This window comes from Henckelia pumila, chromosome 3, assembly GCF_033568475.1.
Source record: "Henckelia pumila isolate YLH828 chromosome 3, ASM3356847v2, whole genome shotgun sequence".
NCBI classification, from domain to species: Eukaryota; Viridiplantae; Streptophyta; class Magnoliopsida; order Lamiales; family Gesneriaceae; genus Henckelia; species Henckelia pumila.
Genome location: NC_133122.1, coordinates 49401212 through 49510087, shown reverse-complemented (window position 1 = coordinate 49510087; position 108876 = coordinate 49401212). Strand labels below are relative to the sequence as shown.

The 108876-nt window shown below is 37.0% G+C and overlaps 9 protein-coding genes and 1 long non-coding RNA gene across 18 annotated transcripts; 4 read left to right on the top strand and 6 right to left on the bottom strand.

The window, feature by feature from the left end:
- The first annotated feature begins 1756 nt into the window (after positions 1-1756).
- LOC140887684 (uncharacterized) lies at positions 1757-3846 on the top strand. Its single transcript, XM_073295106.1, has one exon. The coding sequence runs from the start codon at positions 2062-2064 to the stop codon at positions 3844-3846; it is 1785 nt and encodes a 594-aa protein (XP_073151207.1). The 5' UTR covers positions 1757-2061.
- On the top strand, positions 2398-5497 carry LOC140887687 (uncharacterized). 3 transcript variants are annotated; one of them, XM_073295111.1, is made up of 4 exons: positions 2398-2415; positions 4657-4721; positions 4903-4971; positions 5204-5497. In XM_073295111.1, exons 2-4 carry the CDS (start codon positions 4674-4676, stop codon positions 5276-5278), a joined length of 192 nt encoding a protein of 63 aa, XP_073151212.1. In that variant the 5' UTR covers positions 2398-2415; positions 4657-4673; the 3' UTR covers positions 5279-5497. The 3 variants fall into 3 exon arrangements, with proteins under 3 accessions (XP_073151212.1, XP_073151210.1, XP_073151211.1); XM_073295109.1 differs by lacking the exon at positions 2398-2415 and adding an exon at positions 4001-4127 and having other exon boundaries at positions 4671-4721; XM_073295110.1 differs by lacking the exon at positions 2398-2415 and having other exon boundaries at positions 4582-4721.
- Positions 5498-6742: 1245 nt separating this feature from the next.
- On the bottom strand, positions 6743-9792 carry LOC140887685 (6-phosphogluconate dehydrogenase, decarboxylating 2). The gene is made up of 3 exons (XM_073295107.1): positions 9712-9792; positions 9541-9604; positions 6743-8394 (listed from the first exon to the last, which is right to left on the bottom strand). The coding sequence occupies exon 3, from the start codon at positions 8385-8387 to the stop codon at positions 6918-6920; it is 1470 nt and encodes a 489-aa protein (XP_073151208.1). The 5' UTR covers positions 8388-8394; positions 9541-9604; positions 9712-9792; the 3' UTR covers positions 6743-6917.
- A 2839-nt stretch (positions 9793-12631) lies between these two features.
- LOC140887688 (uncharacterized) lies at positions 12632-16483 on the top strand. The gene is made up of 3 exons (XR_012151967.1): positions 12632-12776; positions 15137-15186; positions 15377-16483. It is a non-coding gene; the product is annotated as an uncharacterized lncRNA (long non-coding RNA).
- On the bottom strand, positions 12822-15378 carry LOC140887686 (basic leucine zipper 43-like). The gene has a single exon (XM_073295108.1). The coding sequence runs from the start codon at positions 13988-13990 to the stop codon at positions 13442-13444; it is 549 nt and encodes a 182-aa protein (XP_073151209.1). The 5' UTR covers positions 13991-15378; the 3' UTR covers positions 12822-13441.
- Positions 16484-23330: 6847 nt separating the features above from the next.
- On the bottom strand, positions 23331-39112 carry LOC140892283 (uncharacterized). 3 transcript variants are annotated; one of them, XM_073301124.1, is made up of 18 exons: positions 38958-39112; positions 38616-38809; positions 38064-38182; positions 36995-37040; positions 35353-35425; positions 35160-35217; positions 34140-34235; positions 33629-33746; positions 33292-33558; positions 32117-32218; positions 31616-31970; positions 31412-31525; positions 29852-30480; positions 29545-29741; positions 29048-29270; positions 28186-28305; positions 26918-27691; positions 23331-26646 (listed from the first exon to the last, which is right to left on the bottom strand). In XM_073301124.1, the coding sequence occupies exons 2-18, from the start codon at positions 38709-38711 to the stop codon at positions 23572-23574; spliced, it is 6462 nt and encodes a 2153-aa protein (XP_073157225.1). In that variant the 5' UTR covers positions 38712-38809; positions 38958-39112; the 3' UTR covers positions 23331-23571. The 3 variants fall into 3 exon arrangements, with proteins under 3 accessions (XP_073157225.1, XP_073157226.1, XP_073157227.1); XM_073301125.1 differs by having other exon boundaries at positions 38616-38774; XM_073301126.1 differs by lacking the exons at positions 33292-33558; positions 33629-33746; positions 34140-34235; ... (4 more) ...; positions 38616-38809; positions 38958-39112 and having other exon boundaries at positions 31616-31827; positions 31901-31970; positions 32117-32146.
- A 1032-nt stretch (positions 39113-40144) lies between these two features.
- On the bottom strand, positions 40145-50024 carry LOC140887300 (DNA-directed RNA polymerase 2B, chloroplastic/mitochondrial-like). 3 transcript variants are annotated; one of them, XM_073294465.1, is made up of 19 exons: positions 48973-50024; positions 47951-48166; positions 47736-47869; positions 47587-47656; positions 47254-47312; positions 46376-46493; positions 46174-46287; positions 45882-46013; positions 45379-45795; positions 44907-44957; positions 44467-44537; positions 43731-43815; positions 43450-43602; positions 43102-43176; positions 42198-42287; positions 42059-42106; positions 41381-41495; positions 41194-41297; positions 40145-40607 (listed from the first exon to the last, which is right to left on the bottom strand). In XM_073294465.1, the coding sequence occupies exons 1-19, from the start codon at positions 49900-49902 to the stop codon at positions 40497-40499; spliced, it is 3093 nt and encodes a 1030-aa protein (XP_073150566.1). In that variant the 5' UTR covers positions 49903-50024; the 3' UTR covers positions 40145-40496. The 3 variants fall into 3 exon arrangements, 2 of the variants coding, with proteins under 2 accessions (XP_073150566.1, XP_073150567.1); XM_073294466.1 differs by having other exon boundaries at positions 47587-47653; XR_012151786.1 differs by lacking the exons at positions 40145-40607; positions 41194-41297 and having other exon boundaries at positions 41406-41495; positions 42198-42298.
- Positions 50025-53509: 3485 nt separating this feature from the next.
- On the top strand, positions 53510-55849 carry LOC140891055 (F-box/kelch-repeat protein At5g15710). 2 transcript variants are annotated; one of them, XM_073299300.1, is made up of 2 exons: positions 53510-53798; positions 54032-55849. In XM_073299300.1, exon 2 carries the CDS (start codon positions 54272-54274, stop codon positions 55586-55588), a length of 1317 nt encoding a protein of 438 aa, XP_073155401.1. In that variant the 5' UTR covers positions 53510-53798; positions 54032-54271; the 3' UTR covers positions 55589-55849. The 2 variants fall into 2 exon arrangements, with proteins under 2 accessions (XP_073155401.1, XP_073155400.1); XM_073299299.1 differs by having other exon boundaries at positions 53993-55849.
- A 1510-nt stretch (positions 55850-57359) lies between these two features.
- On the bottom strand, positions 57360-76686 carry LOC140891810 (auxin transport protein BIG). The gene is made up of 14 exons (XM_073300462.1): positions 76259-76686; positions 76035-76141; positions 75757-75922; positions 69599-75675; positions 67567-68184; positions 67243-67423; positions 66537-66771; positions 61912-66456; positions 61620-61842; positions 60863-61267; positions 60531-60674; positions 59378-60403; positions 58581-59084; positions 57360-58397 (listed from the first exon to the last, which is right to left on the bottom strand). Exons 1-14 carry the CDS (start codon positions 76506-76508, stop codon positions 57606-57608), a joined length of 15273 nt encoding a protein of 5090 aa, XP_073156563.1. The 5' UTR covers positions 76509-76686; the 3' UTR covers positions 57360-57605.
- Positions 76687-77701: 1015 nt separating this feature from the next.
- Positions 77702-85261, bottom strand: LOC140887488 (AUGMIN subunit 5). Of its 2 annotated transcripts, XM_073294745.1 has the most exons (10): positions 84266-85261; positions 83313-83855; positions 82314-82455; positions 81814-81987; positions 81058-81267; positions 80218-80403; positions 79973-80132; positions 78810-79005; positions 78391-78523; positions 77702-78234 (listed from the first exon to the last, which is right to left on the bottom strand). In XM_073294745.1, the coding sequence occupies exons 1-10, from the start codon at positions 84736-84738 to the stop codon at positions 78115-78117; spliced, it is 2337 nt and encodes a 778-aa protein (XP_073150846.1). In that variant the 5' UTR covers positions 84739-85261; the 3' UTR covers positions 77702-78114. The 2 variants fall into 2 exon arrangements, with proteins under 2 accessions (XP_073150846.1, XP_073150847.1); XM_073294746.1 differs by lacking the exons at positions 77702-78234; positions 78391-78523; positions 78810-79005 and adding an exon at positions 79022-79797.
- Positions 85262-108876: the final 23615 nt, after the last annotated feature.

The following is a 108876-nucleotide window of genomic DNA, read 5'->3' as shown; positions in this document are numbered from 1 at the left end:
TGTTCCAATCTACTAAAGGTGTCTTTAAGTCTTTATCTTGGTGCAAAAAAATTACACAATATGTGTTTCCAAAGAAAATGCGTGATTGAAACCTGAAAATTAATAATGTCTCAATTAAAAAAGATTTTAAAAAATAATAGTAAAAGGTTTTAATGATAACAGTTGTTAATTTGTTATCGTCAGAGTGCTTTTAACCTCTAAAAACAAGTGCTTATAATTATCTCTTAACAAATTTGTTATGAAAAAAAATCATAATCACTTATTTTTTGAGTTTTCAAACACTATACCTTAAAATAATATAACCGGGATAATCTGTCTAGTTTTGTAAGACGAACAGTTTTTTTCCGGAGATGAACAAGCCAGTATAAAATTTTAAGTTTTCAGTTATATTACAATTAATATTTAGCAAAGACAAAAGTTTGTATTATAATCAATATTGAAAAGTTACGTGATAAAAAGAAGCATTATTTCCAACAAAGTGAATGAAAAGAGGCCAATTTGGTCTATGACTTTTCTTTTTGAAGCAAAAGTATCACAAATAATTATTTTAAAAGGGTTGATCCCGAAGGGGACCCCATCCCACATAAGTCAGAGGACCATTGGCTCATGCGAAGTTAAATCGAGGGATGTGCACGAGTAGGCAAAGACCTGAGGGAGGAAACAACATGGTCCAATCCCCAGAACATACCCCAAATATTTCATTGAGAAATATACTCCAAACGAGGATCAAACCCGCAACGCTGGGAAATTTCTTCCCACGTCACCTCAGGCCTTACCAACTCGCCTATGCCCCTGTGGGCATCACAGATAATTATCTATCTATGTATTTGGTGAGTCTATGCTATACTTGAATAAATACACGTTTATATTCAAAACTATTATATCGGAACGATATATTTTATAAGTAGCTCACACCACACTTTGAAGGTTCAAAGCTTCATATTTCGCAATACTACTATCTACTCGTGTAACACATAGAAAAGCTTGAGTATATACACACACTTATTCATAAAATAAATTCCTGAGTCATAAGTTGTGTAAATTAATACTATTATTCCATGAATAATGATTTCATATATGCTTCACTTATTCATTCCAGTGGAGTCCTTGATAGCATCAACAGCTCCTTGTGCCTTGGCCTTCATCTGCTGCCCTGCCTGCATGAATACAAATCCAAAAAAGATTAATTTAATATAATAAAACATCAATTTGGGAAAAATACAAATAAATATAAAAGTTAGCTGCACAAAATCAATTTCTATCATTGTTATTTTATTTATTTTTTACTTTGTGATTCGATTCTCTTAATTGAAAATTCGAACCTCAGTAATTGATTCCTTTGCAGACTCTGCTTTATTGCTGATATTGTCAATCATCTGATTAGTCTTCTCCTGGAATGTATAGCAATGATTATAATAAACAATTAATTAATCATATTATATATATATATATATATTTTAAAAAAAACTAAACCAAGATAAAAAGAGATCTGGAACTCTATAGACTATTTTTCAAGATTTTATTTCAATATTTTATTCGAAAAAACGAAATATTTCAGAAAAATTGTCATGTCTACCCTTTTGTATCGTATGAAATTAATTTCAATTTTCATTTGTCAAAAAATATTTCAATTATCATGATTATTTCAATTATCATGTGCATTTGAACTGTGTGAAGGTTATTTTTTTAAAAAAATATGATGTTTTACACTTTTATTGAGCTCAGTCACAAATCTCCCTTCATATTATTTCTCAATTCTAACTTTCCGAGTTCAGCACTTCAGTCCATGTACAAGTGACCAAGATTTAATCTTTTTTTTCTACGATTCATTTCGATGCATATATAATGCAAGTATTCCTCGACTGGAATCAACCGTTGACAGATCCAATATCCATTGAAAAGGTTTTGACTTCAGCTGTTGTTGCTCTGAAGCCTATGTTTCACGCCTTTTATCAAACACAAGGAAGAGGTGCAAGAACGATTGAGGAATTCGATCGCCCAGCATAATCTCACGTGAAGTGACGAATCTTTCACAAATAAGTATCCGAAAGAACTTGTGCTATGATTGGAAATGTCTTAATGTACGCGAATTCTGAAAGCCCATTGGTGAAATCTGTGTGCGCGGTTGTGATTAAGGGACATTGGGACAGTCATTTGAAACCAAAGATTGGTTCTGTTGTGACTTCATCCACAATTAATCAAGCGTTGTTAGTTCTTTCTTCATATGGGTTATCAATTTCTTGGACATTTTTCAAATGGGTTGAGTCGATTCCACAATATAAGCATTCTTTGCAATCTTCTTGGACCATGATTTGCATTCTCACGAAGCAAAGACATTTCAAGGCTGCTCAAAATTTGCTCGAAAGGGCTGCTTGTAAAGATTTTCTGTCTTCACCGCCTGTTTTGAAAGCTCTTGTGAGTAATTATGACGATTCTGAAGTTAACGCTCATGTTTTGAGTTGGCTGGTGATATTTTATGCAAAAAATTCTAAGATGACTTCAGATGCAATTCAAGTTTTTGAGCACATGAGGGTTTGCGGGTATATACCTCATTTGCATGCTTGTACAGTGCTTTTGAATTCTTTGGTGAAGGAAAGATTAACTGATACTGCGTGGAAAACTTACAAGAAGATGATTAAATGTGGGGTTTTTCCCAATATACATGTTTATAATGTCTTGATTCACGCTTGTTGTAAGTCCGGTGATGTGGATAAGGCAGAGGAGTTATTGAGTGAAATGGAGGCAAAAAACATATTTCCTGATCTTTTCACTTATAACACGTTAATTTCATTGTATTGTAAAAAGTCTATGCATTATGAGGCTTTGTCTGTTCAAGATAGGATGGAAAGAGGAGGTGTGTCTCCTGATATTGTAACTTATAATTGTCTTATACATAGTTATTGTAGAGAAGGTAGAATGAGGGAGGCTTTGAGAATTTTTAAGGAAATGAAAGGTGCTACTCCCAACCAAGTGACGTATACTACTTTGATTGATGGGTTTTGCCGAGTCGATGATCTTGATGAAGCTCTACGCTTGCGTGGTGTAATGGAGGCCAAAGAGTTGTATGCAGGGGTAGTTACTTATAATGCCATCCTACGGAAATTATGTGAAGAGGGCCGGATACAGGATGGAAATAAGCTGCTAAATGAAATGAGTGACAGAAAAATTGTGCCTGACAATATCACATGCAACACATTGATTAATGCTTATTGCAAGATTGGAGATATGAGGTCTGCTTTGAAAGTTAAAAATAAGATGCTCGAGGCTGGACTACACCCAGATCATTTTACTTATAATGCATTGATTCATGGATTCTGTAAAACTCGAGAGCTTAACGGTGCTAAAGAGATGCTATTTTGTATGCTTGGCGCTGGAGTCTCACCAAATTATAACACATATGCATGGCTTGTGGATCTGTTTTGCGATCAAAATGATGATGAAGCAGTCTTTAGATTTCTCGACGAGTTAGTTCAAAGGGGTATCTGTGTTGACATCACTGTTTATCGGGCGATTATACGAAGATTGTGTAAGAAAGAAAAAGTTAATTGTGCAGCAAAGATACTTACTCTCATGCAAAGGAGGGGGATAATAGGAGATGCAGTTGTCTACACCAGTTTGGCCTATTCATACTTGAGTTCTGGGGATGTTGTTAGTGCTTCAACTTTGTTAGATGAGATGTACAAGAGACGTCTGATGATTACTCTTAAGATCTACAAAAGCATGAATGCTACATATTCTGATAGCAATACCTTAGATATTTTTTGGGATTATGTGGTTCAAAGGGGCTTGATTTCGAAATCCATTGACAATCAAATCCAGCAATTGAAGCTATCATTAAAAAGATAAGTTGATTATGTGAAGAATTCATCTTATTAAGCTCATCAAGAGTCTAAATTATGGTTAAAAGATTTGTTACTACGTCTTTGTTTGGCTAGCTTGCTACGATTCTCCTTTGAAATGTTTTATACAGCACACTGCACTTATAGTCATGCTTGTGCTCTGGCGCTCTGCAACGTATGCGCAAAGCTCGGTTTGTTTTGCAGTAATAATGGTGTGGAGATTTTCTTGCAATGTTCTTGAGCACGAATTGGTGATTGGTATTTCAAGCTGCTATTGATCTTGAGATGGTGAGCTGGTACTTTAAAGTCATCGTTTCTTTGTTTGAAAATGCCTTTACCAGTACATAACATATACCTGCGTCATATAAATTTGGTGTTATATCATTTTTTTCTTGGTGTGCTTGGGAAATGACCTTAAATAAAATGAAATTATAGTTTGCTATAAAATATAAATAACCAGGGGATGAAGAAAATGAACGGATTCTAAGGTGAAAAGGGGCGGATATTTTCTTGGATGATCTCATTTATAGAACCATTTGATCTAAATGGTAAACGTTGCACCAGAGCCGTCAGATTTCTCAGTGCCCTCTCAATCTTTTTGGATGAAGTTGGCACCAGATTTTTTCAACGCTGTCCCTATTTTGTTGCCATTGAATAGTTCTACCTCAAATATAGACCCAACAATACACATGGCGACCAGTGAATAGGCCTTCACAGCTATAAATGAAGCTCCCCTAATGCTCTGAATTCCCATCAAAAAATAATCTTTTACAGCGTATTTGCTTGAAATTAATTTCTTGTGTTTTCGTTACTCAAGAGTTCGATTAACAGAATATGGACAACGCAAGCTACAAAGCCGGCCAGGCCAAAGGGCAAGCACAGGTTTAAAATTTAACTTCACTGTTCTATGCACTCTCCTTTTCTTGATCATTCCTATTCACTGGATGCATGACACTCACAGATGGGCAATGGTCCGTAACGACACTTTTTTTAGAATCGGCTAAATTTTGATTCATGTGTTAATTTTTCCTTCTACTTTCTTTTCTTGTGTCGTTTATTGTAGGAGAAGGGTAACCAGATGATGGATAAGGCCGCAAATGCTGCACAATCTGCCAAAGAATCCATCCAAGAAGTAATCCTGATAAATATAAGTTTTAAATATATGATTCTTGAAATCGGGGTCTAGACAAAAAAGAGTGCAAAAAAAAATTTTCTGTTTCTGAGCATTTTGTGGAGTGGACACTGCATTAATTTATAGAACTATTATTAATGGACATTTAAAAAAAAACATGACATTTAATGGTCCAAATTCACCTGTGCTGAAATTTCCATGCCCGATTTTGGTTTTTTGGATGTGTTTTCAGGCAGGACAGCAGGTGCAGGCCAAGGCACAGGGTGCAGTCGATGCGGTGAAGGATGCAACTGGCATGAAAAAATGAATTTAGTCTTCGTTAAATTCTGTTTATTGATTTTGGTTTATTTGATTTTGGGGACCCATGTTTGATTTTACTTTGGAATCGAGAACACATTTGTGTTCGTTTTCGATTCTCTGAATAATGGTTTTGTGATCAAGCATCTATCCACTTTTTTTAATTTACATCCTTTCTTTAAGTTCATTAAAGTTATTACTTATTAGTGATTGCATATAAATTTTTATTAGTGGGATGATCATTTTATTTGTTATAGTAAGTTGTTGAGAAATATTTTAACTCCTCTTTGAATTTAAACTTATTAAAAAAAAATTGAAGAATGCGTATATAGTCAATAATACAACTCAAAAATAGTTAAATAAATAATCAATAAATCAATAAAATATCTAAGAAAAACCTTTGAGGTGAATGCAAGTGAAGATCAAACACAAATCCGGACATGGATGCTACTCAAATAGTTAAATTTGAGAGTAGCATATGAGTATTTGTGAAATTTCTTTCATAGAGTTCAATCAATAAAACCATAGATTAAAAGAATATGATCAAACAAAAGCTAAATTTGCTTTAAATCCCAAAATCCTAACTTAAATTTACATTCAGTCTCAATTAGAAAAATATAAAAATATATGTTTGTACTCTCTAATCCACAAAAAAATGTTTCTGCGCTCCTTTAGTTGAGATGTTTTTTTTCAAATGAAAATCAGTACAAAATATTGTAAATATGATACTAATGTAAAATATTTGAATACAAACAGTTTCAAATTTGATACTGTTGTATGATTTTTGAGTACCCAAATATGCATAGCAAATATTAATATTAATGACACATTTGTCTTTTCTCAAATGAAAATTAATACAAAACATTAAAAATACAGTACTACTTTATAATATTTGAGCACTGATTTAGTTTTATTAATAATATATAATATTTGAGTACCCAAACATGTTTTTTAATTATTGATATTATTAAAAAAATCAATTTTTTATGCTCAAAATCCATATCTTTTACACCATATTTCAGTTGATACTCAAATATCATATATTAATACCATAATATTTTGTACCCATTTTCACGAAAAAAACGTGCTAGAGAGTGCTGAAACAATTTTTTTTTAATTCACTTAGCGGAAACTCATTTTTCGTCTGTCCGACAAATTGAAGTTAGGGTTTTAAAACAAATTTGCCCAAAAACAAATGAAGCATTCTTACGAGGGCAAATGTTCATAAATATCTAGAGCTAAAGCAACAGCCCGAAATATTTTAACTTTAAATATTTTGTGCTCATGTAAAACATAAAAATATATAGAAAATTTGACAAAAGACGGGAGAAAGCACCTGCCAGCCAGCCCCCTCCTCTCATCCGCCACAAAAGTTTAGTCTCACACGGAATTTTTTTTTTTATCCCAAAAAGTCACCAAATTTTGAGTACGAGGATTAAATTGGGTGCCAAAAGTGCTAAAAAACACACTGAACTGAACTGAAACAGAGTGTTCCAAATTATCTCAAAATCGCTAATAGAAGTACAACAAGAAAACATACGAAGGAAGAAACAAGTCAATACAACCTTCAGGATATTTTATCAATGACCAAGTAAGGCATCCAAGATTGATGTCCCATTCTTTATTCTAAGAATATAACAAGCCAACTCTTAATTACTTATCTTTTTCGCGATTTTAAACCACTCTGTGTGGAACGATCCCGGAATATCAGTCCTTTCGTATGTGTGAGCACCAAAGTAGTCCCTTTGAGCCTGCACCAAATTAGCAGGCAACCTCTCCCGCCTGTAGCTGTCAAAATAAGCAAGACTAGCGGACATACCAGGTGTGCTGATGCCTGCATTGATTGCCAGGCAAACAACTCGTCTCCAAGCCGATTGTCGGTCGATCATTTCTTGAGCAAACTCAGGGTCCACTAAGAGGTTAGCAAGATCAGCTTTTCTGTCGTAGGCTTTCTTGATCCGGTCCAAGAAGATTGCGCGAATAATGCAACCACCCTTCCAAATCCTAGCAAGTTCTCCCAACTTCAGATCCCATCCTTTCTCGATGCTCTTGGCACGGATTAGATTCATTCCTTGAGCATAACTACAAATTTTAGATGCATATAGAGCTTGCCTAACATCATGGATCAGTCTTGCCTTATCAACTTCTTGATCGGTCAGAATGTCACCAAAACCACCAGCTTTGAACACTTTGGAAGCTTCAGTTCGTTCCTCTTTAAGCCCACTCAAGAATCTTGAATCAAGAGATGCTTCAATGGTTGGAGCTGCAACTGACAATTCGGCAGCCTGCTGAACAGTCCATTTCCCAGTACCCTTCATTCCAGTTTTATCCAAGACTTTGTCAACCAAATAACCGTCAGCCTTGTCATCCTTAACTCCAAATATATCAGCAGTGATTTCGATCAAGAAACTTAGAAGCTCCCCTTTGTTCCATTCAGAAAATACATCTCGTAGTTCCTCGTTCGACAATTTCCCAACAGATTTCAGTACATCATATGCCTCAGCAATCAGTTGCATGTCCCCGTACTCGATTCCATTGTGAATCATCTTAACAAAGTTACCAGATCCGCCTTTTCCAATATACGTTACACAGGGTCCACTATCAGGAACTTGAGCAGCAACTTTATGGATGATGTCCTCTATATATTTGTAGGCTTCGAAGGACCCTCCGGGCATCAGAGATGGCCCGTTTCGAGCACCCTCTTCACCACCAGAAACCCCCATGCCAAGATACAAAAGACCTAATTCAGCCATAGCTTTTTCCCTCCTCTCTGTATTTTCATACCACTCGTTTCCACCATCAATGATACAATCACCCTTCTCCATGTAAGCAGAAAGAGTTTTGATGGTTTGATCGACAGGAGCACCAGCTTTGACAAGCATGATAATCACACGTGGTTTTTGGATGGAATGAACAAATGATTCAGGGTCATGGAAGCCGAATACGGGAAGATTTCCCTCAAGTTTTGCTCTTTCAACAGTTTCATCAACTTTAGATGTAGTTCGATTGTAAACGGAAATGGGAAATCCTTTTTCAGCAATGTTGAGGGCTAGATTTTGCCCCATGACAGCAAGACCAGCAAGACCGATTCTAGTCGGTTTTGGGGATGGAGCAGCCATGCTTTTCCTGACAGATTTGAAACATACAACTATTCAGGAAACTTCAAACATGATCTGTGGTAAACAAAGAAAGCTAAAGAAAACTCGGAGAAAAGAGCATTATTAACCATTGCATTTCTCAAATGGCAATCAAAATCATTAGTACACGAGTAAGATTTGCCTATTGATTTTTTCCCCTTAAGAAAAGGAGCTGAGGTGAGTCTGTTCAAATATCACGACCCTTCCTCAAAATATAACCGCTGAGAACTTCAGATACAACATTGCATGTACCATTTCCATTTCGTGATTACTCGTTCGGATCGAATCACACTAACATAACAAACCAAATGTCATTTTAAATCTTCAACAGAGCTGGACTTCAAAATAGAATCATATAATATGAGGACTTTAACCTTGGTCTATCTCTCAAGACATATATAGAAGGAACTTCAACAATATCCACAAAACTTGGCCTTATTTATTTCCAGATGGCTATAAAAATTGCAAATGCAAGAAGCTACCAAACTTTGAATTTTATTCGGTCAAATATGAACTTTCTATCAAGACAAACTCGTGCTCAAACACTTTAGTCAGCCATTCTGATTGGTGCATTAGATCATAATATCATGATCAAAGCCAGCAGACACATTGTTGGTCGGCTAAGCCGCCCCTTTGGAAAGGTTTGCCTCCACTCTTCGAGACCAGAGCAGACCCAATAATTTTGGGGAGGGCACGAGATCAAGACAGTGGGGGCAACCGATCTGAATTTGAATATCACACTTGAATCGAAAAATCAGGCATAAAATGTAATTTTTTCTCTGGGATGAGAGATGTTCTTATGACATAATAAATAAAATAGTATGACATCAAACCAAACAGATCCACAAAAGTTTCAAACTGCAATCTTTTCACTCGATTATATATCTCAAACTGCAAGCAAATCCAGCAAGATCGTAGCTTTACTGATAAAATAAATCAAAGACAACATCGCCAGCAAGTAAATGGAAAACGATAGCAAAGAGAACAAGAAAGGAAACCCAACCAAAAGAAATGCAAATGCATAATCAACACATCCATAAGCAAGAAATCAAAACCAGAGCAACTTCTTTACTGCAAACATCGATACTTTACCCATCATTGCATAAACATTAATCAAAATATTGGGAAACCGAACCTTGATCGGTGGTTAGGGGATCGACTTCACTGATAAATCAAAGAGAGCTCGTTAGAGGAAAGATCTGTGAATTTGCAGAGATGGGAAAATGGATCGATCACATTAATATATAGAAGAAAACACAAGGAAAAAATTGATCAAAAAAGAAGGAAAATATAGCAAAGTACCAACCTTGTCGTCTTCCAAGCTCTGTCAAATTTGGCCCAACTCTTGCCTTCCCACTGATATTTGTTCCAGGTCTGAGGGTGGTTGGCTGTGGTTGGTGGATTTGGTCCCTTTATTATTATTATTATTATTATTATTATTATTATTATTAATTTGCCAAAAAAATCTAAAATTACGTCGTTGTTCTAAATAATTATAATAAAAAAATATGTGATATTGAATTTTTATTTGAATTATTCATAAAAAAATATTATTTCTCATACACGTTCTATTTAGTTAGTATATGATATAGTAAAAGATTATCAGTATATTAAACTATAATTTAGATGAATCATTATATTGATTCAACATTTTAATATTTCACCGTCATATTTTTATTTTTGTGGCATCTATATGGGCGCAGGCTAAAGCACCCTTATTAAATCCAATCACAAATCAATTATCCGAAAAGAGTTCTCACCTTCAAATCCATGAATTCAACGTAACGTTAATGTTATGAGTTTCAAATTTATTTGATTGTCTGAATGAATTTTTGTTGGGTGAATTTTACATCCATCTCATTAAAAAAATTTCCTCTTTCTTAATACACATTTAAATATAATAATAATTTTGAAAAACACTCTAAATACATATAATTTCAAGTTATCAAGTATATCCATCAAATCTTCCTCAAATCAAATCCTCATGTAAAAAATAAATTTACAAAATCAAATTCGAAAATTTTGGCAGAAATTTCAGAAGAATCATAATGATGATGATTAAACACAAAAACTTTGGTGAAACGGTCTTGCAGATCAATTTTGTGAGACGAAACTTTTAATTGAGTCACCCATGAAAAGATATTATTTTTTATTGTAAATATGGATAAGTTTGGACAGTCTCACGATTGAAAATCGTGAGACCCTCTCATAAGAAACCTACGCATTATTAAAAGGGTAATGCTACATGTACACGGAGGATTACACGTTAGGTTACAAAATGCACTTAAAATTACATGATTATCCTACGTGCATTTTTGAAATATTTTTTTCAAATAAAGTGCAGAGATAATCATGTAATTTCAAGTGCATTGTGTAACATAACGTATATCTCTCTGTGTACTCCCTTCGTCCCAATTATATAGTTCACGTTTTCTTTTTTGTTTGTCCCAAATATATAGTCATATTAATATATAGTCCATGTATACGAAGGTTACACATTAGGTTACAAAATGGACTTGAAATTACATGATTATCCTACATGCATTTTTGAAATATTTTTTCCAAATAAAGTGCATGGATAATAATGTAATTTCAAGTGAATTGTGTAACCTAACGTATAACCCTCCGTGTACTCCCTTCGTCCCAATTATATCGTTCATGTTTTCTTTTTTGTTTGTCCCAAATATATAGTCATATATCATATTTAGTAAATTTTTTTTACACTCTTTTACTAATATACCTCTATTAACTACACCTTGAAAACTGTGCTATCATTTTTTAATACATTAAATAGGGATAAAATATAAAGTTTGTATAAAATTTGTTTTCTCATGATATTTTCTTAATCTATGTGAAAAAAATGTAGTATAATCGAGATTGAGGATTACAAATTTTATTTTGTTCCATTCAATATGAACATTTCATCCTCGGTCAACCACCCCCCATTTCTCACGCCTTCTTTCAACATAACTAACTATTCACGAACTAAATGACTTTTAAATTTCAACGAGAATAATCAAATCCCCACAAGCTTTGTTCTTTTAGAGCCGTTCAAAATTGAATGCATTCAATTCTTGAATTATTTCCACGAAATAAAAATATATATCTAGAAGTCTAGAAGAGCGATTTATTACTCTCACCGAATGTCATATGTTATGGAATTTGGAGAAAAACTATCGTATTAATATGAAGAAAATTTAAAATGTGTTGCGGAAGAATGGTTTTATATATTTAAATATAAAAAATTAAAAATATCAAGTTCTGATGATTAAAATAAAAAACTAATATTGTCCATTTGTTCTACTGATGTGTGATAACTGATAACCAATTTTTGTTGGCCCAATTTTGCATTCAGTCGAATTATTAAAAATGGGTCGTATGTTTATTTAGTTTTTTAAGGTATATTACTAAGACCATTAAACAAACGAAGCCCACTAAACTTGAGGCACGCCCACAGGCCACATGACTCTCCAAAATCTGTAAATGGCTCTTATTATTATCCATGGAAACTCTCGTAAGTCACAAGTTCCTAATGTTAATATTCAAATTATTTTGTTTTGCATTCTTTTTGGCAGCACTAGACTTCACTTGAGCATATGAGAGTATTTTTTATTTTTTTTCCCGCACTCAAGATGTCTATGATGTTTGTTCGTGATACAGATAACAACTTTTGATAACGATAGTTTTTTAAATTCTTATAATCAGTGTATCTGAATTTCAAGCACTTGATCTTCCTCGATTGATTAATTTTATTCATTGGCCACATTAAGGGAGTGTTTGCAATCACTAAAAAATGATTGTTAGATTTTGGCTTAAAAGAATCACTTTTGTGTATTTTTTAAACTCAAATTATGTGTTAGCTTATGCTTAAATTAATTGAAATTCAAAAGCTATTCATATGGTAATTATGATTATTCAAAAGTGATTCTAATAAAAAAAGTTAATGTTAAAATCACTATAATTACTAATTTATCAAACACTACCCAACTTTAATTTTTAAATTTTCACATTTTTTTCCAAACGCTGAAAACTTTTGATTTTTCTTAACTTTTCTAATAATTTATAAATTTAATCACTTCTACAAAAGTATAATTTTTTGCAAACACTAATAACTATAGAAATAATTTTTTGGAGAAAAAAAAATCTTTTTTTTAAAAATAATATAAATAAAATATACAAAAATATTCAGATGGAACTTTTGGGGTCTATTATGCAAATAACAAAATGCGGCAAATTAACGGCAAACGAAATCAAAGCTCAGGGCCTTGGGAGCTTTTCACGAAACCGATTCGTTTGTTGTTCAGTGAAACCCTGATGATCGTGGACTATTTTTTGATGCTAAAAAACTGGTTGGAATCGCTGTTAAAAAAGGTTTGTTCAGCTGCGCATATGATTTTTTGGTGTTTATTCGTTCTTCTGGCTGTTCATTCTAGGCAACTATGATTCTCGCCTCTAAATATTTATTGCCCTTTCTTCTTTTTCACAATATTGGTTTTGGTTTATGCGTGCGTGCGTGTGAACCCACCATAGTTAAAAATTGATATATTGTGAGGTAAAAGAAGTTAAAATTTTGGTGGAAAGGGGGCACGATTTATCTCGAGAGGCAAGTTAACTTTTGGTTCAAAATGATTTTTTATGTTTTTTTGGGAGACAATAGTGTAGGAAGTCAATGAGTGGCCAGAAACCTTAATTATTAAGGAGATTGTACATAGTCGCAGAGCTTTCGATTATTTTTTTATTTTTTGGTGGAAATTATGAATGCAATGGAACCAAATTGGCTGCATGCTTGGCCTTGATGCATATCCACACTTTTGCCACAGGCCTTGCTTATTTAGTACCCTTTTCAAGGAGGATATTAGTTCTCTGCCTTCTATAATTCAAACATTTTGGCACCATGACTATGATAATATCCCAAGATTTTATTAAATTACTAATCTTATCCAACACTCATTACAATGAGGCCACCAATGAACCAAAGATATTAAGGAAATACGTGAATCACGGCCACCTTGGTATAGTTGAATACATGTAGAATTTTAAGGTAAATCATTGCAAGGATCAGCGCGAAGCTCTTCAATCAGGCTAGAATATGGACTCCTAAGCTGCATATTAGTAATCGTTTGACGAAGCTCTAAGGTTTCTTCCTTCAGCTGAACGTTTTCTTGAACCACTCGATCGTGATCCTCTGACACATGGTTCAGTTTATCAATGAGTTGGTGATTCTCATTACGAAGCCAAACGACTTGTGACCAAAGCTCGTCCAAGTGCCTCTGCTTTCGCATGCGTGATCTACGTGCAGATTCTCGGTTAGAAATCATTCTTCTCTGTTTCCTCTCATTTATGATGCTAAATTGTTGCTCCTCTGCTTCATCAGAAGTCGAGTTATTGCTGCTTAAACATGTAGATTGAGGATTAAATTCTTGAACTTGTGGGTTTATGTTGAGTTGATGTAACGGTTTGGAAAATGGGTGAAAATGGTTTGCTGGTACCATATTGTCATTATTGATCATGCAGAAATAGGGTTGGAAACAAGTCGAGTTTGGAGGAAAAAGATATTCAAGCTCGGAGAGTTCTCCCTGTTGCATTTCTTTAATGGTTTTGATCGGTAAATGCTTTGTAAATGATAGTGTGGGAGATTTAAAGGAGGAAGAAGAGTTGGTGATTGAAGGCAAGAGAGACTTGTGGGAAGGGGTAATTTATAGGATGGAAAAAGGTGCTGTAGGCCACAATATTCAATCAATTTAGAGTACAGTAGAGTTATTGATATGAGATCATTGGAACATGATGGCGATCACATGTATAATAACATTTTGGCCAAATAATTAGTTGAATGGTGGATTGATCAGTTGTTTCTAAAAACTTGGGTCAGACACGTTAGACATACTTGTGTAGACGTAGAAGTAAAATGATCTTAAATTGCATTTCAAGTATGCATTGATGCATAATGATGCACAGGTTTTCACAGTAGATAATTTCTTTACAGGGAAAACAAATTTGATGTATGTCACCGTAAAATGAAAAATATTAATCTGAGTGCAAGGTAAATTTCTTGATGAATTATTTATGCATAAGTTTTAGTGGAGATGATGACTACTTTATCTCACTCCAGTTGGTTTCATTCCCTGGATGTAAATGCAGCCACTCCACATAAATTATTGTGAAATAAAAGCTTTGTAGTGGATAGTCTTTATTATATATATATTTCAAAATGCTTGCATCAGGAAGAACAAAATTTAATTATTGGGGTGTAATAATTGAATTGTGGAATAAGGGGGAAATGGATGGAGAAGCCAATCTAATAGTGGGCTAATACAAGGTTGTGCTAGAGTAAAATGTTTGTTACTGTATCACCTATTTTAGAGATATTGTGAAATAGGAGGATACCAGATAAGATGTTGGGATGACAAATCCTTTTGTAAAAGTGGAAAAATAATATACACAAATTGGCGACCCTAGAGCCACTGTTATGAAATTATATATAGAGAAAACAAGACGTTATAAAGTCTTCTAGTTTGGTCAGATTTTGTTACTGGGACTCAAAACACTGCGTTTTAAGCTGTAACATTATGTTATAAAGAGAGATCTTACTTAACCATCGGATACACAATGAATATCGAGTTACTACTAAGTTCACGTGTGTCATTATTTGAAACAGTGATATTAGCATTTCATTGATGATTATTGAGTTATAAAGCTATAACTGTTTGTTCCTGTGTTTAAAATTTATAAAGGTGATCTTGTTCCCGATGAAGCTATAACCATTGGAGCAAAGATACTCTAGGTATTCCCGATTAATCTTTTACAAAGGAATCATTATTGAATGAGTTATGCCCCAACGTGTGCACTTTAACTCCAATTTATGGAGTAGTCAATGCATGTAGTGCTCACAAAAAGCTGGCTACTTTAGTGTATAGCTTTTGTAAAGATCAGATTTTTCATAACCATACAAACTTGCAATTTCTTGTACGCAGCTTGAAAATTCTTTTACTATTGGTGGTGGCCTGGTGGGGATTTGAATGAGGTAGGATCCAAATTACTTGGAAAAATATATCCAAATTTCTTGTGTAAATTGTAGAACAATTAAATTTTTTTCTCCTTATGATACATCAACATGTCACCCCCGACTAGCGGGCTTTCTTGGATTTGAAGGCAATGAGTGTGTGGAATTGTACCTAGAAATGTATGTTCCACTAAGGAGATAGAAGTTTGTAATGCATTAAGAAGAAGAGCCCTAATGGAGGTAAGTGCTATCTCTTGCTTTTTGGTTCAATTTGAGTGGCTTTAATGTTCAACCATTTTAATTAGACATATATCGACTCCTATTTTTCTTTTTGTCTGAATTTAATTTTTCTTTGCTTTACTTTGTGATCTAAGTTTACTTTTTTTTGATAAAATTATTTAGTCTATCAGGTATTTTATAACTTTTCTTGTCTACTGTGCTTATCTAATATACTCGTCATTACCAACTAAACAAGTGTAATTTTAATTTCTGTTCTGCTATGTTGGTTGGATATTCATATCATATCCTTGATATCATGAAAGAAGTGTTGAACATCTAATCAAGTTGAGGATTTTAAGCCGAACAAACAACGGGGGGATCGAAGGAGAGGTACATGCGATTTTATGCATAAAATGGTTAGAATTGTATACGAGAATATTCTTTGGTAAATCTCTCTGTCATCCTTTGCTCAAATCCTATAATTATTCCTCAATTGTAGGAATCGTGGCTAACATATTAAAATCGATAGATTTCGGTGTATCTAATATTCCTTTGTTGGGGGTTTTCTTTTGACCAAAGTGACGAAATCTAGTTTTCTTGATAGACTGTAAAGTTATAGGCTTTAACAGGACGCTGTCTTTTCAATTGCTTTTTGTTCTTGTTTTTAGTTGTAAAGGAAGCGCAAATATCAAATTCTTGCACAATTATTGAAGCTGATCTTCATATTCTTTGACTGATCTTTTAGAAGGCATTGTTTAAATGACTACATGTAGCGTAAATTACATGAATTAGTAGTGTAGGGACAATACAATGCATGTCATAAATAATTACATTTATGTATATGTCTATATTATATATTCAGGAAGATGTCCTTGTAAGTTCTATCAATTATTTTTATCTGTGTTTTCAAGTAATTCTCGACGGAAGTAACTCTTTTTTAATCTCTCTATCTCTCACACACTCACACGGGCACACATATATGTTTGTATGTAAATATTTGTAAAGTTTTCAATTGGTTCCGTGTGAACAAGTACTTTAAAAACTTTTTTAGTATTTTATAAGTGAAAAAACATAAAGTACATGCTTGGATAAATTTTTTATAAAACATTTTTTTAAAAAAAGTGTTCTCCAAATATAAGTTTTTAAAGAATAATTGAGATCTATTTTTTATTTTTATTTTTTAGAATAAACAAATATCCCATCAACTTTAAAAGCATTTTTATAGAATAGTTGGTCAAACACTTGTTTATTCTTAAACCAACTTTTAAAATATTTTATAATTTTTTTTAAAAAACGTATTTTTATAAAAAAATATTTTATAAATATTTGTCTTAAAAAAGTTATCATTATTTTAAATATTCTATTTCACAATCATATTATATTTATATAATAATATCTCACCCATCAATAAATTATTGATAAACATCGGATTTTATTAGGTGTATTAGTTATTTAAAGATATCACTTACCCAAATAATTCGAATCACGAATTTCATTATTAAATTGATGAAAGTTTTACCATAATAACATTTATTATATGTATGTGTGTATGTACATATATAATTTTGATCACCTACATTTTAGGGTGTAGGGTTTTTCACGTGCGACCACTAAAATTCGGTACCGTATTTTAGTGTAAAAAAAACACTAAAACCCCGTGATCGTACACAAAAAACTCTGCACCTCAAGGTGCAGGTGATCATTATTATGTATATATAATGAAGAATTTTTCACAAAAGAGTCTTTCTCAGACATACACATATATACTATTATAAAAACTTTTTCAAAAAAGAGGATTTCACTAAACTTTTACTATTTTACTTTTCTGCCCGCGTTGAATGTGGCTTTACTTATTTATTTGTCATTAAAATAGGAATTAAATCACCTTTACCCCCTTGAATCTTCTTTTATGTACGGATAATTCCATTTTTTTAACAACATTTATAAGAAAATTACATTTATGCCCCAAAAAAGAAATGCTGTAAATTTTTTGAACGTAAAAACTTCTATCGGATCGTTTCATGGTTCAATTTTTTGTGATGGATCTCAGATTTAATGCGACTCATGAAAAACTATTATTTTTTATGTTAAAGTATTAATTTTCACTACATATATGAAAGGGTAGACCGTATTTTGTTTGAATAAAAAAATTCTCAAATTTTTTCTTATTTCATTTGACACAAATGTCTCAAATTTAGATCGAAATATCGGGCTCAAAACTCAACTATAACAAATACAACTAACAAAATAATAACAATTTAAGATATGCTTTATAACATGGAGATTTTATATTTAAACTTTTGTGTTATTTCCTTACAAAACCCAAACATGATATGGAATATGCAAAAGAAAAATGGGAGAGAAGAAAATGAAAGGATGTGATTGGACAAAAACCGTGCGTGTGAGAAGTGACGAATAAAATTACAAATATCACCCACCCAAGGCACACACTCCCGTCAGCATATCTTTTAAAAATTAAATAATGCCCGTACCTAATCATTTTATGCCCCATCGTCATAATTCATAATTAAATACATGTTTAATCTAAGAGACGGAACCAGGATTTTATGTTACGTGGGTTGAACTAGATATATTGAAATTGTAAATTTTTAGTAAAATATTTGAGCCAAAACATATTAAAAAAACATTGGGTCAACTTAATTTAGGTCAATTAATAGTAATATATAATTTTGAAAATATAGACTAATTAAGAAATAAATCCACTATCATTTTTATACATTTCAAGTCCAACTACATATTTTCAAATTATGTCCAACCCAATCACAATTTTATATATATATATATATATATATATATATATATATATATATAATGATATGGTGAACACCCACCGTGAACATCCATGTAAGCATCTACTGACAAGACATCATGCGCGTTCAAAAGAATTAGACCAGACGTATATAATCTCAAAATCCAAAGGTTAGGCCGGGCTAGAGCGGTAGAGCCCATGCATAGATGATAGATCCGTCCTTGGCCGAGTGAATGTACATGTGTAGGAAATATCATTAAAGAACTATTTTATTTTTAAACAAGATCAATTTTTTTTTAAAAAATCAGCTTTTCAAAGAGAAGTTGGGATAGAAGTTCGAAAATTATTTTATTTGATTTTTTGAATTTTAAGAGTTTATTTGTTTTTATTTTTCCCACTCAAATAGATGGATTGGAAGATCGAATCCAAGATTTGGATTATTAATCATGAGGAAGGAGCATACATGATGCATGTATATCCCATAAATAGGGACAGGACCCTAAACCAACGGTGAGGTATTGCACAAAGGGGTACTGGATTGAACCTTTGTAAGCATCAAACAAAGCTAGCATTATTTCATTTCATGAATCAACGTCATGCATGTGGGGTGCTAGTTGCTGGGACCTTACCTTCACTATCTATCCCCCAAGGGTACCGTACATACCCGCCGGCCTATTCCGGTTCTATCAGTGATAGATCGGCCTGATCAAAGCGAAGCACCGGTCATGATCCGGTTACAAGCACTGAAATTTTAGGTATGAGTATGAGATTAAATGCCGAGAATACATGCATGATCTTAAAGGATGTGAAACATGAAGATCATGTTAATATGATGGAGCTAGAGCTAGAGCTAGAGCTAGGGGCTTTCAAGAAAATACGTTTCATGCTTGATGAATAAGTAATAACAATTTTATTTTATATTTTTTTTTGCTTTAAACATGCATTAATTTTGGTCTTATATTGTACGTTAGTCAATTTATAGTCTTAATACACTAATTTGTATTTTGTATTTTTTTTTTCATTTTAGTCACTTTTCATCTTAGTGCGACGTGACGCTAGAAAAAGACATGACATAACATGCACCGAAAAATGACCGATTGTTGATGTGTGTGTGGAAAAAATTAACTAATAAAATCGAGAAAAAAATACAAGTTGATTGACTAATTAACATATACCATGCATGGACTAACCGATATCATATATAACGAAAAACGAAAATATGTAACTTACAAATATAAGTTTAAAATACATGCATGCATGCACCCACTCAAGTAAACCGGCAATCGATTTCCTTTTGTTTGAACTCGTAGGGCTAATTATATTACCTTATTAATTTCCTCCAATGTTTACAATTAAATGGGGATTGGTTAACACCGGATAAGTTCACTACTGCCCAATGACTTCTTCAATCATCCATCTCCTGACTTTTTGCTTCCACTTCAAATTAAAGCAAAATAAAATATCCAACTTGACGATGTTAAAGTTAATAATAATAATAATAATCATAATCATTTAGTTAATATTAATAGTTAATTTTGTTTCCTTTGTGTTTCATAGTCATTTCTCTCTTTAGTGCAATGTTATTATTGTCCAATTTGCAAATATAGCAAAATCATGAAACTAAAAAGCATCCGAATTCAAACAGTTCTATTTTTTATTTTTATTTTTTTGGCATGCATTCAAATCCTCCCTTGCTTCTCACTACCCCACGCATTATATATGTTGGTAGTTGGAGTATTATTGTGCTTACGTTTTTTTTTCTTTTCATAATTTAAATTGTTGAGCCACTAAGAACGTGGATATAAAAGGTGTTTGGTTACTTGAAGAAAATTTCCAATGCTTTTTCTTCACTAAAATTGGTGTTAACAAAACATTTTGGTGACACTATGTTTTTTACTTTTGCTGTTTCAATTTTATTGCAAAGTGTCATCATTTTACTTTTAATTAAGTAATTAGTACTCTTCGGATACTGTTGATTTAGGTTACGTGTCATCGACTTACGGGATAATATATATATATATATATATATATATAATGACTTATGTTTTACATATTTAATTTGATGTACGTTGCATGAGTCTTGCATCTTAAAATTTTCCAAGTATTGGTAAGCAAGCTAAGTGTTCTCTGTATAATTTAAAAAGTGTTTTAAAATATACTCTAATTAGCAAAAATTCGCGTTGAGTACTATATAATGTAGAATAGTGAACTAATTAAGTTGATGAAGTAAAATATGCATGTTTAGTTTCTATATATTTTACTCATTAACTTAACTAGCCCACTATTGTACATTATTATATATGTATATATATATATATTACATATATAGTTTGGTAAGCTAGGTAACTAGGTAAGTAATGGTAAATACTTTTGTTTTTCTTGAATGAATTAATTTCTTAGAAGGTATAATAAGATTGATGTGATGAAAATTAACTCCCAGACAGCAAATGGTGGGGGTGAGCGTGAGTCTTGTTTGTTGGTTGGTTCAGAGGAGGATGGGATACATTATATATATTGTGGAAAATATGTACCATAATTTTTAAGAATCTCATGAATTGCACATTCGATCAATTAAATCTATACACACATATATATATTGGATTTTGATTTGGGAAAAAAAAAATCTAGTTGTATGAATAATCTTTTTCCGCAAGATATGGCTTTAGTGTATATATCATCGAGATTCTGATGATGCCTTTTATGTGCTTCATAGATATATAATTTTCATGCGCGTTTTTTTTTTTTAATGTATTCGATCGCATAGTTTTTACTTAATTAATTTCAGTGTTAATGATTTTCTCTTTGATAAAGAAGTTGCATATTGAAATTTTCTTGGAACGTTTATTAACAAACTTTCTAATGGGACATTTTTTCTTTATTTACAATTTAATATATAGATATCAAAATTCACTTAATTTCATTAAAAAAATCGATATAAATTATTATGTGGTCGTTATATATACACATTTCTTCTACATTATTATTTAATTTTCTCAGTTGGCCAAGTTGTCCAAATACGCAAAAATTAATATTGGATATAGCACTTTTGAGATGTTGATCCAAAAGATTTTAAAATGACGGAAAGTTGTGGGATCGAATGTTTTGGAGAACATGATGACCAAAATTGAAAGTTACTTGAATCAAGCCAAAATAGCAATAGAGCCATAGAGGTGAAATTTAAGATCAGTATATATGCACCCTCTGGCCTGGACATAGTAAATCTTGTGGTGCAATAATATTGTTTGTTTCTTTAATTTGTCTCTCTCTCTCTGTTTATTTATTTTTTAAAAATAAAATGGAAAAAAAATCATTCTTTGATTGTACTCATTTTGAATTATTTTCATGATCACATCATAAAAAAATAAAAGAATGCATGGTACGAGGAAATGGGGTGGAAATGATATGTTTGGTTTGATACGATAATTTATCAATGTCCACATGTGAATAGTCATTCCATCTATTTTGCATGGAATTGGTCATTCTCATTTTCATATTTATATACAAATCTTTTTTTTATTTTTAGATTATTTAAATTAATATTAACCTATATAATTATAATAATATATTATAATATATATAATAATTATATTATTATTATTATTTTATTATATTAATAATAATAATTTTTTAATATTAATTACTAGTATTATGATTTATTTATTTATTATTATTTAAAAAAGTATTAATAAAAATATTATTATTACTTAATATTATTTTTTTTGAAAAATAATAAATAATAATATTTTTTAATTATTATTATTAGTAAAAAAATATTATCATAATTATATATTATTACAATAAAATAATAATAATAATAATAAACAACGCGTGAATAACTATTATTTTGATATATATAGTTGAAATATGAATTTAATATTAAAAATAATTTTATTTTATTTTTTTTTTAATTTTTACTTTTACCAGTTGTAATGAAATATATCAATCATTACGAAAAATTATATGCTGCCCTTGGGGTTGCTCCTTGCTACCTCAAGGGCAGATCAATGGTGTAGTTTGATCTGCAGATCAATTGATTTGATCTGGAGGTCAAATCTACACCATTGATTTGAGAATCACTTCAATAATTACATTCTCAATTTTATTTCATTCCAAAGTTAATTTCATTCATATCTTATTCTTTTCTAATGTACCAATAGTATATAAGATTAAATATTTCTCATAAGAACTAGCTATTTATACTTAATGGGGAAAATATTGAGCTTTATGATTAATAGTCAAGTGCTTTGGACGAATATTCGTCTACAATTAATATCAGAGTGTACAAGTACAAGAGGCCTTTTTCTTTTTCTTTTTTTTTTTTTTGTATATGTTATGCTATAACGTCACCTATTTTCTATCGTCATCGTCATCATCATGAATTTATCATAATTTCATCCACTTATTAATTTAGAAAAAGTCCAAATGGATATATGTGTTCAATATTACAATGATTGAAGCAATAATACGATGAGGAAATAAATAAAATTATGATAAGAAGGAATTTTGTACTCTTTAGTCTTTAAGAGAAATATGGAATTGCGTACAACATTAAAACACGAACTCTAATAACTGGTATTTACCAGTGGAACATAACATCACCTAAATAAATGAATAAATCTGATTCCTCATATCATCGGTTGTTGACGAGTGGACAAATATAGGCATCCGATTATTATTTTTATTTACTGATAACGAATGGTTTGATGGCATTATTTTAAAGAATATTTCAACGTCATCGAAACGATATAGCAAATTCTAAAAGATCAAACATAAACATTTCATGTGATATAATGAAGTGCAAAGAATAAAATAAGAATACACAGTTCGTATGCATTCGTATTTTGTCTAATGCTCACGAGGATCCTCCTTCAAGATTCTAATTAGCTCAAATTTGAAGGAACAATTTAAATACCGAATTCCTAATTTAATACAATAGTGAAAATAAATATATACAGTTCATTCCAACCAGCTGAATGTAACAAAATGTGTCGACAACATAATAGTAAAACTACATACAAAGTTGATAGTGTTTACGAAGAAGACTTGGTACATCCAATAAAAAATAACACAACTTTAAAGAATACTACATCCAAGGAAAATCTTATTTACATACCAGCTCTCAAATTTCCGGTGCACTATCTAAAACACATCCATAGGCGAGAGGAATACAAATGGTCTTATTGGTTTCCAATGGTGGTCACAAAAGGAACTAACCTTCTATAGTCTCTCCGTCTCCCGAGTGCACAGTTGTCTAGAACTCTACCCAGCATCGAACGTGTATTCTGCAGCGCTAACTCTTTTGGAGATATACCGGATTCAGCAGCATTAGCTTGCCCCTGTGGTGTCAAACCTGCCCCAAATCCCAGACCGGTTGAAAACTGCAAAGGGCCACTTCGAGCTTTAAACGAGGTCTGAGGCACGAGTATCTTCTCATCCATCGCACCAAATCCATTCTCAAAAGAACCTGGATCTTGCGGATGGGAGCCTGGCAAAGAGCTGCAGCTATGTAAGAGTGCTTCTAGCACGCTTAATGCCTCCCAGCATAACGTACTTTCAACGAGTTGGGAAACAATTGCATACATTTGAGGACTCTGAGCTGCATCCACAGGAGTGTGCTGAAGCAAAGCCTTAAGCATAAGAAGTACGACACGCTGATATTCAACTGGCCCTTTCTCCAGAAGCCGCAGCAAGTGCCCAAAAGCCAGAGCAGAGTGCTTGGGGAACCATCCGTTGCACAACAATGGCGAGACGCAAGCCAGAAGGTTCTCTACCCCTCTGATCTCGCCAGAGGCGTAAGCCATAAAGACAGTTGCTAATTCATCCATCGATTTTGCATGGCACCATATTGCAATATTGGTTGCAACAGAACAAGCCTTTTGGTATTGCTGTTGCAGAGGCGAAGCCGGTCCCACCACTGCATCCTGGCCGAGCTGTAAGCAAAGCCATGGAAGCAAGCCTGTGATGTGCATCAAAAGGCGTGTTTCTGCATCACCGAAAATCGAATCGCAAGATGGGACAGTGATTTGAGAGAGAACCTTAATTGAAACACCATGACTAACTGGGGACGTCAGACCTTTAAGCACAAGTGGCTGTACTCCTTCAAATGCCGGCATTTTCCCACTTGATGGAGATGTTTCAGAGGCATTTCTAGACATGGTGTGCTGAAATTCAGAACCATCTGATGCATTAGTGTCAAGCTCATCATGTGGCACACTGGAAAGCAGCACATTTTCTGTTGTAGTGTCCCGGAAAGATAGGCGGTCAATTGCTCGTGAGAAAAGTTCAAGCACCTGGCAGTACACATGAATAAAGTCTGTGTGCATCATGGCAACACATCCCCAGAAAAGCTGGGGATACAGTATGACCTTTTCAGGTTCCATATTTTCCACCATAACCTGCAAAGTCAATAAAATTTCCATTATAAAACCCAAAACTGATGGCACTGGATTGCCCAGGCACCTATGGAGGCAGCGAAGAAGAGATACACAAGCATCATTTGTGACACGCGGTCTGAGGGCACGATAAATTTGGTGTGATCGGCAAGCAAGGTGTCTCGAAGTACATTCCATTGCCCATTTTAGTGCCTCTGCACCCCAAGTTTCTCTAAGATCTCCTTGGAAAAAAATCGCGTCAACCATGCTTTGCACAAGAGCAGACAAAAGTGCTGCACTTGGGAGCTCTATCTTGACAACTGTGGGGTCTTCGTTCTCCCACATCATGCTACCTCTCTTCGATTGGACATATTTAATTAGGCTCACAACTTGCTGCCTGTTTTCTCCATCACTATTCTCAACATCATACAGCTCTAAGTGCCGGCCAGCAAGGGAATAAAGCAGATTAACAAGTAGGTGTTGGCAATGCTCTAGCACAATATCCTCTGAACTGTCCATCGAGACAAATGTTACATGAAACAGAAGCGGCAAATGCTCCCTAAAATCTTCATCATTCTCATATGCAATTTCAGCTAGAAGAATCAATGCAATGTCAGCATGTGTCAAAGAGTGTTGCTGATGGCCTTGCAAAGCTGACTGAAGTGCTTTCGCATTCACACCGAGAGTGCCAACACCAGAGTGCAATCCATCTTCCCCAGAATTTGGAGTGTCAATGAGGTAATCTCCACTGTCTCGAGATACATGGCGACTTCGCAAACTTCCGGTGGAGCTCCGCACCCCCATTAGTGGCCCTGACATGTTAACTAAGGATGGTAGTAGTTGCCCAGATCGACCAGCAGTTACAGGAACAATATTCAGCTCAGGGGGCATAGGACTCAATGGGCCAGAAGCACTTCTTCCACCAACAGCGGCAGTTCTCCAGCTCAAGCTTCCACTGGTGTTTCTCAATGGTCCATCAAGAGAACCCCGGACAAGTAAAGGTGACATGTGAGGCTGGCTGTCCACAACAGAGGTGATTTGAGCCACAGCAGGCGCCTGAGAAAATTCCAAGACAACATTTCCACCAGCATCACCCTTATTTGCTCTAGGTCGTAATGGCTCCACAGTATCCTCGAGCATTCTTTGAGCCAATTGGTAAACCAAGTGGTCAATTGTCCGTTGTGGACAGATTCTCGCTAAATATAAACTTACCCTCTTGGCAACGGAGAAGTATGTGGCAAAGGCTCCACTTATTTCTGCAGATGCATTTGAATCGCAATCCTCAATACCTTTTGTGATTAAAAAATCAAGGACTGGACTTATATTCCTGGGCTTACTAGCTATTGTACTCCATAAATTTTCGATTTCATCAGGAAACTGATCCCCATGCCGCCATGTCACATAGTAAAGGCTTTTCAACAATCTTTCACTCCATCCTGAATCCTTAAGTTTCCAAAAATTGAGATTCTCAATCCATGGGGCCATGCAGGTTAGAACTTGATGCTGTGCGATTATATCCACAGCATCTAGTTGCCTCTGCATGATCTCTTCACAAAGAAGTTGGCTCAACTCTGGATGATCTTTACCAAGTTTGCAAGAGAGTTTGTATTGGAATTGTTGATACGAGTCAGGAAGATTGCCAACAACGGCAGCTTGATAGCTTCCCAAGCACTCAGCACCATCCTCAGCCCATTCACGGACAGAGAGTGTCTCCAGCATTTGTAGAGCATCGTCACGAATTTGCCTGGAAGGATCCACCACTTTGTAGAGAATTAGGCTCAGTAGTCTCTGAATCTCACATTTTGGTATCTCTTGACGCATGTAGACCTCAGCCAGCACACTGAAGTAGCCATCAGCTATGGCAGAATCAGAGTAGTAGCACTGCAGTAGTATCAGAGTTTCAAGCACAAAAATAATTGATAACAAGAACTTGAACAAAAGGATGTAAAATTAATCCATATCAAAATAATGCCATCATGGTGTCATTAGATGCTGCAAGTAGGATATATGGACAACCAACATGAAGAAACGAAAAGAACATTCCCTTGACCAACCCACCCCCTCTTCCGTGATCAATTTGAAATTGAAACTGAGACTCGCATAGATGATGTCTTAGTCAACATAAAACTGCCTTTGAAGAACTCCATAATACCTGATCAATGCAAGCTGGAAATAGATCCAAATTTGTGAGTAGGAGATTCTTCAGAGCCAATTTTGCCAGAGAAACTCGATGGTGTCCGCCTCTATATTTATCACGGCCAGCTGCTCCTCTCCCGCCATCTCCAGTGTATTTAGAGTAAGAGGGGGTTCTTGGATCAGCTGGTGAATAACCAAATGGCGCCCTCGGCGTTGGCTCAATAAACAGGCTGTTTATCCACGAAATCACCCGGCCACTCATCTTTCTTGCATTGTCATCAAAGCAAGTCCCATACAGCAGGGAGGCCATGGCATTCATAGAGGCCCATTGTATTGCTTCAACCTGTTCGCTCAATTCTTTATCAAATGAAATTTTATCGATAGAATCTTTTGACCGTGAATGTTGACTAGATTTGTACCGTTCAACTTCACGTCGATAGTCACTAACACCATCCTGATTCCATGTACCACCTGTGTCATCGCCCCAAGAAAGGAGGAGATCAAAAAGTTTCTTTCGGGTTCTGATATCGAATTTCTCTGATTTAGAATCAACAAATTCTGGAGCCAAAGATCTTAGAACAGAAGCAAGTGCATATCGGAGAGGTTGCATCTCTTGAAAACTCTCCGCAGGTGCTGTCAATATCTGTCTAGTTGTTTCTTCAATGAACTTCAAATAATGGACGCGAAAAACCGGTTTGTTACCTAGCATGCCTGGCCATATCTTTTCTGCAACCATTCGGTAGATATTTGCAATGTGGATGCGAAGCTCCTCCCGGCGAGACTTTTGACTCTGCATAAGGTCCAGTGACGTTATTTCTCAGTGCAATAACACAGACAAAGATGAACTTCAGCAGACAACAGGAGAATAAACAATGTCCATAGAGAATTTAGTTCATAACAAGTTCACACTCAGTTCCGTGAAATTTGATCAGATTTCTAAAATCCTGGCAGTCTGCAGACACCCTTCAAATTGAACTTCACCACTCGAACATCTACGTACTCAACAGCTCCATTTTCAAACTTTGTAGAACAAACTTTGAATAATATATAAATCAATGAGGATCCACTGATTAATAAAAAATCAAGACTCAAATAAAAGCGATTTCCTCTAGAAGAACAAACGGTGAGGGAACCAAGGAAAGACTATCCAGGGGACAAAATGAAAAAGAAATTAACAGAAAGTGTCAACCACAAGGAAGGAAAAGCAAATAGGTTAAAAAAATGGGAGAGAGAGAGTCTGAAAAGTAAAACCAATAGTACATGACATTTATTTCCAAAGAATACCTTCCACTTTGGTTTCCCCTCTGTTTCCAGAGAAACCTCCTCTATAAAAGAAGAAAGCTCATTGAACATTACTTCGCACAATTCCAGATGAGAGTGTCCTAATGACATGGTGGCTGCATGCTGAAGAAAAAAAGTTAAAATGAATTTTTTATGCTAAATGATATAGACTTGATTGCCATATATGTTAGGAGGTTGAATCAACATACAGTTACGACATGTCATTTCAGGCACAAAAATGCAAATGTCCACGAACCACTTTCTAGAGTTCTAATACAAGTATTATAGATAATCATAGTCATGTGTTTCAAACTTTTACAAGTGGAACATCCCAAACCAGGTACCAAAATGCAGCACGCGACGAGTTCTCAAATTTATCATCCCGAAAGTGCAATATTGGTGTTTTTCCTACCCAGACTAGTTACAGCCAGCAATTAAATTATTTATCAGGGTACTTGCATATAAATCTACCTAAGATGGAGGACTTCATCGCCAGTGAAGGAATACCTTAATATAATTATAAAGACTCCAATAATAAACTCTTAAGAGGTAAGATTTGGAACCCAATATCATCTTATTATTTTCCTTACAATGATTTGTATCAAATGCAACATGGGAATTGGCACATCAAGAACCAATTAGAGTGAGATTTTGTCATCAAATCAGATTTCTTTTACTGTGAGCTAAATTGATGGCTTGTCTTCATCATAAGATCTAAAATTTTAAATTAGAATACAAACTATCCACTTACATGCCAACTAAGTTTGCCTGCTTGAACATGGAAACTCAAGATTATTATAGTGCAACATAATGGCATCCAGAGTGATATATTGGAAGATTGAAAGCATGCAGCACAAACACTCACCACATGTGCTTCGGAACCAGATTTGAGGGAAGGAAAAATCAGATGGAATAGTTCTTTTGTTGCTGCTGAACCACCACTTTCTCGGTTAGCAAGTGGGCATGAGCATGCAAACATTGCATACATGAGCCATTGGTCCAGCTTGTTGTCTGTGTCCTGTGACTGGTGAGCCTTTCCACCCAATTCGGCTGGTGTGATGTGAGCAAGGCGTTGAATAACCTCTAACCTGCATAAGAATGTTAAATTGAATCTCCTTATTTTTAAAGGGTTTAAATTAATGACATTCTGAAAGGACTGAGAATCTGAACAATAAAGACGGCAAGTAACTGACAATATTTTATTCTTCCCAGATATTGTCATATTTCTAAATTTCATTAAGTGTAAGTATTAGTTGACACTCAAGTAATTACTCGATATTGATATGATTAGGCTTGCTGCTCCCGGGTAAAATTGATAATGTAACCCCAAAACAAGAGGTAAGAGAATATAGAGAATTTTACTTTGCTTCCTGAACAGAGCTAGGGCATAGTTCTGCAGCATATTTGACGATCTCACTAAGACATCGGGCCCATCTATTCTTATCAGGACTCTCAAAAAGTATAGACTGAAGAGTCACGTCCTGAGGTACAGGATCTGACTCTCGTCGCAAATCAAAAGGACGCCCAAAATCCCAATAACAGCCCTGAACGATATCATCCTGTAAAATAATCAACTACAAATTTAAAAGCAGAGCAGATGGGCATGACATTGAAATTGAAGCGATTAGGAAATCCTAATGGAATCAGTAAGTGACTAAGTGTTACCCACCCCATTCTCTTCAAGGACATCAATCATGAATATTGGTTCGGCTTCAAATTTCATGATATGATCTGGCCGTTCATACAATGAGAGTTCTCTTATGTCATTCCACAAAGCACGCACACATCGCAGCAACTCCAAGGCAGTATGCCTGATTTGACTATCAACAGAACTAAGGAATATAAGACCAACTGCATCAATCTCTGAAGCACGAAAATCAATTGCCTCTTGGGACTGATGAAATGAGGACCTCTTGAATCCATCATTTCTTTGGACACGTTTTAACTCGCTAGAATCACGATCTAACTTATCATCAGATAGACAAGCTCTCCAGAAGCGCAATAGTTCAAGAAGACGTCCCAATGATGTTTGAATGAGGAGAGGGAACTCATCAGGAAGACGTAGGATAAAGTTTGACATCCCTCTCATAACTGCAAAGCGGCGATGGGGAAGGTACCTCACAATCCGATTTAAAACCTGCACAGCTTCTTCACGGACACCAGGATCTATACTGATGCCATGTTGCGGAATGATTTCTGTGATTTTATCACTGCGGCCAACTTCTTCAATCAGATATGGTATGCACTTTAACACCGACTTGAAAAGATACCCTTGAGACTTTTCTCTTGTAATGGCATCTGGAATACTATATTTCAGTTTGTGCAGAAGATTAAGCAAATTATACAAGGTGGCAATAAAAAAGGGTCACACAAACTCTCACAGAGTGTGTGTGGGTGTGCATTGTTTGTATTTTTTGCATCCTGTCAGGATAAAGTGGTGGAAGATGAAAAAGTGATTCATAATTGGACAATTTACTGGTGCCCAGGATTGCACAGAAGCTGGGGATCAGGGTGTTCTTGAAGATTGCAGCGGATATGCCAACAAATAGATGTTGTGACTGCTAGTGGCTTTTGGTAGTCCAAGACTTAAAATATAATGCTTCTCAAAACAGGGTATGAAAAGTGGCTGCAGCAATGTCGCGGACAACATACAATGGGGAAGGATTGCCAAAGTGTGAGTTGAGATTGCGGAAAGAATCCAAGGGAAATATCGTACTCTAGGTAAAGGGTCGGAAATAGTGAAGTTGTGTTCATACGAAAAATTGGCTTTAACTTTTAACTGATATGATCAACTATGAAAATGAATTTGTTTCACAATTTTGGGAATGCGCAAGCCACAGAAATTAAGCAAATGGAAAATACATCTGTCTGGAAAATTCCCTTTACAATAGGAATCTTATAAGCAAAATCTATATTGAATAAGGAATCCACCTAGGCATAAAGTGAAAATTCCCAGTCATTGCTTTGTAAATGGGTAGATTCCATTTATTGATGAGTACCCAGTAGCAGAGGAAAACTATCATATGCCGAGACAAATATCTCTTCAGACTTATTCTCATTTGTATGTATATTATTTCTGACAAATGTAGATTCAATAATGCAATTTATTGATGAATATCCAATAATTGCAGTTGACCTTTTATATAGAAACAACTATAACATTCGGAGACAAACTTCAAAACGTAAAGATAATTCCAATGTAGAATGTGAAAAATTAGCAAAATATTACCAATAGTGGTCTTTGAAGAAGTAAGAAGAGCCTGACTGTAAGTTCTATTGCAAGACCTCAGAATAGCTTCAATTGATGCTTTGACTTTTGGGATGTAATGACCAATATTATGAACTGTCAACACAGCACAAATTCGATAAACCAAGAATTTTGCGCCGAAGTTGTGAAACAAAATAGAGATTTAGATAGAATAAGCATAACTACCGTGGAGAATTTCCAAGCCAACATGCTGACTTGTTGGAGACATAACAATGGCAAGCAAAGCTCGGAGGCCAATAACCTTTGCTTCTGGACTATCTTGCTTGAGCAATTCTAGAATCATATGGTTCATAGCAAAATCAAGATTATGTTCAGCTATAGTTACACAGAATTCCACTAGTTTGTCGTGTTGGACATCCTGACTGAGCATTCCTTTCCTGAGAATAGTTAGAAGTTGTGAGGTGACACTATCTAGGTAATCCCAAACACGATTTGGAGGTTGAGCATCACCGTGGACACTCAAGTAAAATCTCATAACACGATGTAGACAATCTAAGGCCATAAAGCGGTGGTTCTTATCCTGAAAAGGTGATCAAAATTAAACCTCAGAGGAGATTTATAATTGAATGCATGGTAGATATATTATCGGCAGCATATGGTAATCTATAGAATGATAACACTAGATTAAAAAAAATTAGAGGAAAAGGGGCTAATGCACCAACTTACCCTAAGATGCTTGTATAATTGTTCCATGTGAGGACCAAAATTACTCAGAAAAATATTAGGATCACCAAGACATAGGAGAAGAGTCACCAACGGATAACCGACCTAGAAAAGAAAAAATTGCTCACATCATCCAAATATAAACACAAGAATTCAAATCAGACTTTGAATCCCTTAATATAAACAAGGCCAACATAGACATCATAATTAGATAAATATGAAGTTTTAGATTTCAGGCTTTAAATAAATGTTTACTCACAGGATTCAAGAATCTGGAATTAAAGAGCTTAATTCAAATAACTATATCAACTGCTCAAAAAGATGTTCAAGAGAATGAAAACTACTCCTGGCCAATTAGAACTTGTTTTACATTGATACTGAATTTTAGGAGAGAAACTGAAAAGGTGGATGATGTTACATTTTTACCTTCCAAACTAATAATTCTAAGTTACTACCTTTCCCGATGAAAGGGAACAGAGAATGGAATGTTGCAAACTACTAAAACGGAAATGAGGGCATTCATTTAGAACTGGTCGACTGGGTGCTAAAATGAAATCAGTACATGAAATAAATCAGGTAATATAAAAATCACATACTACTTAATTTGTACAGCAATGAACTTCTATGGAGAAAATACACATCTGGATTTTCTTTTTAAGAAACAAAATTTCACAATCCAAAATTGCCATCAGCCGATCGACCCCTGCTTTAGTTCCCCAGCACGATATAGACAAAAGTATGCATCTCTTGACTTAAGCCGAAAATAAGGTGCCACTCTATTAGCATTGAAACAAAAGGTGTTCCTTCAAGATATTTACATAATTATAACCATGGAACTACCAAATACTTGATGTTCTCGGATTCTTCAGAAATAACAACTTGCTAATCGAGTCAAAACGAAAGTTATGGCAACATATCTGACAAACAGTGAGCAACTTTGCCATAGAAATATACTTATTATTTTTTTGTTACACTAAAAAATTCATCATGTACTAGTTTCACCATTTCCATCAATTCTTGTAGTTTTGAGCAATTAAATAAATTCACAAGTCCTGCTGAATCCGAAGAATTTTATTATGTTGCTGAATGCGATATGGATTTTAGGAAATGAATGAAGAAGTTGAGAGAAATAAATTGTCCTTTAACTATCATCCCACCCACAACACAAAAGAACTTACAGTTATATGTTTGCTTTGTTTGTCCATCCAGTGCATAAGCTGGCTCCTTATTCGTGCAACAGCTTCATACCATAAGGTGAGTGCAGGATCAACACCAGAAGGGGGCCATTGACCTTTTCCACCATCAGCAAGTGGCGCTAGAATGTTTGAAAGCATGTTGCATATCGCATGGTAAAGTTCACTTTTTCTTTTATGAGGAGTACGATTTAACGGATTTGCTTTAGCAACAAAGGATGCTGATGCGTTTAAACCGCCCTCTGTTTTGACCTGAAATTCACCTTCTCATCAGGAAAATGTTTCCACATTAGTTCACCTCAGACTTTAATTTTACCCTTACCCCAAGCTTAAGGTAGCGCATCCCATTGATAATGCTAAGTGTTTCACTTCGAGAAATACTGGTATCGATTCGGCGAGTATTGAGCTCCATGAAGAAGCGCTCGGTCACAGAGCTAAATCTATTGAGTCAAAATGACCAGAGCATAAGATGTATTAGATTGAACTGCATGCCTCTAAAAGAATTTGCTCATCACACAATCACAAACAATTCCAGAGAAGCAGCCGAAGTAGGTTAATGATATTTTATAAACATGGTTCAACATTTGCATTCCCAGGAACAAGATGCAAAAAAAAAAAAAAAAGTCAAGTCTTCCAAGACCCATATATTCATTATTTCACTACCTTAATTTCAAGATTTAAAATATCTTTGAAATTTGAATTTCAATTTTGTTTCCTAATATGAAGTGTTGTGTTTCTGAAAAGAGAGAACAATCCAATTTAGTTTGACTCGATCAGAGAAAAGCCGCATTTTTTTTAGTGCACGATAAAGTCACAAGCAGCCACACAAATACCTGATCCGTGATAAAGCGCCAAGGAGTTGGGCTACTAGATCAAGAAGAAGCCCCCTTAAATCAACCAATGAAGGATATTCGACTTGGCTAACAACCCTGCAATTATATCAGGCCAACCTCAGGATATCTATAATGATTAAGGTCTATAGAACAATCTGCATCACTAGTTTTTCTTTGTGATTTATAGAAAGCAAAGGCGTAACTTCCCTCACATCAAACCTACAGATTAAAAACATCAGAAGCTTCTTGATGAAAGATGATGATGTTTGGTTCATGTTTTTTGCCACAATATAATGTGAACAGTACTCATGTTTTTTTTTTTATATAAGAAACATATTATATTAATTACTATAAAATGATTGTGATGATAAGAACTATAACCATTATGTTTATGGCGTAATTGGAAAACCTGTTGGGGCTCTAGAGGTTTTTAATTAAATATTCACTTTAATCAGGAGTTAAAACAGGGAAAAGCCTCTGAAGAAACCATCAAAGTTAAGCATCAACTGATCTTCTTTACAGGCAAAACACCACCTAGGCACTTCATTGACAAAACCCTTCAATGAGATGAGAAAAGAAAATGAATGACTCAATTTCCAAATGTACCCACTGGAATTTCAAGTGACTTTGGTAATAATACATCCTATAGTTCTTGATCAAGTGAGTCCTTCACACTCATTCCAACACTTACAAATCATTTCATCCATATGTTCCTGTTATATGTTTTTTGCTCACACCGTTCTAAAAGGAATTTGTTTGGCATGCAAGTAAGATATTTCGGCGAACAGGGAAATTTTAAATTCGCCGCACAAGATATCTCATTTTTTCATCTTAGCCAGAGACGAATGTAAAATTGAAGTTACAAGTACATCACAGGGAAAACATATACAGAAGTTACAAGTACATCACAGGGAAAACATATACAGAAGTTACAAGTACATCACAGGGAAAACATATACACTGATAGTAATTTCCATCAGGGCATGAATTGTTACAAAAATTTGACTTTCTGATCAATACCTGTCCGCATTGATTAGCCAGTCAAAGATAAAATTTTCAAGACCAATCCATAGTTTTTCTGCCAATAGCGAAATAGGTTAAGTTCGCAAAATAAAGGAGGGGGGAGGAAACCCCAGTCAGAGAGGCCAACTGCCCGGACATGAAAACCAGTAAATGTGCAGATCAAATAAAAAGCTTAAGAGTGTGTATAGACCTGTAAGTCCTTCTTGAGGGCAGCATTCGACAAAGCGAATACAAGCTGAGCAAAAAATACACTCCACTGCAAGCTGGATGAGATAAATTGCTATGAAGTACAAGCCAAAAATATATGTTGTATGTCGTATGAAATATATAAGATATATCAAAAAATATCGTCTTGATTTCCCATATCTTTTATGCCCTGAAACTATTAATTTCCTGACACAACCTCCCATTTTCCATTTACTTTTGACAGTATTATAATAAAAAAGAAAACCATAAGAGTGACAAAACCCATAGGCAGGAAAAAAATGACCGCAAAGGTCGAAGCCAACACTGAAGGGGTTATAATAAACAGAAAATAAATAAATGCAATGGTTAAAAAGCTCCAGGTCATGCGAAATACAGTGGCAACAAACTGTGCTCATAGTGAGTATACATCATATATTGTAAAGGTATATTACATCCTTCTCCCTTGAGGTTTGCCCTCTAAAATTCATAATTATAACCACCTTCCCCTAAGTTCACAAACTTCTGTGTTTGCCTAATTGCCTTTAAAGAGCTCCACGGAAATTACAAAATGATTGTTTAACCTCTATACATCATATTCTTGTTTAAAATATTTTGTTAATTACATTCACCGGCATTTTTTTTTTGGATAGGAAACTCGAATATTATATATATAATATTGAAGATAATTACGAGTGTTAACCAGAGGTCAACACACTACGAAAAGCAAACAGCTCAAAAAGCTAACTCAAAATAATGCTCCAATCCCTATGCACGTCTGACACCGAAAAAGATTTAAAGTCCGCAGATGATTGAAGCCACCAAGGAACCCTAAACTTAAAAAGGTTTACCAGTGCTTATTAGCAATAAAAACCATTGGAACGTGAAATATGACTTCTTTTGCCAAACTAATATTTCTAGAAATACTAAAATGCTAGAAAGGTACGTGACTCTTGCTATCTGAAATACCCTTGCAAAATAACTCCATACATATTTAGCCTTTTCTCTCTAGTCATACTCATTCACCCTAAAAAAATCATTTCATGCGTTATCCTCTTTAAATCTGATTTACTATAGAAATGTTGTCAATAAATTAAATTTTTGTAAGTCAGAAATTTAATTTTGATTAAAAAAATTAACTCATCTTTTTTTCTTAATTTCATTTTCTTTTCTGCGTCCTCTGTTCATGGCAGAGGTGATTTTGTAGGGATAAGGCTAAGTTCTGGTATGTATGTCTTAGCGAGATGAATATAACTAAATTGATATGGAATTAAAGCCTCGGAGAAGTTGCTATTATGCCAAAACCTAGACATCGCCGATGAACTTGACCAAAATTCTTTAACAAAAAATTTTAAATGATATAGGCTAATATAGTTATGCTGCATAATTCGTTATATCTTTTAATAAAGAACCAATCTTTTTAAACCTCAAGGATGTGGTGGTAATTATGAGTTTTGAATATAAGTATGAGAAATTAGAAAAAATTCAGGGAGGAGGATGACTATTGAGCGGCCCTACTTCTAATAATCAACAAAGAAATAAATTTAAACTCCTCGTGTTCTGTCAGACAATGAGGAAGATGGTAGATGCTGCCACTGGTATTAGAGTCTGCAAGAGTTAATGATTCATCTGATTGAGGATAAACAAACCTTCCTCTGAAATGTGGAAGCATCATTTGCACCTTTTGGGGATTCACTGCATAGAACATAAAAGTAAATTAGACAAAATGACTCACATTCAACCGGAAGCAGACGTTGACAATAAGAGAGAATGATGCAAAAAATATATTTCAAAATTTATCAGAAAATATCTAACAAGAAAAAATATCAAAACACATTATTTCCTTTGTAATGACATTATCGCGAGCGTCATATGTCAATTGGCACATTTGCATGAGATTCTATACCACAACACTATGGCACAATTACTAGATTCCACCAAGGTCCCGTATGATTGAGATTAATAATCTGAGAAAGCTGAGTGAATTATGAGAAAGTGTTGGTTACAGTTTCAAGGCATTTCGAAGTCAATTTTGCCTTGGAAACTGTTATTAATGAACTAAAAGAACCAGAGAACTGGGGAGGTCCATTAATATAGCAGTAATCTAATGAGGGAAAAAAAGGTATGGAAGCAACGGACAGAATTGACCCAACGTCTGATTGCTCCCCTTTATTCATAAAAAGTTCTACAGTCATTACATTTACTATAATACCATGACAAGGAAATCAGATAGAAATGTGGATGAAAAAAGAAAGCGCCTCCTACCAACATGTGCATTGATTCTTTATTTTTAATACAACACACAGATCCGGAAGGGCGGGCTCTTCTGTGCCTCCACGAAAAATTTAAAATATGGACTATTTTGCATTTGGAAGAAAATATAGGATAAACCTGTGCGTGTCACTTATCAGTGTTGGTGCTTTTGATGCTAAAAATAAAAATATTTTGAGTGTTGAGTAAGATCATTAATGTTGCAGTAATTATTTAGCTTTCACAGCCTTTTGCAGTAAAAACTAAATATGTTTGAAATTATCAGTCAATTAGATAGAGCACTATGCATGGAAACCAATACTTTCCATGCAAGATAATCCCCAGAGATGATATTCTTACTACTGAATGAATGGACTTGAATAATAATAAATCCATATGAAAATTATTGATGTTTATAATGATATTCAATTCAAAGTATAACTTATATATTCGCAGAAAGTGGATAACCTTTCTCTCCAACGTAAAAGAGCTTCCAATAAGGGTACAGGTGTGTGCCGAGCCACCATAGCTAAAGAATCAAGTACTTGCTCATAAGCAGGATCTGATGGTCGAAGGTACTGTCCATCCTGCAGTTAGACATGCAGCAAATGTTTCGACACACTTGACGTCAAGTCTATAAGGCAGTACTCCATTAACTACCAAATTTTCCTCTCCTAAACAACCTAATGTTCTTTCACTAGCTACTTTATTTTAAGTTTCTGCTCTATCTTGCTCAATCCTTATTTTTGTGGTTTCTCTTTTTAGAGCGATCTTAAGAAGGGCATCTCTTGATTCCAAAAAAAAGAAAAAAAAGAAGGGCATCTCCAATTGCCTTACGGTAAACGGATTGTTCTAGTTTCCAATTTACACTAATCTGTTTGATATTCAAATATTTGATGCTAGCAAATTCAGTGGAAATAAAATTGATTTTCACTAACAGCACGCCCACAAAAGAGCTAAAGGCTGCATTTTTTTAGCCGAAGCAAAGAGGGAAAAAAAGGGGGAACCAACGAGACTTGCCTGTACTTGAGCGGTTTCAATCCGACGCCTGGCAAGAGGCAGGAACCGTTGCAGCAGCGCATCAACAATCAGCTTTGCCGCACTTCCGGCCTTCATGCTTCCTCCAATCAGATTATAAACGCCCGAATTCCAATTTCACAATTTCACCTCATCTCAACCCTAAAATGTGTTCCGCAATACGATCCAAATTCCAACTGTCAGAAAAACATCAAGAAAAATCGTTGAAAAATCTTCTTACAGTAAAATTAAATTCAACGAATGTGCAACACATCCTAGCAGCAAAATAACTCAAACGGGGTTAAACATCAATCCCAATTGAAAAAGAGAGGCCTTTGAATGTACCTCTGAGATAAAGGAGTGAAGATTCACAGCGCCTTGTTCTTCCATTACAGGCTAGCTTGCAAATTCCTTCCCCTTTGGACTTCCATAGATTTCCAATTAGCTGTCTACCTCTGTGCTGTTTTGGCGATCAAAGATTCTGTTTAGTTTGCCTGGTATTTTTCTTGATTTTTTATTTTTTTATTTAATCCATTTCCCCTTAAATTTTTATTATAAAGAAAGCGGGCATTATTTACTTTTTTTAATTTATTAGTATAAAATATATGCCATCTTATGCAAAATATTTTAGTTCATGGTATAATTTTTGGTTTCCCTGAAATAGTTTTACCATATTATCTTTTATTAATAAATTTTTTTCTTCTTTATCATTATTATTTTAAAAATCATACGCATTGTGTATATCACGACTCACTAACATTATATTATAAATGATAAAAATAAGAGTAACTGCACTAGCAATAAAATTAATAACAAAAGTAATACATAAATGATATTAAAATGAGGGGATAGAAGTGATTTATAATTCAAAATTTGAGTTTGATAAGTATAAAAATCTCATTTTTAAAAAAAAAATTGTTGAAATTGAAAAATAAAGCGAGTTTCCAAGTAAAATTCAGTATTTTTATATTCAGTTGTTTTATTATATTTTTAAAATAAAATTCTAGTGCTTTCAATTTTTTCTCATAATTCAATTTGTTATATTGACTAGAAATCCACGCGCGCGAAAATTCACGTTCAGAAATAGTTTATGTTACATTTAAAAATAATAAATATTTTTTATATTATTAAATTAAAAAAAATAAAGTTGAAAGATGGTAATTATAAGTAGTAAAGAGTATTTTTGTTCGTCCATTAATTTGATCAATGTGATTATTTTAAAGGGTTCATATATTATTATATTGATTGAGGATGTTGATTGATGATAAAATTTTAATAAATTTTTTTATTATTTATTAGGAAAAATACCTTACATAATACATATCGTATGCAATAAACTTTGAGTAGGGATAATAATAATTACGTAGCATTTTTTTCTTTGATTTTTTTTAAAAAATGTGTGTTTCTTCAGAAATTGAACGTGGATATAAACACAAATGTATGCATTTAAATTTTAATAATTTTTTTCCTTTCCGTGAACAAACACGCATTTTATAAGCAGTGCATGGCAAAAATGGACAACAAAATTTTTCAAATCTTCTATGATTTATTTGCCAACATAACTAAATATATGTACACAACTACAATGCTTTACAAATATGAGCAAGGAGGAGATAGCCCTGAAGGCTGAAACATACGCATTACATTACAACTTGTGCCATCCTGAAACTAGCATATCAGCATCCTCTTAGATACAACAATTTCTCATCTGACTGTACAAGAAGCTCCACACTTTGAAGATGAAGAATGAACAGACGAAGAATCCTTGTGGAGAAATTATCGGGGTCATATTTTCATGACCCGTAATCGCCCTTCTGGCAATGGGCTAAGCTCATTTTTTCTCATTCCCTAAAAGTTGATATTGTGGCAGCAATCTTTGCCGGCTTAGTTAAAGAAATATGGAGATTGCAATACTTCTCTGAGATCAAAATCCCCTCGACCAGGCAATGGAGGGAACGACAACGTGGGAAAAGATGTTTGAAACCCCAACATCATCTGTTTAATTTAGCATTCAGCAAGAAAATGTTAAAAGGGAGAAATTGTTACGATTATAAGTACGTTATCAATTAATGTTCCTAAAAGTTCAATCTAATCATAGGTGAAAATTCTTACTCATTAAGATGCCCCGCATGGAAACAGGATACCGAAGAATATGTTGTCAAATTTAACAGTCAAGATATACATGTAAAAGCTGATCAAAATTTACACAGGGAAATCGAAGCAATAAATATTCCAACCCGACTTAATGAAATACAAAAGATGTTATACAACCAAGATTAATGATTTACAAGAGATTACACACCAAAAGAATTTAACATTTGATCTCCTAATTCTTATACCATATTATTTATATTTTTTCCTAAAAACTCGAGCTTATTGAAGGTGTTTAAAGATCCTTTTTATATTTTACCTTATTGAGTAAGTTGAATCAGTCTCATAGAAAGATAACATGCGAAGCTGACAGGATCGCTTAAGGTGTCAATTTTCTTATGCAAAAAGGCCAGAATCTCACATTCGTTTGATATGACGTGTCATATGACTTGACTAGTAAACAAAAAGTAAAGGAGTTTCAGATACTTACATTCTCAAGAATAGGAGTTTCATAAAGTTCTACAAATTTCTCTCTTAGTATTCGGTTCATGTCATCAACATCACATGCGTGGGTCCAGTACGAATCATGAACACCTACACATAGAAGATTGAGACAATTTGAAGTCGAGGATTGGCATTAGAATGTTAAGAACCGATGAAAGTGGGAATCGAGAGACCTGCAAAATTTAAGCCTGCGTTCTTGCAGGCAATAGCAGTCATCATCATATGTGAACCATCAAGGGAATGCACAAAGTTCGGGGGGAAAGCTGTTCTCTGCCTTTTGACCATTATCTGCAAAACAATATGATCAAATTTGTAGAAATTTTGGGCTCAGGAGGCTGGCCGGCCAATACCATGCCTAGCACTCAACTAGATATAATGATTAATCAGGAACGAAGAAATCCAACTTGCAAATGTTGATTCTGAAATGCAATAAATTTGGTTGACTAAATGAAAATAAACGTCGGAGAATAAGTATAAAAGAGCTTTGCCCATCTCAGAACATTGACTCTGAGGTTTCTGAGATTTTTTTTCAAATAACCATCGAAGGATGGGGTCAGTCGGACCCTTACCAATATACTTAAACCAACGATTTTATAAAGGGCATGGGGTTGAGACTTGAGCCTGACCTAAACTAGTGCTACAATCAGGAAAGAGTTAAACACACAAATGATCATTTACATTAACCATACAACAAAAATAAGCACTAAAGCAGTAAACAACTTTCAGAAAAATAAGGACTGAAGGTTTTGCTTGTGCTATGGCGGTCACTTGGATATGATCCAAGGAAAAAATTCCTCACAGGCTGGATATCAGACAAACAAAACCAACAAATGGCGTGGTTCAAAAACTACCTTTTCTGACTCCCGTTGCAGAGTCAAAACTTGAAGAGAAGTTTTAATCTGCAATTAAGAATTTATTATTGCCACTTTGACCACTTGAAAATGCTGACAAATAGTAAATATATGTCCGCACAAGTTTAATGAAACTTACCAAATGTCTTCCTATTTTACGGTACGGCTGAACCACTGGTAGTCCAAGTGGAGTTGTCCACTGAACTGGATGGTTCTCGGATGCAATAATCTGTTAAAGGTCTGTAGTTAATGAATGAAATCTTTCAACCACCTATAAATGTTCGACTGTACACATGCTAAGCAGTGCAGTAAAATGTAAAAGAACTCTGTTTTGTTTAATATCAAAAGGTAAGTCACCCATAATGAGTGTATGAAATAGGAGGTCGATTGAGCGGGAGTAATCGTGAGCATACAAGAACTGTTAGGTGTTCTTATCTCTGTCATTTTTGGTGTTTTAAACGACTTCGCACCCAAGAAGTGCGTGTGGAAAATTGAACCGTCACATCCATGCACATCGAATCGGAAGAGACGCTGTTATTTTTAAGCTCTTCATTTGGGATTAATTTAATTAGAATACAGCCTTTCCTGTTACGTATGAACTATGAAGTGGTATGGAATTAACTCTTTGGCGATTAGTTCATTCCACACTATAAGTCTTACACTCAAATGTACCATAAGCTATGTTAGTCTTAGGGGTGTTCACTTCATTCGGTCTGAACCGAAATTCACCGAAAATCCGAACCGAAAACCGAACCGAATTTAACGGTTCAGTTCGGTTAAAAACCGACATTTTTTTCGGTTTTCCAGTTCGGTTTTCGGTTTAACCGAATTTATATTTATTTTATATTTAATTATTAATAAAAACAAATAAAAAAATTAATTAAAATAGTTATAAATAATTAAAAAATCAAAAAAAATCAAAAAATCGGTTTTCGGTTCGGTAAACCGATCGAAAAAAACCGAACCGTGAACACCTCTAGTTAGTCTATCACCTTCGCATACACAAAAATAATGCATACACTCGTACAAACTAAAGTAATCACCTTCGCACAATCTCCAAGCCAACCCATGATGCTCCTAGCCGCCTCAAACATTTGCTCCAATGCAGTTAAGGTAATCTATCAGGTACCAATAAACAAAAGTTTCAAACTTTCAAGTCAGCACGGAAAAGTACTATGAACTACACGATGACGACAAGATATGAATAAGGATTTAAAACAAGGCACTATGACCTCTCTTATCGCTGGAAGATCATTGAAAAAGATATTTCAAACAAGCACAAATGAAGTTGTGAAAAATAAATTCACAATGAATATAATTTACCAACAATTATCAAGCAGATACTGGTTAATGACTAGAGATTGAAGTTGCAGGGGAGAAGTATGGCGTACTTTTGCTGCATAACAAGCCGCACCGAAGAGTTGTTCATCATCTTCAATGGCACCACGTTCTTTTAACCTTCTCTTTATTTGATCTCGAGCACCAATATAAGTAACTCCATACACTGATGTCATCACTGTCTGCTTAACCAGCTTCCTATCAACCTGGATATTTTTCAAAGTAGAGCGTTATCAACAACCATTTCAGGCCATCGACATTAACATGGCTTACAATCGCACAAAGTTCGGTAAATCAGGATAGTAGAACTTAAGCATGAAAGAATTAAATTAACCTGATTGATCAGTAATCTTGCTCGCAATGAATCAGGGAATACTGCAGGATCTTTCTGTGCATCTTTCTTCATGATATCAAGAACCCTGTAGAAGTTAGAATCAAGGAATTTGTTTGCTGATCTCAAAATGAACAAGTGTGCCTCGAGATTTAATTTCTCGAGTACATAAAAAATTTTATCGGCCTGATTCCGTGAACTAGAATATTTAAATTACACTCTCTTGAAAAGGAAAAATGCTTCCTGTAGACTGTAGAGTATAAAACTATTTACCCATAATGAACAAAAGCATCAAGTCCTATGAAAAATGCGTCTGATAAATCTGTTCAGATATCAACGGAGACCTTAGTTTCCAGTGTCTTACATTCAAAGAATAAATCATCGATCTCTCTTTTGTTACCTCCAACTTCAAAAATGAAAAATATATAGTTACTTTTGATATCATATGTGGGCAAGAAAGGAATTCTAACTCAATCACGATGCTTGAATATTCTTTAAAAGCTTTTAGTTTAGTTACTTCAAGCCGGTATCTTCTCTAAGTTTTACTTTGGAAGTTTACCATGCAAAATACTACATAACAATCTTCAATAAAACCAAAGATGTTTTAGCAATGTATTCCAAGTGGTGGGAACAATGCAAGTGGATCTTAGACAGCAATACAACCTCCTCCATTACTAGAGCCTCAGAAAGAAAAATGTTGCCCATGCGCATATCCACATGGTTTAAAAAAACGAGGTACCTGGCAGCTATTCCGGAGTAAACATCAGCAGGTTTTTCTCCAGCAACCAAATTAACAGCAGCTGCTCCTAACTGATTTTGGTAATTTCAGTGAGTGATAATGATAGTCTTGAGTGATAAGAAAAGTTCTCAAAATATTACACGATTAACAAGAATAGCAGAAGACGATGGGCAAGATCCAGAGAAAGCTTCGGCATAAAAGTCACAATTTCCAGTATCATGCATAGGATGAGTAATTATGCGGGTTTCGTGTCACTGCTAACTTATCTGTGGAGAATTCTTACGGACATCTTTCAGGCAATAAATATCAACTTCCCAAATGGATAAAAACACATTATTTCACAGGGCTAATCCTAATTACATATGGTTTAGTAGCATCACATTTGTTTTGAGAAGAAAACGAAAAAAAATCCATGACAAAATCTAAAAACCAAAAATTACCTTATCTCTACCAAGGGCAGCATAATGCTGTAAGCCGTTGCAGGAACCATCCTAGAAATTTGCATGCCAAGAAGATATAAAATGATCAAAATATTAAAGAGTGATGTAATGAATCTGATGAACCCATCATAGAAAACCTCCCAACAAATAAAAATATTTTATTAAAATACATCGATCAAATTTGCAAAAGATTACTTTTCACGCCCTTCAAATTACAATGGTGGCAAAAATTAATGAAACATACATTCATGTTTTGTCATGGGGGAAGTTTACAACAACAGGAACATAAAAAATATACTCATAAGAGCATCTACAAAACATTGGGAAACGACACGTGTGTCTATAATCCATCAATATGTAACAGACCCATTAGTTTCCACGTTTCCCACTTGCAGCTTTTTTATTCTATCAATGAATCGAGAGATAAATTCACTAAAGGTTTAAAATAAACAATCTGTTGAATAAAAGATACCTGGTGCACTGGAATATGTGAAAGTGTTGTATCTGGAGATGGATTTCTCAGAGCTTCAGCCAGATTGATACATACAGCCAAACACTGAAATGGATCTTCCGCATTCAACCACCATCGCCTTCCTTCAAGTGGTCTGTCAGCAGAATCAAATATATCATCCAAGTGATTCTCAGTAAAAGATACTCGACCCTCATGAGATAATTTGTCCACACCATTGGCAAATAAATTTGCCAAATGTATCTTCAACCAGCGCAAGCCTGATTTTCCAAGAGGTCGCCCATCCGAGAACTCGAGGATTCCCCTACAAATATCTGAGCCTAGATGGTTCAAATGTGGGTGCATAGGGTATGCGCGGCCTCGAAAATCAAGGTTGTGAGGGTAGAAGAAACCTTCTTCGTCTTTCAATTTCCGTGCAACCTGATCCAATATCAAGAAAGTTACATTTGATTTCTTACATCCAAATGATGCCGACAAGATTAGATCGAGGAGAAATCGTATCTTACAGCAAGTTTAAGCTCTGTATCACAACGTTGTGAATACCTCTCGCCATTTTCTTTTTTAATAGCCTTAACTTTCCAATTCCATTTTTTAATAATTGATTCATCTTCTGTATCTGGTTTCTCTGGCAGAGGGACCTGCATGAAAAAGGAGAATTAGCAACAGTTACTTTACTGAAGAGCGAAATCACGGATAAGCTTACAGGCACATCCTTGCTCAACATAATCAACCAAATAGATTGCATCACTAACCAGTTATTAAGAAGATAAAGTAAACAAAGATGCAAGATTAACATACATCATCACGGTCAATTAAGCCTGCAAGACGACCTCCGTTAGCCCATATTCTATCGACAACATCAAGAACTCTCTTATTCACTCGCCATCTGGTGCTTCCAAGGGTGTCCAGTGCCTGGCAACGCAGAATGGGAAATTCAAATCAAACATCAGTCACACTTTACCCAATTGAGGGAAAAAACAAAAAATAAACATGCCAAAACCTCGAATACAAGTTGTAGTTGTTTCCTAGGAGTCCTCTTTACTGCCTCGCGTTGTTGTCGTGCACCATGCGTGCGCATTACATATGAAGGCAGGTATAAATACGCACCATTGTCATATCTACAAAAAATATTTATATATAAATAACCATAAACACTGACTAAAAATGCAGGTCACCCTTCAATTCAGAAAAGTCCAACATCATTCAAAGATTGAATTGGGAAATTGGTTATAAGGAGCCAACGAGTCACAAAACCTGCCAACAGTTTGGGTGTCAAAGCTTTTAATATAGATAATAATTTAAGCTTGACCAACAGCTTTCCTATGCAAGAAGAGAAATATCTCAAACAAAACAGACCAAGATGCAAAGTAGAACTTCTGTACACATTTAAGATATCTTCGAGACAGATTTTCACACAACCTACAACCAACCATATATCATCAACGGACTGGATTAGTATTCGGTCCAGTACATATAAACCTCAGAATTAATCAAGTAAATAATATGGCTAGATTCCAAGGGGTATGACCAGTTCTTGATCAGGGGACAACAGGCAACCTAACTCGACCTGACTCAAAAGTTAAAATCAAATCAGCCTGAATCTAATAAGGCTGCAGAATGTATAGAAAGGTTCTTCAGGTCATAACAGTATTTGCTTTCTGGATGCCGCACATTCACCCGTAACTCGTAAGCCAACCTTCAGTATTAAAAATTTAAAACCAAATATACACCCAAAAAAATGATTAGAATTCCTTGGCGAATTAACCATAGATCAAATGAAAAATTCCAAGAACACACATATTGGAAGGTCAATCAGACTTCGATTGCAACAAAAAATCAACACCATAAATAAAGGGTAAAAGAAAACAATTGTTATACCCTGTCCACTTGATTGGATGCACTAACATCGGCATATAAGGGATGATCATGTGTCTGGCCTGCAATCAAATGTTAATTCATAAAGTTTAAAAAGCATTCATGAATCATGATGTTAAGGAATAAGGAATTAAAAAAAGTAAGTCAAATAATGACTTTTCAAGTTAGAGTTTTTCAACAAGAGTATGCTTCTTTCATGCCCAAAAAATGCATAAGAACTAAAAGATTTAATCTATCCGATTTCATAATTAATTCTTCAGCATCATTGCTGTTATTTAGAATTATTATATTCAGTGCAAAAATTACAAAGAAGTAAAAAAATAGAAGGGAAGTTACAGTTCTCTCGAGTCCTTTCCGAACAAGTGGGTCACATTGGATAACACCATATCTTCTGCTAGCTGTCCTGCTAAAAAGAGGTTTTGTCAAAGCTGCTGAGGAAATGAAAAAGTATAAAGGATCTTACATCAAACAGGGCATCAATTTACTTTGTTTCTCTTGCTACTGTTTTACAGGTGTGTGTGAATGCAGGCCGAACATCAGGTGGAGTATCGGCCAACTGGTTGGCTGGAGATAGAATATACGCTGTTTGCAGAATCAATTCAATGAGACGACTTCCAACCTGAGAGCTGAAAAAAATTGATTGGCATATATACTTTTAAAACTATATCTTGCTGCAATGATCATCAACGGTATTTCAGACCTTGGCTTTAGCATCTTGTCCCCATGGCTTTCCCTCATGCTGTCTACTAACTAACTGTCTCACTGCTCGCAGCTTTTGCTTTTTAATCAAATTAGTCACCTTCTTCCTCAATTTTTCTTGTTCTTGGGGAATGTCATTCGATCCATTTCCTTCATTCTCTATATCGTTCTCACCCTTTTTTTTCTTTCTGCTCTCCAGAAATCTGTGTATTCTCACCTGATCCATGATGAGATTGTTAAAAATAAGCACTAGCATGGACAACCCTAATTAAAATTCAGGAAAAAACAAAAAAAAGCTAAAGATAATTAAGTGGAATTGAGAGAAAGCAAGCTTAGACGCTCTGCCCCACCAGGACATGCGCTGACAACTGCAAGATAGAAGCTAATCTCGGGCACTCGATAAAAGCGAACGTGAATAGGCCGTTACAGTATTTTTTAAAAAATGAATCATAGCTGTGTGTCACACTGCAAAGCGTGGTTGACTACGGGCAGTTGGTTATGATAAATTCTTACAATATATTGTTTTATGGTCTAAAAGTCACGAGTTACATCTATATAGATATGATTTCGATCGAGTTTATTGCAGAAACAGTTCATGGATTGAAGAGAATTCATATATAGATGAGATGATCGAGCATAAAAAGAATGATGCTCATTTTAACAGGTTCTTTGAACGCAAGAACAACCAAGGTCAAGAACGCAAGTGTATAAATACATCATTAAAATTCAAAGAACTCGAACAAAAACTAAATAAATGCAATTTGAGATATCAACTGGATGCTTATAACATAAATATCGACCAAAGGACGTGAAGAAATTATGAAGGGAACTATATCAGAATATACATCAAACCTATGTATGCAAATCAGACGGCAACTTATATAAAGAGCATACAACATGATTTTATCTTTCTTTTAGCTGGTAATTAAGAAACTTCACCGGCCAGTTGTTTATAACGCTACAACATCCAAGCGTCAACGCCAATAACTAAAATTTGTTAGCCAAGTGTCTCAGCTCACTAACCTCTTGTTCAATTGCATCACCTATCATGCAAGCAGCCTGTACCACTCTCGCACATCCATGCTCACCCCCCGTCATCAACAAACCCGTTAGCTTATGCATTGTAATAACAGCCATCATATCAGCAGGCAACTGATCAAAATATGGGGCATATCCTGCCTTACACTTGCCTTCCCTAATGAACTCTTGCTCTTCCTCTATCTTGTTACGCAAGGGCTCAAACCATCCTAAAAACAAAGACTTCACGTAGGGTAAATTGGGAGCCAATTTCTGCTCGCACATATCATTCAAAAGCTCCTTGTACTCTTTAGTAGCCTGTACCCAAGCCTCAGTCTCAATCTTCACTTGCCTCCTCTTCAGAGCTTTATACTTACCCTTTCCCAACCCTTTAACATACTTCTGACGTCTCCACTGCATATAATACTTTCTTTTCTCCTCTTTTCTTACTTCATTCAGAAGTTCTTGAACCTCATCAGCCGCACAAACATTAAGAACACCATCCTCTTCTAAATCAGTGTGGGACGCCTCCACAGCCTCCGCCACAGTAGCATAACTTCTGCAACGAGAACTGTCATAGTTCACATGTTTTCTCCAACCATGCCATAAGAGTCCAGCCAAGTACTCATCTCGACTCCAAAAATCTTTAATTTTCCGACTACCCCATCCAGGTAAACACATATTGGAGTGAGAATCGAGCTCAAATAGGGGTTTAATCCTGAATTCTGAAAAATTAGAATTGTTAGAGAATCCCAGATAGCTCAAACATCGAGTGGGTGAGGAGGTTCTTGAATTGGAACTAATTAATCTTTTGGCAATGTTTTTCCACATGACTGTGGGGTTTCTTGGGGTCTCTATGATGAAAACTTCCGGCTTGTTAAATTGGATACTTGAATGAGTAATGGTGAAGGCTGAAGGGGTTTTACTGGTGTTCATCAAATTGATTCAATTCGCAATGATCACATAGGTGGCTTCACAACGACAAAAGCTTCTGAGAAAATGAATTTCGACAGCTAATTTCTTCGAAAAATACCTTCCTCTGTATGAATGAATTTTCATTTCCATAAACCCTCTCAAAGACAGAAAAACCTTGGGGGAGACAGACTCCGGTTTCCGGGTAGCCGACTGCGGCCGATTTGGGCCTAACCGGCCCAACTTCGATTTTACCGATGTAATTTGGGCCCAAGGACTGGTAGTGGGTTGACAAACGAAACAACTCTTACTTTTTAAATCAAATTTTAGTCCAATAACACTTTAAGCCCACTTTGCAACAACATTTCCTTTTTCATCACATAAAAACTAGCAAATTTTGCATGCAATCCGTGCACGTATTAAATTTTTTTTGTGAAATATAATGAGGTTTAAGTAATTTTTTTAGTTAATATTTGAGATTTCATTTTATTGAATTTTGTTCAAAAATTAATACAATTGTTGGGAGGGATTATTTTTGGGGAAAAAAATAATATTGTCACTAGCTAACATTTTTTTACTTAATAATAACTAGTGTCTTGTTGTATTTGATTGAAGTGCGATGCATATATAATTTTATGACTTTTCGGAATACAAAAAAATTGCTTCTTAACAGTTATGTAAAATAAAATATAACATATTGTGTTGATCTTTAAGATTGCAATACAACATGCTTCCAACAAAAAAAAAAAAAAAAAATAATAATAATAATAATAATGTGATTGCAATACAACAATTGTAATCGTAGCTATATACTTCGATCCAATTATAGGTAATTGTGATATGACGGTTCATGTAGCACCTTGATGTCTTCGCCACTGATTCAACATATATAGATGCATCTCTTGGTAGTCCGTAATCAAACATCAACTCAAAAATATTATAGTATACATATATGATATATCGATAACGCTATGATATATATTATTTAATATGACACATCGTAAAAATCTATTATCATGTCACGCACTATGCTATATATTGAATTATTATGTTCTATCGCTATACATGTCACGGTTCGAAAATCGAAACATATTTAAAATTAGTGTATTTTCGCATATGCGTATATATATATATATATTAAATTTTATTGTGTTAAATAAAATTTTTTTTATTTAAAATATTATATTAAAATTTATACCTTTAAAAATAGTTTTTTATTAATTTCTTATGTTATGTATACTTATTTAAATTCAAAATTCAAAATATAGAAAAGACAGAAAGATTTCGTTATAATATAATAGTTAAATATTAGATGCAAATTAACTAAATTTAACGATAATTTTTCAATATTTTGTAATATGAGAAAAATATTTTTGGATTATCGAAAATTAGACTATGATATCAAAGTTAGTTATTTCGAGGTTTCGAATTTAATAACATAGTATGATTATATTTAATATTATTTTTTTAAAAGCATATCAATATCAAATATTAAAATATAAAAGATCGTCACATACCAATAGATGCTAGCGTATACAATCGAAGTATGAAATAAAAATAACTATTTATTTTATTTAGTTTTGTTTTTCAAATCTGTCTGAGATTAATAATTTTCAACATAATATGATAAAATATATAGTTTAGGACAAGTTCATTAAAATTAAATATTCTGAATAATTTCAACAGTAACATAATCTGTTATTGAAATTAAATGATTTCATTCTATTCATTTCTCATTTTCATTTATATCAATCACATGAATGTGTTAAATAAATAGGATGAGACTAATAGATTGCAATAACACGAATATGTCAAAAATAGATTTTAATAAACTTTTTGAATATAATATGTAAAGTACATAAATTTATATTTATATTTTATAAACACGTGAAAATTGGAAAATGCTTAGGTATTCAATTTGAGTCAAATCATAATTATATGTGTGTCTACATATAGCGAAGCGTTGCGTCCCAACCCCATACATTTACGTGGAAGCAACATTTTCTTTCTTTCGAAAAAAAATATTTGTTCAATCAATCATATTATTATTATTATATATAAAGAAATGTTCTCTTGCACGGCTGGCAGCCCCGCTGTCTCCTATATCAATTTTCCTTTTTTTTTTTTTTTTTGTATTTTTTAATATAAAAAATTGGGCTCAGTTTATAAACACGAAGCAATCGTCTTCTTCCCTTCTTCAAATCCTCCCTTTCAAAGCCGAAGCCGTAGCCGCCGCGGCCCACTCCAAGCTCGACCACCCACAATTTTCAAAGCCGAAGCCGAAGCCGTAGCCGCCGCGGCCCACTTCAAGCTCGACCACCCACGTTGACCGGCCACCTCAAGTCCGACCACCCCACCCCACGCTCGATCACCCATCCCACGCCCAACCACCATCCCACCACAAATCACTAAAACTCAACAACACAAATGCGAAACTAACGCATATACAAATGTCCAACCTATGACAATATCAGGAATGGAGGAAGGAAAGAAGACATGTCGGGCAAGGGATGACTGGTCGTAGTGGCAGAAGGGTGGGGTGGTGGTGGCCGATTATATTTTTCAGAGAGGGGAGTGGAGAAAGGGTGAGAGGCGTGAGTGATGGGTGTGAAGTGATGCGTTTGAGAGATAAGTTGGAAATATAGGTTACAAGATCGTTCGATAAATATTTGATTCGTATTTGAGATTATTTAATTCGAGTCGAACTCGAGCCAAAATTATTATGTTCGATAGTTCGCGAATAATTCGCGAGCCTTAATATTTAATTAATATAATATAATTATATAATAAATATATATACATTTCGAACCTTTTCGAACCACAACATTCGAGCAATAGTTCATGAATAGGTGTGGCCTATTTTTTTAATTTTTTTAAAAAAATGATTTAATATTTTTTTATTTTATGTAATTATTTAATAAAAAACGAGCTGTATATGAACGCAAATGTGTACACAAAAATGAACCGTACAAACGCAACGCATGTACGCAAAAACACATTGTATATGCATGCAACGAGTGCAATTCGGTACTAGTTATTCTATTAAAGTTGAAGAATTGGTATGTTGGTAAGACCAACCACTTTATTTGTTTGCCCTTTAGTATATATTTAATTATCAAAATGTCATTTTATTTGGTCAATTGATGACTAATTATTTACGAAAATGTCACGCTCACTATTTTTTTGTCTTTTTATGGATATTTATCTACAATAATGTCATTTTTTTTATTTCACTATATATTATTTTTATTTTTATTTTCAATTAAAAAAATGAACAGCACGCAACGCGTGCGTGAGTACTAGTATTAAACATGATGGAGACTTTGGTACGTTGGTGTGACCTCCCTCATATTTTTTACTCTTTGATGACTATGTAATTAAAAAAATGTCACATTCATTGTATTTTTTTTTGTTATTTTATGGATATTTATTTAAAAAATTTCATTTCTTTTATCTCAATACATTTTTTTTTTTAATTTTCAATTAAAATTTTCAATTAAAAAAACGAACGATATTAATTATCATCAAAACATCTTTTAAAAATATTAAAAGAAAATGGAAACAAAATGATCTCTAAAGCAACCCCAAGTTATTAGGGTCAAAGGATTAGGCCCATGACCCATTATTCTTGACCCATTCAGTTCTGGCTTCTCTCCTTCTTCCAATCACAGCAGAAAGAACAAGAATCAATACCAAATCCGAACTCCGTAAGATCAGGAAGCTCAAACCCATAAACGATAAATGAGTGTGGGAATCAAATGAAACAAGATAATAGGCAAAGTGGGAGTCACACAGGTTAGGGTTTGAGTTTCATTGTAAAGGGTAAACCCAAAAAACTGTGTTTTGATGACTCTTTAGTCAGCAGCTGAAGAAAATTGGCAGTGTAGAGTTCTGAAATCGGATATTACATTGAATACGAGGTGACCCATCTCTCTTTTGCTGCTATTTTATCCTGGATTCTCGCCTTTTGGTGGTGACTGAAAATTTTGATCTTTTTTGTTTTGGTTATTATTTGAGCTTTCAATTGCTTCGATTCGGATCTGGAACATGAAAATGTACGATTTAAATTTGAACTTGTATTTGTCTACTGGTGCTTAGATTTTTTGTTGTTCAGGTAATTGGTCTTACTACATCTGATTGTTTGGTTCTCCAGAAGGCTTGAGTTTGAAGTCCATTTGCACAGTTTATTTGGGCTAGGGTTTATTGCTGGTTGTTAAATCGTCGCTGGAACTGAAGAATCAGATTATTTGATGATAAACGAGGCCATAAATTGATACCATCCATTGTAATTCATGAGATTGATCGGCTTGGATACAAGGAAGGTGACCGAGGTTACCAGCTTCTTCAAAAGATTTGACGTTAGGTTTGTTTCAAGTTATTGAGTATTTATAGCATGTTTGATATGGCTGGAGAAGCTTCTGAATCTGGGTCGAGGGCATCAAATTCTGGATCAGTGAGAAGTGGATCTTTCCGTGAGGAGGAAACTTTCCACCGGCAAGCGAGTTTTGGAGGAAGTGGATCCAGGAATACCAGCCCTCTTGGCAGGATGGGGTCAAGGAATACAAGTCCGTCTAGGCAGAAGGTGATCAAGACCAAACCACGGGGTTTAGACGAAGAAATTATGGCCACATTTTGTAAATCTGTACAACCGGATATCCAGATGGAAGATAATATATGGGCCATGCTGCCAGAAGATTTGTTGAATGAAATATTGGCCAGAGTTCCACCATTCATGATTTTTCGGCTCCGTTCTGTTTGTAAAAGATGGAATTCAATTTTGCAAGACAATAGCTTTCTGAAGTTCCATTCACAAGTACCCTCCCATGGGCCTTGCCTCCTCACATTTTGGAAAAATTCACAGACGCCTCAATGTTCAGTATTCAGTTTGCCTTTGAAACAGTGGTTTCGGATTCCATTTACATTTCTGCCGCAGTGGGCTTTCTGGTTGGTTGGTTCATCCGGTGGCCTGGTCTGTTTCTCGGGTTTGGATGGATTGACTTTCAAAACATTAGTTTGTAATCCACTAACACAAACTTGGAGGACTTTGCCAAGTATGCATTATAATCAACAAAGGCAGTTGATATTGGTAGTTGATCGAAAGGATCGGTCTTTTAAAATTATAGCCACCAGTGATATTTATGGTGATAAGTCTTTACCCACAGAAGTATATGACTCTAAGCTTTGCATATGGTCGCTTCACCAAACCATGCCTGCCGTTAATCTTTGCTCCTCGAAGATGGCATTTTGTGACTCAAGGTTGTATTTGGAGACTCTTTCACCATTAGGTTTGATGATGTATAGAATGGATACGGGCCAATGGGAACACATCCCGGCAAAATTTCCTCGGTCTTTATTGGATGGGTATCTAGTGGCTGGAACTCAGAAGCGCCTGTTTCTAGTTGGAAGAATCGGTCTTTATAGTACTCTTCAAAGCATGAGGATATGGGAGCTTGATCATTCAAAATTTGTTTGGGTTGAGGTAAGTAGGATGCCACCTAGGTATTTTCGAGCTCTCTTGAGATTATCAGCAGAAAGATTTGAATGCTTTGGTCAGGATAATCTGATATGTTTCACATCGTGGAACCAAGGGAAAGGTCTTCTCTATGACGTTGATAAAAAAGCGTGGTCTTGGATTGCTGGATGTGCTCTTCAATCGTACAACAGTCAGGTCTGTTTCTATGAGCCAAGATTTGATGCTATGATCTATTGATCTTGGCTACATCAAGAATCCAAAGACAACATTTCCAACATTGGGATGGAATACTTACTTCTTATTTCACCAGTCAAAGATTCAAGATCCCGTGTTACCACTATGTTCCTTGAAGCTGAGCCTGTCAAGGTACTCTCATTTTGTGTTATTGACAAATATTTGTAATGGTGGTGGTAGATGCTGTATTTTAGAACCCCTTTTGACTCGAAAATTGCTTAAAGGTGAATGATATTGATCTCTATCATAGAGAAAATAATTATAGTTTTCGATGATCATGTGAATGTAGTTGATGTGGATGGATGAATTTGGTCTTTCCCCACTTTAAATGACTCAGCATTGTTCTTACACTGTCATTACGAGCCACACTTCCGGTCATGTGCTAAGAAGTAATTGTATTTATGGTTTTAATATTTATCTGGCTATCCTGATGAGACACAGTTTTTTGTTAAAAAGAAAAAAAATAAAGAGCACCTTTGCATTATTTGTTTCATAAATTAAAACCGAACGAGATGCATCATCACAGGAATCTTTCATCTTTACATTTGTCATTCATCGGAGATTTTATCTTATATGTTTCATTCTTTTGAGTCTAAGGAGAAAGTGTTGAAAGTTACGGGTAGTTTGTCAACTGGGCAGTTGAATTATCAGAGTATGTTGGTTTGATTGATTGCAAAAAACTGTTGAATTATCGCAGTATCGTTGGCTTGATTGCAATCCTTCAAGTCCAACTATCCAAGCTAGGACATAATTGCGAGCATGGAACGATGCTCTTGATCATGACTTTGTGCAAGCTCTAGTTCTCGTGCACAATCATGGAGTCATGGTAGGTATTTGGTATTCCATGGTCTGTTACTTGTATAGTATAGAGTAACTATTGTGTACGCATTGGAGAATAATGTTTAAACAACTCTTATGATGGGTTCGAAAACATAAAATAAGAAATGAATATTATTTGAAACAAAGATATTGAAGAGGAATCTGATTTTGGGCTTGAACAAAGGCTTTTGGTAAGTGACATACAGGTGGGAATACGATCAACAGATAAAAGTTCTCGTACAATTATATCTTGTGTGACTAATTCACAGGATAAAATTCATACAACAAAAAACATATTATTTGATTTTAAAGAAAATTCTATCCAAAAACGTCGGAGATATCTTCGAAGATCTTTGTGTTTCCGCCATCTTTGCCGTTCAAATGTACCACAAAAAGTTTTTTTGAACCAGTTCAAGACGCTCGGATAAAGTCGTCATGAGAAAGCACTTACCAACCCAACTATGAACTCTCTCCATAAAGTTCTGCCGAAAACTATCGATGGTCCAAACTCTTGTTGCCCAAGGCATTTTACTTGATGGTATTTGTTATGTGCGCGGGAGACTAATTTGTACCCTCATTTGGCAGCTAATCTTCTTTCCAAGGCTTGTATGTACATATTTCATCCAAAAAATACAAACCGACCGAAATTTCACAAACAAGGTGTGCGGCTTGCGCTTTACCGCGAGTAGTTAATAATATGGACTACGCTGAGATCTTTTATGATTTTTTTCGAAAGGTTTTATTAGAGTATCATTCAATGTAATCGCTAATCCTCACCATCATTTTCATATCTCAAATTTGTTTTTATTCATTTTCTTTTGATCACTTGATGTATTCTTTTTCCTTTTTAACTTGTTCATGTGAATTCGAATAATATATATTTCAAATACGCCAAGAGTTTTAAATTTATTTAATTTTTTGAAAAAATATAAGTATCTATAAAATGCTAGAAAGTTGTATCCCCTAGCCAATATTATTATATGTATAACATAAAAAGCCTTTGGTTGGGAAATACCTCGACATTATTCACAAATCCAACTGTACGTTGATTGCCAATATTTATGTAACACATGGTACAACAATATATAAAAAAAAAATTTGGAAAAATGGATCGACTGCTTACACGAGTGGAACATGAATGGGAGCCGACAGACTCTTATTACCACATTCCGTATTTCAACCAAAAAACTAAGCCTGAAATTTAGCTTTTACCTCCACTGATTGCAGCATACACGAAGTCCTCACATCTAGTGAAACCGCCGCTCAACACATCCGGCAACGCGCCCATGACATCAAATGACTCTTGCAAGTCCGCGGCAGAAATCATGTCCTCAAGCCATGATAGCAACTCTTTGGAGAAACCCACCATTTCTTTCACGTTCAACAATCTTTCTTTCATTAAAACCTCCCAAGCTTCCAGTTTTCCGGCGTCGTCTTCCCCCTCCGTCTCGTTGGAGGCTCCTTGAGTACGGATTGTGTCCATGTTTGATGATTTTGTGCACTTGAAGTAACACTGAAGCTGCTCGATCAAGCCGGTGTATACAAGCATGGGTTGAATGGTGGAAAACAACTCCTCCGATCCACCAGCTTCTAAAGACTGGTTTCCTCCAGTGTCGGAACTGGAAAGATTGGGAGTCGAGGATCTGCCGTGCTTCTGCATATAAGCATGGTAGATTCCTCGCTGCAAGAAGGTACGACGATGTTGCAACCATGACTCATATGATTCTGAAAGAAGTGAACCAACCATCATGAATTGGACAGTCTCCTCTGTCCCATTGGAAGACTGTGTCCCAGGAGGACACTTGGATTCTGAAGCAGGAGACGACAGATAAGTTGCCACAGATTTGGCCACATTATTCCGTTGCAAAGAATCGTGATCAAGCAAGTGCCGCGCCATCTGTACCATGAAAGGTAAAAACTTGAAATTGCTCTCTTTTCCACCGCCCCTACTGTCTGCACTGAAAGATGCACCAGTAGCAAACCGAGCTAGCATCTGCGCATAAACAACTACAGCGTCAAAATCTACAACTTTCTTCATGAGCAATACAATAGAACAACGAAGTACCAAATAGTTTTTACACACGACAATGCCATGAATAACCATGAGGGGAAAGCACCAAAGTATATGCCAACAGATGGGTAAGACTAAAATTCTGTAAAAGAAAGGGAAGCATACCAAAACAATGTCGTATGTCAACAACCGCAACCGGTTTCCATCAGCACGTCCCAGAGCATTGAGATAATCCCAGTATTGATCGACATATCGGACATATTGGCCCGAAGGAACAGAAGGCCCTCTCAGAGGAAATAAGTTGTTGCAGAGTGTCTCGTTGTTTCTAAGGGCAGCCCCATCCCATTCCTTTTTAGGATTCTTTCGATCAGCATCTGCTCTTTTAGCCTCTTGATGGCACTGAAAATGTATGATGTTGAAATGGCTAACAGTAGTATAAACACAATCTCCACGGGAATTTCCTGAACTTCCAACACCTAAGTTTACTCGTTTGCTGTATGTGTAAACACCCAGCAAATCAGCAGGTCTCAATCTGTAGCCTTCTCTGCAAACCATGCAAGCCAGCCCACCTTCCTCCTCTTCAACATCTTCTAAACCTTCCAGGACAGGTTGGGCAACAACAATCCGATCCCCACCATCCGAAGTCAATTCTTGCCGCATTCCAAGCCCCTTTCAACATAAAAATCTTCGATCAGAAACGGTTGCAAATAAATAAATTTCGTCATCAAAACATCTCATGTTTGCATCAAAAACCATTACCGAAAAGTTCTTGACGCTGCTATATAACAAGAAGTTGTTAATGCTGATATACTATTAATAAACTTCCAGCTACATTTTCAACATATAAGGGAAAAACTAAACTAGCATTATAACTCCTGAAATGCTTTAGCCTTTATTTTTCGGGTTTCTACAGCAAGTATAATAAATCGAAAATTAAACTAAAAAGAGATTAATAGAATCACCTGAAGCAACTGTTCTCTTTTCCTCAGTGCTCGACGCCTCATCTCATCACGTGTGGCATGTCGTAGCTGGCGAACCTTTTCTGCCAGGAATCCAGTATCATTTCCTTCTTTGTCAGCAAGAGAGTCTAACAAGTTTTCAGCCCTTGCTCCAATCTCATTTTCACCCGCAACACTCTCCAAAGCATGAAGCAAAGGTAATATTCCTTCTTCGTCGATACATTTTTGAGTGGCCAAGTGACCCATTGACAGCCCCCTCAGCATAGAAAGTATAAGTGGAACAGACGGCAATTTTAATCCAGATGCCCATTCTGCGGTTGTTCTAAAGTCAGGCAGTCCAGTGCATGAAAAGGTTTCCTTCAAATGTCTTACAGCAACTCCAGTAATCCCTTTCTCCAATATAATATCTTTAAATCTCTCACCGCAAGAACTTGTTTTAAGTGATTCCGAGACTCTCACAAAATTCTCCAAAGCAAATTTTTGTTTGGCAGCAAGCTGAGCAATTTTTTCATCCTTCATGTTATCTTCATATTGCTTTTGTAACCTGTCCAATTCACTCCAGTCCTGCAGATATGGGTCAAAGTGCTGGATTAGAACTTCCATAGCTGCAGGTTCTCCATAAGTCAAGTATGGCAAAATTCTTGCCACCATTTCGGTGTTCCTCTGCTGTTTGCTCGACTTTTTAAGTCCTGAAGGATGAGGCAATCGCTCCAGAAACATGCTGACTATTTTCTTAGCTTGTTCACTGCTAGCAGAATCTTCACTAGAGACTGTAAGAACTCCAGGTGTGACACTGATATTATCGCTCTCGTTAGCTTCCAATGTAAGACCTTCCACGATTAACAGAATGCCCTCAGCTGGTTCCATAGCATCCACTGAGAAGGCACGCCTTGCAGTTTCAAGGAGTAAACTTAAGGCTCCCAAACTTAACAATGCTCTCCTGTTCTCCCTTGTTTTGCAACAAAGCATTAGAAGATTTAGCACAGAAACCAACTGCTCTTGATTCAACTTTAGATCCTCGCGCAGACGCTGTTAAATGGATTCAGGACTATTAGAGGAGAAGATATTTCCAGTAACAAGACAGGATAAGAGGAATTCCACAAGGTAAGAATACCGGACTAAAAATTGGCGAAGTCATCTAAAATAAGTTGCACACCTGAACCATGCTCAACAGGATTTCAAGACCCCTACATTCTCTGACAGCACCGGTTATTGCAAACTCAACCTCAGGATCTTGCGATTCCTCTCTGTCCTCATCTAACTCTTTGATCATGGGCTCCGTAGCTTCACCATCCAACCCCTGCAATTTGATGGACTCATTCCATTACTAATTACTAAAGCTGGAAAAATGCATGCATCTGAAAGTGTGAATAAGAATAAATATCTATGATACAATGAACCACCATGATATACTCCTTGTATAGAATAACCAGAGAAGAAACTATATACAGGCTGTAGTACACAAGTACATAAAAACTCTGCAGAAACCTGAAGCCGATATGTGACTGTCATTGGAGGACAATCCCTTGTAGATGTGGCAGCATTAGCAGACAAAAAAGCCGTCCCAGAGGCAGTATTTGAAGATTGACTATTTGATTTCTTCCAAACTTGTTCATATACTTGAGCAATACTTAAATCAAGAGAGATGATATTTCCTGCGACCAGCAACTCCATGCCAAAGTCATCTTCAAGCAGACCCAAAAGCTCCAACTGATGGCAGATTTTATTTTTCACATCTCGCATAAGGGGACCAATCTCAGCACTCGAATAAGGATTCTTGGTCATTGACCCCCTTATAAATTCCTCCTGAGTATGTGCCTTGTTTAGTATCAAAAGATACACAGGTTCTGGCTTCGAAGGGCATATCAAATTACAGAGCTGCTCCAAGATAAACTGCACAAGTGATAAAGTAAGGACTCATTTCAGCACTGTTGCATGATAACAAACAAAAACCGACGCAAATATCATCTAAAGCAAGGTTTATTGTATAAAAGGTATTTTATTGACACAATTGATGAGGGTAACTATTATTTCCAGATTCTCATCATATTCAAACAAGATACATTAAATTCTCACCCATGCATCTCAAATCATAAAAGCAAAAGTCAAAACGTAGAAAAACATAGTGCTAAATAAGTATGTGCCAGACTGGTTACACCGTAAAAGTATGAAGTGTGTAGTCGAAGTTCCCTAAACTCCCTAAATGAAAGAACAAAGGAGGTTGAAAGATGAGTAGAGAACAAACCAAGGAATTACGGCCCTTTCTGTCCTCCCCATGAATCTGCAAGCCACCAATGCATGCCTGGATGAACTGCCGCTTGTTTTCATCGCTCTCAAGCAGAAGACTGTCAAGAAGATCTTTCAAAAGGCGATTACAGTCACCAATCAATTTCGTCTTCTGTACAATTAAGCCCCTGATCACAATAAGGGCCTCCAGAACATCAGATAACAACTGATCCCTCATGAATCTGCAACGAAAAAAGAACATTCAATACATGACACCCAGTTTGTGATGCATCATAAAAAGCGAAGCTGACCTGGATCTTATATTAGGGATCTCCAAATATTTTCCAAGCAATTCTATGAGCTTATGGAGAATAAAACCTTGAGAAATATCAATATGGAGGCTCCTCTCCAAGGATTCCACATTATTCACTTCCGCTGTGATTAGCTTACATATGGTGGCCAAACATCCTCGCACAGTCAAAAAAATACGTGCATCCTCTGAATCTAGCATTCTAAAGAGTAATTCAAAATATTCCGCAGCATTTTCACCAGCTGAGAGTGTTGCAGGTAACAAAGACATTAGCAAATTTAGCAACCGAAACCTCCTCGATGAACTTTGGCCACAAAGCAAACTGATTAGCATGCACATCTCCGATCTTATTGACTGTGAGCAAGCGCTCAATATGAGTTCTTTAACCCATGATCCAAGCTCAAAAGATCTAATCTCACTCTGGCCTGTTTTACATGAACGACGCTTCCATCGAAGAGCATATTTCATGGCCAAATAATCATATCTCTGAGGCCGAGATTTCTGACCAACTCTAACTGCCTGAGAAACTTTATACTGCCTCCTCACGAAATCAAGATATGACGCTCCTCTTTCCCATTCGGAATAGCTTAGCAATGGGATATCCCGAGTCTTTGAAGAACCATCCCAATTCTCATCTAATGATTCTGATGTATACTTGCTTCCACTCACAACCACGCTGGATTCAGATACACATGAACTGTTACCATCTTTCATCTGTGATGACGGGGCAGATTTTCCATTTGCTGGGTCTTTCTCCATGGCATCAGGTTTTGGGGGAGTACACGCATGAGAAATTATTTTAAGACATGGTAGAATGACATGCTCAGATATAGCAGGATGCTTGGCACCCAGTTTGATGGATTTAAATAACAACTGAAAGACAATTCTTAATCTTGACTCCCAAAACTCATCTGTCAAGGAACAGATATCTGAAAGCAACATCAATTCTTCACGTGTTGCCAGAGCAATGTCTATTGAGCGGTGATGTTCAAGACAGTACACAACCTTCTTCTGCAGCAAGCAATTTAATTCAGAAACAGCATTCGCATCAGCCTCAGAGAAGGCACAAAGTGCCGCCCGGGCTTGGACACGGGAATTTTTCGGGCCTTGATGAATGTTATTCTCAAACAACTCATGCAAAATGCCAGAAGCTACAAGCTGCTTCTTAGAACTTGGATGTTTTGACAGCACAAGTAAAATCTCAAGACATTGGGCCACAAATGCACTAGCACAGCCATAGCAACTATTAGGAGACCTCAATACAACAAATCTAGAGGCTGCAGCAGCATCATCAGATTGTTTCTGGTGCAGATAATTCATCAACACCTGTCTGAGACCTTGAAGAGTTTGTACACTTTTGCTCACAGAATCAAATGCTGCTTTACATTTCTCACCATAGAGTACACCAAGAAGGGCAATTTTGCGATTGATTTTGCACGAAGGGCCAGGCAATGAGACCATCATTTGCTGAACAGAATCCTTCTGTTGAGAGTCCATTTCATTCTCACCAATGCTAGACACAATTTTCAACAAAGGTTTTTTGAATCCCAAAAGCTGTTGATATCGCCTATGAGCACTCTCTGATTCAGATTCTATTGCAGCCAGTCCCCTTTTCATATCTTCATCGTTTTCCATGCTATCAAATATGAAACTCGGCTTAGCCATAAAATTGAATTCAAAGCGTCCATATTTACTGTATCCGCACTCATTGCATAAAAATGAGTCCAGATTTTCATAATTAATATTGCGGCATTGCCTGCACTGATAAGCATTCTCGTGGCAGTTGCCACAGATTCCATGCTTGTCAGTGACAGGTCGACTGCAGCGTGGGCATTGAAGTGGTTCAAGGGACAGTGCTTGAAGATTTTCATAGAAAGAATCCAACTCAATCATAAAGTTACACGACGTTATAGGAATGGGGAATTCCACTTTCAACTCAGTCTGATTGCAAGCAAGATGGCATATCTTTGCTCGCTTCCACAAAGACCAGTTATTTTTCAACTCCGACAAGTCAGCCACAGGCCTATTGTTATAATACAGATTCAGAACTTTCACTGACTTGGATTTACGTGCATCATGAACATTCATGGTCACACTCTGAATGGTGTAACTACCAGTACATTTCACAATAATACGATTGTCAGTGAACTTTGTTTCAGACTTCAAACTTTCAAGTTTCACCTTGCTATATGGGACCTCAGGTGAGCTGCAAGCCACACAGGGCTCACTCTCAAGATAATAACCATCAAATTCCACCAACCCACTCAAAGTGTTGTAAATGCGTGAATTTGGATGATTTGCCAAAAGCTCATTTTGTGAGTGAAGTGTCTCAAAAATGCATTTAATCACATCAGCTGTCAAGCATTTATCTACAATTTCATTGTGTTGTTTTTTTGAGCTGTTATCAGGAAATTTCCCCAGTAAGCAGGTCACAAGTTCTGTATATTCAACGACATTCTGACCATATAAGGGCAAGCAGCTCAGTTTCTGTAAGAGGGCAGTTAGTATGGATTCCTTAAATGACTGCTTACCATGGTACCAGGCGCCAAGAAGAACACACTTGGCTTCTCCACGCACAGAACTCGAATTCCATTCCAACAAAAATTTGTCGATAAATTGTTTCAGGCAATCATCACTATGGTCAGTAAAGACATTTAACACCTGTTCCATATCCATGTACGATTTCTCAGTAAGAGATTCACTTCCTTCTTCACCTTTCTTCTTTTTCTTATTGTCAAGAGGTTGAGCACCAAGCTTATTTGATGTAGAGCTGATCTCTCCACCATCAGCTCTCTGTGAAAAATGAGTGGCATCCTTTCCAGTATAAAGAGCCAAATTCAGAAGTTTCAAAGCTTGAACCACACATTCTTCACCAAAAAAGAAAACCCCATCCATGACAAAAGGTAAGACATCGCAATGCCTCAGGCAATACTTCTGCCAGTTTCGAGGCCGTGCTGACGCTACCTCTGCAATGGTGGAGAGGCACTTCACTATTTTGACACTTCTTTCGTATGAAATGGTAGTCTGAAATCCACCAGATTTTTTTATGTGTTTGTAGAGCTTCTTAGTTTCACTAGTAAACTGCCAAGTATCACGGACACTGTAATATTGTGTCTTACTGCCACATAGATGAAGAAACAACCTCCTTGCATACCTCCTAACAGATGTTGTATGTGGATTGTTGATATAACTGCAGAGAACATCCTGGTACCCATCAAGTTTTAAATCCTTACCAGAAGTAACTTTGTACCTATCTTTCTCCCCAACTTTGTCATGCTTCTCAGGCCTAATTAGGCAATAAACCAATCGGAAAGTGTTCTCTAGCAACAATCTAGGGTAGTCAGCAAAAACATCACTTCGATGTGCTTTTGCATATGAATCAGTGAAAAATGGTGAGAAATTACCCGCTGGGACCTCTCTTCGGATTGATAATTGAGCACCACAGCCAGGACCAGGGCTCAAGCCAAAAGAAGTTTCTGTGCTGACAGAAGGGGACTTAAATTCAATGACCAGCTGCTGCAGGATGTCCATGAGATAATTAACGAAAACCTGCTGCCTAAGAAGGCCACAGGCTCTATACAGTGAAGAAGTCAAGTCACTTCTATCACGGTCATCCAATGATGAACTGGAAGTGGAGGGTGGGTTGTGGATGGTTGTTTTGTCCTGTGTATCTGCTGTCCCAGAAGCTTTTGATCCCGAAACATCACCACCTGGTTGGTTCCAGTTACGTAGCATGAGAGTGAAGAACATAAAGACAAGAATTGTGACTTCCCCAAAAGATGAACGACTTCTAGCAGTGAAAGGTATATCAAGTTCTATCTCATCTATAAACCATTTAATCAAATTTGCCAAATTTATGCTCTCAACGTCCGTGCCATCAGCAAAAGGACCACCGATAGCTGACGACAATCTGTAGATGAGCTGCATCACCGGAACAGCCCGAACACCAGAGGTGGTCTTCATAAATCCTTTCAGCTGTTCAAGGAGCTCCGAGAGAAGTAATGAATTGACAGCCCTTTTGGATGCAGATATGGTAACAGCATCAACAACTGAAGCTGAAAACTCCCCAGACTCATTAGGCTCCAAATCAAGGCTTGACGGAACTGCATTCTTCAAGTTGACATCAGTAACAGCTGGCAAAAAATTTGAATCACTTGAATCGTCAGCAGAATAGTGAAGGTCACCACCATCTCCACTTAACATCTCAACTTCAATTGGAATTGCTGACATAGGATGATCTCTAGAATGCGGAAGAGGAAGTCTTTCTGCATCTAGCACTTCGTAGCATGCTTCACATAAATCAAAGTCAGGGCATACAGCACAGTGCCATCTGCGTCTCAATATAGGAACAGTTGAGCATCCGTCACAACAGTATTGTACAGATGAAGTAATCGAATCTTCTTCTACCGTAACAGGATTATTTCCACAAGCTGCACTTGTAGCATCAGCAGCTAATGGAACTGGTGTTGTATTCTCAGATTCATCTGTACCTAGCATAGTCTGCTTTGGAAATGGAACCTGGAGCAATCTTGAAGATATAGCCAAGCTGTAAAGAAGAAAGCACAATAATTGCATGTGTTACAAGAGGAAAAGAATCTAAAGTACTAGGACCAGTTTTATATTTACCTGCTGGAAGTTTGAACAGCCTCATTCGTCGATAGAAGTAGTTTCTTAAACAATGTGACTGCGCGGGAAACAGATTGCCTACCCGCAGGTTTTCCAGATAATGCCAAACACTCTGCATAACAATAAATAAGTTCTACAGATGATATGACAATGTTGTTCATAGTCTGTGTGTCTGGCTGTTCTACATCCAAGATTCCCCAAAGTACTTGCATAAGTCCATCAACCACTTCAGAACCTGCATCAATCTCAATGATTAAATTATACACCTCGAGGTAAAATCACGAATCAATGGGACAAGCCGTGTGCATCAATCACAACCAGCTGAAAAATTATACAGTAGATACTTCGAAGTTGATCAACAAATAAGATAAATCTTCTGAGAGCATTTGAATTCTTCCCGGTGCTTTATTCAAAAATGAATTCTCAATCGTCCCCAAATCCTTAACAACTTTGTGATTATTTAAAATTATACATTACATTCCAATTGACCAGAAACAATTACTTTCTTTATAGACATTACACTGGGTAGAGAAATCTCCAAGAATAAAAAGCTTTCCACCGATGACAATGCCACAGTGCACAAACATCAATAAAATTCAGAAAGCACAAAAAAATCAAGGACCACCACAACAGAATTCAAAATTCATACAGGTACCTAGACTAGGACTAACGAAAAGGAAACTCAGTTTTTATTGAATTAAAGTACCATTATTCTCAAGGAAAGTGGCCAAGTTGGAGCGGCGATGCAATGCAATCTTAGAAACTGCACGCATCTGAGCTGTAAACTCCTCGATAATCCACCCGGCAGTGGGCTCACCCATTCCCAACTTTGAAGAAAGCAACAGCGTGGATTTTACCACTCCACTAAGGCGCATGGCATCCTTAACCTAAGGAAAAAAGGATAGATGTGACAAAGACAAGCTTCTGTACATGAATCAACAACTAGAGTTGAGAACCAAGTATGATCAAAATATGAAATCGGATATTTGACATTAAGAACCAAAAGTAAAAGTGAGACCGCTGGAATTACTTGGTAATAGATCTCTCTCTTAGGAAACACAGCCTGCAGAACGCGGCTAGCAGCAACCTGTAGCAAAGGCTCCCTATCGCTTTCATATACAGTTTCCAAAACTTGCTTGCACTTAAGGTTACTCAAGTCCAATTTCACTTCTTCAGCTTTTAAGTATCCGTGGGGTTTACACAAAAGATAAATCCGAGACAGGAGCTTGAGGCCATCAGCCACCACCTTCTCCTGGATTGAAGCAGATTGTGCACACCGAGACTTCCTCCCAGACCCTGAAGACCATGAATTGCAACCAAGCGTGTGCGCTTCCATGTCTAGAATGGCATCCATCTTCTCCTTCCAACCAAATTCATCCTTAGCTCGACCATATACTTCCAAAGAATCTATTCTGGGCAAAGCAGATCCGCTGAAGGTTCTTCCAATGCTAATTGTGAATTCCTCGTCAGCTAATAGTGATTCAGCCACTGTGAACGGAATATCGTACCAAGATCGCATGCCTTCATCCAATTTTATCACTCTCTGAAATACAGTAATTTCCGAAGGAATATGACTTGCTGATGTATTTCCCACATGCAAGCGAAAACCAACCATAACAATATCGGGATTTGAATTGGTCACAGTTATCTGATAAGAAATTCCAACAAAAAAACAGTGAACTTAGAGAAGTTTGGGAGTAAAAAAAGTCCTTCACAATTGTAAGCATGACAAGGCAAATCAACCAAAGCTAAAGATTACTATCAGATATCAGATTTAGATGAAAAAACCTGCAGCTGGATTACAAACATCAAAGAGGAACATACTTGCACGGACTTTCATCCATATTGCTACTTCTAAAAAAGTATACTGAAGGCTAAACGTATTTGCTCTTTAATTTCGAATGTTTTAATTAATTACATGAGTAACTCACCATCTGTTACCTAGACCTTCTGAAACATACACATTTTGGTTTCAGCTGAACAGGAAAAACAAAAAACAAAATAATCCTTCTAAGGTAGTGGGTGTGGGATCCCTCCGGTTTGTTCTCAGTAAACTCCTTCTCGGTTCCTTCTTCCAGTTAATTTGTTTCCACCTTTTCCTCATTTCCGTTCAATCGGGAAAGCCCCGATTCCTTCTAAGGTCCAGGTTTTCTCGTGGATTGTTGCGCTGGGAAAGTTATGACTTGAGAGACGTTACAAAAGAGGAACATCACTTGTCTTCTATGTCCAAATTGGTTTGTGTTGTGTAGGCAAGAGGCGGAGACTCAGGACCACCTGCTTATTCATTGCCCTTTTATAAGCTCGCTTTGGTTCAGAGCGCTGACGGAGATGGGTCTAGTTTGAGTGACTCCGAAATCCATAAGGGACCCATTCGCAGCAGACTTTGGCCGGGTATTGGGATGTGATAGTTCATTGTGTATGTTGGTCGGTGTGGCTGGGAAGAAACAGGAGGACTTTTGAAAACGAACTTGACTCGCTTGAAAATCTTTGGGACAAGATAAAATTTAGAGCTCCAAATATGTTTGCAGCAGATTTGGGGTGTTCTTTGGGTAAAAGAGGGAGAATTCTTTGGGCAGTCATAATTCATTGCGTTTGCTGGATTGTTTGGTTGGAAAGAAACAGAAGGATATTTGAAGAAGGGGAAGTTTCAACTGGGGAAATTTGGGACAAGATAAAGCTGAGAGTTGCAGCTTGGTTACACATCTTAACAGATTTCCAATCGTTTTCAATCTTAGATTTGTATAGGGATTGGAGATTGATTTTGAGTTAGCTTAATACTAGAGAGTCTTGAGAGTTTTTGTCGAGCACTGGTCCACCTATATTTGTAACTCCTTTATTATTTTAATAATATTTGTGTTTCTTATCAAAAAAAAAAAACTCAATCCTTGACGAATAGAGTTCGAACATGACATCATGGGCATCAAAAAGGGAGACGGAGGAGGGTGGGGTGTTCAAGAAAAGCAAATATGTCAATTAAACCATGACCTAAGACTTAGAGAGGTAAAGAACAAATGTAAATAACAAGGAGATGAAAAATGAAGTAAAATGTATGTCAGCAATACCTTGAATCCAGCAGGATTAGTTCCCTCTAGGAACCCATCCTCAGATACCAAAGTTTGCTTAGCCCCTTCAGAATCATTATTCCTTATGGCATCACCACTCAGTTTGGCGTCTTGTGTTATGCAGACAGTTTTCTCAAAGAAGTCGAGTGGAAAATCTGGTTTTACGCCCCCGTAAGCTTTATTTTTTAGGATACCGTATCCCAATTTCTTAACCTTATCAGAAATAAAATTTGCACCAGTGTCCACCCCTGTGGGAATGTGTGAGTAAATCTGAAGGCTTCCATCTTCATGCAAAACAAGACAGTGAATTTTGTCTTTTGACAAAGGCTTGTAAGCAGTGACCCCTACCAACGTTGAAGTTGCCCCAGCAGTGTGCCGCAAATGATGTGCGAGAATTTCATGCTCTCCCAGGGAGATGGCCAGTACACCGTTTGATTTCAGACTAGAATAGCAAACAAACAACCCACTACCGCCCAACAACTCTTTCCAACGGTGCAATCCAGCTGGCCGGAGCTTACTGTCCAGGTCATTCTCATATACAGATGACATCTCCATCAGAGATGTTGCGTCCGGATTAAGACGGCCAATCAAGGTACTCCCGTCGTGGTAGGACAGAAATAGTAATTTGTGAGTAGAAGAAAAATACAGCGATGAGCCCTTCGCTTGCTTGTTTCTTCCCTCAATTTGAATAGCTTCCTTCAATGGTCTAGCACCAACATTTGCTTGCACCGACATCTCTAACCTGTACAAACAGCCAAACTCTGATAGAACAATGAGAAACATTCTGCCGTGAGAACCATAAATAAGAGTTGCATCCACCACTGTATCATCAGGCAATGTGATATAGTGCACGGGACTGATGTTGTCCTGTGACAGATCATAGATTTTCACAAATCTGTTGGTCACTACCATTAGCTGAACCTGAGAGCCCGGAACCCAATCTACGTGTCTGATATATGCACCTTGTAGAGCGAGTTCAATAGCTAAGCGATCAATCACCTCACCTCGATGATTGACGGTAAGGACTTGGCAATCTTCATAGCCTGCTACGACAAGATAATTTTCTACCAGTGAATTAAAGAGTAGATGTACAATCTCAAAACGAACAACATTTTTAGAAAGTGGTTTCACATTTGCCTTATCAGCTGTGACCGGAGCAACCGTCGCTTGTCCAATTAGCTGACCCACATCAAATATGGCTACCTTATCACCTTCTCCAACAGCCAATCGACCTCGGGAACTTACACTAAGTAATGATTTAACGAGAGAACCACTGGTCAAATGGGATTTTAGTTCCTTTGCATTTGAATAATCTGATTTGATCTTCAAATCTAACGATCCACTTTTATAGGCCTTCTTCAATTGTAAAAGGTCACTGCTATAATGGAGTACTTTGTCTTCAGCCAGAAATATTTTTCGGTCTTTGAAACTATGGAACTCCCTTCTTCCAGTAATAGAAGGCAACAATGACATGCAAACTCCAAGAATCCGATCTTCAACCTCGAGCTCACTGAGTAGCAACGGTATCCTACTTAGAACCTCATTTGAAATAGATAACCTGGTGAAATTATCAGGGTCATTTGATGCATCCTCATCAACATCAGAATCACTCTCGGGCATCTGATTTGTATTATCTGTAAGAGGAAGAAAAGACTGTAAGTTACTGGCAACGCGATTGGCTTCATTGCTACTTCCAGTGACTTTTCGAGGTTTCAAGCACTGGCAACTGCTGCCTCGAACTCCTCCAGCACCGCAGTCACAAAAAAACCGACTAGAGCGGGAGTATACAACGCGATGACCACGATGACAAACTTTTGCGCACACAGAGCAACAACCTTTGGAGACAGTCAGGTCACATGTGTAACAGAAATACCAGTGTTGTTCCATAAAATTGCTGCCACTAGATGTAAAAGTGCAAACTTTAGATGCCAGGGCTCTCTCACTGTTGTTATCATCCTCATCACCCTTATCTATGCTACCAACCTCACCATCAGATGTTCCATCGTCTTCATCATCATCATCAACAGAAGCATCATCACAGTCAACTGAAGTAGGCCCTTGATTAACAGCGAGAACCAAATTCTCAGCATTTTTTCTTGAACAAAACGATCTAGAAGACAAAGGCCCCAAACCAGAACCAGAGCTGGAAACAGTATTCCCTGATAACTTTCCAGAAATGCACCTAGAAGACCCAGAATCAGTTAATGATGTTGCAAGGAATCCAAAAAGATACTTCAATCCTTGAAGCAGTCGTTCGTCACCAGCCAGATTCTCGATCAACCTCACTGTCCTCTGTAGTAGTGGCTTAACTAATGCTTCCCCTTTTGAGATCTGGACAACAAAAATGAAATAACCTTTTGCTGTGCCCAAATCGAACAACATGAATGCATTATCTAGGGAAAGTAGCATGGCTTCATGTAAGTGACCGTGTAGTTCTTGCAACTGGAGTTGAGAAGCTGACGCCAGAAGGCACATTAAAAAATTTGTGGTTGAGTCTCTTAAAGAGACCGAAGTTCCTATGCCAGTGTCTCCATTAGGTGTTTCAATCACGGATCCCAATAACCTGATCTCCAGCCACTTCAAAAGGGAAAGTGTATCCATGGTGACAAATTTCTTCTGTAACTTCTGTTTTACTTCAGGATATAAATCGTCAGACAAAAGATCGGTGAAAAGGTTGAGAACACTCACATTGACAGACTCAGAGTGGCAGTGATCCAGAAAATCAATTAAAACCAATATATCTCCACGAAGGGAACCAAAGTAATTCTTAATCTTCGCAGAGATATCTTGTACAGACAGGAAAAACCTGAAAATGACATTTTTTAATGGATCGCCCTTCAGGCTGTAAATAATATCAATCATCTTTGTGACTATAAATTCATGGACACTGCTATCCACATGTTTTCCTTCATTGACACTCTGCAGGAATTCCTCCATGCGCTTCATGATAAATAGGCTGCTATAATCAGCCCCCACTTCAAAGTCCACACTCAAGCTTTGGCATATATTTTCACATTGACCCTTGAGGCTTCCAAATACCTTGTCACATTTGATCGTCAGGATAGACAGAAGTACCTCACTAATTACCTCTTCTACCTCGCAGCTGATCCCCTTAGAATCTTTGACCTTCATCAATCCATCAAGAGTAGTAACAATTCCATTAATATTGAGAATACAAGATGATACAATTTCACCTGGAAATTGAACAAGAGGAAACCCATGTAACAACACTTCCCAAAAAGTTTTAGATCGAATTCCCAAAGCCATTTTTTCAACAATTCTGTCCTCCTTCATCGCAAGCTCATAGAAAGATTTCAGCAAGCTGGGATTAATCCCCATTTTTTCAAAGAAATCTTCCTGCATACTGCTATCAAAATCGGCATATTTAAGAAGCAACAGATGCGAAAATCTGTCAACAGACAGATGCCCGTTTTTTACAGCTGAGTAGAAAGCATTTCGGTAGATTCGTAAGTAACTACATAACAAAGATGACAATATCTTGATCAGCTTTGTCATTTGATCAGCTTGAAAATAGTTGGAAATAAGGCTTTTGGCCAACACAAGATACTCATCATCCTTGGCAGCATAATTCTGGCAGCTAATACCCAAGGTTGTGCCAGAATCCTTTTCATTATATGCACAAATGCCTGTACAAATAAAGGACAGAGTAAAAGAAACCCAGGATCCACTCCTGAAGAAGTCCCAACCCATTTCCTCAACATCATCACGCAAAAGAAAACCATCAAATTGCTGAAGCAAGCTCAACACAAGATTTGGAATGCCTGCACACTCACTGCTGCAGACATAGTTGCCCAAAATACAATGGCTAAAATAAAAAAAATTCTCCACATTTAAGATATCAGGAAACCTCAGGCCACTCGAAACAACTTGCCAATTTTCTGCAGAAGATACTGTAACCGGGATATCCCAGCAAAGCAAGAAAAGATATCGTTCAATAATCAAGTCATCCACCTTCGCAGCTTTTTTACCTTTCCAAAATCCAAGAACCCGTGAAAAAGAGGCTTCAACCTCCCTCCAACTTAAACCAAAGAAATCAACTGAATGGTAGTCTTCACATAAAGAAGCCAAAACGGGTGAAATATCAACCAACTGATTGAGTAAAATATTGCTGTAGGGGTTTTGTTTAGCCCATTCACTCGCTACACCCTCTAGCACAGTGGTCGGCCATGAAGACAAATAGTTTGCTGAATTAGGCATGCATAGATCAGGGGATTCCCTAAGTTTTGTCCTGAACTCCAGAAGTAGAGATGAAGGGCAAGAACGCGGATGATATATCATGTGCCTTAGTAATAAAACCAGCCTCGAAACCAACAAGGCCCAGCATGACAATTGCATAGTATCAAAACCTGTAGAGGGAATATATATGGTTTGAAGTGCTGAAAGTACTTTACGAGCCAACGTAGACTTCTCCTCTTGGGATGAAAAATGAAATGCAATCAAGAGAATCTCGATATGAAAGAGAGAAGGAAGAGTTTCAACAATATCCTTCAGAACAGCACACATTGAACAGACTGTTTTTGCCTTCTCATAAATAAATTTCAGGAATGTCTCGTAAAGTTTAGTCCTCAAGATGGTACCAGCTGAACCCACTCTGCACACAAGGATACGGGCAAGCAAAGCAAGGGTCTGATCATTGTACATATAAGCACCATTTTCGATAATAAGTATATTCTCAACAATAGATTCTTCAAGGAGTTCAGACAACGCTCGATGTAAAAGAAGTTTCTGCAATAGTTCAAAACAAAGTACATGGACATGTCCGAACTTGCCCTCTTCCTGCAGAGTTATGCGATTATCCCCATTCCTGTCTTCAAGACAACAATCCTGGCAGTTAAGTATGGAAAGCAAAATATCAATATGGTTCCTGCTTAGCCTTTTGCTTGCATCAGTGAACAATGGAGGATGCCATTCGGAAGAAAAAACACAACTTTTAAGAAAATTGAGTAGCTCGATAGCTGCTTGCAATGGCATATTGCTTATCCTAGAGCTGGAACTAACAGCAACATTTGATTGCTCACAACCATCCATAGATCCAACAGAGCGACTGCCTTCAGAAAAAAGATCACCAAAAAGAGCTTCATCTTCATGACAAACAACATTTTCTGATTCAGAGTTCCCTGATGCTTTTGTCACACTGGAACATGATCTCTCGAGGATAGGCTTTAGTTTAACACCCTCGGAATGAAGGAAAATAACAAGATATATCAGATTGTCCAGCCACTGATTGGATGGTGAGAATATTATTCTACATAACTCTTCAAATGTGTGCTTTTTCAACAGAAAAAACTTCTCGTTGTTAACGAGACATGAAGGGGCATCAACCTCGGCATGACCGTCAGTATAAACTGTCTTTAGATCATCCAACTCAGAAAGTGGACATGATTGACCCTTTATTTCTGAAATGAGTTTCAGAATACAAATGACCACCCGGGGATAGTAAGCCAGAGGGGGCCTACTGCTAGTAACAATTTTGTTATTCCTCCAAATGTCGGTATCCAAATTGCTCAAGATAGAAGCTGTTGTACATACTTGAATATTCTGAAAAACGCAACTCTTCAGGAAAATTGATCGCATTACCTGAAGAAATTCTTCCAACAAGTGAACTGCAAGGCTTTCATAACTATTTTCAACAATAATATTGCTATAAGCAAACTCGACTCCGGTACGAAACAAGCTTGGTAATAAATTGATAAAAGCAGCAGCTGATTGCACCACTAGATTTTCTGAGTCAACATATTTGGTTTCTTTTGCAAGATTTGCTAGTAACTTGAGTATTCTTACGCAATACGACAACATTTTCCGAAAATTGAGACATACTAGTTTCTCATCAAAGGACACTGGGAGCTCTAAAAGTTCTTTGCAGTGAAAGATAAGTCGGTGAATGCATCCAAAATGAACAGTAGCCCAATGCTGAGAAAGAGCAACCAACGAATTAGTACTCTGGGGAAGAGACTGCTCAACCATGGGCGAATTCCTATTCTCTACTTGCACGCATTCAGAAAACAATTCCATTAACATGAGTTCATCTGTTTCTTGCTCCTTCGAGCACTTTCCTCCTTAAAGAGAAGAAAAACAACAATGTTAGTCACAAAACCAACAAAATGAATGGGACATGATAGTTGGTGATAGACCAATACCCAGTAGCCTGCACTCAATGTGGTCCAGCCTCTCAGCAGAATCATCTTTATCAACCACTGGAGGTAGCAGTTCCAAAAGAAAGTTCGTAGAACACGACTGAGAAGGATCCAACTCCTTATCCACTCCATCTATCAGCAATACCTCCAAAAGTTGTAACATAATGTTCTGGAAGAGGTTCAAGGTCAGATACGATGCAACAGCATTAGTGGCACATGTACACAGGTAAAAGAATGAAACCAAAAATTAAGATGGCGTCTTCACACGAGTTAACACAAACCTGAAGACTTAAATCATCGCTTTTCCCAATCCATTTTTCCAAACAACAGAGGGCAAATTCAATCGTCTGATGAACCACAGCCACAACCACCGGCTCCACTCGCTCAACTGTCTCGTCACACCAGAAGAGACTAACACACTTAATACAATTCCGAGAATAAATACATAACAGTAATCCAAACATGAAACGCAACAAACCAATAAATAAAATAAATAAAAGCTCACTTGATAACGATCGGACAGCTTTAACAACGGTAAGCGAGACAGAAGCCAAGGCATGAACCCGAGCTTGATCCCACACTTCCAGCCCTACTTTACTTTCCTCAAACACCACCGGCTTCACTGATTGCCTAAGAATAGAATAGAGCTTCCGAAATCCTGTCCTGAAAACAAACGCCGATGCATCGGAGCGGAGGCTCTGAGAGAAGTCACCGGACGAGACGGCAGTGACGAGCGCTGCGATCTCCTCCGCCATGACACTCCAGGGAGCGTGAAATTCGTGATCAGCAGAAGTTCATTAGTCGATTGATCGTAAAAACGAGCGAAAACTTTGTTAACGAGTTCGGGAATATGGTGAAATCAATGGAGAGAGAGTGCCCAGACGAGAAATGGAGACTGGGGTTTTGGTTTTTAGAGCAAATGATTATTTTATTTTTATTTTTAATTTTTGCTAGTTCCAGTTCTAGAAATGACTATTACTCAGCGTGATATGCAAGTCATGTTCAAGGTTAGGAGTTAGGACTTTCTTTCCTTTTTTCTTTTTTCTTTTTTTTTTTTTTTGTTTTTTTTTTGGCCAGAATATCCTCGAAAAATGAAATGTAATGTAGGCTTCGAACAATCATAATCTACCGGATGGATGAATTAGGGGAAGAAATTATTTAATTATTACAATATCTAATTGGTCAATTAGGGGAAGAAATTATTTAATTATTACAATATCTAATTGTGACCAATTTCAAGTGTAATTTTCAAAATAATTAAAATTAATTAATTGAATATATTATACAAATACAAATACAAATACAAATCAATTAAAAGCGTAGATATTATCTTAAAAAAAAGCCTAGATATTTAAATAAATATTATGTGAAAAAAGTATTACTCTTTTTTTTTGTGACGTGGAAACCCGTAGCCGCTACCTTCGGTGCGCACTGAGTAAATCCCCGGACTAACGCAATAGTCTGCAAACTACGTTAGTCAGATAAACCACACTAGGCAAGCCCTATGTGATAGGCTAATCCAAAAAGGTGTTGATAAGAAAATCGATCCTTGCGATAGAAAAGCAATTTACTCATTGAATTAATGGTGATAAATTGAATTATATCACTACATGAGAATATTTTTGTACTATTTTGATGTCAGAGAATAATACATTGGACACAAGTTTTAACTTTCATTGTGACATAATCTTACAAATCAAGACCTCTTAAAAAAATCATTTTTTTAATGTTGCAATCACTTCATTAGTCACCCATTCGATAGCCAATTTTCACAGAAGAACTTTGGAGCAGCTTTCCTAGGGCTTGCCTTTATTTACAAGAGAGCTTTACAATGAGAGCCAACTAATATTAATTTTGATTAATGAAATATGTCCTTAAATGCATGAATCAGGAGATGAACACAACTTGATACAGAATCTGTCCCCAAAAATAACCCATCGATCAGATCAAATCAAAACACAACCTTGAATATAAAGCCTCTGAAACCTGATCACACTGACTTGAATTATATAAAGTTACAAACAAATATGCTCAAAAATAGTAAATAACGAGCACAAAAAAATATAGAAGTGATCCTTACACAAATACAGAACAACCATATGTACAAACAAAGCCCACTCTGCTTCGTTGCATCTAAACCTGGCACAAACAAATAGAGAGGCCATGAACCCTATATTCTCATCCACTTCTTCCATTCAACGCACTATGAGGCACATCACATTAGCATGGCTTGTCGAACAAGATCCCCTGTGGACTGTCCTTGGTAGAACTGGGGACTGCAACATGATTAGGGCGAAGGTAACAAGTGGAGTTGCAGATGCATAACAAGCTCAATAGCCAGACAAATTTTTATCTGCTCGGTCATTTATCATAAAATGCCAGAAGCTGTTTCACGTGATTCTGCCAGGCAGCAACGTTTTCTCCATCTACAGCGACCCAATCTACCACAGTTGAAGCTGGTTGTTCCCACCATTCATCGAGCTAAAGAGAAATTAGAGAATAAAAGTTTCATGAGGAAAAAGTGTCCACTCTGGGAGCATATCAAAGTTAATCTCTCAAATATTCCGTAGAACCTTTTAAGAATTGAATATTGATAAATACATCGGAAAGAGGTAATCAGCAACGCCAAGTACTCACCAAGCCTTGCACATATTTGCAGTCATCAAGACATTTTTGAGCATTTAAAACTGCATTTTTTAATTCAGGTAACCATTTCTCCGTAACTTCTTTCTCATGTTCAACAGCCAAGCTCAGACAGAAATTCGTTGTTCTGCAACATAAAGTCATGCAATTAAGAAGTCTCTACAAAGATAACAAATGGGATTATAACCATATAATGATTTTCCAGTTTAGAAAACTCAATTGACAGGTGAAAACAAACACAACAATGAGAAGGAAATTTTAAACCAAATAACAGGATTTTCTCAAATCAGATCCTTATCTTAATGTCTTTAATTGATGCAACTGTGCACAAGAAGATAATGGATTTCGAAGGAATATCCAAGAGTTTGTGTGGTTTTCATGTGAAAACGACAGAGGGGGTATATTGTATATACCTTTCATATTCTTTTTGCACACGATGAGCATGGTTTAACAAAGCATGACCATTTTCCACGAGATCCCTCCTCACATGAACCAAATTGATTGCCTTTGCCAAGTCTTCCAGTACACAAGCCTCGGAACCACGCAGCTTTAAACAAAATTCCAGTGACTCCAGGACTGATGCTAATCCAGAATCCAAGCCATCCAAACCTGTGACATGTCATAGATTAATGCAATTACATTTTGTTTCATATAGAGGTAGAGAGTCTCTCAAAATTTAGCCAAAAAAAGTTGAAGACAGCAAGCGGCTAACTATATTTGTGCAGAGACGAAGTAAAAGTAAATGAGACAAGGCAGAAAAAAACAATATATAAACTTACTGTGTGCAAAATATTGCATTGTCATTATCCTGCATCCCCACACCAATTAAATTCTTAAGATAAAATAAAAACCTCATAACTGATTCAGTGAACTCACAGTTGCAGGTTCAACGTATATCTTATAAATTATTTGAATAGTTTAAAGAAAAAGGCTATAGATACTGTTTATCAGCAGGTAGCAAGAAATGCATTTAATGCAATTAAGGTAAGATCTAAAGCACAACAGCTCTTCTTCTCCCTTTTTGTGATTCCATGCGACCAGAACTGTTTGAGGTAAACAATAAACTTTTGATAATGAGCCACAGATAGACATAATTTGTACTAGATGTTGCAGAGGGAAAAAAAACTACACAATCTTAAGGTAATTTGCAAGATATAAAATGGGTGTTTAAGAGAACTGCCAACAATAATACCTTACCCCTTGTCCAAAATGAATGGTGTGCATGAAATGAGCGACAAAGAGACTTGTAATTTGAGGTCTAGCTCTCAACATTGAACATACAAATTATTCAGTAATCAATATATATTTTTCATAGCATAAATTACAAGCCATAAAAATAACCAAAGTTTCGGAGACATAAACATGCCTGGAGACTCAAAACAGTAAGTTATAGTGAGCTTTCTGCACGAAAAATTAATAATTAATATGGCAAGGCTTGTGGCAAAGTGTGGGGACCAAGTAAAAATTTGATGAGCAATTTCATAGATAGAAGCAGAACAAAATGTTAAATTCCCAAATTACAATTTGAGCCATCAACTAGAATACTAGATAGTCCTGGAAGATATGTAAGGCTCACCAGCAGGATACTGCAGGGCAGCAGATATGCGACATATAGAAGGAACAGCAGAAGGATCTCTGGCACCAGCTCTAGCTGTCAGCAACGCTGCATTTCTTTCAGCAGTAACAACAGCTTCAGGTCCAGTAGAACCATTTGCACTCATGGACTCCAGGAGAGCCTGATCAGAAAGAAATGAACATTCAAGAAATTGGATAATACAAATAGACACACGCAACCACCAAACTCCTGGTTGGCTTTCTAACCTGAGGTGTTGATGGAAGCATGTAAAGGTTGTTATCAGGACTTCTATAAAAAGCTGAAACCTCATTGTCAATCTGATCTTTTGCATTGTTAGATATGTCCATAACAACATTACAAGCTGGAATTATGGTGCTTGATGCATACTCCCTGGCAGCTAACGGTTGCTGACTCCAGAAAGAAGCAGCATCCTACATTATCGAGGAGAATCAACAAATAAAAGTTTGTTACACTATATAGAAAAAGAAATACACAAACAAAAGTTTATAGTTCTTCTTAACACATTTAAAAACTACCCAAAAAGTCAGCAACCGAATGTTGGAGTCTTGTAAACAGGTAGAATGGCAAGGCAGCAAATATCATGCTCCTCTGCCAAAGCAAGAAACTTTACACTCCGATAGATTTTGTTTGTAGAATAAAAACATTTTTATAGCATATTCAAGTACATATCGAGCATTTCAGAAATTATTTATGGAATTTTAGTGGAAAATTAACATTTTATGAGTTTACTTCAGGCCTCAACTTCCGTCGGCCTCCCATAAAATATAATATGCAGTACAGCGTACTGTGCTTGTACGAACCATGTTCCTGTTAAGACACATAAGTTGATTCGTACAAGGGAACAACTACATTCTGGTGCACTTAGAATCTGTACGGACAAGATTCATTGATCGTCTATTCATAAGGTCATGATAATGCCCTATCTACATTTTTCAGGATGTGCAGTTACCTGAGTTAATGTGTGTTGTGAGTGTGTGTGTGTGTGTGTGTGTGTGTGAGAGAGAGAGAGAGAGAGAGAGAGACAGAGAGAGAGAGACAGACAGAGACAGAGACCACTATCCTACCATGTTTGCCCTAAGTAATGTATTGTAGATCAGTTCCAACTCAGATCTGCGATCATCAAACTCTTCAATCTTCTTCCACTTCTTCCTCAGAGAATTCTCTGCTTCCTTCCTCTCGGCACATAATGTATTCAAGCGATGCACTTCAGACATCAACGTGTTCAAGCTAGCCCGTAATCCAGTAGCTTCTCTTTCCTTGGCCCAAACCTCTAACTGCAAGGGCAAAGAAAAAACACAAAAAATGATGTTCAAAGCAACAAAAAGTTTTGGTATAAGGTTACAAAAGTCCGATTAAAAATGCAGAAAACCTCAACAATTAAAAGGCCGTATAAAACAAATACATAAAATCATCTTCAATATTGCAAAATGTATTAAGAACAAACTATAATAATCGGAAAGCAGCAGAAGCAGCACAAGTGTTTCATAACTTCATACAGATCCATCCCATCTGCCCACTTCTCTCCTCATCAAAAGAACAAATTGACAAGCAATCCAACAAACCACTGAAATCTAAGATGCACACGGGATCAGAAGATTTGGCCACTAAAATACATGAAAATGTTCCACAAAATGTTAAAACAATTCTTGGTTTCTTTTTCTTTCCCTTTTTTAACAAGTCACGAGCGCCCATAGGCCTTGTTTTGTCCCAAGAAAATAGGCATTGAAATAACTGTGAACCTGCAATAACTGTGAACCTGCAGTATTTGATATTGATTCTCAACTCACCACACCAGAATTAATTTAAAATAAAAATATTACCTCAAGTTGCCGAAGACTGCTCATATTCTGTGATGGTCCTGCGATTAGCGAATGTGATGAAATTGCATCACTACTTCCATGAAGGCGTTTTAGAAGTAGCTGACTCATGTTTCTAGCTTCTGCAGCTTTGTTGAGTTCATCTTCTGTGGCCAAGAATTGCTGCACGTGTGCTTTCTGTAGAAAATATCATATAATGCACAAGTGAATGAGAATAGTGAAAACTAGTGATGGATTTCAACTGCATGTAAGGTGCTTTAGTCATTAAGATTCCGCTAAAAGAACTAGGTAAAGTAAAGAGGAGATAGATGATACCCGTATCAGTGAAAGAAAAGCATAAAGGCCAAATGTAAATAAACAAAGAAGCCACTAACAGGGGATGAAGAAGCATTCGACAACCCAAAATAGGCGAGGAAACAAATAAAAGAACATACACTGAAACACACCCAAACACGAATGGTGAAAACCTGGGTTTAGAGAGCTTATTCAGGAGAGGAGTATACCTGTCTCTCCAGAAGCTGATTTCCTGTCCCTCTTGCAAGACCATCATCTCCAATCTTCCCATTGCCGTAAAGGTGATATTGTAACGGTGAGTTTCCATCATTGGAAGAAGCCTCAGTTATAACATCATTCTCATATTTGTACCTAACAGAGGGTGAAGGATCCATCTTAGGAACGGGCAATGTGAATTTAGAAAGGAAAAATTATATCAACAACCAAAACAATCTAAGCGACGCGTAAAAAGTTAATAATATGTGCTACATAAGTTCATTGAGAAAGCTAATAAAAGTTAATATATAAATGCAGCATATACTTCAAACAATGGTTGACAGGGTTAATTCTTTGTGAAAAGTTGGTCATCACGTTAATGTAACAAGCATACAAGATGCATCACCAAAAGTTTGTGAGTAGAAGTGACTAATATGTATGCCCCAAACAATGAAAGAAATGACAATAAAGTGAACACTAATACCATCTCGAAATACTATTACTAGCCACCAATCACGTCATCCATTTATCAATTTTGTGGAGCAACTGACATTCAGGTTTTAGATTTGAGTTCAACTCCAATCAAATGTGTGCAAGTAAATAAAAACATGAGTCATCAACAACAAACTAACCTCAGATGTACAGTGAACAAGATTAGTGGGAATATAAGAACTGAGGAAGTTAGACCGACTGAACAAGTACTGACGCTTGAGTACATACATAACAATGTTTTTCCCTCGTCTCAATTAAAAATATAATGGCTCAGAAAAATATATGAAATAAGGATTGGTTCATGAAGGTATATGAACAGTAAGAAGCAATAAAAATACACTATGACAGAAGAAGACTTTCTAACTGAGAAGCACGACACTTTTGGATGCAATAGAAGGGAAGTAGTTGATATATGGATGCATGGGAATAACAATCGTCGAGTGGAATAGTTGATATTTGTTTTCATTAAGATAAGGAATCAAAGATGTTAAAATACTATCACCATGCAAGTCCTTGGATACCTTAATATTTCTGCATCAGCTCTCACATCAGTTTTATCTATTTCTTTAATGATGTGATTTTTCAGTCCTTGGGTGTACGAAGTGATTGCCAACAGCAGGTGAGGAGGACTTTTTAGGCAATCTACTATGATATCTCTAATCTCAATAGGTAAATCACCATCAGTGTCAATGCCTAATTTAGAAGCTTCCAATTGAGGATTTGTGTGAATACCGACCCCTTCAAATGCTGGAAAAGAGCCAAGGATCTTTTCATACATCTGCACAGCAAGATATTCACACACTTTCCGAATACTTCTTTCTCTTGCAGTCTCGATGAGAATCACATCATCTGCGGATTTGGCTCCTTTAACAGTTGAATGTAGTGCTTCTTTTTCACTATTTGCATGGAAACTCGAAACTATTTCAACATGGGAATCAATGCTAGATCGCTTAGCATCCCTAGCTTGGTTGACATAGTATCGAAGACGTTTATGGTATTCAGAGAATATTTTTGCTGCTTCATTACTCTGTTGATCATATGCCTCCAACATTACCTTCTTGTGCCTGCAAAATAGATATACTAAACATCTTAATTTACTTCACTCCTAAGTATGTCACCCGGCTTAGTCAATTCAATATCAGAATTTACATCATTAACCAATTAAGTTTTAAAAAATTTCACTTAAGCAATTATTCTTTGGACATAGATGGCTTATCAGTATTCAATACAAGCTTCTTTGGGACTTGCAATTGACAAATCATCAATCAAGTATTAACTGATCCCAAGCATAAAAAATCCAATTTCTTGGGACTTGCACTTGAGAAATCATCGGCCGGGTTTTCAATTTGATCGCAAGCATAAATAATTCAATCCCATCAAATCATATAACGAGAATTATCTACATAAAATTAATACATTAGCTCATTAATAAAAATTTAAAAGTTTGCAACTACATATTTCAAAGAGATGTAACCTATAATTGGAACGTTCATCGAGCATCCGCTTGCGCTCAGCTTCCTCCCTTGAGACCTCAATCATCTTGGTCTTCAACTGCTTGCGCTGCCGTCTCACAATCTGTCTCAACCTCTCCACTTCCTTCTCTGCCAACTCCCTTTCCTGCAATGCAATTTCCCTGGTACTGCTCTCCCCCAGTCCCTCCTTCCCAACTCTCAATTCCTCCTTCCTCCGCTCTTTACTCCATATTCCATCGTCATAGCCATGAACAATGATATTCCGGCGTATGTTTTCCACAGTCTTCTCAGATTTCACCCTCTTCAGTAAAAAATTCCAAACAGGAATCATGTTCCCTCGAGAAATCTTCTGGAGGGAATCTGCCGTCGGCATTGATGCCTTGGCGGACGATGCATATGGACCCAAAGGCCGGTAGCCCATTTCCTTCTGAAGCCACTCGAGAATAGCCTCTGGCTGGGCTAGCTGGCCCGACATTCTTAAAGCTCAAAAAAAAAAATCCCTCTGTCACTTCACAGAAGTGTCCTAACTACCTTCGTGGCAGCCAGTCTTGAAACCCTAATTCCTAACTAGAAGTCACAATGCAATTGCATGGGAGCATGAAAAAATTGGAATCGAGTGTCACCCGATTAGGAGTGAATCTGAACCACGGCGAATGTCATTAGCTCAATTGAGAACTGTACACGATGGATCCAAGACAATGCATCCCGCATTCTGTCGAACAGCGATCCAAGATCTTTGCGGCGGTCAATCTTTACACCCTGGTTACAGGTGAAGTCGAAATTGGTGATAATCTGGAGAAATGGAATCGAGTTTCCGTGATTCCCAGGGTGGGGCGAATTTGAACTGCAAAGCAACTGAAATTTGAAATGGCTTGAAACAAGGATTGGATACGTGGGGAATGCGGATCCAAGCCGGCAACTGAGGATTTGGATCCGTCCACAACTCGGGGATTCGAGTGGTAACTACAGTACTACACACTACGCAGACCCGGAGTTTGTTTTGGACCATTTTCCATTTGGACATTGATGGATTATTAATTAAAAAATTTACGGGCGGTTTGAGGTATGGTTTAAAAAAAATTATTGTCATTTTTATAAAGTGATGATTATGCTCGTAATTATTTTTTAAAAAATCATTTCCAAAAATTACCTAAGTGTACATGTACCGAATATAATCGATTTTTAGATTTGGTTTAGTTTTTAAATACTAAAACTCGTTAACCTATTTTTTATTTTACGACATACTAATAAGCATAATCTATATATTCTCTCTCTCGATTTTTGGTAAACATGTGATTTTAAGTACTATAAATATTAAAGAATGAAAAAAATTTAATAGAGCATTTGACAAAAGGTGTATATCACGATTGTAGAAGTTCTATTTTTTTGTAATATGACTAAACCGACCAAAATAAAGAATAATTAACCCGATATATTCAAAAACATGACAAATAAATCACACAAAATACTATGGACGAAATAACTTAAGAAGAGAAATATCATGATAATGATTTCGAAGCAAAAACAAAACAAACAACAAAAAATTATTCGAATTGATACGATAAACTGAGTTCATCATATGTTAAACGATGTTATATTTTTTCAAGCGTGCACTAATTACGCATTTATATCGCACAAAATTTTATCAAAAATGATGACTTTAATAAAAATCGTACGGTCAACGAATATATGAAACAATTAGCGTAAACTTTGGCATCAAAGAAAAGTTATCATTATCATTTCGTCATGCAACCAACCAGAAGTTTAAAAAAAACATACCAAACATAACCTTGCTAATCTCAAGGTCGGCGATCTTTTAACTGATGGTGGAGAGTGAAATTGGGATATGGTGAAGAGCATGGTATGGATAGTGGTAGAGATACCGTATCAAAATATCGACTTTTCGTGATATTGTATCGAAATTTTTTCGATATACAAATATTTTTTCGGTGTATCGAATTATTTTTGGTATCTGTACGGTATCAATATGGATTTTTTCCATATCAAAATTCCAAATTTTCAAAATTTTGGTATCGATATCGGTATAAATTTTTTTCATACCATATTTTTGATATGGTATAACAACAGTGGATGTTATAGAAGTAATGAAAATTCCTGTTGGTAATGGGATTAGAAATGACAGAGTCGTATGGCATTATACTCCAAATGGTGAATATATGTGAAATCGGGATACTTTGTTGCTCAACAAAATGATCAATCTTGCAGTAATGTGAGAACGTGTGGATTATCTTATGGACTAGGGAAAACGTGGAATCTGCAAATTCTTATAAAGGCTAAGATTCATTTGTGGCGCATCATCTTTGACGCATTGCCTACTCGAACTAACCTAATCGGTAGAAGAATATATGTTGATCCTGGATGTCCTTGGTGCAATTCACATATCGAAGATAATTATCATGCCTTCGATATTGTAAGCAAATCCGCAAAGTTTGGCGAAGGACTACTCTATGGGCGATACTTCTGAAATTTTAAGGTGGATCTTTTGTTGATTTATTTTACCACGTTGTTGAACAGTCGCCTCGATGAGAAAATTTGCTCTGATCTGTTGGAGTATTTGGAATGAGAGAAATAATATGTTTTTTCAAAACTCAAAGGAGTCGGGTGATGATATAATTCCACTTACAAATAGATTGGGAGATAATTACAAACTCTCCCAAATTGAAACAGTTGGTTTCGAACAACACACGACCCCTTCTCACTATTGGGAACCGCCCCCATAGGAACTTTAAAGGTCAACGTAGATGCAGCAGTGATTGAGTCACAAAATCAGTTTGGTGTTGGTGTAGTGGGAAGAGACTCAAATGGACTTTTTCTTTTGTTGAAGGAAGATGTTTAACCAGATGATTTACACCTCATGTAACATTACTATTGACGCTGAAAACGGGTATGAAAATGTCTAAATTTTTTGGATGGACCATGTGGATAGTAGAAACAGATGCTCTCACAGTCATTCAATCGATCCATAATCCAGCTCCATTTTTTTGTCGACGATCCCATAGCAGAAAATAACTGAAGGCTTTGCGCTCCTACACCACAAGTTATCTTAAAGCATTGCCCGAGAAAAGCAAATTTTCCAGTTCACGATATCGCTTGTAAAAGTTTATATCTTGGACGTAGCCTAGTGTTTCGGGATGCTATCCCTTTGCTTTTGAAAAACGATGTAACTAATGATCTATTACATTGTTGAATGATATGGACAGTTTCAATTAAAAATAATAATTTATGATTATTTGAAGTTAACCTCACATTGATTTGTATTTTTTTTTCCCAAATCTAACATGAATGAGTTCTAAATTTCTCTGTCGATTACTTATATTTGCAAAAAATAAATTCATGCGATTAAAATACATATAATATAATTGTCAAAAAATGAAAATATCGCCGATGACGTGTAGCTCATCTGACATCAAGGTGGCAAGATCCCAAGTGTGGGACAAAGTCTCGGATTCGAGATCCAATTGTAACAAAAATCCTGTAGTAGCCCGTACCCGAAATCAGTGATTAAGTGTTAATCAATTCATTAATCCTACTAGTTAAGAGTAAACGTGATTAAGAGAACTCTTAATGGGTTAACGGAGTCCGGAATTGGATTCAGAACACTTGAAAATGGTTTGAGGGTCATCGAGTTCGGAGGCTCCGAAGTCAAGGTTCGGACAGTCCGAAGTCAGGGTTCGGACGATCCGAAGAGTGGTTCGGACACTCCGAATATGCTGTCGACAGTCGTCATGGATGATGTCATCATGCTGACGTAAGCAATGACGTAATATCGGGTTCGGACGACCCGAAGCCCAGTTCGGACGACCCGAACGTGTTCGGACGACCCGAAGTCCAGTTTGGACGATCCGAACTCCGTCTATAAATAGGAGGTGCCGAGCTCATTTTTGAAGTGCACCAATCACCTCTTCTCTCTCGATTCCTTAGCCTTCTAACTCAGATCTAGGGAATTCTAGGCGTCCCGTTGGGAATCCGAAAGTGGCATAGTAGTCCAGGCATCGTAGCGGAGCTGTGGCCTAGTTTTGAGGCACTCGACATGTAGTAGCCCGTACCCGAAATCAGTGATTAAGTGTTAATCAATTCATTAATCCTACTAGTTAAGAGTAAACATGATTAAGGGAACTCTTAATGGGTTAACGGAGTCCGGAATTGGATTTAGAACACTTGAAAATGATTTGAGGGTCATCGAGTTCGGAGGCTCCGAAGTCAAGGTTCGGACGGTCCGAAGTCAGGGTTCGGACGATCCGAAGAGTGGTTCGGACGCTCCGAACGTGTTGCCGACAGTCGTCATGGATGACGTCATCATGCTGACGTAAGCAATGACGAAATATCGGGTTCGGACGACCCGAAGCCCAGTTCGGACGACCCGAACGTGTTCGGACGACCCGAAGTCCAGTTCGCACAATCCGAACTCCGTCTATAAATAGGGGGTGCCGAGCTCATTTTTTAAGTGCACCAATCACCTCTTCTCTCTCGATTCCTTAGCCTTCTAACTCAGATCTAGGAAATTCCAGGCGTCCCGTTGGGAATCCGGAAGTGGCATAGCAGTCCAGGCGTCGTAGCGGAGCTGTGGCCTAGTTTTGAGGCACTCGACATGTAGTAGCCCGTACCCGAAATCAGTGATTAAGTGTTAATCAATTCATTAATCTTACTAGTTAAGATTAAACGTGATTAAGGGAACTCTTAATGGGTTAACGGAGTCCGGAATTGGATTCAGAACACTTGAAAATGGTTTGAGGGTCATCGAGTTCGGAGGCTCCGAAGTCAGGGTTCGGACGATCCGAAGAGTGGTTCGGATGCTCCGAACGTGCTGTCGACAGTCGTCATGGATGACGTCATCATGCTGACGTAAGCAATGATGTAATATCGGGTTCGAACGACCCGAAGCCCAGTTTGGACGACCCGAACGTGTTCGGACGACCCGAAGTCCAGTTCGGACGATCCGAACTCCGTCTATATATAGGGGGTGCCGAGCTCATTTTTGAAGTGCACCAATCACCTCTTCTCTCTCGATTCCTTAGCCTTCTAACTCAGATCTAGGGAATTTTAGGCGTCCCGTTGGGAATCCGGAAGTGGCATAGCAGTCCAGGCGTCGTAGCGGAGCTGTGGCGTAGTTTTGAGGCACTCGACAGCAAAGGGCTAACGACGGACGAAGGTATAGCTTTTGCTTCCTATAAATATTTAGAAGTATGCAATAGCTTAGTTAAGGCTTTTAGAGCACTTTAATGATAGTAGTATCATTTGGCAGTGTAGAGCAGACTATAGGCGTGGACCTAGAGTTGGTAGAGCTCGCACTGATTTAAGGTACGGAAGTACTGTTCGAGATATCCTGACTGAGTATGCATGTATTATGTGACTGCATGGTTTATATGTCATTGATTTATGCTGCATTCATTTGCATACTGAGCTATCTCCTTCGAGATGTCTGTTAGTAGGATTTTTCCCTATCCTGTTAGTGGTTGGACTTCCATCGATTTGGGTCCGGCATATCCACTGGTATTATGGTGTGGGAGCCACCTCCTGAAGCGACGACACAGCGTGCTACATACCAGGGCCCGGTCTGTCTCTGTTATCTGATTCTTGACCTCGAATTTATAGGGAGTTCACTTTGCATGCATGTATACTCATACTCTCGTACTGAGCGTTTTATACTCACGTCTCATACTCTGTGTTTCTGGACACCCTATTCCATGGGGCAGGTTTGCAATTGGATGAGGCGGGTGAATCCAAGAGGGGCTAGGCAGTGGTTGGCCAGCTGGAGCTTCGCCTAGGTTTTATTCTGTTGTTATTTGTATTAATACAGCTGTTCGATCTGGTTGTATAATATTTGGGTATTTACAGATTCCTTGCCTTGGGATTGTATTTTGTTTATGGTTTCCGCAGTTTTATTCTGATATCCATTTAATTAAGTTAATTGCATGTCTAAGTTCTGTTTAGTAGGTGATCCAGGTAAGGGTTATTACATTTATGGTATCAGAGCATGCAAAGTATTCTTGAGATTTAGATTCTACATAAAGATAACCGTTAGGTTAATTTTGTAGATGGCAGATCGTGACGACCAGAGTTCTCATGGCAGTATTGGTGGGCGTTGGGGTGATGCCGACCGGGAGCCTCGTCGGGAACACCGCCATCGTCATCGAGATGAAGACCGTTTCAGTGTATGTCGATTCTTGCAGACAGGGCCTAAGTCCTTGGTTGGAGGTGAGTCTCCGGAGGATGCGGAGAACTGGTTAGACCGCATGGAGACGACTTTTCAGTCTTTCCACTGCACCGAGGAGCAGAAGATGGAGACCTTGGGTTATCTTCTAGATGGACGTGTGCGCAGGTGGTGGAGGTTTACTTCTGCACCTTTTGTTGCGGCGAGAGGAGTGGCCACCTGGGCCAAGTTCCGCACAGCTTTTTAGAAGCTTTATTTTCCTCCTGCACTCCGTCAGTCGAAGGCGGGCGAGCTACTGAGTCTGCGACAGGGAGCCATGTCTATTGATGAGTATCAGCAGAAGTTCTTTGATCTGCTATCCTATTGCCCCGAGATTGCCGACAGCTCCGAGATAAAGTATAATCTGTTCCTTCAGGGCCTTAACCCTGAGATCCATGACCGTGTGGCGGTTGGTGATGACATGTCCTACGAGGGTTTGGTGAGCCGTTGTCACCAGGCGGAGGACAACATTTGGCGGAACAGGTCTTTCTCTCAGTCAAGACCTGCTAGTTCTTTGGGTCCCCGTGCCCAAACTTTCAAGAAGTCTGGATGTGGGAACCTAGGGTTGCTAATCTCGTTTTAGGGCAACAAATGATTAATTAAACAATTAATCAAACAATTAAAGAATATTAAATCAAGAGCAGAATTTTTTTTTTTATAAAAAATTTCCGAGCCTCGCTCGATCCGGAAAAGTTAGCCGATCGAGCGAGCCATGAATCAAAACTCTCGGGTGTGCCCATTTACTTGCTGCGCTCGATCGGGCAAAAGCTACCGATCGAGCGGGCACCATGCAGCAGAAGATTTCAGCTTTCATTCTTGCTGTCAACTCTTGTATAATCAAACACCAGCTTTCATAGCCAACTCAAACATGGTTTAAATCTTCTACAACATGCATATCTACATATAACAAGTTTCAGGCATTATAACAAAAGCTTATTACATCAAATAAATATCATAAAGATATGGAAAAGCTACACAACATCTTCAAAGGTGAGCTTCTAAGCATAAGTTCATATCAAATTCTATGCTATCTAAGTATCATTCTTTCAACTTAAAACCCGAGTCCACACTTGCTACATCTCTCTCCCGAGCTATCAATGTCGTCTCAACCAAGCTCCTGCCCCTCCTATTGCAATGCACACGTACAAAACAAAGCAACAGCCGGATAAACTCCGGTGAGAAATCATTCTCAGTATAATCGACATATAAATGCGTTAAATAAATTCATATCAACTCTAAACATGTCAACTCAAGAATAGAGTAAAATAACGCATATATCGACTCAAACTTCAAATCAAGACTTCAATTTATATAGCGCGCTTATCTCAAGAATTGATTCTTATCACTTCGTTGCAATCAAGATTCGTATCCGATCTTGACATGGATATCCATCTATCGTCGTCTCATCAGACTAGAAAATAAGGTCCTATCCGACCTTGGCAAAGAATCAATTCATATTTTATCTCATTTCATGATCAAATAATGATCCACTACCTGTGATGGATCAACAAGAACAATAACAAGTTCTCAATCAAAAAAATAAAACATAATCAGTATGTGATTTGGCGGACTACTCAAGATTCATCAATCTTGAGTATCATAGTCCTAAGTCTCGATGTCATCTTATACCTTTCATTCTCGAGTTTGTCATGTTTCACATCTGGATAGGAAGTACATCAACTCCTACACCTGATCATTCAAACATCAATCTTGATCACTTTTTCTTCGGTTTTAAGTTGAGGTTCTTGAGTCAATAGTCTCCTATTAAACTCTGAAACATATCATCAAAACATGTATATCAAACCTCATTCTATTCAATCATTTCAGAATTGAATCAAAATCATCAATATAGATTCAATCAACATCATTTCAACTTCAACTCCTTCTTATTCGATACAACTCGGAGTCGTGAATCGTTAGCCTTCGAAACTCAACTGAAATCGAGGAATAAAAATGTCATAACATTCATAACATCTAAACAACTATCTCAACTCAGTTATAGGCTATCAAAACGATGTCAAAAAATCAACCGGCGGCGTAGCGATTGAAAATCGGGAACCGACTCGGTATCGAATTCATTATTAACTTCTTATCAACTTCTAATCACTTCCTATCATTCATACTCCTCATATCAGCAGCTATAATCATCCATAAACAAGCCAAAAACATGCTGAAATATTCATCAATTCATATAACCTCAAGTTCTCAATTCATCCTCAATATCAAAGCACGTACAAGTTAAAGAACATGTATCTATAACAAAAGTACTGATCTCTGCCAAATTCCGATTCTTAAACCATGCCAAAACAATCTGAAACTTACATCAAATTGAAGGCCTCGTTTCAAGAATTCCAGAACATCTTTCGGAATTGAAATCGGACAATCGGATCAAAAGTTACGGCGATTTGAACAAATCGAATTCAAAGGAAAAGGGAAAAGTTTCGGCTCCTCTGTTCATTTCTTCACTTTTCTGAATTGTATACAACATAAGTACGTGTACATGTTGATAATCTGATTAAAATCAGATATGTATTGCATAAATTGCAATTTAGTCCCTCGAGTCTTCATTAATTGCAATTCAGTCTTCGGCCTTCTTTTTAATTCAATTTCAATCCAAAATAATTTAAGAATATTAGAATAATCAAATTAAATATACTCGGATTAAAATTAAATAAATTCGGATTAATTAAATAATCTTGGCTTTTTGCACTTTAGCCCTTGCAACTTCGATATTTGCAAATCAGTCCCTGATCGGGTTGTATCTTCAAAATTAATCTTCTTTAATTCCCGAAACATGAAATTTAATCTTAAATCCCATAAATATTCAAATTGAATATTTATTCTTTTAATTTAAGAATTCTCGGAATTTAATTCTCAAAATCCGTAAATTCTCAAATTAAATATTTTCGGCTCGAAAATTAAATCTATAATTTCTTTCACTTCTCAAATCGATATTAACCCATAATATGGAATTTAATTCTCAAATCCCATAATTAATAATTTAATATTTTCGGGCCTTACAATTCCTCTCCTCTAAGAAATGATTTCGTCCTCGAAATCGTATTCATCCAGAATATCAAATCTAATAAACTGAGGCTATGTTTGGTATGAATGATGGGATTGTTGGATGATTAGTAAATTAGTGACTAAAATGATGATAGATGAAGATGTGTAATATGTATGATAAAATATTATTATGTTTGGTTTGATTATTATGTCTAGGATAATTTGAAGTGGGTTTTCTAAATGACCAAATTACCCCTAACTTTTTTTTTTTAAAATAAGACAAAATAATAAAAATTCTCTCCAAACCCTAACATAAACGTTTCAACATTTTCATAATCTACAAATTGCAAGCAGCGGCCATGGTTACACAGAAAGATTCGTAGCAGAATAGACGAAGGCTATGGAGAGCGTATGTGTTGGAGTGAGCTAACCATGCTCGATTCGAGACCAAGATCCGTGATTGAAGAAAAGGTAGCGTTAAGTGCATAGATTTAGACGAATTAAGATTTTATGGGGAGGAGAGACGATGCATGAATCTTTAGAATGAGGACTTCTCTCTGATTTAATGATTTCATGGTGGTTAGAATTGAGAACAGAGAAAACCCCATTTCTGCGCTACCGAGGAGGAGGAAATTACTGTTGGGCTGATTTTTTGGTTTCGGATAGGCAAAGGATATTTTTGGAATAAGTGGGGTGTTTAAAATTGGGATTGTTAATCTTTGCTTTTTGAAGGGTTTAATTATCTGGGATTAGTACATGGTTGTCCCTTCTTGGAAGGATACCGTGAGTTTAACTAAAAGTGAACCAAACATGGGACAATGTCGTATACTTTTTCTTTATCCTACACTATCAGCCACACCAAACACATCCTGAATGATTATCTGAAGTGATTCTCACTTCAATCATCCACTCTGCATTTCGTATCTTACTTCATCTTTCAATATTTTGTCAGATTATTACTTCGAATTCTGCTTCTATTCTCTTGTAATCAGTATCTATTCAGTTGTACTTTAAGTCATTGAAACGACTTTGTTCTGAGCTGTTTCTTTCTTCAATCAAGGATTTGTCGAATAATCGACTTAACTCAAAATCTCTTCAATATCTATCTCATCTAAATAAAGTACATACGAAGAATCTACTGATACTTCTTTCACTTAGATACTGAACTTATCCAGCTGAAAAGAATACATTCGTTCAATGAAATCATCAATTCTGTCTGACATTTCATTCAGTGAAATTCAGCTTTTGTGACGACTTGATTCTTTTCTCGATATCATTCTATGCTCCACATAGAAGATATATCAAGCCTACACTGTTATTCTATTCATCGCTTCAAAATCAGTATTCATATTCATATTCTGAATCTGTATCTCAACTTCGTTCTTTCTCAATTCTGAATCGAATGATGTTCAGGAATAACTTTTACGCTTAACGAGTCAGTTTCAGCTTCAAAAGTTATATCTATCATTCAATTACTTACTCTGATTCTTCTTTTCTGTTTTTGCTTCGTACAAATTCATCTTCATCATCCTTGTGTTCCTCAAATCAAATATGATCTGATATCGACAAATCATGGTTGATCTGATATTATATACTTCAATAGTAGCATTTCAACACAAAGAAATCGGATTTTCTTCATCATATAATTATCTCAAAATTGATTCATTAGCTGTTACAGGAATTATAATCATCAAGTGGCAACACATCAAGACAAGTAATACCGAATCAGGTATTAAAGTTCTGAGAATAGTCTCAATATCTGGAAAATCAACTCAGATAATCCATCAAGCGACAAATGGTTTAATGCAATCACATATAACCAACTCTCAGAACATCAATCAATCAATCGATGCCACATATGTCGAATAAATCTAAAGTCGTAATCCTGACAATAGATTTTAATCATTCCTGTAATTTCATCATATCTCTATCTTCTTCACAGATCTGAATAGATAGCTGTTATTCACATCTCATACAGTGTATTCTACAAATCTGATTAGTCTATTCGGACTATCTATGAATCAGAGTTTAACATGCTGTATTCACATATTTCAAAGTATTCAGAGCTGTTTGTGGGGACCTCGGGTTGTTAATCTCATCTTAGGGCAATTAATGATTAAAACCAATTAATCATATATAAAACAAATACTCAAAAATAATAATTCAAATTTTTTTTTTGTGAATAGTACCTGGCTAGATCTGCCAACTTCTGCGGATCGAGCACGACACATTTTTCAGCTTCTCTATTTTGGAAAAATCAGGGCTGGCTAGATCCGCCAACTTCTGCGGATCGAGCACGGCACATTTTTCAGCTTCTCTGTTTTGGAAAAATCAGGGCTGGCTAGATCCGCCAACTTCTGTGGATCGAGCACGGCACATTTTCCAGAAATTCAGCAGAAAAGTTTTTGATGTCAAGGCTTGCATCTTGGTACAATACAACATCAATCAAAGATACTAACATGATATAACTTCTATAAACATACACAACATAAAACTTACACGAGATCGAAGCCCTCGTCGTAAGGATTCCAGAACAATTTACGGAATCGAAATCGGATAACCGGTTCAAAAGATATAAGGATTTGAAGATCAAAATTCTAAAGAAAACAAGAAGATCTCGGATGCTCTGTTCTTATTTTCTGAATTTGAGAAGGAATTACACGTGCACATGCTGAGTCTTGCAATAAAATCTGATAACTTTCAACCAAAATTGCACTTTAGTCCCTCAAGACTTCAATAATTGCAATTTAGTCCTCGGCCCTTATTTTCATTCAATTTCAATCCTAAATAATTTAAGAATATTAGAATTTAAATCGAAACTCTAAATATTCCCAAATTAAATATACTCGAATTAAAATTTAATAAATTTGGATTAATATTAATTAATCCGGGGCCTTACATTTCTCCCCCACTAAGACATGAGTTCGTCCTAGAATTCATAAACAGTATAGATATGCAATCCGCATGCTCATAAGAATAAAGAATAACTGAAAATTGAATAAGAACTCACATCAGTGAAATAGATAAGGAAATCGTTGCTTCATATCTTCTTCGACTTCCCACGTTGCTTCTTCAACTCCGTGTCTACTCCATTGAATCTTCACCAATGGAATGGTCTTCATTCGGAGTTGCTTTGTCTTCCTATCAAGAATCTGAATAGGTTGCTCGAAATAGCTAAGAGTGTCATCCAACTCAACTTCATCGGAGCGAATCACATGAGATGCATCAGATATGTACTTCCTCAACATCGATACATGAAAGACATCATGTATTCCAGATAAAGACATAGGAAGAGCGAGTCGATAAGCTAGATTGCCTATCTTCTCGAGAATCTCGTACGGCCCAATATACCTCGGAGATAATTTTCCTCGTTTGCCAAATCGAACTGTGCCCCTGAATGGTGAAATCTTCAGAAACACTCTATCTCCCTGATCAAAAGATAACGGCCGTCGTCGTACATCTTTCTGCCTCCAGGGTGAACACTAAAGCGACTACAATGGGCTTCTTTAAGAATATTCTGTCTCAAGTCTGCAATATTGGGAACAACTATTTGGTTCTTCACATACAAGATATCATCATCACTAACCTTGTACTCAGAATGATGTCCTGATCGGATCATTTCAATCGATTTCTGCACATTCTGATCAGATTTCTGTGCTTCTTTGATACGAATCAATAACTCTGGCTCAGCACTGATTGCATACACTCTCATAGGCCTTCTATCTGTCTCAAATACATACCCAAAAATACAACAATCCTCAATCAAATTAGATACACCTACAGTAGATAAAGATAGAGCACATACTTTTCTACTCAGGGAATCTGCTGCTGCGTTAGATTTTCCCGGATAATATTTGATTTCACAATCAAAATCCTTCAATAAATCAAGCCATCGTCGTTGTCTCATGTTCAATTCAGACTGTGAGAACAGATACTTCAAACTTTTGTGATCAGAAAATATTTCAAACTTCTCACCATATAAGTAATGTCTCCAAATCTTCAATGCAAAAACGATTGCAGCCAATTCAATCATGAATCGGATACCTGACTTCATGTGGTTTCAGTTGAGTTTGAAAGCTAAACGACACAAGACGCCGACTTGAACTAACGAAGAAAGAGTTGATGTAGTAGCCAGTAACCAAAAATCAGTAATTAAGGAATTAATCATAATTACTTGGGTAGAGTTCGGAAGCTCCGAAGGTGAGTTCGGAAGCTCCGATCAGGATCGGAAGCTCCAAACAGGATCGGAAGCTCCGATCGATATTACATCAGGCATGACGTGTGGCAAGATCGGAAGCTCCGATCAGGACCGGAAGCTCCGATCAGGACCGGAAGCTCCGATCACCCCTATCCGGAGTCAACAAGTGATATTTTGACACGTGGCAGATCAGGATCTTCGGAAGCTCCGATGGCAGGATCGGACGTTCCGATCGAGGTTCGGATGTTCCGATCGAGGATCGAAAGTTCCGATCGTTGTCTATAAATAGAAGGCCGAGGCTTCACTTTCATTTGCGAATTCCGAGTTTTTCTTTCCATTCTAGTCCTTTTCGAGTTGTTCTAGCCTTCCTAGGCTTGACCCGGGAATCGTCGAGGCATTCGGTAGTCGTAGCGGAGTTGTGCCCAAGTTCTGGAGGCATCGACATCAAAGGGCTAACGACGGACGAAGGTATAGCTTTTGCTTCCTATAAATATTTAGGAGTATGCAATAGCTTAGCTAAGGCTTTTAGAGCGCTTTAATGATAGTAGTATCATTTGGCAGTGTAGAGCAGACTATAGGCGTGGACCTAGAGTTGGTAGAGCTTGCACTGTTTTGAGGTACGGAATGTACTGTTCGAGATATCTTACTGAGTATGCATGTATTATGTGACTGCATGGTTTATATGTCATTGATTTATACTGCATTCATTTGCATCTTGCTGTATCTCTTTCGAGATGTTTGTTAGTAGGGTTGTACCCTATCCTGTTAGTGGATGGACTTCCATCGATTTGGGTCCGGTGTATCCACGGTTATCTCGGTATGGGAGCCACCTCCTGAAGCGACGGCACAGCGTGCTACATACCAGGGTCCGGTCTGTCTCTGTTATCTGATCCTTGACCTCGAGTTTATAGGGAGTTCACTTTGCATGCATGTATACTCATACTCTCGTACTGAGCGTTTTATGCTCACATCTCGTACTCTGTGTTTCTGGACACCCTATTCCATGGGGTAGGTTTTGCGATTGGACGAGGCGGGTGGATCCAGGAGAGGCTAGTCAGTGGTGGGCCAGCTGGAGCTTCGCTTAGGTTTTATTTCTGTTGTTTGGGTTGATACAGCTATTCGATTTGGTTGTATATTATTTGGATAAATTACAGATTCTTTTACTTGGGATTGTATAATGTTTATGGTTTCCGCAGTTTTATTCTGATATCTGTTTAATTAAGTTAATTGCATGCCTAAGTTCTATTTAGTAGGTGATCCGGGTAAGGGTCACTACATTTATGGTATCAGAGCATGCAAAAGAATTCTTGGGATTTAGTCTCATCAGGAGGTATTTTTGTAGATGGCAGATCGTGACGACCGGAGTTCTCATGGCAGTATTGGTGGGCGTTGGGGTGATGCCGACCGGGAGCCTCGTCGAGAACGGCGTCATCGTCATCATGACGACGAGCGTTTCACTGTGCGTCGATTCTTAGCTATGGGTCCTAAGCCCTTAGTTGGAGGTGAGTCTCCGGAGGATGCGGAGAATTGGTTAGACCGCATGGAGACGACTTTTTAGACTTTCCAATGCACCGAGGAGCAGAAGATGGAGAACCTGTGTTATCTTCTGGATGGACGTGCGTGCAGATGGTGGAGGTTTAATTCTGCACCTTTTGTGGCGGCGAGAGGAGTGGCCACCTGGGCCGAGTTCCACACAGCTTTTCAGAATCTGTATTTTCCTCCTGCACTCCGACAGTCGAAGGCAGGCGAGCTACTGAGTCTATGACAGGGAGCCATGTCTATCGATGAGTATCAGCAGAGGTTCTTTGATCTGCTATCCTATTGCCCCGAGATTTCTGACAGCTCTGGGATGAAGTATAATCTGTTCCTTCAGGGCCTTAACCCTGAGATCCATGATCGTGTGGCGGTTGGCGACGACATGTCCTACGAGGGTTTGGTGAGCCGTTGTCACCAGGCGGAGGACAGCATTCGGTGGAACAGGTCTTTCCCTCAGTCAAGGCCTGCTAGTTCTTTGGGTCCCCGTGCCCAATCTTTCAAGAAGTCTGGATCTACTTCTTCCTCTGGTTCTGGAGGTGTTGTCCGTTTTGGTAAGAAGGACAAGTGTGATCACTGTGGGAAGAACCATCCATCCGACAAGTGCCGTAGAGCTTCTGGAGCTTGTTTCCGTTGTGGAGAGACTGGTCATATCCGGAGAGATTGTCCACTATCTGGGGGAGGCGGTTCTGGATCTGGTTCAGGATCTGGTTCTCAGGCCACCGTACAGCAGAGGTCGCAGGGACAGTCTGCTGGGAGTTCTCATTTGAGGCCACGAGCTTCTGGCCAGGTGTTTGCCCTGAGTCATGATCAGGCAGTGGAGGAGAATGAGAAAGTCATTGCAGGTACATTTCTGCTTTATGGTATACCTTCTCTTGTACTTATTGACACTGGTGCATCTCATTCCTTCATTTCTGCACGTTTTTTAAGAGGCATAAGTTACCATGCATTGCACTAGACGTAGTGATGTCTGTTTCTACTCCGACGGGCCAATCTGCTTTGGCTAAGCGTCTAGTGATGGGTTGCCCTTTAGAGTTTGAAGGGAACATTCTGTTAGCGAATCTCATGGTCCTGGCGATGGACGACTTTGATTGCATTCTGGGAATAGATATGTTGACTACCTATCGAGCTTCAGTGGATTGCTATCAGAGATTAGTACGCTTTCATCCGAAGGAGAGTGAGAGCTGGTTTTTCTATGGTGAGGGAGCGCGACCCCCGATGCCTTTGGTATCAGCTTTGAGAGCCTGTCGAGCTCTAGAGTCTGGCGGGGACGGCTACCTTACTATGCAGTTGATTTGTCCGCTGAGAGTATTGGGATAGAGAACATTCCTGTTGTGGATGAATTTCCAGATGCATTTCCTGATGAGATTTCGGGTTTTCCTCCTGTTAGGGAAGTCGAGTTTGACATAGAGTTGATGCCAAGTACTTTGCCTATTTTTAGAGCACCGTATCGTCTGGCTCCGTCAGAGATGCGTGAGTTGAAGAATCAGCTACAGGATCTTTTGGACAAAGGGTACATTCGTCCTAGTGTATCTCCTTGGGGAGCTCCTGTTCTCTTCGTGAAGAAAAAGGATGGGTCGATGCGGCTGTGCATTGACTATCGACAGCTGAATCGAGTCACTGTGAAGAACAAGTATCCGTTGCCTCGTATTGATAACTTGTTTGATCAGCTGCAGGGAACGTCAGTTTACTCCAAGATTGACTTGAGATCTGGGTATCATCAGTTGAGAGTCCGTGATCAGGACGTAGCCAAGACTGCATTCCGTACTCGCTATGGGCATTACGAGTTCCTAGTAATGCCATTTGGTTTGACTAATGCGCCGACTATATTCATGGATTTGATGAACGTGTCTTCAGGGAGTATTTGGGCAAGTTTGTCGTTGTCTTCATTGACGACATCTTGGTGTATTTGCGTAATACGGAAGAGCATGTTTCTCACTTGCGGTTGGTACTACAGACTCTTCGAGATGAGCAGTTATACGCCAAGCTGAGCAAGTGTGAATTCTGGATGGATCGAGTGGTCTTTCTTGGCCATATCATATCCAGGGAAGGGATTTCTGTTGATCCAAGCAAGATTGAGGCGGTGCTTAATTGGTCGCGTCCGACGACAATTGCTGAGATCCGTAGTTTTTTGGGTCTAGCAGGGTATTATCGTCGCTTCATTCTAAACTTCTCTCAGTTAGCTCGACCGTTGATGCAGCTTACCCGCAAGGGTGTGGATTTCGAGTGGTCCTCCGAGTGTGAGGAGAATTTCTGTGAGCTTCGACGACGGTTGACTTCTGCGCCGGTGTTGGCATTACCGTCAGGATCTGGAGGGTATGTAGTATACACGGATGCTTCTCTTCAGGGGTTAGGTTGTGTCCTAACTCAGAATGGGCATGTGATCGCATACGCTTCTAGACAGCTGAAGCTTCACGAGGACAACTATCCAGTCCACGATTTGGAGTTAGCAGCCATTGTGTTCGCTTTTAAGATCTGGCGTCATTATCTGTATGGCGAGAAATTTGAGATCTTCACCGACCATAAGAGTCTCAAGTATTTGTTCACTCAGGCGGAGTTGAACATGAGGCAGAGACGTTGGATGGACTTGCTTAAGGATTATGATTGCGAGATAAAGTACCATCTGGGAGCTGCTAATCTCACCGCTGATGCTTTGAGTCGCAAGGTGCGACTATCTGCACTTCAGACTTGTTCGATGTCTAGTGCGATCAGTGACTGTTGTACTTCAGGTTATACCTTCAAGGATAAGAAAGGTATGCAGAGTATCCAGATGTTTGCGATATTATCTGAGCCAGCCTTGTATTCGCGGATCTGAGATGCTCAGATGTCTGATTCGAAGACCCAGCATTTAGCTCATCTAGCTAACGAGGGTAGCTCGTCTGGATTTCATTATCAGTCAGATTGCTTTCTGTGTTTGTCTGGTAGGCTTGTGATTCCGCAGGATGAAGAGTTGCGAGAGGAGATTTTGTCTCAGGCGCATCGCACTAAGTTGAGTATTCATCCTGGGAGCAACAAGATGTACAATGATCTACGTACTCGTTTCTGGTGGAAGGGAATGAAACGCAGTGTTTATCAGTTTGTTTCGAGATGTTTGGTGTGTCAACAGGTCAAGGCAGAGCACCGACGACCTGGAGGATTGCTTCACAGTCTTCCTATTCCTGAATGGAAATGGGAGTTTATCACAATGGACTTTGTGACCCATTTTTCGTTATCCCCGAGGAACTGTGATGCTATCTGGGTGGTGGTGGACCGACTCACCAAGTCAGCGCATTTCATTGCCTATAGCCGGGAGTACAATGTGGATCGTATGGCTTGGATGTACATTCAGGAGATCGTTCGACTTCATGGAGTGCCTGTGAGCATTGTCAGCGATCGGGACCCCAGGTTCACTTCTAGATTCTGTGGGAGTGTTCAGCGTGCGATGGGTACTACTCTCAGTTTGAGTACTGCCTATCATCCAGAGACTGATGGTCAGTCAGAGCGCACTATCCGTACTTTGGAGGATATGCTTAGAGCGTGCGTCATGGATTTTGGTTCAGCCTGACAGGATCATTTGCCGTTGATTGAGTTCGCGTACAACAACAGCTATCATACTAGTATTGGGATGGCACCTTTTGAGGCGTTGTACGAGCGACGTTGTCGTACTCCACTCTTCTGGGAAGAAGTGGGGGAGAGACAGGCTGAGGGACCGGAGTTTATTCAGCAGGCGATAGACATTGTTGATCAGATCAAGAAACGGATTAAGACTGCACAGGATCGTCAGGCCAGCTATGCTAATATCAAGCGTAGGCCTTTACAGTTCGATGTCGGGGAGAAAGTGTTTCTGAGAGTGTCACCTTTCCGCAGTATTCTCAGATTCGGCCTTAAGGGCAAGTTGTCTCCCAGGTTTATCGGTTCGTTTGAGATCTTGGAGAGCATTGGCGATTTGGCTTATCGACTAGCTTTACCACCGCATCTATCCAGTATTCACGACGTGTTCCACGTATCTCTGTTGCGATGGTATGTGGCGGATGAATCTCATATTCTGCAGCGGTCTGAGGTTCAGGTGAACAAGGATTTGACCTATGTTGAGAAACCTATTCGTATCCTGGATTATAAGGATAAGGTTTTACGGAACAAAGTCATTCCTTTGGTTTTAGTTCAGTGGCAGCGCCGAGGCACTGAGGAAGCTACTTGGGAGCTTGAGGACATGATGCGTGAAGACCATCCTGAGTTGTTTTGATTTCATTCTTAAGTTGTATTCAGTTGCAAACTCTGTAAACGTTTGATTTGAATAAAGAATGTTTTTGATTTCTGTATTGCATTCGGTACTTAAGATCTGATTTCGAGGACGAAATATCTTAAGTGGGGGAGAATGTAGTAGCCCGTAACCAAAAATCAGTAATTAAGGAATTAATCATAATTACTTGGGTAGAGTTCGGAAGCTCCGAAGGTGAGTTCGGAAGCTCCGATCAGGATCGGAAGCTCCGAACAGGATCGGAAGCTCCGATCGATATTACTTCAGGCATGACGTGTGGCAAGATCGGAAGCTCCGATCAGGACCGGAAGCTCCGATCACCCCTATCCGGAGTCAACAAGTGATATTTTGACACGTGGCAGATCAGGATCTTCGGAAGCTCCGATGGCAGGATCGAACGTTCCGATCGAGGTTCGAACGTTCCGATCGAGGATCGGAAGTTCCGATCGTTGTCTATAAATAGAAGGCCGAAGCTTCACTTTCATTTGCGAATTCCGAGTTTTCCTTTCCATTCTAGTCCTTTTCGAGTTGTTATAGCCTTCCTAGGCTTGACCCGGGAATCGTCGAGGCGTTCGGTAGTCGTAGCGGAGTTGTGCCCAAGTTTTGGAGGCATCGACATCAAAGGGCTAACGACGGACGAAGGTATAGCTTTTGCTTCCTATAAATATTTAGGAGTATGCAATAGCTTAGTTAAGGCTTTTAGAGCGCTTTAATGATAGTAGCATCATTTGGCAGTGTAGAGCAGACTATAGGCGTGGACCTAGAGTTGGTAGAGCTTGCACTGTTTTGAGGTACGGAAGTACTGTTCGAGATATCCTGACTGAGTATGCATGTATTATGTGACTGCATGGTTTATATGTCATTGATTTATGCTGCATTCATTTGCATCTTGCTGTATCTCTTTCGAGATGTCTGTTAGTAGGGTTGTACCCTATCCTGTTAATGGATGGACTTCCATCGATTTGGGTCCGGTGTATCCACGGTTATCTCGGTATGGGAGCCACCTCCTGAAGCGACGGCACATCGTGCTACATACCAGGGTCCGGTCTGTCTCTGTTATCTGATCCTTGACCTCGAGTTTATAGGGAGTTCACTTTGCATGCATGTATACTCATACTCTCGTACTGAGCGTTTTATGCTCACGTCTCGTACTCTCTATTTCTGGACACCCTATTCCATGGGGCAGGTTTGCGATTGGACGAGGCGGGTGGATCCAGGAGAGGCTAGTCAGTGGTGGGCCAGCTGGAGCTTCGCTTAGGTTTTATTTTTGTTGTTTGGGTTGATACAGCTATTCGATTTGGTTGTATATTATTTGGATAAATTACAGATTCCTTTACTTGGGATTGTATAATGTTTATGGTTTCCGCAGTTTTATTCTGATATCTGTTTAATTAAGTTAATTGCATGCCTAAGTTCTGTTTAGTAGGTGATTCGGGTAAGGGTCACTACAGTTGAGGTTTGAAATGCGATTGATTGATGAATTCTTGATGGTTTTGACTCGTTTCTGAAATGATAGATTGATATGAAGTTTGATATATGTAATCAGTGAGTTCTTATTCAGTTTTCAGTTATTCTTTATTCTTATGAGCATGCGGACTGCATATCTATACTGTTTATGAATTCGAGGACGAACTCATGTCTTAGTGGGGGAGAAATGTAAGGCCTCGGATTAATTAATATTAATCCAAATTTATTAAATTTTAATCCAAGTATATTTAATTTGAGAATATTTAGAGTTTCGATTTAAATTCTAAATATTCCCAAATTAAATATACTCGGATTAAAATTTAATAAATTCAGATTAATATTAATTAATCCGGGGCCTTACATGTTGATAATCGGAATCATGTCAGATAAAAATTCATTCTCGAAATTCAATTCATCTTCTCTGATTATTCTTCCAATTCAAGGATAAAATGTTGTACCTTTACCTCAAAAAGTACTCAAAGTCTTCGGATAATCTGTATTACAATGTAATAGTAAACCCAATGTTTCAATCTGAAACATTATTTCTTGGCTTACTGTTCGTCTTGCAACGAATCTAATCACAATTCAGTAATTTGATCATACAGACAGATTATCGTATCCAGTAATCTCAATCAATCTGTTCATAACTACCACCTGTTTACTTCATATAAACTGTTTCATCGTGGTAGTTTCACAAAATACTCTTTCAAATCATGATCTCAAACCAATTCTGGAATTTCTAAACTATCACTGAACTCATCTGGTCAACGATTTTCAACTTAATCAGAAACTCTCTGTACGTTTAACTTCGAAAATGTACTAATTCGGTTACTTCTATTTTCTTTATCTTCTGATAAAACAATTATTGGATGAATCTTAAATTCATTGTCGTGCATTTTCTTCAAACTCTGATATTTTTTTCGGACATATCAATCACAATCAGATAATCAATCATAATAGAATTCATTCATTCTGATCTGAGGCTTCAATTCATATCTCTATATGACATTCTGTACTGAATTCTCATTGCTTCAGTTTACTTTCTGTGTTTCTTTAATCTTCTAAACAGTTCTGGATTGCTTTCAATCAAAAATCATTCTGATTGGTCATATATTCATCTGAATATTCAAACCAGAATACACAAAATCTGAAATCAATTGATCGAATACCTGTTTCATTCTTCATTTCTATTTCTCAATTGAATTCTAATAACTTGATCTAATCTCAATGTGCTTTAATCCTTCCAAATCAATTCTCACTTAATTTGGATTACAGCAATTCTGACTGTTTTAGTATCTATCTCGATACTTCAAGCACATAAATTCAAAAGATCAATCAATCACGCATTCATCTCTTCTTTTCGTTCTATTTCCCAAATCTCAATTGGAAATTCTATCAGTTACAAGTCAAAAATATTATAATATACTGAATGTATACATCAACCAATCAGTAACTCTTGAAATTCATAATCAAGGAAACTCACTTAAGTCAAGGTCATCCACAGAACAATAATATGAATGACAATATGCTAAGTGAAAACAACTCATTAGCATCTCAACTCAAGACGAGTAGATCAAATCAGACTCTATATAAAAAAATAAGAGTCAATCAAAATCGATTGAGGTCGGTACCAAAACCTCAAAATCAATATCAAGAATTTCAAAAATCATGATTTTATGATGTAATAACTTCAGTAAAATCAAATAAAGACTCATCTGTAACTGATTTTCATATCATCATCTATTTTGTAAACCTCAAAAGCAGTATTCAATTCATAAACTCATCAATTCTCTGATAAATTCCAGTTCACAACTTAAACTAAAGTCAAGAATCTTACTGAAATATATCTGTCATCTCTACTCATCGGTATATCTTTCAATTCTAGTTTAGATCATGAACATATCTAGTGCATTGAATATACTGATTTCGAAATATTTCTGTAATCAAACATCATATATCGAATCGAAATCACATAATCTTAATTCGAGATTCTATATCTTCATATTCAATTGCACATTATGTTCTTACTGATCTAATTTAATCGCTTCTTATCATCAATTCTTCTACTCATCTGTATTCGATTATTGCATCATCATCTATCATGCAACATAAACAGATATTTCAATACGAACAAAATCATCTTCAGTTTCAGTTCATCGAAGCAATAGTTCCATTCTTCAGTTCAATTCACACAGTCTCTTTTCTGATATAGAGGTGATCATATAATAAGCTTTCAGCTATCATGAATCTATTGCACCAATAATAAACAGGTCAAAACAAAATAATTCTGTTACCTAAAATTTCAATCTCAGGTGCAATTTCATTCTGATTCTCTGTATACTTCTGGAATAGAAATTGTAGCTAAATATGTGTTTTTCTCACACACCGTAGCACCTTTACAATTTCAGTCCTTTTGCTTCATCATTCAGCTTCAGTTCTATTAAACAAGACTATGTCTTTCATAACATGTTTCAGTTGTCACCATTTCTTCAGACATATTCTTCGAATTCAAGCCATAATTAATTCACTCAATCTTGAGCTTCATTATTATTATCCATAATTCAAAGAATTATAATAGGCTTGAAAATCTAATAAGACATTCTTCAATACTCAAAATATTCAGCTTCTAAAAGGTATTTTTTTTTCCTTCTCATCATTTCTATCTGTTGTGGCAAAGAAACATTAATAAAACTCTGTTCTGAGCACTTACCAACAAATAAATATACCTCTATTTTGTCAGAATTTCTTCGTCAAAATCTATCAGCTAATTGCTAGGTCTTGAAGTTGGTTGACAGTCAATCTGATACATCATTCATCGGTATCTTCCAGATATCTGAACATCAGTTCTTCAAAACAACTTCTACCTGCAATACATCTATTAATTCGCTGATATTCTGTTCTGTTCAATCAGAGATATTTTATTCAGCTGAGCAATAATATAGTTCTGTTCAATCTGACCATACCATTCTGTTCAGTCTGGCCATACAACTCTGTCAGTCTGGGGTGCTTACGTCACCCAAAGAACACTGTTATCTTCAATTCTGGGTGCTTACATCACCCGAGGAAATTCTTATAATAACATCGATAAGAATTTGAAAATTTACAAATCAGTAAATTAAGCAATTCAATTTCAAAGGTAGATCAAGAGCACATGCCATTTATCAACTCATCGAATCAAATACTACATAATCATGCAATACTATAAATGCATGTGACTCAGTGTACCCCGCTCAGCTTCTATCTCAGTCCAGAACCTACGCTCTGATACCACCTGTTGTGGGGACCTAGGGTTGCTAATCTCGTTTTAGGGCAACAAATAATTAATTAAATAATTAATCAAACAATTAAAGAATATTAAATCAAGAGCAGAATTTTTTTTTTTATAAAAAATTTCCAAGCCTCGCTCGATCCGGCAAAGTTAGCCGATCGAGCGAGCCATGAATCAAAACTCTCGGGTGTGCCCATTTACTTGCCGCGCTCGATCGGGCAAAAGCTACCGATCGAGCGGGCACCATGCAGCAGAAGATTTCAGCTTTCATTCTTGCTGTCAACTCTTGTATAATCAAACACCAGCTTTCATAGCCAACTCAAACATGGTTTAAATCTTCTACAATATGCATATCTATATATAACAAGTTTCAGGCATTATAACAAAAGCTTATTACATCAAATAAATAGCATAAAGATATGGAACAAAAAGCTACACAACATCTTCAAAGGTGAGCTTCTAAGCACAAGTTCATATCAAATTCTATGCTATCTAAGTATCATTCTTTCAACTAAAAACCCGAGTCCACACTTGCTACATCTCTCTCCTGAGTTATCAATGTCGTCTCAACCAAGCTCCTGCCCCTCCTGTTGCAATGCACACATACAAAACAAAGCAACAACCGGATAAACTCCGGTGAGAAATCATTCTCAGTATAATTGACATATAAATGCGTTAAATAAATTCATATCA

Coding starts and splice junctions, on each gene's coding strand:
- LOC140887684 (XM_073295106.1), top strand. CDS start 2,062: ATGATTGGAAATGTCTTAATGTACGCGAATTCTGAAAGCCCATTGGTG.
- LOC140887687 (XM_073295109.1), top strand. Junction 4,722..4,902: donor AGGCCAAAGGGCAAGCACAG/GTTTAAAATTTA, acceptor CGTTTATTGTAG/GAGAAGGGTAACCAGATGAT. Junction 4,972..5,203: donor CCAAAGAATCCATCCAAGAA/GTAATCCTGATA, acceptor ATGTGTTTTCAG/GCAGGACAGCAGGTGCAGGC.
- LOC140887685 (XM_073295107.1), bottom strand. CDS start 8,387: ATGGCTGCTCCATCCCCAAAACCGACTAGAATCGGTCTTGCTGGTCTT.
- LOC140887686 (XM_073295108.1), bottom strand. CDS start 13,990: ATGCAACAGGGAGAACTCTCCGAGCTTGAATATCTTTTTCCTCCAAAC.
- LOC140892283 (XM_073301124.1), bottom strand. CDS start 38,711: ATGAAGGCCGGAAGTGCGGCAAAGCTGATTGTTGATGCGCTGCTGCAA. Junction 37,041..38,063: donor CTTTTACGTTGGAGAGAAAG/GTTATCCACTTT, acceptor TGTTCTATGCAG/TGAATCCCCAAAAGGTGCAA. Junction 35,218..35,352: donor CCCTCAAGAAGGACTTACAG/GTCTATACACAC, acceptor CGCTATTGGCAG/AAAAACTATGGATTGGTCTT.
- LOC140887300 (XM_073294465.1), bottom strand. CDS start 49,902: ATGAACACCAGTAAAACCCCTTCAGCCTTCACCATTACTCATTCAAGT. Junction 47,313..47,586: donor GGAAAGGACTCGAGAGAACT/GTAACTTCCCTT, acceptor ATTTGATTGCAG/GCCAGACACATGATCATCCC. Junction 41,298..41,380: donor CGCAGGCTTAAATTTTGCAG/GTCTCTCGATTC, acceptor TTCTATGTGTAG/GTGTTCATGATTCGTACTGG.
- LOC140891055 (XM_073299300.1), top strand. CDS start 54,272: ATGTTTGATATGGCTGGAGAAGCTTCTGAATCTGGGTCGAGGGCATCA.
- LOC140891810 (XM_073300462.1), bottom strand. CDS start 76,508: ATGGCGGAGGAGATCGCAGCGCTCGTCACTGCCGTCTCGTCCGGTGAC. Junction 75,923..76,034: donor GCGATGATTTAAGTCTTCAG/GTTTGTGTTAAC, acceptor AACCTCTTCCAG/AACATTATGTTACAACTTTT. Junction 58,398..58,580: donor TGACATACGACATTGTTTTG/GTATGCTTCCCT, acceptor GTTTATGCGCAG/ATGCTAGCTCGGTTTGCTAC.
- LOC140887488 (XM_073294745.1), bottom strand. CDS start 84,738: ATGTCGGGCCAGCTAGCCCAGCCAGAGGCTATTCTCGAGTGGCTTCAG. Junction 81,988..82,313: donor ATCAGCTTCTGGAGAGACAG/GTATACTCCTCT, acceptor TATTTTCTACAG/AAAGCACACGTGCAGCAATT. Junction 80,133..80,217: donor TGCTTCCATCAACACCTCAG/GTTAGAAAGCCA, acceptor CTTTCTGATCAG/GCTCTCCTGGAGTCCATGAG.